Below are 132,307 nucleotides of genomic sequence, written 5' to 3' on the forward strand. Positions count from 1 at the left end.
AAACAAGGGGCAATAATAATTGTGTGTAATGGATACCTATGGGATTGTGCTAAAATGCAGTGCTATCTCCAGGTAGCATATTATAGAGCAGAAGGAGCTGAGCACCAAGTGTACTAGGACACACTGGTCTTTCCCATCTAAGGGCTCGTTCACACGTGAGCACAGGGGAGAATTTTGACAGCGGATTTCGCGTCAAAAACCTCCCCTTACAATGGTGGTCTATGCAGACCGCCAGGCTTCTTTTCTCCGCTAGTGGCGGGCTGCTGCTAGTGGAGAAAAGAAGCGACATGTCCTTTCCCCTCGCAGCACCCTCCTATGTCGGCTCATTCATTTGAGCCGACAGCGGAGGGGAAAGCCACGATGGTCGCAGCAGGCGGGTTTTGACCAGAGAGAGACGCGGCTCGCCACGTCTATCTCGGTGTCAAAACCCGCGCGGGCAGTTCACGTGTGAACTAGCCCTAAGGGTCCATTCACAGAGTTTTTGGGGGCTGGTAGAAAAAAAAGCCTCCCATTGACTTCAATGGGTTCCTTTTTCCGCTGAAAAAGGAACCCTTTGAAATCAATGGGAGGCTTTTTTTTCCACGTGGATTTTCAGCACCAAAATCCTCACCAAAAAACTCCATGTGAACCGAGCCTAACATGTCACATGGCAGAAAATGAAGAGGAATTTTAGACAGACACTTCAGATTCCTCTTCATTTTCCGACGCTGAATGGGACCAATTGACTCTGCAACTGAATCTGCCCGGGAATATTTTTTCAGAGCCTTGTTTCGATCTCTGCCCTTCTCTGAAGACAATGTGAGGCAGAATGAGATTGGAATCTGACAGTGATTTGGGGGCAGAATTCTCTGCAACATCAGAAGCAGATTCCACCGCATGAAGCGAGACCAAACAGCGTCAGAATTCCACTCCTGAGATTTCACGCACGTGCCTCGCTGTCCAGCACTGGAGCCTGGGGCAGAGAAGAGAGTCACTACTGTACATGCGTCTCGCTATGCCCCCTTATTGCCCCGATACAGTACATGACCATCTCTGCCCCAGTTTCATGCCCCCCCTCCATCTCTGCTCCCAGTTTCATCTTCCCCCCTCCATCTCTGCCCCAGTTTCATGTCCCCCCTCCATCTCTGCCCCAGTTTCATGTCCCCCCTCCATCTCTGCCCCAGTTTCATGCCCCCCCTCCATCTCTGCCCCAGTTTCATGTCCCCCTATCTCTGCCCCAGTTTCATGTCCCCCCCTCCATCTCTGCCCCAATGTCATGCCGTTCCCCCCCCCCATCAGCCTCCAGTTTCATGGGTCCCTTTCATTATGTTCCCCCTCAATGTTTAACACAAAAAAACACTTATACTCACCTTCCAACGCTCCCCCGCAGCGCTCTTCGCAGTCTCACTCATAGAGTTGTAGGCGTAATGTGAGTGACGTCATCACATCGCGCCTACACATCCACTAGCCGCAGCGCAGCGGTAAAAGCAGGAGCTGAGCTGTGACAGCTCCTGCTTTGCTCGTGTATGTATTCAACTCATCGGTGTCCGGAGGGATCAGTTGAAACTGGGACATACCTCCCGCCAACCGGGACTGCGGGACAGGACACCGAATCCGTGAATGTCCCGCGGAATCTGGGACGGTTGGGAGATATGCCTACATAGACTATCATGTCTCATTGTGGCCCCCAACACAGTGTTATTTCCCCCCTGTGGCCCCCACATAGTCTAACGCCCCCTCATACATTATGATGCTCCCTCCATTTGGCTCCTAGATATTACAATGCCCTGTCTTTGTGATTCGCACACATTATAATGCCCACTCCTTGTAGCCCCAACATTATATTGCCAATTCCTCATTGCTCCACATTATAATACCCCCTCATTGTGGCCACCACACATTATAAAGTCCCTTCTTTGTGTCCCACACACAGTCTAACTGGCAACAGTGTCTCGTCATCATCACTGAGGCCGAGAAACGCCGGTTGTGGGTCCTCAACCACAAAATTGTCAGGAAATGGCGGATGCTCCAGTATTTGGGCATCAGGACACAGTCGTCTGGTAGTTCCTGGGATTCGGGAAGTGGTTCAACAGAGGGAGAGACAGTAAAAGGACCACAAAATAGATCCTGGGAGGGGGCAAGGGTGGGATGACTCTGCTGGGAACATTGGCATGTTGGGAGGAAGGAGGGGCAGACTCTTGGGTATAAACACGACTGCAGGTAGTGGCTGACTGGCTGCTGGAAAAGCCATTGTAACACCTGTTCCTGGTGCTCGGGCCTGGTCTGCATTGTACCCTGCACCCTGCTTAACGCTGCTGTCATATCAGGAATTGTGATGAGCGCATGCTAACGTTTCTTTCGATTTAATTTAAAGGAAAGAAAGTTTCCAATTATTTATCCACTTTCATAGAGGTTCTAGTGAGTTTGTGAAGTGTCCAGTGGAAAGGATGTGATAGGATTTCACATAAGTCTGCCACCCTTGGGCACTCATGGTGCAGAAACTGAGGGAGCTGACTTTGATGAACCCTTGGGTTTTGGAGATGGAACTCCATCAAAGGTCTCTGCTGCTCACACACCCTGCTCAACGTACGGTATCTAGGGTTTCAGCGTGTGGTGACCTCGCACAACAGCCGGTGCTTCAGGCAGATGGAGGCGTTGCTGGAGTGTATTGAGGCTAGCACCAGGTACTGTAGACTTGCCAAAGTGGGCGCACAAGTGCTGCACTTCAACCAGTAGCTGGTGAACATTGGGGTACATTTTTAAAAACCATTGCACCAATAAGTTGAAAACGTAGGCCATGTGTGGACCGTGTTGGAGGCTAGCAAACTCCAGAACTGCTACCAGGTTCTGGCCATTATCACACATGAAAAAATGCCTGGCCCCAGGTGCAGCGGGGAAAACTACATTGCCATATCATCCAGGATGGCATCCCTGACCTCGGAGGCACTGTGCTGTCTGTCCCCAAGCTGATGAGCTTCAGCACGGCCTGCTGACGTCTCCCTACGCCAGTGTTGCAGCGTTTCCAGCTCGTATCTGGGGTCGATTTAATGGCGGTGGAGGAGGAGGGTGGTGTTTCAGCACTCCTGCCAGGAATATTGGGCAGGGAGACAAGGCAGGCCGCCACAGTTTGCGACCCGGTCCCAGCCTCAACTACATTCAGCCAGTGTGCCGCGATTGAGATGCAGCGTCCCTGGCCGCATGCACTTGTCCACGCATCGGTGGTCAAGTGGAACTTTGTGCAAAGCGCAGAACTTAGGGCCCGCCTGATGTTACGGGACACACGCTGGTGCAAGGCTCAGCTCACCCTAAGGGCCAAAAACACTGCTGGTGAATTTTGTTCAGTTCCAAAGGACTCTGTGTTTAGATTTGGCTCAGTCGCAGCTCCAGGACATGCCTTGGAAGGCAAGGTTTCCTTTAGTGGCTCCATCTCAGCAGGATGATGATGGTGAAGCTTGGTTACATCTGGTGTCGGAAGGGAAAGTGGTTTCTGATCTACATGTAAAGTACTGGAGCATGTTGTTTGGACAATTAACACCTGATCAGAACCCTGTAGAGGTAATGTAGAGTCCCATATTAGAGGACCATTACCGCTAGTAGTGGTTGCAGCCAATTCTCCACCTTTGCGGCCCTCTAAATAAAAGTTACCCCCAGGACTTGATGCCAAAATGTTATCAATTTCCCAATCACAATCAAGGTGAATGTCTGGGTCCTCAGTCCAATCCACTGCATCAATCCAACACAATGAGAGTGATGGTTCTAGAACCACTGTTTTAGGGGCTAAGAATTTTAAAGGGGCTAACACTCTGCTGCTACAAGGCTCAACTCACTCCAAGGGCCAAAAACACTGCTGGTGCAAGGCTGAACTAAGTTAAAGGGCCTAAAACTCTGCTGGTATTAGATTATACTATACAATAGACTATAATGGGTTTCGATATTCGTTCGAATAGTCGAATATTGAGCGGCTATTTGAAACGAATATCGAGTATTTCACTGTTCGCTCATCTCTAGTAATGAGACCTCCTCAGCGTGTAAATAGACTTTAGTACGTGAACGTAAAAGGAATGCATTGACGTTTTTTGTTGTTGTTTTTTTCCATTAAAACCTTTTTTCCTAATCTGTTTTATATTCTGATAGTCCTTTTTTTTTTATTCTATTTTCTGTACATGATTATGGGGGCAGCCATCTTGCCTGAGCTTCTCCTCTGCTCTGTTAACAGCATTTAGTGATCTGCTTTACAGCAATCTCATGGCCATAGGCAGCAAAAGATGGAAGGCTCATTGAGGTCTATGGGAGAATTTTCTCGACACGTTCAGTGCAGAGATAAGCTGTGACATCACCCATTGTCAGCAGTGATGTAATGACATCAAAGATGTCAATTTGGGAGATCTCTTCATAGGGTGAAGGAGTGAGAGTGTCCTTTATAGAAAAACACTGTTACAAATGTCCAGAACCCGTATTAGGTGCCATTTTTATTTTACGCTATTTAGTGATCACTTAAAATATTTTTTGGGCGATACTGAACCCCCCCCCCCAAAAAAAAAAAAAAAAAATGTGTATATATATATATATATATATATATTGTGAGAGAGTGAAGGGTGTGGTCCGGGAAGACAGGTATGTCCCAGCCAGGCAGCTAAAGGGTGTTTGGTAAAGACTCACACCAGGGAGGTCAGCTAACTAATCAGGCCCTGATAACAGTCTGAGTGTGAAGACTAGCAGGGTGGCACCACACTGACAGAGTTGACCTGTCCAGACCTGACCTCCAAAGCAGGTACTGTGCCACCCGTTATTATTGCCAAGGTGGGAGACTGGTAGCCAGTCCCCTGTATAGTCAGAGAAAAGTTCCCTTAAGTTTAAGTTAGTTTTCTGTGTGTGTGTCTGACACTGTGATCTGTAGTACGGGGGCATCACAAGGTACAGTTCTTGCCCCATTTCTCTTCACACTGTACACGGCTGACTTTAGGCACAACTCATCCAGCTGTTACTTACAGAAGTCCTCCGATGACTCTGCTATAGTCGGCCTTATCACTGATGGAGGCGATAGGGAATACAGAGACTTAAAATGGGATTTTGTTGAATGGTGCCAGCAGAACCAGCTCAGGATTAATGCTGGGAAGACCAAGGAGATGGTGGTGGACTTTAGTAAACGGAGAAGTGCTCCGACCCCGGTGGAGATCCAAGGGACATGTATTGAGATAGTCAGGACCTCTAAGTATCTGGGTGTGCTCCTCAATAATAAGCTGGACTGGGCTGATCACCTGGAGGCGCTGCACAGAAAGGGCCACAGCAGACTCTACCTGCTCAGGAGGCTGAGGGCCTTCGGAGTCCAGGGGCCACTTCTTAGGGCCTTCTTCAACTCTGTGGTTTCTTCAGACATCTTTTTCGGTGTGGCCTGCTGGGGGAGCAGTATATCAACCAGGGACAGAAATAGACTTGACAGGCTGATCAGAAGGGCCAGCTCTGTCCTGGGGAGCCCCTTGGACCCAGTACAGGTGGTGGGTGACAGAAGGATACTGTCTGTGGTGACCTCCATGCGGGAGAACAAATCCCACCCCATGTATGGAACCCTGATGGGACTTGGCAGCACTGTAAGTGACCGTCTGCTTCACCCCAAGTGTGAGAAGGAACTATCGCAGGTCCTTCCTTCCAACTGTGACCAGGCTGTATAATCTACATCAGACCAAGCGAAGATCACTCCACACAGAGAACTAATGATTATGACCATGAAGTTTTCCTTCTTTCTTCTCTGTTCCTTAGCTGCTATGGACTCCTAGTATATCTTCTCTTCTCAGCATATGTGTGTCCTGTAATATATTAGTGTATTATCCTGTACCTGTATTACTATGCTGCTATAACATGCTGAAATTTCCCCCAATGTCGGACTATTAAAGGATTATCTTATCTTATCTCATCTTTCTCAGCCGAGAAGGTGATTGTTTTGTTTATCCGGTGGCTTTGCAAATCAGTGTATGCGTTATATGTGTCCGTTTCCTGCACTGCTACAAGCATCTACCTGAGTGGTTCCCCCACATTAAGGCCAGTTGCAAACGACCGTACTGCAAACGGCCTGTCGTGAATTAAAAGCACTGGCTGCACACGGGGATGTCCTCACGTGCCGCCCGTGCACGGGCCATGCTTCTTCAGCTCCTTTCATTAAATGAATAGGAGTCACAGAAGCATACCTCCCAACTTTTGAAGAACCGAAAGAGGGACAAAATGTGCGGCGCGCGTAGCACGCCGCGGCAAATTTAGCCCCGCCCACTTTTATGTTGACTCCGCCCACTCGTTAATTTTTCATGTGCCCACACACAGTATAATCCTCCTACAGTCACCCGTAAATTATATGTCCCCCCTCTATCTCTCCCCCAGTTTCATATACACCCTTCATCTGCCCCCAGTTTCATGTCCCTCTTCCATCTCTGCCCCCAGATTCATGTCGCCACATCTCTGCCCCCAGTTTCATGTCCCCTCCATCTCTGCCCCCAGATTCATGTCCTCTCCATCTCTGCCCCCAGATTCATGTCCTCTCCATCTCTGCCCCCAGATTCATGTCCTATCCATCTCTGCCCCCAGATTCATGTCCTCTCCATCTCTGCCCCCAGATTCATGTCCCCACATCTCTGCCCTCAGATTCATGTCCCCCATCTCTGCCCCCAGATTCATGTCCCCCATCTCTGCCCTCAGATTCATGTCCTCTCCATCTCTGCCCCCAGATTCATGTCCTCTCCATCTCTGCCCCCAGATTCATGTCCCCACATCTCTGCCCTCAGATTCATGTCCTCTCCATCTCTGCCCCCAGATTCATGTCCCTCCATCTCTGCCCTCAGATTCATGTCCCCCATCTCTGCCCCCAGATTCATGTCCTCTCCATCTCTGCCCCCAGTGTCATGCCGTCCTCTCCATCTCTGCCCCCAGTGTCATGCCGTCCTCTCCTTCATCTGCCCCCAGATTCACGTTCCACCTCCACATTAAACTTACCTACTCCTCCGCTCCCTCGCCGCTCTCTGCCCGCCTCTCTCCCTGACACATGCGGGTGAAGCTGCTCGCATGCTCGCTTCGCCGCTGCGTCTCTCTCTCACTGACACATGCGGCTGAAGCGAGGAGCTGACCTGTGTCATCTCCTCGCTTCGCCGCTGCCGCCGGCTCCTGGCTTGTACATCGCGTCTACAAGCCAGGAGCCGGCGGCAGCAGCGAAGCGAGGAGCTGACACAGGTCAGCTCCTCGCTTCAGCCGCATGTGTCAGCGAGAGAGAGACGCAGCGGCAAAGCGAGCACGCGAGCAGCTTCAGCCGCATGTGTCAGGGAGAGAGGCGGGCAGCGGCGAAGCGAGGAGCTGACCTGTGTCAGCTCCTTGCTTCAGCCGCATATGTGTTCAACTCAGATCTGCGTCCTCTGGACGCAGATCTGAGGGGTTTTTTTTATAACTCAAATTTTTATTGAAAATTTTTTTAAACAATAAGAAAAGAAAAAACAATTACAAGTTACAAGGCGAACACCCGCCCTGCGAACAGAAAAAGCACACAGTGCAACACAAAATACAATCAGAAGAATAAAAAAAAAAAAAAAAATTAAAGACAAAGAAAGCAACATAGAAAAAAAGGAAAAAAGGGGGGGGGGAGGGGTTAGTGGGACAGATGAGTGGGGGAGAGGACTAAATGTGGGGGGTGAAAGGGTAGGTAGGGGTGAGTGTGAGCAGTCAGGAAACCAGTGAGAGCGCTCGCCAGGTCATCCATACCACAGCCAGTTGGGAAGGGCTCGGGAGCAACCACTGGTCAAATACCTGAGACGAACAACAAGAGTATCAATCAGAGGAGGGGTCAGAGCCCAGGAGCGTCCGGTACTCTGCAGACTGTTGAAACCTGAACCAGTAGAACCAGGTTTTGATGTACGCCTCAGTCGTGCCATGCAGGAAAGACGTGAGATTTTCCATGCGCATTATCTTGTTGACCTTCGAAATCCAGAGGGAGAGAGGAGGAGGATCCACTCGTTTCCAAAAAAGGGGGATACAAGCCCGGGCAGCGAGGATCAGGAATCTAAGTAGGGAACGCTTAAAGACCTTTACAGAAGACTCACAATGATTAAGGAGGAACAGGGCAGGGCCCAAATGGTGAGAAGTTTCAGTAAGCTGGAGGGTTATCCGCTTGACCCCCTCCCAGAAGGACGAAAGGGCAGGACAGGACCAAAAAATGTGTAACAGCGTGCCTTCCTCGTCGCCACAGCGCCAACATAATGGGGAGACCTGAGGAAACATAGCATGGAGTCTCGTAGGAACCCTATACCATCGGGACAAGATTTTGTAGCTGGCCTCCTGGTGGCGAGAGCTGATGGAAGCAGTATGAGAAAGGCGAAAAATGCGCCTACGCTGCTCCTGAGAGAGGGAAAGGGATAAGTCAGATTCCCATTTCAACAAGAACGGCGGAACAAAGTCCTCCGGAGGTTCAACCAGGATCCGGTAAGTGAGCGAGAGGGAGTGGCGAAGGGGGCCAGCACCAACAAAAATCTTCTCCAAGGGGGTAGGTTCGACGCGGAACTCTGCAGGAGCAGGGAGAGAATGTAAAAAGTGACGAAGTTGCATCCCCCGCCAAGCATCCAAAGGGGGCAGCTCAGGAGGGGCCTGGGAATTCAGAAGTGTAGTCCATCCCCCAGCGTCCTGGAAGTGACAGGCACGGAAAATCCCATGACGGCGCCAATTACGAAAAACTCGGTCAAACATTCCAGGTGGAAAGGCAGGATTGCCCAGCACTGGGAAAAGAGCGGAATCCTTAGGGAGGAGAGTGGAGCGAACAAGGCCCCTGGAGCAAATCCGAAGCGTGGGACCAAGGGTAGGGTGAGAAAAGAGAGATGACAATGAGGAGGAGTCCAGCCATGGGGCAACCTGCAAAGGGATCGGAGAGAATGCCTGTTCGATGTAGACCCAAGGTTTAGAAACAGCATGCCTACACCAGTCCACGACACGAGTCAGGTGGGTAGCCAAGTAATAGGACTTCAGGTCCGGAAGCGATAAACCACCGCAACTCTTGGGACGAAAGAGAAAAGCCTTGCTCACTCGGGCGGGTCTGCCCGACCAGATGAACTTCAATTGGACGGAAGTGAGGGATCTAAGAAAAGACAGAGGGATGTGAATGGGAAGCGCCTGCATCAAGTAGAGAAGACGAGGGAGAATGTTCATTTTAAAAATCGCGCATCTCCCGAACCAAGTAAAGGCTCCAGTGGACCATCGAGTACAATCAGCCCTGATAGACGCCAGGAGTGGGGGGAAGTTGCAACGAAAGAGATCTTTCGGGTCCGGAGTAAGATAAACCCCCAAATATTTGAGAGAAGTGGGGGCCCAATGAAAAGGGAAAGATTGACTCAAGGAGGTGGCCGCCCGCAGATCTGAGTTGAAATCGGGACATACCTCCCTCCAACCGGGACCGCGGGACATGTCACCCAAATCATGACTGTCCCGCGGAAATCGGGACGGTTGGGAGGTATGCAAAAGCACGGGCCGCAAAATAGGATAGGAATCGGACCTATTCTATACATTGCGGCCTGCACACGGGCCCTGAAATCATGAATCCTGGGTGAGTTGATGTATCTGTGAGGGTTCAGTGGTGTAATTAATGTGAGGGTGCTGCAAAGAAAACCCCAATAGAATTGGTAAGTGCAGTCTATTAGTAGGCTTAGTTACCAGAGTGAAAAATGGAGGATATAGCATTAAATAAGATAGATAGATAGATAGATAGATAGATAGATAGATAGATAGATAGATAGGAGGTAGATAGATAGATAGATAGATAGATAGATAGATAGATAGGAGGTAGATAGATAGATAGATAGATAGATAGATAGATAGATAGGAGATAGATAGATAGATAGATAGATAGATAGATAGATAGATAGATAGATAGATAGATAGATGTGAGAGATAGGAGATAGATAGATAGATAGATAGATAGATAGATAGATAGATAGATAGATAGATAGATAGATAGATAAAATAAAATTTAAAAAATATATATGTTTAACATAAAACTTGGTTTAGAAAGCAGGACATTTTTGGTGAAATATTCCCTTTTAGTAATCTCAGGTTATCGTCCTTTTATTGTCGGGTGGTCCCAACCAAGTATTGATAGATTTGGTGGGCTGGGAGATGTTGTGTGTGTTCTATATCTGACCGTGTGAGCCGAGCTTCAGTGAAATGTAGAATGTGACATATGTGATACCTTGGCATTTCCATGAGGCAAATAACTCATTTGTCAAACCTCCGGGTCCTTACAGCTGTTTCAAAGTGACTTTAGGGGTCATGCACGTGACTAGACTATGGCTCTTTATAGCCTTTGACCTATACAAAACCGTTATATGATCCCCATACAATTGTATTTAAGCTTTGCTTAAAGGGGAGAATACCTCTATGGAGTACATGTGGCACCCCCTCCCACACACACAAACACACACAGAGCCTGTACAGCAGCACACAACGCAAATACATCACAGAAAATTATCTTTTTAAGTCAAGTTTTTATGTTCAACATTTTTTAAGAACATTAATTTTTTTATTTTTTTTTTACATTTTCTGTCACAATTTCTATATCCTGCAATTTTCACTCTGCTCACTAACTGGGAATCCGATACAATCTGGACGACCACACACGTGCTCTGTGTGCCCTCTCTGGCACGCGTGCCATTGGTTCGCCATCACGGACCTAGGGGAATAGTCAGAATGTTTTAGTTTGTGAAGTGATTGAGTGCACCCTGCAAATCCCATACTGGAGAGAGTGTAAATGGCAGCTCTCACTGCAAACCTAACCACCATTCCATTAAAGGGATCTATCTCCATCTACACCCTTGGCCTGGGCCAACTCATAGAATCTCATGGTTTCCAGTACCATTGCTATGCTGATGACACCCAAATCTACATCTCTGGACCAGACATTACCTCCCTGCTGGCCAGAGTTCCAGATTGTTTAGCGGCCGTAGCCTCCTTCCTCTCCTCCCACTTTCTCAAACTCAATATGGAGAAAATGGAGTTTATCATCTTCACCCCACCCCGTATGGCCCCTCCACCTGACCCATCTATCAAAGTCAACAGAACCACACTTACCCCTGTCCCACAGGCACGATGTCTTGGAGTAACACTGGACCCCGACCTATCCTTCAAGTCACACGTTCAAACCCTCAACACTTCCTGCCGCCTCCAACTCAAGAACATCCACCGAATCCGCTCCTTCCTCACCCCTGAAACTACCAAGATGCTCGTCCAGGCCCTCATAATCTCCCGCCTAGATTACTGCAACACCCTTCTCCATGGACTCCCAGCTAACACTCTCGCCCCCCTCCAGTCCACCTTAAACTGCACTGCTCGCTTAATCCACCTCACCCCCCGATCTCCATCAGCCGCTCCCCTCTGCCAGTCCCTCCACTGGCTACCTATAGCCCAGCGAATTGAGTTCAAGCTACTAACGTTAACATACAAAGCCATCCACAACCTGTCCCCTCCATATATCTCTGACCTCATCTCCCGCTACCTGCCCACACGTAACCTCAGATCCTCCAATAACCTCCTACTCCGCTCTGCTCTCATCCGCTCCTCACACAACCGTCTCCAAAACTTCTCCCGTGCATCCCCCATACTCTGGAACTCCTTACCAAGATACATAAGACTGACCCCCACAATCACAGGCTTCAAGAAGGCCCTGAAGACTCCCCTATTCAGGAAGGCCTACAACCTCCAATAACACTATCACCGCACCACCATCTGTACAGTCTCCCCCTCTCCTTCTGTCTCTATCCCCTCCCCCATAGATTGTAAGCCCTCGGGGGCAGGGCCCTCTACCCCACTGTGCCAGTCCGTCATTGTTAGTATTATATCTACCTGTATATTCTGTGTACTGTATGTAACCCCCAAATGTAAAGCACCATGGAATTAATATAATAATGTACAGCACCATGGGATTAATGGTACTATATAAATAAATAATAATAATATCTTTGAAACACATTTTTTTTCTAACTAACACATCGGAGTAACCTTAAGAAAGGCTATTCTTCTCCTACCTTGCGTTGTCTTCTCCGCGCCGCTGTTCACTTGAAATTCCGTTTTTTCTCGGTATGTACCGTATTTTTCGGACTATAAGACGCACTTTTTTTCCCAAAAATTTTTGGGGAAAAGAAGGGTGCGTCTTATAGTCTGAATGTGGCGTCTGGCACCCGCTGTAATAGAGAGGCGGATGTCGGCAAGGGATAGACGCCGGGGCCTGCGACATCGCTACGCTCCTCTGCCCTGCATGAAGCCAGCAGCGGCAGGAGTGATGCTATTTCGCTCCTCCGTCCCCCCGCCGCTGGCTTCATGCAGGGCAGAGGAGCGCAGCGATGTCTCAGGCCCCGGCACCTGTGATGGCGTCTATCCCTCGCCCGGCATCCGCCTCTCTAGTACAGCGGATGCCGGGTCAGTATCAGCGGCCCCTTCTCCCCCGGGGCCGGTCCCCACCGGCTCCGTACCTGTGAAGTTGCAGGCCGGCTCCTGCGCGGCGATATCGCAGGAGCCGACCTGTTCGGGTGACAGCCGGGAGCCTAATGAGGCTCCCAGGCCTGTCACTGCTATATTAGTATCGCGGCTGGGTCTATGACCAGCCGTAATACTAATAGACAGAATGGCCCATAGACGGCAATACAGTTGTATTGCCGTCTATGGGACTTGCAATCAAGTGACCGCAGGTTCAAGCCCCCGGAGGGGAATAAAATAGTAACAAAAAAAAAAAAAAAAAACCTTTAAAAATATATAATAAAAATATGAAATAAATAAAAGTTCTAAATCACCTCCTGTCCCTAGAATATATATATATATATATATATAAAAGTAGAAAATCATATATCATAAACCACCGTTTTGTTTTTTTTCAATACAAGGTGATTAAGCAATATATAGTCCCCAAAATGGTATAACTAAAAAGTACTTCTGGCCCCGCAAAAAAAAACACTCTATGCATCCCCGTACAGCTGCAGGGTCACCTGTCAATGTGGCCTTGCAGCTGTTGCAAAACTACAACTCCCATATATTAAATATTTTACCATTTTTTGCTTCCAAATTTTTTTTCCCTATTTTCCTCCTCTAAAACCTAGGTGCGTCTTATAGTCCGAAAAATACGGTAAATGAGTTCTCTTGCAGCACTGGGGGCGGGCTCCAGCACTCAAACAATACTGGGGGCGTCCCAATGCTGCCAGAGAACTCTCCAGCGACTCCTCCATCTTCTTCTTGAACGAGGTCTTCACCGCGTCTTCTTCCGGTGGTGTCTTCCATCTTCTAAGCCTCAGGCCTAGGGCAAAGCCGACTGTGCATGCTTGCAGCCACAAGAAAAGTGGCTGCTTTCACAGTACTGTAAGCGGCCATTTTCTAATGGCTGGCGAGAAAACAACTCTCCAGGCATTTATTCTTCTCACACAGTTTTGAAAAAAGTGTAATTGTTGAAATATAAAAATTTGAGTAATGTTTCAAAATGCATTGTGCACTTAATAATGTAATACAGTGGAATGGAATAGAATTACATTATCATTGCTCCAACAGGACACAACTGTAGGTTGTTTTTTTTATTTATCACCCTGCCATCGGATCGCCACATTGTGTACCGTCACTCCACACAACGTTTTTCCACTGTTCAATCGTCCAATGTTTACGCTCCTTACACCAAGCGAAGCGTCGTTTTGCATTGACCTGTGTGATGTGTGGCACCCAATCACCTGACCACGTTCGAAGTCCGTGAGTTCCGTGGAGCGCCCCATTCTGCTTTCTCACGATGTCTAATATCTACTGAGGTCGCTGTTATGGAGTACCTGACAGTAGGTGGCAGCACAGTGCATCTAATATGAAAAACGTATGTTATTGGGGGTGTCTGGATACTTTTGATCACATAGTGTATATATAGTGTCCGGAAAGTAAGTACACAAAATGAAAGGGTGAACTTAGCTGGTATATGAAGCGTTTTTTACTAATGAACATGTGACCGGAAATGCACCGTGGTGGCGCTGCAAGTAGACCAACAAAGTGCATTTCTGCAGGATGATTTGCCGGTGTTGCTCGAAGAAGTGCCTTTGAACATGAGAGCAAGGATGTGGCTCCAGCAGGATGGAGCACCTCCGCATTTTGGCCTCATCGTCTGTGAACACATCAACATCGATGGCCGAATCGGTGGATCGTATGCAGCGGACCTGTGCTGTGCCCCCCTCGCTCACCGGATTTGACCCCACTTGATTTTCTCTCGTGGGGACATGTCAAGTCCATTGTTGTACGCAACACCTGTTCCAACCCGCAAAGAGTTTGTGAACTGCACCTAGGCTGCCTTCGTCGCAATGCGGACCATGCCAGGAGTCTGTGAACGGGTCCGTCAATCCATCTCCTGGTGTTCCACTGTTTGCAACGAGGCAGGCGGTCCGCACTTAGAGCAATTCTTGTAAATAAATAACAGTGATTAAACTGATTTCCCATTAAAGTGCTTTCTCTTCTTCGTTTCTCTTTTCACACGGCGCAGCGAGGGATAGGAAACCAACATCTTGGTCTACCTGCAACGTCACAACGGTGTATTTTCGGTCACATGGCTAAAGTCTACCCTTTCATTTTGAGTACTAACTTTCCAGACACCGTGTGTATATGTATATATCCTATTAATACTAATATACTAATACTATACTATACTAATACACTAATACTATACTTCTATACTATACTTACTATAAAGTTTGGCTGTTTGTTCCTCAATCACGCAAAAACAGCTGAACAGATTTGAATGAAATTTGGCACATAGATAGATTGTAACCTCGATTAAAATACAGTGTAGGCTACTTTTTATCCCGGTAAATGACATGGCTTCACAGAATTTATGTTCACATACTATATTACACTGCTCCTGCAGCAGCTTATCTCAGGTTGCAGGGCTGTTATCTTTCAGTGTAAACACACGCTAACCCTCAATGTACATGCATTTGCATATTATCTGATCTAGGCAGTGCAGACAAACTGTCAGTTTGCCCATTTTAAACATGCCTGGAAAAAGAAAATCTAATTTGTCGGAAACAACAAGAGCTATGAAGGAAGCCAGAAGTCACAGAGTTCTCAAGTGGAGCTGAGGGGACCAACAACACGCTCATTATATGGAGTCCCAGTGAGCTGCTGAGATGCCGGAACAATCACAGGCACGGCGTGAGGAACAAGTTCAGCAGCAGGACAGCTTGAGAGCTGCTGAAACGCCGGGGCAGGCAAACCATCGATGGTAGCAATTTGCTGAATATAGGTGGATCATCAACGCCAACAACACGCAGATGAAGTGGTATATATATCCTATTAATATTATAAATGTGAAAGTTTGTGAGTTTGTGGGTTTATGTGTTTGGATATTTGCATGTTCGGATGTTTGTTCCTCAATCACGGAAAAACCGCTCGACCGATTTGGCTGAAATTTTCCACAAACATAGTTAATACACCCGATTAAACAATAGGCTACTTTTCGTCACAATAGCGCACATATTTTTTACCCAGGACCCCCACAAAACCCAAACTCACATCACCATCTCTGCAATCTCACACACTTTGGACCATAGCAAGCCCCAAAATTCCTATTGCCCTCTGCAGCCTCGCCCCTAACCCCACACAATCTCATATACATATACTTTACCACTTTGCCCCTCACCTTAACGATACTCCAGGAGGCGCTCTTTAACGCTCCGAAGCAGCCATGTTTGCCGACCCCCACCACTCTGACAATCCGCGACACCGCCCACCCATGTCAATACCCCTAGACGGTCTAATACATGCAAAAAAAAAAGTTTAAAAAAAGTAAAAAAATATAAAAAAAAAATAAATAAAAATGATTAAAAATTCAAATCACCCCCCTTTCCCTAGAACACATATAAAAGTAATTAAAAACAGTGAAATACATACATGTTAGGTATCCCCGCGTCCTAAATCGCCCGCTCTACAAAGCTATACAAATATTTTTCCTGTTCGGTAAACACCGTAGCGGGAAAAATGGTCAAAAGTGCCAAACCGCCAGTTTTTCACTGTTTTGATTCTGATAAAAATTTGAATAAAAAGTGATCAAAGCAATAACATTTCCTGAAAATGGTAGAACTACAAAGTACACCCGACCCCGCAAAAAAAGACGCCCTATACATCCCCGTACACGCACGTATAAAAAAGATACGGCTGTCGGAATATGGCGACTTTTCAAAAAATACTTTTTTAACACAGATTTGGATTTTTTTAAGGGGTCAAAATGTAAATAAAACCATATAAATTTGGTATCCCCGGAATCGTAACGAAACACAGAATACAGGGGACCTGTCATTTTGGTTGCACAGTGAACGCCGTAAAACCAAAGCCCGTAAGTCGCAGAAATGCATTTTTTCTTCAAATCCCCCCCATTCTGAATTTTTTCCCTGCTTCCCAGTACATTATATACAATAAATAATGGCGGCATCATGAAGAAAAATTTGTCCCAGGAAAAATTAAGACCTCGTATGACTCTGGGAGGGGAGAAATAAAAAAGTTATGGGGTTTAGAAGGAGGAGAGTCAAAAACGAAAATCGAAAAATGCTATCGGCGGGAAAGGGTTAACGTCAAATACTTCTGTCCCAAAGTCACTATGTAAAGTTTCTCACAACACCGTATATATAGCAGCTCTAATACAAAGTAACTTCTACACAAAAGTCTCACGTATTCTCTGAATTACAGCAAAAACAAGATACAAAGTTACATGTCGTATCCCATACCTTATACACAGTACGAAAACCTTACCCACGCCTGTATATACCCACTGCTACAATCACCGCAGACGAAGTCGCGGGTAACAGCTAATATAGATTATATATATATATATATATATATATATATATATGTTGAATAACTAATCAATTAATGTATTAATGCTTTATTGTATTGTATTGTAGTAATCGCAAGAATTGTCAGAATATAAGTGACGTGTTATTTTGGCCACACAGTGAAGGCATAAGAAAATGGCGCGATATGTTTTTTCTCTCATTTTATCCCATTTTGAATGTTTCTTTTAGCTTCCCTGTACATCGTATGAGCTATTAGATTGTACCATTACAAAGTACCATCTGTCCCACAAAAACTAAGCCGTCACAGGGACTAGAAACTAAACGAATATCAAAAAATGGCCGGGAAGATTACATTCATATCTCCATGTACATATATAATATAAATACACAATATAGTATGTATATATTTATATAATATATGGATATAGTTATATAATATATATATATATATATACTATATGGATGGATATATTATATATATGGATTGTATTATATATATGGATATATCTATGTACATAGTTATATAATATATGGATAGATTATTGACATGTTTTTATTTCTTTACAGCCCTCCTTTGCCCTAGGTGTTGCCTCACTGGCCGGGCCTGTCCCCTCACCACAGAGACACCTGTCATTTCCCACAAGGCTTTCTATACAGCCTACATCTCTTCCTTCCAGAATATTCCCCGCAGTCACACCACGTGATTCTGCGCCGCTAACGCGCTGACGTCACTGGCTGGCAAGAGCAGAGTGATAACGCTCCTTTCCAGTCTTCCCAACCCATACTTTGACAACAGACTGTGCCAACCACAACATGGCCGCCGGCTCCTTCAGTCAGCCCTACGCACTTCCGTTTCGCGGAACATGACGTAGTCTCCTCCCCCTTTGGTTTGTGCGTCGACTCCGGCAGACGTCAGTTCCCGTAGGAGAGGAGGCCGGAGACGGACGCGGGGAGAGCGGACAGGTGTGTACCGTACATAAGAGTCGGCTATGGGGGCGGGCCGCGTCGTTACTTGTCACTCCGGTGTGCGGTGATTTTTGGCGGGAGGATGTGTCCTAGTCAGGGACCGTTGTGGGCTGTGGTGTCGCCGCCGCACTGTTAGCGTGGTCCGGGCAGGGGGAGTGGTGAATCCTCCGCAGAGGCCGCGGGGTCTGCCCGGGGAGGACGGTCACCTTCCTACGTTCATATGGCAGGAGGCGACACGATGGCGGTCACTCATCCGGCCCTGCCTTGTTTACCGGTCATATGCCGCAATCCATGGACGGCTTTATGAGGGGGGTAATAAATAAATGAACAATATCTTCTATTACTTCACATAGCGCTAACATATTCTATAGTGCTGTACAGATGCTGTCATTACTCACTGTCCCCAGCAGGGGGGCACAGACCTTTTTTTTTTTCCTACGCGTTATTTGCCCCCCCCCCCCTCTGTTGGACTCTGTTCACACTAGTATTATGGCATGATTTCTACTCCCATCCTATAGATCACTATTATGCAGAGCGACCAATTGGGCAGTATACAGTGTGGATATACAGGACCATATTCACTGTGTGTATGGGGGCCTAAAGAGAGCCTGTTGGGTTCTGCGGCCACTAAACCGCCAGCGTGCCATAACCGGTGTAAGTGATAGCCTTCTAGTCTCATATTGGGTTTAGGCCTCGTACACACGACAGGTTGTCACAGACATTTGTAGAACTTATAGTGACGGATTTGTTAAAATAGTCACCCCAGCCCCCCCCATGGTACATTGCTATAGATTAGTGCTGTGAAGGGAGGGGCGCTCCTCTCCACCCAGTGATGATGCTGAGGCCGACCCCTCTAAGGGTTAGTTCACACCTAAATAACGTGTGGCTTATTTTAATTAGGAAGCTTTTTTTTTGTAAAAACAGCTTCCAAAAAAACCAGGCTGTTTTCCCCTCCCATAAAGTGAATGGGCTGAAAAAACAGCTAGCATTTTTTTCCGTGCAGTTTTCTGCAAAAAAAAAAAAGAAAAAGAAATCCCTAAGTGTGCAGTGATATCAGTACCGAATATAACAGCTGTGTGGTGTTTTGTTTTTGTTTTTTTTGTATTTCTAAGGGCTCATTTACACAGGGGCGGTGGTGGCGGATTTTGACACAGAGAGTGACGCGGGAGCCGTGTCACTCTCAGGTCAAAACCCACCTGCCACAACCATCACAGTCGCGGCTTTCCCCTCCATAGCCGGCTCAAATGAACGAGCCGATACCGGAGGGGGCTGCCGCTAGGTGGAAGCCGCGGCTCAGCGCGCCGCGGCTTCCGCCTGAAGAAAGAGCAGCTCACTTCTTTTTTCGCCTAGCGTTAAAAAGAGCTAGCCCTCTACATAGACGAGCATTGTATGGAGGCGGATTATGACGTGGATTCCGCTGTCAAAATCCGCCTCCATGTCCCTGTGTGAACTAGCCCTTAGGCCCCATGCTCACGACAGTGTGTGTTGTAGCCAAGGTTTTCACTAGAGATGAGCAAGTACTATTCAAAACGGCAGCACCCATAGGAATGAATGGAAGCCGGCTGCGTCCATTCATTCCTATGGGTGCCTGCTATTCGAAACTGCCATTTCGAGTAGTACTCGCTCGTCTCTAGTTTTCACAGCTAGCCCACTGACCCATTAATTTCTATTGCCACATACACTTGCCCATGCCCGGGGCAAAACTCAGTACAAGTTTTCATCCTATTCTTTTTGTGGCACTTGGATCTCATCCACATGATGTCTGTGTCATGAAGTCACACCCTGGCTACATGTGCATAGCAGCCCTAAGGGACTGTCTGGGGACTTATATGTACATGTACCTTGCTATCTTCTGTGGACTCTTCATCGTGGACCTGGGGTTCCAGGCTGGTTTGGAGCAGGTCACATGACTGTAGTAGAGCCAGCATCCATAGCACAGGTAAATTACCTGTCAGATAAGTAAAGGGGGGAGGGGGCAAAGCAACTCTGGCTGAAATCCCCTGGTCCATAATGAAGAATCCACCAAATACAGTGAAGTAGTTGTAAGTCCTCGGACAGCCCCTCTATCCACGCTGGTGGTTTAGTGACCCCCAAACCAGCCGACGGGTTCACAGTAACTGGTTGTGGGCAGCTTCTTCCCTCCTTTTCTTACATGGCAGGTGTACATTTCTCACTGAACTATCAGTAAGCATTAGACCACTGTTGGTGCGCCCTATACGGGGGCTCTTATACATTGTGTCACCCCTTCTCTCTGCTTCATGGACTGCCAGAGGCTTAGGTCACCCTTGCAGCCAGTCACTGGGCTCAGTAGCCACATTTTTGGGTACCATTGATGTCAGTAGAATGTAAGTGGTTTCTGGTATATGACCAGTGAGGCCAGTGATTGGTCACAGCAGTCACCTGACTCTCTGCACTTCCTGCCCGGACATTATAATAATAATAAATGTTATTTATATAGCGCCAACATATTCCGCAGCGCTGTACAATTTGTAGGGTTCAAATACAGACAGATACATTACAAAGAGAATCATTTCACACAATGGGACTGAGGGCCCTGCTCGCAAGAGCTTACAATCTATGATAGTGGAGTGGAGAGAGCTGGGGACACTTTCCCTGAGTCCAAGGCCAGGGGGGTCAGTGAATATTATATTTTTTTTATTTTAATTCATTCTGGAAATCCCCTTTAAAGAGGACCTTTCATGTCCTCGGGCACATGCAGTTTTATAGACTGCTAGTAAGCTGAATTCAAGACTGCAAGAGATATTGGTGCAATTACTGATAACTCTACACTGTCAGAAGGGTATTCCTGATCGTCTAGCCTGGCTTTAAGGAACACCCCCTCCTGACAGTACTCATCCGTAGCCCTGTACTGTCAGAGGGAGCGTTCCTTACTACCCAGCCATGACACTGAGCTGTGATGAACGTCCCCCCAGTAATAGTCTGTGGACAAGTACTGTTGGGGGAGGGGGCGTTCCTCACCCCTCTGACAGTACAGGGCTATGGACCCCAGTAATGAAAGTCTTGCGTGAAAACTGCAATTGTGGATTTTCATTGAAACTGACTGGTCCAGGAAACTTCTAAGCAGCTGTTTCCTGTGTGTCTTATGTGCATTTAACTAGAAATGGGCGAGTAGGTATTCGAAATGCTCGTACTCGTTCGAATACTATCGCTATTCGCAGTAAAGATTCAATTCAGACCCAGCGTTGATTGGCCAAATGCTACAGCATTCGGCCAATCAACGCTGGTTCGGCAGCAGGCTCGTCCTTGTTAGCCGGGAGAGCTGGCAGCTTGCGTTTATGTGGGAGCTGACTTTTTCTCATAGGAATGCATTGACCAGCATTGATTGGCCGAATGCTAAACAGTGTATAGCATTCGTCCAATCAATGTTGGTTCTGCAGGACGAGTAAGGGCCGGTTCACATTAGCGCTTGCCTCCCATCCGGAAGGACCCCCGTAACGGAATATCAGCGCAACTGGAAGCGCTGTGCAGTTAAAGCGTATGGACCCCATAAACTATAATGGGGTCCGTGCGCTTTATCTGCACAGCGCTCCTCCTAAACACTCTCCTCCTGCTACTCGTGGACTTGGTGACTCTCCTGAGTCCAATAGTGGTTTCCCCTGAAACGAATATTTTTCCCCATAGACTATAATGGGATTCGATATTCGATCGAGTAGTCGAATATTGAGGGGCTATTCAAAACGAATCTCGAATATTTCACTACTTGCTCATCTCTACATTTAACCCTTTAGCAGTCTAAGGGTGGGTTCACATCTGTGCTTTCCCCATTTCACTACAAATTGGTAACACAGAAGGTCCTGCGAACCTGTTTCTGATGAATCCCTATTATACATATGAAAACCATGTCAAAAGACAGAATCATCATAAAAATAACACATTTTATTAAAGTTATGAAAACTTAACATGAAAAGAATGAAATACAGCACACAATAATGTCCCCCTGACAAAGGTGTAATGGCGAAGCGCGCGTCCCCATGTGGTAGGGTCATATAATACGCACTTTCATTTTTAATAGGTTTTTTTGGTGTTTATGTACACATGTATCCCATTGGCTGACTTGTAGCCCTTTTGTATACCCCGCTCTGCCATCCATATGTATTCCCTGACTTGCCCTCTAGTCCCACAGACAGGTTTGGCCATTGATAACATTTATTCCACATGTTGTTATTTGGTTCCCCCTTTCTTTATTGTGTTCTGTTTTTCATTCTTTTCATGTTCTGGTTTTATAACTTTATTAAAATGTGTTATTTTTTTTGGTGAATCTGCCATTTGTAGTGCCTGTGATAGTTTCCGCGGGTTTACGTTTTTTTGGAATTTCACCTCCTTAGGATCTCTGCTTGCTGTCAGTGGATAAGAATTCCACATCCATCCGACACATCTTAAACAAGATACATTATTTCACTTACATAGAGCCAACCTATTCCACAGTGCTTTTCTGATGCTGTCTAAATTTCCATTTGGTTTTTGGAGTCGGGGTGGAAACACACCAAACATGGAGGGGACGGGACATAAAACTCCATGCAGCTATTGTCCTTTGATACATACCTAGAACCGAAAGGCAAACAGTGCTAACCACTGATCCACCGCACTGTCACGTAGTTTGCTGTGGTATCGGCAGGGTGTGGCAGGTTTTCAGTTTCAGGCTCCGATTGTTTTCCATAACCAGCCTTAAGCCAGGGTCTTAAAGGGGTTGTCCAGGCAAAAATGGACGACCGGTTTAATTTTTAAATCAGCTGGCAGTGGAGGAAAAAAAATGTATACCCTCCTCTCCTGCGCGTCAAGGTTCTTCTGCTGCGGCGGCTTCTCCCTGGTCTCTTCCGTAGTTCTGATGAAGCTGCTGATTGGCCTCTAGTCACATGACCGCTGAGGGCAATCAGCAGTGGGAGGAGCCATCACGAGCTGGAGGACACCGAAGCATCGGGGACAGGTGTGTATGCAACGTTTTTTCTTGTTTGTTTGGTTTTTTTTCCCACTGCCCCAGATGGCTTAAAAGTTAAAGGGTCGTCTATTTTTGCCTGGACAACCCCTTTAAAGGGATTCTACCACTAAAACGCTGTTTTTTTCTGCTTTAGACGTCGGAATAACCTTTAGAAAGGCTATTCGTCTCCTACCTTTAGATGTGGTCTCCGCCGCGCCGTTCCTTAGAAATACCATTTTTTACCGGTATGCTAATGAGTTCTCTGCAGCAATGAGGGCGGGCCCCAGCGCTCAAACGGCGATGGGGGCGTCACCACTTCTGCCCAAGACCCTGTCTCCAGCACCGCCTTCTTCTTCAGCTGCATCCTCCCCTTCTCTGTCGTCTTCCTTCTTCGTCAGCTCTGACGCCTGCGCAGTCTTGCCTTGCGGCCTCGAAAATATGGCCGCCGGCCGACATGCGCAGTCGGTTCTACTAGTGTCTCGCTGGCAGAGCCGACTGCGCAGGCGTCAGAGCTGACAAAGAAGGAAGAGGACAGAGAAGGGGAGGATGCAGCTGAAGAAGGAGGCGGCGCTGGAATGGGTTCTCGGGCAGCAGTGGGGACACCCCCAGCGCCGTTTGAGCGCTCGGACTCGCCCTCATTGCTGCGGAGAACTCATTAGCATACCGGTAAAAAAAACGGTATTTCTAAGGAACAGCGTGGTGCAGACCATGTCTAAAGGTAAGAGACGAATAGCCTTTCTAAACGCTATTTCGATGTCTAAAGCAGAAAAAACAGCGTTTTAGTTTTAGAATCCCTTTAAGATCAATGTTTCTATCTATAGAAAGAGCTAGAATTTTTCATGAACATGTTTACAGGTGATTTACAGAAAACTCCCAGCCAGGCTCTGTTCACATTGACTGTTTTCTCTAGGTTATTCTGTTCTGTCATTGTCAGACTTTTGTGTTCAGCCTATAGCATTGAATAGGGATTTTTCTGACTTCAGGTAACCTTTGTTGTGTCCGATCACATTGTCTGTTGGACAGTGCTAACATTAAAGGGATTGGTAGGGAGGGGGGGGGGCAGGGATTGGCTTTCACACTGTATACACAACCTTATTCTATAGAGGAAGGTCCCCGGCACCCCAATTATTGCATCCCCTGCCGCCTGTATACTCTATGTATATAACTGCAAGGATATCCACCAGTCAAGAGGGGCCCACACTAGTTAAAGGGGATGTCCTGCCAAACAACTTGGCTCCAGGGAGTAAGTTATAGATCAGTGGGGTTTCATTGGCTCCATTCAGGTTGAAGAACAAATTGCCCCCATTCTTGTTTCTTGGGGGGGTGGGGGTGGTAGCAGTTTGACCTCCATCGATCTGCAGCTTATCCCCCTATCATGCAAATGCAGAAACCAACCCATTCAGATGGCGCTGATATGCCTCACGTGACCCTTTGGGAATAAGTCATATTTGCCAATTTTTTATTTTTTGCATAGATTTTCATAGCAGCAATTAAATCCCGGAGTGTGAGGTGGGAACTTGTTGCGCTATTACAACTGTATTTCAGCACACCTGTGTGAACAGGGTCCAAAGTGATGCTCCAGCTGAACAACACCAGCAAGAAATGATACAGACTGATTGTTGTTCCCTGTTATCAGCCACTGTCGGCTCGATTTAGGCCAGTGCACCTCAAGGGTTGGCCCACGATTGTGAGCGGTTCATTGGATTTACCAATGGTCTGCAAATAGGCCATCTTTAACTCCCTAACAGCCACATTAAAAATGCAAAAAAGATAAAAGCCCTACATGGATGACTTTTCTCTCCACCAGTTTGATTATAAAACCATAATCCCATTATAGCCTATAGGTTAGTGGATGGGATCTCAGTTATTTGGCTTCTCCTAGCCTTATTTGGTGTTATTAACCCATGTCTGCCAGCTTTCTGGTGTAGATGGGCATATTTATGGGGTACTAGCCTCTGCCCGCGACTTCGTCTGTGGGTTGCTTGTGTCGATGATCTGCCTATGTTCAGCAAACTGCTGCCATCGGTGGTTTGCCTGCTCCAGCATTTCGCCAGCTCTCAAGCTGTTCTGCTGCTGAACTTGTTCCTTGCACCGTGCCTGTGATTGTTCCGGCATCTCAACAGCTCGCCGGGACGCCACATAATGAGGTTGGTGTTGATGATCCGCCTGCTGCGGCGTTTCGACAGCTGTCAATCTGGCCTGCCGCTGAACTCGGTCCTCGCGCTGTGTCGTGATTGTTCCAGCAGCTCGCTGGGATGCCATATAATGAGTACGTTGTTGGCGTTGATGATCTGCCTGCTGCAGCATTTCGGCAGCTGTTCCTTGCTCTGTGCCTGTGATTGTTCCGGCATCTCAGCAGCTTGCTGGGATGCCATATTATGAGCATGTTGTTGACGTTGATGATCCGCCTGCTCCAGCATTTCGGCAACTCCCATGCTGGCCTGCCGTTGAACTCATTCCTCGAACTGTGCCCGTGATTGTTCCGGTATCTCAGCAGCTCGCTGGGACACCATATAATGAGCGTGTTGTTGGCATCGATGATCCCCCTCAGCTCCGATTGAGGAGACCTCTGTGACTTCTGGCTCCTTCATAGCTCTCGTTGTTTGCAACAAATTAGATTTTCTTTCTCTAAGCATGTTGAAAATTGGCAAACTGCCAATTTGGCTTAAAGGTGTTTGCCCGTGTCAGTGTGTCAGCACTGCCTGGAGCAGGTCATATAATATGCAAATTCATGTACACAACCCACTGAGGGTTAGCGTGTGTTTACACACAGAGATAACAGACCTGGCTTTATCGGAAGCCGAGATAAGAGCAGTGTAATATAGTATGTGAACATAAATTCATAACAGTCGTGGAGCCATGTCATTTACCGGGATAAAGAGTAGCTTATATTTAAGGTTACAATCTATGTGCCAAATTTCATCCAAACTATTATTATTATTATATTATAGTAGGATAGGATCTTCGGCGCACTGCTCTCCCTTATGCCATAGATGTGCCACATCTCTTGTTCTTATGGGGTCACCTCAAACCAACATATTTTATTATAGCTCAGGTCAGTAAAGCAGTGTGTGTTATCCAGGAGATCTACGCCTTTGCCTTCCCATGTTGCAGCCTGTGTCTTGTTTATTACGAGGCGTCCAGAGACTCTTAATAACTCGGACACGCTTCATGCCATTAAGGACAATTATTGAGACTGACGTTGGGGTACAATTGTTTTCATAAATTCTGCTTGTAACCCTCATCTATAGTACATGTGATGTTCCTGGCAGTCCTGATGTTGTTGTGAGTCCCCAGCGTTACATTTCTATGATCAGACCCAGTCAGTAACCTGTTTGTTGTGTTGCAGCCTCAGTCCTGTCATCCTCCTTCTATTTCTATTGTTTTGCTGCTTTTCTTTGCGCCTATTTCTCCACCTCGGCATCCATGAGCTTGTGTGTGATACTTGCCCACTTAAAGTCTTGTAATGAAGCCCGTATTGCTGGCGGTGTATAGCGACGTGCCCGGCTCGGTTTGTCATTCAGTGTCTTGAGTGAGTCGGAGCTATGTGACCTTCTCCTGCGTTGCGCTGTGATGAGGGAAAGCTGCGTCTCCAGATTCCTCCCCATCAGCTCTGAGCAGGCAGGAATAAGACAGAAGATTAGACTAAGCCGCTTGCTGCCCTCTGTTCTGGAATTTCCTCCTCAGTAATTGAATTTGTTCCTCTCCTTGCAGGTTTTTTTCGCGCAGGTCCCGTGACTTCTCACTCCCGTCCGTGTGAGTTATGACCAGGCTTTGAAATTTTTTAGCTTGATACCAGAAAGAAGAACCCATGATTCCTATATGCCCTGTAGTTTCATTCACCTATGGTAAGTACAGCTTTCCTTCACTGCCAGCTGTGGTGTTAATGCCTAGTACTTAAGCAGTACTAGTTTTCTATACACAGTTTTTTGTTTGTTTTTTTTTTTGGGGGGGGGGGGGGGGGTGTTAGGTGCTTGACTGTAAGGGTCTCCAGTGATCACAAGAACAAGGAGTCTCTGCAGTAGCCCCCGCTTCATACAGTGCTATGGGACTGATGGAGATAGCAGAGTATAGAGTGTTGTCATCTCATAGAGGTGAATGGAGCGAGGGTCCTTCTTGTGCACACAGGGACTCGGCAAACCCATTTTCTACATCTGTTTTGGGGGAGTGTTGGTTCTGTAAAAAAAAAAAAAAAAAAACACTTTGTAATAAAATCTAATATTGTTATGCCCAATGCAGGGTCTAAGGCTGTATTCACATGACTGTGCTGGTTCTGTGCCACGTTTTGTTGGTTTTTAATTATTGACCCATTGACTTTAAGTGAGTCAGAAACCTGAAAATGTAGAATTTTTTTTTTTTTTCCAGAAGCGTGCCTATTTTTCACAGATCTCAGACAGTACTTGTCTGAACCTCGGTAGTAGCCTAAGGTGTTGGTTCATAACTCAAAAAACATAAAGTTAGAAGTGGCGCTCCCTCCTTCAGACTCTGCACCATGTAAAAAAAAACATATTGAATCAGGCGTGACGTTGTTGGCAGCGCAGATAAGCCACTGGCGTAAGTTTGTGCAGTTTTCTGCATCTGATCTGCTCGAGTGTTAGACCCGACGTAGATGTGACATGTAACGGCTTATTTATACAGTACACCATATTCCCAGCCTCCTACGTGTCACTGCCCTCCACTACTACGCACAGATGTCCTCGCAACCTCCTCATTCCGATCCTCTAGCATTTATGGAATTTTAATGGTCCCTTTGATAACTATTTATTAAGATGTTTTTGGGCTTTGCTTATGGTACAGCTCGAAGGGCAGGTATATGGGGTTGGCATAGAATTACAATGAGGGTGGAAATTTTTGACGTTTTGTTTTGCAAGTTCTCAGGTTGCAGGACGGCCAGTGGAGCCGTCCTACCGGGGCCTGACGTGAGGCGAGCCTGAATTAATAGGCTTTGGTCTTTTTAATAAATGAGTTGTTTACTTGTATGCAGGCATGGGGAATCTACACTAGTCACAGGGACTGGCATGGCTTTCCTGTATAACTCTCCAGGTTTCTGGCACGAGTTATAAGAAATATGTCGTGTGAAGGCATCTACTCTAAGAAGTACCAAGTGAGGTGCACATGAAGAGGTGTGGTGGCAAAATCTGATGTACGGCCTGGTGGGGGGCGATAAATGGGCGATGGCGATAAATCTGCCCATTGAATTAAAGAGAACACTCCCTAAGATGTAAAATACCAGACTAGTCATATTGGTAGCTGCAGAGTGTTAGTATATGGAGACAAACATGTTCCCGAAATCTAATCTCCGAATATCTGTCCTTAACACGTGAAGATCATTGATCGCTGCAGTTGTTTGTGGTAGAAAATTCAGTTTCCGCCTTTGCAGAACCTCCACAGGAGTAGATATACAGCAGTGTGGAGGCCTTGGGTTTGTTGCTGTGTCACTTCTTATTGAAGATAATAATAGAATAACCTGCAGGAAGCCGCAGGATTCTCAATGTACGGTTCAATGAGCCAAGATCTCGCTGGTGCCCTGCATTACTGTATGGCCGCTCCTCTTCTGACATCTGAACAGGGAACTCTTGGCACGCTGTAGATTTTTGATTTGGTCATACAAGTGATGTAATTTTTTTTTTTTTTTTCTCATTCCTAACAGTGCCCAGCCGGCTGGGTGAAGAAGCCAAAATGGCTACTGGCAACTACTTTGGATTTACCCATGGTGGTGCAGCTCAGTACAGGTAAGATATAGACTTAACAATACTTCAGACGTTAATTTTTCCTGCAAACAAGATCACTAGCCCAGCATATTGTTGCTGAAGCAAGGGGAACATGTTTGCTAAAATAAGTGTGGCTGTAGAGGTGCCCGACCTGCAGAAACGTGACCGCGGTCATAGCCTTTACACCAGTACATGCTTAGAGGTGTATTAGTGATTGCTTTATTGCATGTTATTTGCTTTTCACTACTGATCTTGTCATTTTTATTTAATACTGGCAGAATGACCCATTTTTTTTTTGTTTGTGTAGTAGCCCCATAAGAATAGGTTGATTGCTATGGAAACCTGGTGTAAAGCTGTGTGTATGTGAAGACTGAAGAAGCTATGGCATCATGTGTGTCTTAGTTTGGGTATCAGTGGAAATCTGTGATCGTTTGTTTTGGAAACCTGTAGTAAAGTTGTGTGTATGTGACTTTGAAGTCCACAGCGCCCTGCCCCCTTAAAGCTGACTTACAGCAGTGAAGAAAAATGGCTAGGTTGTTATTGAAATCTGGAGTAAAGCTGTGTGCATGTAAAGACTAAGTGTCTGTTAGCTTCTATTGGATGATAAGGGACATGTGACCGTGTTTATGGCAGTTGGAATATGAGTGAAAGACTTGCAGGCTTGTATTGGCTAATGCACTTCACTGTTTTGGGAATATGGTATCTGAGGAACGGTACGTCCGAGAGATCTGAGACCTGGTCTAAAACCTTCCCGGACACCTGATGTACCTGTATGCCAAATTTGGTGAGGATCGGTCCAGTTGTTTGGTCGTGCATAAAGAACAGACAGAAATTCATTTTTATATATACGAGTAGGATTGAGGGATCGGGAAAGATCGGATCCCGATTGTCGATCCAGCAAATTTCAGGATCGGCTGGAAAATGATCAGAAATCAGATTTTAAAATCGATCCTGAAATCTCAAGATCGGCTCAACCCTATATGTGAGACATCATCTTGCACCAGCAGATCTGCAGTGTAAGGCCTCCTGCACAGTTCCTTTCCTTTAAGGCCCCTGTTCTCCTGATCCTTGGAGGTCTCAGTGATCTGACACTTATCCACCTCCCCACAACATCCCCTCCCCTGATATGGGATAATTGTGTGTAATGACAAAACCCCTTTAACAATTTAAAGGGGCTCTATCAGCAAAATTATGCTGTATGAGCCCCACTCAAAACTTTAAAAACGCTATTCAGGCACCGCTAATCTTTAACACCCAGTCGTAGTATCAGTCATTGTATTCCCTTCTCACAGCTTATTCCAATGTGCCACGTTGCGATGGCGCTGCGTATGTCACTCCCGTTATCAGCGTATTATCACAAGTTAGCACATTATATTTAGACCCGCCGAGCGGGAACTCAGGGGAAGCCCAGAACAGTCTGACACTATCTGATCATGGGGTGATGGTAGAAAAATGTCTAGTCCTGAAACGACACCCGAGCCGCTGTTATTACTGCTGTCTCACAAGGGGAACATGCGTCTTACAGAATATCTGTAACTAGAGTCTGGGGGGGGTTCTTGCCTTTCCTCAAGAGATCAGCACCGTATCGATCATGTTACGCATCTTTCCTGTGTTACATCTTGTAGGCGCTGACAGTATGAGGAGCCGCGTGCGCCCCTATCATGTACACACCAATCTGGTTCCCGTTACACTCGGCTGCCTCGTTGTATGTACCGTGTCCTTGTTAGCTTCTTGGAATCCGCTCCTGTCATTGAGTAACAACTTGGTTTCTCGGATGTCCTTTGTAACCTTTCTCATTGCCAGTTATGGTTGACAAGAAATTGTAGAGGTTTTTGACGAAGTTTTTATTTTATTTTTTTAATTAAAAATGACATTTTCTTCCATTTTTATCTTTTTTTGTATCTTAATAGTAAGGGATGTACAAACTAGACCTTCAAGGTGGAAAAGTGGAACTTGCTCTAGCGCCACCTTTTGGAAGGTAGCGCTCTACAGATAAATGCCTGGTTTTCAATGTAAAGTTTTATGAAAGCCATACAGCTGAAAAGTGAATTAGAGTGAGTTCCTCTTTTCAGCCAAGGTGGTCCTATTTGCATATCCCTTACCCAGAATTCCTAGCAGGACATGCATTGGTCTAGTTTAAATCTCTATACACCTCATGGTCACCTCTTCCTAATGACATAGAACCCCAAGAGAAGACACAAGCTGGTTGCTGTCGACCCTCCGGACACATGTACGCTGGGATCTTTTGAGTGTGCATGTGTTTGCAATACAGACCGGGGACTACTCCTTCCTGAGAGCAAAAGATGAGGGACGTTAACTGTTTCTCTGACATCTGCCTGTGGAGGAAACTTTGCAGGGCCCCCCCATACACAGTAAAGTAATGGCTGATCCCTCCTAAATCATCGGGTTTGGCTGAATGTTGTCTAATGCAGTGTTTCTCAAACTTTCCAAGCGACGTACCCTCTATTATGTAATGGCCACCCAGTGCCTTGATTTGTAATAGAGTGGCTCCGACATGTAACATTTTGGCACCCACAATGCTCCGGTGTGTAACATAATGGCCTCCATAGTGTGCCCCCATCCACGCTATTAGATAAGATACCTAGCTTCTTCCCGTGACTTCGTCTGCGTGTTGTTGTCAGCGATGACCTGCTTATATTTATGCAATTGCTGTTGTCGATGATATGCCTGCTCCCGCGTCTCGGCTCTGCTACATCGCTGTATATGTGCAGGATACCCAACTGTATGTACATCTTTGCTGCCTAAGCTCTGCTACATCCGGCAACATGGATTACAAGGGGTTTGGTTATGTGCGTGTGTGAACTGGTTCTGTGTTGGAAAGGGCTGAAGTGATGTTGCTGAAATTTGCCTCAGTCCCCCCCCCCCCCTCCTCAAATCAGAGGTTGAACACCACATTCCCCCGTCATCCTTACACAAAGTCTGCACCCGATATACTCCTCTTGCCCATACACAGCCTGCATGTTCTGTACTCTCCTGATCTCCCATGAGACTCCATTTCCTGCAGCTTCCACGCTGTCGGGTTTCATCCTATATAGCTCCACCCACAAAATAGCGAGTAGCTCCGCCCACACAAGTGTGATAATTTCAAAGAATGGCTCAAGGACCTGTGAGGACATCATCAAGGGTCCTTTAGTCTAGTCCTTCCTTCCTATTTATCTATCTATTCTATTCGTGAAAGTTTGTATGTTTGTTCCTCAATCACGCAAAAACGGCTGAACGGATTTGGCTGAAGTGAAGCTGAGACCTTGACCAGTTCCCTGAGCTTAATGAAATATCTACTTAGGCCTAATATTAAGCTGTAGATTTCACCTATATTATTGTACCGCACTGTTTTTGATATTTCTTACACCTCTTGTCTTGCATTTTGCTTCCATTAAATACTTCTTTGTTTTCCTCTCTTCTCAGCCAGCAGCCAGCATCAGGAGTTGCCTATTCCCACCCAACAACCGTGGGCAGTTACACTGTGCACCAGGCTCCCGTAGCCGCTCACACCGTCACAGCCGCGTACGCCCCTGCAGCGGCCACCGTGGCCGTAGCTCGACCCGCACCAGTCGCCGTGGCCGCTGCTGCAACGGCAGCCGCTTATGGAGGCTACCCCACTGCTCATACCGCAACAGATTACGGCTATACGCAGAGACAGCAAGAGGCTCCGCCACCACCACCTCCTGTGACTACACAGAACTACCAGGTACTGGAATCTTAGACGTTGGAGTTAGTCATGTTGTGGCGGTTCAGAATGATATAATTATATTGTGATACATGATGTCTTGTAGTACTCTTTACTTTACTACACAGCACAGTCCCTCCTGTGTGTATGTCATCCTGAGCATACAGATCTATCTAAATGATGAGGAGGCTGCAGGGTTTACAAGTACACCCCTGCCTCTGCAAACAGCCCATAGGCAGGGGTGCTAAGAGTTTACCCTCCCCTATGTAATAATGTGGACCTATCCCAAAGATAGGCTATCAATATTAAAACCCCAGAAAACCCATTTAAGTACTTGTATCCTGCCAGATGCAAAAAGCAGCCTTACCAGGGGTGGCTGTGGGGGGTGCAAAGGTAGCAGTCTATAGGACTTATTACAGAATCCTACATAGCGGGGACGCTGTTACAGATTTTGGCCCAGGAGCTTCTAGCAAGGTAAACCATATAGCCACAATGATATGTCGGTCTTAAAGAGGACCTTTCACCATATCTGGGCACAGGCAGTGTTATATACTGCCAGAAAGCTGACAGTGCGCTGAATTCAGCGCACTGTCGGCTTTCCCGATCCGTGCCCGGTGTAAAGCGCTATCGGTCCCGGTACCGTAGCGCTTTACAGTCAGAAGGGCGTTTCTGACCATTAGCCAGGAACGTCCTTCTGCCTCGCGGCGCCAATCGCGCTGTGCTGTGGAGCCGGGAGGAACTCCCCCTCCCTCTCCTGATAATGCTAGTCTATGGACAAGCTGTGTGAGCAGAGGGAGGGGGCGTTCCTCCCCGCTCCACAGCACAGCGCGATTGGCGCCGCGAGGCAGAAGGACGTTCCTGGCTAATGGTCAGAAACGCCCTTCTGACCATAGAAGAGCTACGGTACCGGACCGTAAGCTCTTCACACCGGGCACAGATCGGGAAAGCCGACAGTGCGCTGAATTCAGTGCACTGTCAGCTTTCTGGCAGTATATAACACTGCCTGTGCCCAAAAGTGGTGAAAGGTCCTCTTTAAAGGTACAGGTAGTAAGGGGCAACACGGTGGCTCAGTGGTTAGCCCTGCAGTCTTGCAGCGCTGGAGTCCTGGGTTTGAATCCCCCAGGAACAACATCTGCACAGAGTTTGTATGTTCTCCCCGTGTTTGCGTGGATTTCCTCCCATTCTACAAAGACATACTGATAGGAGAAAGAAAAAGTACAATGTGATCCCTAATGGGGCTCACAATCTACATTAAAAAAAAAAAAAGAAAAAAAGGTACAGGTAGTTCTGTATATCAAATAGAAAAAATTTAGCACGGCTCACCGAAAAACTTCTCGGATTCAGTCCAACTCCAATATCAGCGGTGTTGGAACGGAAAATCCCTGACCTCAAAGGGTCAGTTCACACGTGAAAACCGCCTAGCTTATTTGTGCGAGGTAAAAAACCTCGGGGAGTTTTTTTGACGCTGTTTTTTGCATTCCACGCGGTTTTTGACGAGGTTTTTGACGCGGTTTTCGCTAGCGGTTTTCGCTAGGGTTTTTTTTCCTATATGTGCTATAGAAACTGCAGGCGAAAACCGCGCGGTTTTTTGCAAAAAACCGCGCGGTTTTCTGTGAAAAAAACCGCGCGGTTTTTTACCGCGCGGTTTTCGCCTCCCATTCACTTCTATGCAATTCTTCAGGCGTTTTCCGCCTGAAGAAAGGTCATGTCGCTTCTTCAGGCGGAAAACGCTAGGAGGAAAAAAAAAGCTAGTGGTTTACATAGACCACCATGTTAAAGGAGAGGTTTTTGAAGCGAATTCCGCTGTCAAAAACCTCCCCTTTGCCCACGTGTGAACTAGCCCAAAGGGATAAATAGCAAATTTCCAAATTGCTAAAAACTCCTGCATCAGAAGAATTATTATATATGTTATATTATATATAAATAATAAATAATAATGATATATTTATATTTCAGGGCACCAGATCCCCTATATCAAATGACACTGAATTTAAAGTCCAACTGCAAATCTAAATGGTAACTACTAGAGATGAGTGAGTACTATTCGAAACAGGAGTTTCGAAAAGCACGCACCCATAGGAATGAATGGAAGTGGCCGGCCGCTTAACCCCCTGCGTTCCGGCTGCGTCCATTCATTCCTATGGGTGCGTGCTATTCGAAACGGGAATTTCGAATAGTACTCGCTCATCTCTAGTAACTGCCTCTGATATTAACCCCATGTGTTCCATTATGCACACTTGCAAATCAAAAAGCAATCCTATACAAAACAAAAACCAAAATAATGATCCACAAGAAAACCAACAACGAAAACCGCTTCCTATTGAGCACAGGCTTGTTTACATTTCTCCTCAAGTCTTCTATGAGCTTATTGGGGGTGTGGGGCGCACAATGTTAAAATAAATAAAAATCTGATATTAAAAAAATGATGAAAAATGCTAAAATATAAGGAAAGCCTCGGGTTGTCAGATTTATTACAACTCGTAGCAGCAAATCGACATGAAGTTATAGCGGGAGTCAGCACCTGCCAGGTTTCATTTCTGAGAATCGGAGTTAGAAGTTTCATTATCTTTGGCATTAGAACAAACCATAATAACTTAATAACTCCAAATCTCTTCTCCCCCCCCCCCCAAAGATATCTTTTTTTAAAACCCTGTCTGATCACGAACATGGGGGGGAGGGGCAGGTCTGTGCTGCAGATTATCCTGTAGGACCTGGTTGTCACACTAGACCAGGGCTTCTCACTAGAGCGGGTTGTCCAATATCCAGGACCAGTCTCTGATGCTTCGGCCTAGATTAAAGCAATCATCCTACATCCCCCGCTGGTTTAGTCCTAGGTTTAGGACCTGTGGACTCTTGGTAATGATGTCATCACCGGTCCTTCAGCCTTTCCAACCATGGAGACTGCACTAATGCTGTAAGGCTGGCATTATCAGCGCAGCTTCTTCTATAGAGTCCCTGCTTTGGGCCGAAGCTGGCAGGGACTCGCCTCACATTTTGAGAAGCGTTGTACTGGGCATGGTGGGCAGTAGCATTTTCTGTGTGTGATTTTTCTGCACATATATTTCACTAGAAGTTTGTTACCAGCTATTATACCCAACATGTTTTGCCCCATCGAGATATTGTGTATTTGTACGCTAATCACTCTGTAACATCAGCGTTGTTGTTTTTTTTCCGCTTCAGGATTCCTATTCTTATGTAAGATCCACAGCGCCGGCTGTAGCGTATGACAGCAAGCAGTACTACCAGCAGCCGACTGCGACTGCTGCAGCCGTAGCCGCCGCCGCTCAGCCTCAGCCATCTGTGGCAGAGTCCTACTACCAGACAGGTAGGTACATTGTCATTTCTTATGGGGGGTATCTACAGAATGTAAGATGGCTGGTCCTGTGTGCGCTTGAGCCACAGTAACCACATGTGTATAACCGCTGGGCCTGAAGTTGCTATGGCTTCACATCAGGACACCAGTAACTTATATGTAGTATACTATTTAGTATGATCGGAAATAAATTAAAGGGATTTTCATGTGTTTTGGGCACTGATGACCTATTCACAAGTTGGGTCATCTGTTTCTGATTGGTAACGACTCTATCCTGAACTGATCTGGCTTCCAGAAGCAATATATAGTGTATCCAGCTTAAAGAACTACTCTATACCACTCTATAGCTGTACACTGTATCGCTGGTGCCGGAGAGTTACATCTCTGCTCCTATTTACTAGAACTGGAGCTGAGCTGCTTCCAGCTGTATACAACTTCTGGCAGCTGGATTGGCTGATAAGTTTGGGGTCCAATCAGATACTGATGCTGTCCTATTAGTATCCAAAACACTTGGGGTTTTGGACAACCCCTTTAAAGGGATCCTATCATTGGATACCCTTTTTTTCCTCCCTAATACGTAGGAATAGCCTTAAGAAAGGTTATTCTTCTCCTACCATTTAGATGTCTTCTCCACGCTGCCGTTCGGTAGAAATCTGGGTTTTCTTTGTTATGCAAATGAGTTCTCTCGCAGCACTGGGGGCGGTCCTCAGCACTCAAACAGCACTGGGGGCGCCCCAATGCTGCAAAAGAAATCTCTAGCGCTGCCTCCATCTTCTTCTGGAACGCCCTCTCCCTGTGTTTTCTTCCGTCCTGGGTTTCAATCTGCTAGGCCTCGGGCAGAGCTGACTGCGCATGCCCGGGCCACAAGAAAATGGCCGCTTACACAGTAGGCTGGTGTAAGCGGCCATTTTCTTGTGGCCATGGGCATGCGCAGTCAGCTGTGCCCGAGGCCTAGCAGATTGAAACCCAGAACGGAAGAGAGGGCGTTCCAGAAGAAGATTGAGGCGTCGCTGGAGAATTCTCTCGCAGCATTGGGGACGCCCCCAGTGCTGTTTGAACGCTGAGGACCGCCCCCAGTGCTGCGAGAGAACTCATTTGCATACCGAAGAAAACCCGGATTTCTACTGAACAGCGGCGCGGAGAAGACATCTAAAGGTAGGAGAAGAATAACCTTTCTTAAGGCTATTCCTACATGTTATCGAGGAAATAAAGGATATCCAATGATAGGATCCCTTTAAGTAAAGGTGTTCTCACTCTCTATGTAGTCAGAGATAATCTATAACAATCTTTTGCCCACTGGGTATAAAATATTCTCTTGATTTCGTTATGAGGCTTGTACAAATATATACTTATAAATTTATAATCCTTACCCTAAACCGTGCAACTAAACCACCTTGTTTTCTGCAATACATCTTTTCTTCCTCCTGTGTACCAGCTCCTTTCGCCTTGTCTCTTCCAGTTGCTCCCAAGGCTGGCTACAGCCAGGGTGCTGCACAGTACACTCAAGCGCAACAGACCCGCCAGGTGACGGCTATCAAGCCCGCCAACCCCAGTCCGGCGACAACTACCTTCTCTATATATCCTGTATCCTCCACTGTGCAACCTGTGGCTGCTGCTGCCACCGTGGTACCCTCGTACACTCAGAGCGCCACCTACAGCACGACGGCTGTCACATACTCTGGTAAGCCTTGTTTCTAGCCTGTATGTCGCTTACTTTACCCCATTAGATGTGAATCCTGAATAGTAATCTTGTTTATCCCCTAAATTTCCCAACAGGTACAACTTACTCTGGTTACGAAGCTGCAGTTTACTCTGCTGCGTCTTCCTACTATCAACAGCAGCAGCAACAGCAAAAACAAGCAGCGGCAGCCGCAGCGGCCGCCGCCACCGCTGCCTGGACCGGGACCAATTTTACAAAAAAGGCTCCGTTTCAAAATAAGCAACTTAAGCTTAAGCAGCCACCCAAACCACCTCAGATCCATTACTGTGACGTCTGCAAGATTAGCTGTGCTGGACCTCAGGTGAACCTCACATTACACTATCCTGTTCCTCTTTTGTCCGCACCGTTCTGATCACATAGTAGACTTTATTAAAAGGCTTGTCCATGAATTTAAAACTGCTTTAATTGATATGCCGGACCGTTGATGGTAGGACCTGGCCTAGTTCCAACTCCTGGTCACATGATCAGAACCGTCCTCTGATCCCTGGGTCTCTCCTATTCCTTTTGGTTCTATTTTGGGCGATCCACAAGTGTCCTGGAATTGAAACCAGTACATGGCTCCCCTCCCCCCAATTTCTCTCTGCCTCCTCGCACTCTCCTGTGCTGACTACCAGTTATAATTCAGTAGTATTAAATTAGTGAAGCCAGCCCCATAATGAACATAGGAAAGAGGGCTGGGTACTGGACTCAGTCACAGACCAGAAACTGTCACTGGAGGATCCTTTTATCCTACGTAAAGTTTTAGGAAGCTGAGAACTTGTGTGTGTTGCGTATGGCTATGCTTGTATTGCTAAGCTAAGGCTTATATTTCCTAAGCATATATTGCTCTTTTGCAAACTAGATCACTAGCTCTGCAGCTGGTTGCAGAAGCGAGGGGAACACGTTTGCTATAGTAACCGATGTAGACCCTGAGAAGCAATAGAGTTGGTTCTGTTGCTTTGTTGTTCTACACAACAGGTTTTGTGTTCTAGGGTTCGAGTTGGGCCGTAACTGTTTGTCTTCACACTTTAGTAAGTTTCCGTCTTGAACTTTTTTTTTTCCTTTTTTTTTCTTTGGTAAATTACAGACATACAAGGAGCATTTAGAAGGACAAAAGCACAAGAAAAAAGAAGCTGCCTTAAAAGCCTCACAAAACACCAGCAGCAGCAGCACAGCGATCCGGGGGACACAAAACCAGCTCCGCTGTGAGCTCTGTGATGTCTCGTGCACAGGAGCAGATGCCTATGCTGCCCACATCAGAGGTGCTAAACACCAAAAGGTAATGTCACCGTGCTAGGAGCAGACCTGGGCAATGTCCCATCCGGCCCTCTGGTTCTGTCCAGCCCACATAGCTAGTGGGATAATAGTAGATGCTGAATGGGAAGTCGGCTCAAGGACCTGTGATGACATCATCACAGGTCCTTTACCAGACTAGGATAGGCTGACACGTTAGTGGGTGGAGCCACACAGAAAAGTGTGGTTGCTGTTACACGGAAAGAGCAAGCTGCCGGGAATGGAGACTGATGGAAGATAAGGAGGACGGAAGAGACAAGTATGTGTTAGTAAGAGGGGAGAACTGAGGGCAGATGGAGGGGGGACACTAAACTAGGGCAGCTGAAGGAGCGTATTAAACCCTGGGGGTAGCTGGAGGGGGACATGTCTGCCTCTAGTTGCCCCCAGTTTAATGTCCCCTCCAGCTGCCCCAGTTTAATGTCCCCTCTAGTTTATGCTAGTTTTTACTGGGGCACCAGGAGAGGGACTTAGTACTGGGGGGACATTTGGAGGGGAACATTATAATGTGGGGGTGTATAATGTACAGGTGACTGTAGGAGGATTATACTTTGTGGGGGCAAATGAAACATGATTGAGAATGGGCGGAGTCAGTGTAGAAGTGGGTGGAGCTAAATTTGCTGAGACAAGAACAGCCCTCTAGAACTGTTTCAATTTCTCATGTGGCCCCATGGGAAAATGAATTGCCCACCCCTGCTGTAGAGTGACAGGGGCATGCATGTTTGTCCCCCCTATAGTTCCCCTTGTTAGTTATGGTTGTGTACTCCCACCTCCCCATTAGCCCCCTTGCTTGGCAGGACACTATATACAAGCCGCTTCCTCCAATCTCATGTCTGTGGCTCCCTGTATCACTCTTCAGAGGGGGGAGGACTTTGTCATATGACGGCTGGCACAGGCAGCATTCAGCTTCAAGATGTTGGATTAATAAATGGCAGATTAACTTGTTTTTGGGAACCCAAGCGGTAAAAAAAAAAAATCTCACTGATATTTTGATTTCTTAAAGAAAGTGAAAAGCAGGATAGGGATGGACACTGAGTATATAGCTATGACTACTTAGTAACTATGATATGATGTATCAGACAATAGAAAGAGTTAGAAAAAAATTCTGAAGTGTCCCGTTCAGTAACATCAATTCCTCAAGTTAAATCTTCACTTTTTCTTATGTAAGCCAGCAGTGTAAACAAGTCCCTGTTGAATATGTATGGCCGCCTATATTAGCTTGTCTATAAATACAACGCTCGGGAGTTGCTGAGTCTTTAACACTTACTTACTGATTTCCGTCAGGTTGTAAAGCTGCACACCAAGCTTGGCAAACCCATTCCATCAACGGAACCAAATGTCGTGAACCAATCTGTCACTTCAGCAGCTGTCTCCAAGCCTGCGTCCTCATCCAACAGCACATCCAGCACCAACGGGAGCTCCTCTGTTACCGCACCTGCCGTAAAACTGCTGACCTCCACTTCTAGCGCCTCACTTGGCTCCTCCAGCGCAAGCAAAATGTCTACAATCTCCTCTAACAGCATCGTGAAGAAAATAACCACACCAAAAATAACCTTTGTAGGCAAGTGGAGCGATGGCTGTATTGTTTGGGGGAATTTATTGGTTACAGTATGGCAGAAGTGAAGCTTAAAGCAGCAATCTGGGGATCAGCTGTTTTGCCAGTTTTGGCACCGAGATGCCACACATAATGGCCTTACAGCACAGCATCATTCTTGGTCCGTGAGGAATGCTCCCCCTTGACAATATTCTTCCATAGACTTTTACAGTCCATAGGGTGCGTTCTACATAGCCCAGCGATGACGCTGTGACAGCAGGGGCAATATCTGTCCCGAAACAAATGGCATTGATATCTCCAGCACTGGAGAGCATACCAGGAAAGCTGGTGCCGTATGTAATACTGGGGTTATCTCCTATAACCTGCTCAGACCCCCACTGATCAGGAGAATGGGGCACCTCCCGATCACCACTAAGTCTTGGAGATAACCGAAGTACACTGCTCAGCTATCTCCAACACTTCCATTGACATGAATGGAGCATGCGCGACCTCTGCTGAAATAAGTAAGCATGATAGATAAGGGTTTTTTGGGGGGTTTTGTGCATAGACCCCCTTTTAACACCAGCCATGATAATCCCCCCCCCCCCCCACCCTTTATTTATACATGTCCATGTCATTGACTTTGAGACCCTCAGTAGCATTCCTATTGTGTTGGAGCCTTCATATGTTTATTTATTTTTCCTCTTCCAAGGTGGGAACAAGTTGCAGTCCACTGGGAATAAGACTGAAGACAGTAAAATGACCGATAATGTTAAAGTCACAGCAAACTCCAGCGTACAGTCACAAGAAGTGAAGATGGATCCAATGTCAGAAGCTGCTCAGACCCTGGCGGCCCTTCAGAGCGACGTCCAGCCTGTCGGCCATGATTATGTTGAAGAGGTGCGTTGTTCTATCTATCTATCTATCTATCTATCTATCAAAAAAAATTGTTTTCAATTTACATTGCTGACCTCTGTACAAAATTCCACCAGTTTTAGCTATACAGAGATGAGGGATATGTTCCCTCTTGTGAAATAAGTCATTGAAATAATTGTAGATTAAAATGAACCGCATTCCTGGGTCTCTGAAAATGTCATTCTCGTGGGGATTGGAGCTTGGAAAACACCATATTGCATTGCTTTTTTTTTTTCTTCCTCCTGCTTCCCACACACAGAGCTGCTTTGCTTCTTGGCAGCTGTTTCTCGGATCCCCCGCTCTTCTGATATACCAGTGAAAGCAATTCAGACTTATCTAATGTCAACAATTTGAGCTGACAAGCTGACACCCTGCGGCAGGCGTTAGTGTGACATCAGATGGACTGCATAACATATACAACTTACCGTATATACTGGAGTATAAGCCGACCCGAATATAAGCTGAGGCCCCTAATTCTGGGAAACTGGGAAAACTTATTGACTCGAGTATAAGCCTAGGGGGGAAATGCAGCAGCTACTGGAAAATTTCAAAAATTAAAATGGTTTTTGGATGCTGGGAAAGGGGAGGGGGTGTTTTGGTTGTCTGTCTGCCTCTTCCCTGAGCTTGAGGACTGAGGGTTTTTTTTTTTCCCCCACTTGGAATTCAGTCTGCCTGTATATAGGGTTTCTGCAATGCTCCTATTTTATGGGAGATTCCATACATTACTATTGCGGCTGGTCATATACACCCCCCCCCCCCCAAAAAGAAAAATATTTTTTTGGTTTTCTGCCCGACTCGAGTATAAGCCGAGGGGGTCTTTTACAGCACAGAAACTGTGCTGAAGATTTCGGCTTATGCTCGAGTATATACGGTATTCCCTATTACAGCACATACCGGTTTCCTTATTGTCGCACATACGGTCTGATTTACCTGTAATAGTATAGCGCAGGCAGGAGTCTATACTATTACAGCAGATGTCCCACCCTATATATATAAAAAAAAACACATTGGGCGTGCTCTTAAAGGAATTACAGATATTTATTCCCTATCCTTCTGGGACTACAATCTCCGTCAGCCCCATAGAAGTGGATGGAGCAGCAGCTACGCCATTGTATTGGCACTGCCTTCATTCTGGGGGCTATTGGAGATCCCAATAGTTTGCCCCTAGTCATCTTTCTCTTCTGAGTATAGGTCATCAGTTGCTTCTGTGAATCACCTCCTTGAATTGGCAGCCGCTTCACAGACCATGTGGTGTCATGTTCACTGGTCACATGGCCTGATTCCAGCTCAGTCCCATTCAAGCAAATCAATGCTTTTTTTTTTTCTTACACTGATCTTTTTATTGAAAGCTCCCTGTATAGCCTCTGCTCTCGTCAGTGATCGCTTCCCTCACCACTGCTATTCTTATGGTATTTGGGCCTCTGCTTTTGGTATTCTCAGCATCTGAACACTGTGTTAGGACAGATACAGGAAGTGGAGACAAACCGGGTGCCCCAGGCTGTTGGACCTTAAAACCAATAGGATATTATTTTTGGTTGGTCTTACAAAACATTTGATGTGTAAAAAAAAATTTTTTTGCAGGTTAGAAATGATGAAGGGAAAGTTATCCGATTCCACTGCAAGCTCTGTGAATGCAGCTTCAATGATCCAAATGCAAAGGAGATGCATCTGAAAGGAAGGAGGCACCGGCTGCAGTACAAGGTAAGGGTCTGTTTTCAAGGGGTTTTTCATGACCTGAAGGTGATGGATAGGTTATCAGTAACAGCACTGGAAGCCATATTCTAGGTATATGACCGGAAGCAGCCCTGAATGAGAGTGGGGTTATACTGTATGGAGGTTCGAGCACTATAGTGGTAGAACTAGGAACTGCAGCCCTGCCCCGTTTCACTGGGCTGCTTCTGGACATATATGGCAGCCGAAATGTGATTGGTTGGGGTCTGACAATTACTTTGAGGTCCTTTATTTTCCACTTTAGCACTGACTGCTGCTTATTACACTGATTTTACTTTTATATTTTCAAAACCAGAAAAAGGTCAACCCAGATTTGCAAGTGGAAGTGAAGCCCAGTATTCGAGCCAGGAAAATTCAGGAGGAGAAGATGCGGAAACAGATGCAGAAAGAAGAGTACTGGAGAAGGAGAGAGGAAGAGGAGCGATGGAGGATGGAAATGAGGTGAGAACAGGGGCCTAATACTGGTGGTTTCCAAAATGGATGCGTCCATCAAATGCTTAAACCACCTGCCCTTTTATTTAAAGGCGCTATGAAGAGGACATGTACTGGAGGCGTATGGAGGAAGAGCAGCACCACTGGGATGACAGGCGAAGAGGCCCAGACGGGGGCTACCATCATGGACCTCCAGGGCCACCAGGATTATTGGGCGTGAGACCAGGAATGCCACCACAACCTCAAGGGCCAGCTGTGAGTTTTGTTTCCTGGCTGGGGAATTTGTGTTAGAATTATTATTATAATTTATGTTATTAAACTTTGGTGTCACTTGAATTACCCCCTATCCAAAGTAATGTGCTGATGGATGGGGATCTGACCGCTTGAGACCCCTGTTTGCAGTTTTGCATTCTAGTTATGAGTGGAGTGGTAAGTTGGGCAGTGGGACCCACGAAATTCAGCCCTCTGCCCCAGCAGTCCTACTGAAATTGATGGGACAGCTTGTGCCACTCCATTCAAAATTGCGGTGCAAAGCAAGGTGGGTGTCCCCCAGCATCGGTCTGACCTTGCAAGTATCATGCACAGGTCACCATGCTTAGAAAAGGACCCATGCACAATATTCGATACACATCAGACGTTTGCTTCGGCTACCATATCGCCAAACGTAGAGTGGCGTCTCTTCATGCCTGACGTCAGATTGTATGAATGGACAACCTCCTTAAAGGGATGAGTTCCTGAAAAGACTGTTAGTCCCCAAAGGGTTCTCCAACCCACATGTAGTTCAGCGGTGGTTGAGAAGTGGATGATCCTGTTGTGAATCTGCAATTGTCAGTACTGAGCCCTGTATTGAGATTGTACAGTTACTTCTTGCAGTACTACCCTTTTTCTGCAAACTAGATCACTAGCTCTGCATGATGTTGCAGGTGCAAAGGGAACACGTTTGCAAAATTATTTGCAGAAGGTATATCTTCAACCTTAAAGGTCTTTCTTTAGGGTTTTCTAATGCCTTCTACAACAACATATGAACCCCATAACCCACTCCTGTTCTTTAGTTATGGGTAGGGATGATATAGGATGGTTTTTCGGTTTAGAAAAATGGACTAACCCTTTTGGATGTGTTTTGCAGCCATTGCGCAGGCCAGACTCCTCCGACGACCGATATGTGATGACCAAGCATGCTGCAATATACCCGACTGAGGAAGAACTACAGGCTGTACAGAAAATAGTGTCCCTTACTGAACGAGCCCTGAAACTGGTGTCCGACTCCATGGCTGACCAGGACAAGAGTAAGGGGAAAGAGCCTGAGGAGAAGAAAGACCCAACCAAGGAAAGGTAAGGATCTAAAACTATGAGCTCCCCGGATGTAACTTGCCAGTGGTCAGCTTTGTGCAACCTACTCTGATGTGTTGGAGAGCAGACTAGTGGATTGTGTTTCTGTCTGAGCGCTACAATACATCTGATTTATTCTTTACTTCCAGGGCTCTGAAAGGAGTTTTACGTGTTGGCGTTTTGGCTAAAGGATTGCTATTACGTGGCGATAGAAATGTCAGCCTGGTACTGCTCTGTGCTGAGAAGCCAACTAAGACACTGCTGACACGTATAGCCGAAAACCTTCCCAAACAGCTGGCGGTAAGTGGTTCTTGTATAGGAGGAGTATGGGCACTGCATGAACATCTCCACCTCTTGTCCAAGTGATCATGTAGTCCTGAACCCATATTGCGTTTCAAGGTGTCCTATGATGCTATTTACTAAATTCTCGTCCATAGTGGGACGTGAACTAAATTACTTAAAGCTAAATTACTAAAGGGTTTTGCTGGTAAACCAAGTAGGCGTTTACATTGACTGTGAATAAAACGGCAATTTAACAAATAATCTGTAAATCACCACATGGGAGGATAGTCTGTGGCAGCCACAACTACATGGAAACACACACTTAAAGGCGCCACACGTCAGGTTTCTGGTCTGTCGCCTACTCACAATCATGTGATCAGAGCCAGCACCGGAGGTGATTGGCCTCCTTTCCTGTGTTCTTAGGTAGGTAGTTACTTGCACGATGTGGACTGGCTTTACTAACAGCGTGATCTGATCTGCCAGCCCCCATAGTACAAGTAATACTAGTGAACTAGGGGAGAGGAGGGATCTGGTAGATAAACTCGAGTTCAGGTTTTGAACACTTGACCCTGAAACTAAGCCAGTCCCTGGACAGCCCCGTTTCAGCCAGCAGCTATTCCTCCCCACATTCCCTTACACATATATACTCGACCAAGCAAGCGTCCTGAACAGAGAGAGGTAAGAACATGACTGCCAGGCACCCGTAATGGTGGCTTATCTCCCTTCAGAACAAAGGATGGGGTAGAGGGATCTTAAAGCCCAATTCTCCTTTTTCCTAATGTCTGCCGTTGTTAGTCGGAAAGACCCCATTGGTTTGACATGGCAAAAACCTGGACCAGGGGCAACACGGTGGCCCAGTGGTTAGCGCTGTAGCCTTGCAGCGCTGGAGTCCTGGGTTTCAATCCTGCCAAGGACAACATGTGCAAGGAGTTTGTATGTTCTCCCCATGTTTTTGTGAATTTCCTCCCATACTCCAAAGACATACTGATAAGAAAAAATGTATATTGTGATCCCTATATGGGGCTCACAATCTACATAATAATAAAAGAAAATCCCTGGACCAAACCATGAATGTTCATCCTAAGCGGGTATGGTTTAAGGGCCAGCATAAATACCCTACCAAAACAGCGTACCTCATTGAATATAGACCTGACCAAGACATGGAAAAAAAAAAAACAACCCTAAAACCTGCAGGAGATACTGAAAATTCCCGAACAGTGATTGGAGAAATATAAAAATGTTTTATTAAGTCAGATAATACAATCCAGTCCCAGCACGTTCAGCTGATAGGAGTCTAGTGAGTGTGGAGGGATTGCAGTGTGCACACTCTGGGTTATTGAGTCCTTGTACAACCTGTCTGGCCTTTGTACGGTGGCTGGTTCTTGTTATGTGATATTCTGTATATTCTTCCCCCTGCAGGTAATAAGCCCTGAGAAGTACGAGGTGGCCTGTTCCATCCCCGAGGCATCCATTATCCTAAATTCCTGTGTGGAACCTAAAATGCAAGTCACCATAACTCTGACCTCTCCGGTCATAAGAGAAGAAAGCATGAGGGATGGAGGTTGGAAAAAAAAACTTAACCACATTGCTCTCTTGACTGCTCCATTTCTTCCTTGTTCATTTCCTTTTGAGACGATGTATTCCAGTAGTGAGCAGCACACACACGGTGTCATCTCTGCTCATGTGACATGCAGATGGGTAGTGTTTCAGTGCATGAGGAGGGGGGAGAGACTGTGTTAAGTATTAGTTATGGGGGGGGGTTATTTAGGAATGGGGGCAGCTGTCACTGTAATTGTACTACTTCATTGCTTGTAAAGTTAGGAAGGGTTTTTCATCTGCATCTGTCCTGCTATGACATGACGTGACACCATGGTGTGGCTGTCCCTGATATATTGTGTAACACTCTCGAGACCTCCGGAGGCCGCATGGTCAGTGTCTGCAGTATGTCGGGTCTGTTGCAATGTGGGTCAGATAGAATGACATTTTTGTTTCCTTCGTTGGCGGTTAGGCAATAAATCCAAAAGCAAACGCATAATCGTATTGTACGACCACAGCTAACGTGTCCCCGGCAGTGCCCATAGAGCGTGTGGTGCGGGCGCTCAGGACAGAACGGCTGTAGGTAATATCCGCAGCAGGTTACTGTGAGACGTTCTGTCCATTGAGCTGCACATAGACATTAGAGTTCAGTCTGCTTAGAAGAACGATTCATTGATCTTTTCACAGTCAACACCCCCTGAACATTTTTTATTTTGTGATTTTGTTCACATGTTGTGCGGTGACAAACCCATGTACACGTTCTATGATTGTTGGTTAAAGGGATTTTCCAGGACCTATCATCAGTATGTGATGGGGTCTGACTCTTAGGACCCCCACAGATTAACTGGTTGATGACCCTGCAGCGTTCCTGCGAGCGCTTTGATCTCTACTAAATCTCAAGCACGGCGCCGTACGTTTTATAGCGGTTGTGCTCAAATGGGACTGAGCTGGCATCATTGGCATCAATATCAGAGCTCATTGGTTCACATATTGATGCCTTAAATGTCTTATAGATGCGTGCCCCTTGCCTGTGTCTAAAGTGAGCCCTCCGGGGTTGTTCTGTGACCTCACTGACCATGAAATCCGGACTTTATGAGCTACAATTTTTCTGTATGTCCCATGGAAGTGAATGGCAAACCCTGTACAAGTGTGAGCCATGTTGTTTGTGTAACTCACCTCCTTGGGAAGTCCAGAAATGGCCTCGAGGACGGGCTGGATTTCATTGTCAGCGAGGTAAGAGCCGGGAAACAGAACCTGGAAGGGGGGTAGTCATTTTAGGGAGAGGTGCTTGTTGCAGAGACAGGTTATGCCATAAATATGATTTTGTGGAAATGGGATAAAAAAAACTGGGTGAATTTAAAGGGATTCTACCATTAAACTACCTTTTTTTTCTAATGAACACGTCGGAATAGCCTTAAGAAAGGCTATTCGTCTCCTACCTTTAGACGTGGTCTCCGCTGCGCCGTTCCGTAGAAATACCGGTTTTAACCGGTATGCAAGTGAGCTCTCCGCAGCAATGAGGGCGGGCCCCAGCGCTGAAAGGCCGATGAGCGCGTCCCCATTGCTGCCCGAGAGCTCTTTCCTGCGCCGCCCCCTTGTTCTGCAGCAACTCCGCCTCTTCTGGCTTCTTTTGCTCTTGTAGTTCTATAGAGGAGCATAGAGAGGCCACCCCAAAATGGCGGCCATTTTTGGTTAGCCGCTCTTGCAGTTCAATACAGGAGCCGGCCGGCGGCCATTTTGGGGTAGCCGCTCTTGCAGTTCAATACAGGAGCATGCTGGCGGCCATTTTGGGGTGGCCTCTCTATGCTCCTGTATAGAACTACAAGAGCAAGAGAAGCCAGAAGAGGCGGAGTTGCTGCAGAACAAGGAGGCGGCACAGGAAAGAGCTCTCGGGCAGCAATGGGGACGCGCTCATCGGCCTTTCAGCGCTGGGGCCCGCCCTCATTGCTGCGGAGAGCTCACTTGCATACCGGTTAAAAACGGTATTTCTACTGAACGGCGCGGCGGAGACCACGTCTAAAGGTAGGAGACGAATAGCCTTTCTTAAGGCTATTCCGACGTGTTCATTAGAAAAAAAGGTAGTTTAATGGTAGAATCCCTTTAAAGGCCTTCTCGAGTCCCCAATCCGATTTGTCATACTGATGATCTATCCATGGGGTCTGACACTTGAATAGTCTATTGCACCGTCCTCCTCTTCTGCCCCCTCTCCTATTACATGACTAGGAAAGCCTGAACATGCTCTCTTGTCCCCACAAGGCTGATCTGCGTGGGGTTCAGGTGTCGGATCCCCACAGATGACAAACAATTTGGGGCAGGAAACCCCTGTAACCGATGAGCCATTTTTTGTTCCTGTGAGTGTTGACTGCTTAGTAATAGCTTGTGCAGACTTTGCTCTAATGCCCCCGCCGGCCCTATATCCCTCTATAGGAAGTGTATGAGCTCCGTGCAGGCCATTCCTTACATCTGGGGTTTTATTTTTACGATCGCATGCTCGATTCAGAGAAAGGAAAAAAAAAAAAAAACCTAAAGGAAACAAAGCCGTCGTTTGTCTGACCTAGCGTGGATCAGGTGTTGGCGTCCTACTAAATTCTCCGGGGAGGTTTTCTGAAAGCCACCATGCAGACATTCTCCTGCAACCCGAACGATCCCTATTGTACCTTCTGCTTCAGTCTGTCCCTTAATCTCAGGAAGGCTTTGTCTGATCGGCTAGGGAGTCACATCTGCATGTGTCCGCTCCCCCTATTATAAGATACAATGAATGTCTTCAATATGGCACTTGCATATGAATTGGGAACTGAACTGATTTAACCCTTGCTGCTGAGCCTTCTCCCAGCAGCCAGTACATTGTGTGTGTTTTTTTTTATTTTTCCCCATCCTTTATAGACTTTTCTTCCATAAAGCCTTGTAGCAGAGAATTGGTCCTACCAGGAATTGCTGCCAAGACATCGGAAGGATTTTTGACCAAGGTTTTCTTTAGCTCAGTGTCACACCAGCCTTGTGTAATCTTAGGAGGGGGGTTTGGTTGCATAGTGCAGGCATCTGCTTCTTCTCCCCTCACTCCTTCCTCTGAATTTTCAGCAGTGTTCACACTATTTTCTGTGACGGTTACTGGCATGTTGTGATGGGGAACCCTAAGACTTGTGATCTGTCATCTGAAGATGGAGCTGGCAGCTTAATAGAATTGCTTAAAGGGGTTGTCCAGGCCCCAAATTGATTTTTCATACTGGTGACCTATCCTGCGGATCGGTCATGGGTATGTGATCTGCATTGCAGCTGTTGCACCAGTCTCCAGGTACTAGGAACAGCACTGCAATTCCCTGGAACCACCAATAGGCGGTGGATGGGGCTGCTGCATCGCTCCTATTACTTGCATACACGCCCAGTCCACTAACAGTTTTGACACCCAGAGGCTGCCGCAACAGCTGATCTGTGCGGGGTCTGGGTGTCAGGCCCGAAAGATCACATACTGACAACCTATCCCGTCACCAGAAAACCCCAGTCATCTCCGGGTTTTCTCCCTAACATGAACACGAAATAGTGTGGGCACGGCGGTCTCTTTCAACGATTAACCTCTTATGACAAGGGCCATCTAGAAATGCGCCAAAGCCAAACACGTTCTCCAAAAGATAATCAGATGATTTGCAAATACAACACCCATCCCTCATCCTAAAGCCGACCATAGACATGGCGGTCAGGTTTTTCCGACCTCCGAAAGATCTTTCACACGAAAGAACTTTCCATGAGCATGCACTCGCAGCTTGTCAGAGCATGCTTGTTTATGTCTATGGAGGCGTTGGCGGTCACGATCAGTCCCCTTTACAGGTTATATCCCCCCTCCCCCAACAGCAGTTGCCCAAATTTGTCCAGTGGTGGTTAAAGGTAGGGGAACAAGTCTCGATCCCGAAGTTCCAGGATTTGCAGATCATCTTATTATGTATTGGAGGATATTCCTTTTACAGAAGACTTGTCTGTGTGGAGTCGTCCCCCCCTCCCCCTTTGAATTGAGCCTTTAAGGGGTTGATCAAACCAATGTTAAAGGGATGCAGAAATCCACACCACAAAGGTGATCTAGGAAAGCAGCGGTGCTGGATTTCTGCCTCCTCCCTGTCTTGTGATCTCTGTTCTAGTGCATTGTGAACAACCATCCTTCCCGGGGGAAAACTTTGACATTTTCTGAGGTTTGCCGATCCCAGGTGGATTCCCGCCCAACGTAGACAAAAGCGACTTGTACGGCGGCGATGAGAAAAACCTTAGTCAGCCGCGTTGGCGCTTTATGGATTTCATTGGCTTGGATTGAACTCGCCACTTAGGGTGCATCTGTCTTAATATTGATCTCCTCGGAATGGCTTGTGTGACACTGTAGCTATGTAAAAGGATGTGTCTTGCTCACCTGGTCAAACACCCGTCCCTCACTGCACTTTTGCCAATTCAATTCATTTTAGATGTAACCTCGGTTATGGTGAAAGACCCACCGGACGTCTTGGACAGGCAAAAATGCCTTGACGCTCTGGCTGCTCTACGCCACGCTAAGTGGTTCCAGGTTCGCAACATCATTTTTACTTTTCTTCTTGTAGCCTTATGAGAGAATAGCACGATCAATGTTTTTTGTTTTTTCTGTTTTTTTTAATTTTGTCGCACTTTGTCCGTGATAATGTTACGATTTTATATTTATTTAAAAAAAAAAAAAATTTAAAAATGTTTGGAAATGACCAGAAAAATGTGCAAAGATGATCCTATTAATGTTTAACTCACATCCTGTTACTTATTTTTTTTTTTCTCCTTATTATTTTTGTATTTTTAATTTCCGTATTTTTATTTTTTTCTGGTCATCGAGTAGTCGTAGTAGACCGACTTATTTTTTTTATTTATTTCCAGTGTCCCCATCCCAACCCCCACCCATCATACACTGCGTTGTGAATCTGTAATATTCCATAAGGCTGCATAGTATCTTTGCTTAACCAATTAAATACGTGTTAACCGCTTCCTGTTTAGCTCTAAAATGTTCTTTCTGGCCCAGCGTAGGAAGTGAAAGGTACCGGGAACCCGTTTGGTACTGTGACTTTACGACATGCAAAGTCACAACTACGCACCAAACCGATTCTGGCAACCTTCCAGTCCCTACCTGTGTTTAATTTTTTATTTTTTTATTTTCCTTTTTTTATATATATTGTATTTTTTTATTTTTATTTTTTTTTACACCATGTTTTTATTCGTTTATTTTCTCACCCATGTAATGAAATTCCTTTTTTTTGTCTACAAGGCTTACAAGTGAAATTTACAGGAGATGACAGTTTTGTTTTTTTTATATATTTTTTATGTTTTTTATTTTTTTTTTTTTATTATTATATTTAGAGTTGTGTGTCCAAAATGCCATCCAAATTGGCAGCTCTTGATTTGCGCTTCCGATACGATGGTATTTTGTTTTAATTTTTATCTTTTGCTGCTTTTTGACGGTATGAATAACTTGCTTTTGTTGTTATACATAAGGCTAGAGCTAACGGACTGCAGTCCTGCGTCATTATCATCCGTATCCTGAGAGACCTGTGCCAGCGTGTGCCCACATGGTCTGATTTTCCAAGCTGGGTATGTATGACGCTTCTGCTTTGGTTGCCTTTTGCATTATGAAATTGCAAACCTAAAATGCCTTGCTCTGGGTTTAACCCCTTCACGACATCCACCGTATTAGTACAGCGCATGCTTGGTGTTTAACTATGGCGGCCGCCATAGCCGCCAGGTGCCTACTGTTTAATACAGTAGACAACCAGCGCTAATGCCCCCCGGTCGGTGCCCGCACTGATTGGGGGTATTAACACCTCTGGCGCCTCGGTCAAAGCTGACTGAGGTGCCATTTTGCCGGTGATTGTCGGCACCTGGAGCAAGATCCAGGGGTCGATGTCACGTTGGCATGACAGCCGAGAGCCTTGTAAAGGCTCCCCGGCCTGTCTGCAGTGATTTTCTTTTGCAGGCTGCTTTATGCGGCCTGCAAAAGAAATCACTTTTTTTTTTTTTTTTTTTTTTTGCAATATATTGCAATGCATTAGCATTGTAATGCATTGCATTAGTGATCAGACCCCCTGGGTTTCAACACCCCTAGGGGGTCTAATAAATGGAGAAAAAAAAAATGTAAAAAATAAAATGTAAAAAGGTTGTCCAGGTTCTGAAAATTTTTGATACTGGTGACCTATCCACTGGATGGATGGGCAGTATTCAGCCAGGTTCACGTCTGTGCCGGGTACTTCGTTGTTCAGATCGTAGTACTCGAACAGTGGAGGGCTGGACCACTAAAACATGAATGCTGGCAGACCCAGCATACTGAAGGATTTTTCTGTCTGCCAGTTTCTGCGGTGGAGTCTCTTTGGTAGATGTGAGCTTGGCCTTATATCGATCAGGGTTGTCACCCGAACCGATCATCTGGCCACTGGAAGCCATGTAATAAGTATACGGCTGGAAGCAGCTCTTCTCCTACTCAAGCAAATGAGAGCAGGGCTGCTGTTCCAGGTGCCGTCGCTGCATTGTATGGAGCTCCGTACGCTGTAGAGCCACAGAACTGCAACCACCTCTTTGACAGCAGTGACTAGAAAGGGGTTTAGAGACACCTATGGTTTGGGATGGGTGCAGGTTCCATAAATAAATATATATAAAATTGTATTACCTCTTTAATACCTCAAAATTGTCCTTCGCCTTCTCTCATATCACTTTTAGTCTCATGCATTTATTCTTTCTGCTTTGCCCTTTTGTTTTTCTTACTATTTATAGTGAGCACCATCTGCCACTATGGGGCACTGAGTCACTTTATACATACGCTTTATACATGTACCTAAATCCATAGATAATAACCTTTTCTTGTATGGTGGGTATAAAGAGCCTGAAATTTAACATCAACACTCAAATGTTGGGAGTTGGAGCTCCGATTTAGAAAAAAATGTTGGAGGTGAATGGTACAGATGATTATAAGAACCTCAGTAATGTACTATTCTATGACTGTATAAGCCATCATACATGGTGTTTTGTCAGGTTTCTCTGCTGTAATCACATAATGGCTGAAACACATTTTGCATTTGTCTTTGAGGCTATGGGCAGGTACAATAAGTAGTAGTCTGAATCCTCCCCCCTCCCCTTCCCATTTCATTACTGGTACTATTCTGCCAGGAGTAACTGTACAATACCTGATAAGATCCCAAGTTACTATAATATAGTAGACCAGGAACACTGAACTGCAAATACATAACCTATCAGATAAAACACAAGAAACAAAAAATCAACAATCCATGAGCACAGTTAGCAAAGCTGCTATTTGTGAATAATATCCCATCTGTAATCACATAAACAGCTAAAAGTAAATACAAGTACATAGAATTTTTTTTTCTCTTCAGTGCTTTGCACAGAGCAGTTTGTAGACGTGTGTGAGGAGAATCCGCCCCTCCCCTCTTCATTTACTGTGTGAAGAAATCCCAGCTCCTCACCCTTCTACTCCCTGTGACTCCCGTCTTGCTGTTTAGAGTATCTATGGGCGAATCTTAGCTAGCAACAGGGAATGAACTGCAAGTTAACAAGAAGGGAGACTCCTAGCCACATTTATAATTAAAGTACATTACATTTTGGTCCAGAATCACAAGCTCTATGAAAGGAGATTGGTTGAAAAGTTGGTGACCATTTAAAGGGGGGGTCGGCAATTAATTTTCACATGGGGCCACATGAGAAATTGTAATGGTTCTAGAGGGCCATGCGCGCTGTGGCAAATTTAGCTCCACCCACTTCTATGCTGACTCCGCCCATTCTCAATCCTCTTTCCATGTGCCCCACAAAGTAAAATCCTCCTACACTCATCCTAACATTATACCCCCCCAAATTATAATGTTCCCCTCCAAAGCGTCCCCCAGTATTAAGTCCCTCTCCTGGTGCCCCAGTATAAACTAGCAGACACTAGAGGGGACATTAAACTGGGGCAACTGGAGGGGGACATTAAACTGGGGGAAACTAGAAGTGGACATGTCCCCCTCCAGCTACCCCCCATGGTTTAATATCCTCCTCCAGTTGACCCCAGTTTAATGTCACCCTCCATCTGCCCCCTAGTTTAATGTCTCCCCCCCTTTATGTGCATTCAGTTTACCTGCTCCCCTACAACTGCCCCTAGTTCCCCCTCTTGCTCACACATGCTGTCTCTTCTCTCTTTATCATCCAGCAGCCCCCATAGCCGGCAGCTTGCATCAAGCACACAGTCCCTTGTGGCTCCACCCACTAACGAGTCATAGCCTATCCTGGTGATAGGCTGTGATGACGTCATCACAGGTCCTTGAACAAACTTCCAAAAGCTATGCGGGCCGGACAGAAGCAGTCAGAGGGCCGGGTCTGATTTAAAGCCATCTTTGTTTACCAAGACGTACTGTCACCTCACTGAGGTATCAGATTACAACTCTCAATAGAAGTCTATGGTGAGGGGAGGAGGAGCAACGTGAAAGACACCGGCACCGTCTGAGAGACATCATAGCTTGTAGTCTCCTGCCACCAGCTCAGGGAGAACTGAGAATCCAAATCCTAATGGCCATGTGACATACAGATAACACAGCTTATCCTGAAATTTTAGGTTAGGCCTTTAAATAAAACTGGTCATATTGTACATGCAGTTCAGGAATAATATCCTCAAAGATGATTGCTTTTCTGAGGAGAGTTCCCAACTGCGCCCATCATTGGTCTCCTTCTGTTTTACAGGCTTTGGAATTATTGGTGGAGAAGGCTATCAGCAGCTCGTCGGGCCCCCAGAGTCCCGGGGACGCATTGAGGAGGGTCTTTGAGTGCATTTCATCCGGCATTATTTTAAAGGGTGAGTGATTGTAGAGGAGCGGCGGTCACCCCTGCAGTGGGCACTGGGTTTGATTAAAGGGCTTGAAGGTAATGAATACTTATATTGTGGGTAGTTCATCAGTATCAGAAGGGTCAGGGCCCCACAGCTGGACCCCACCCCGATTTATTGTTTTTGCCACTAGAAGCCCTATGCTAGGTATACAGCTGTAAGAAGCCATGCTTTTATTCAAGTGAATGGGAGCAGGGCTTCAGTTCCAGGCACCACCACTACAGTATACAGTTCGAAGCTCTATATAGTGTATACAGGTCCATATACTGTAGTGGTGGTGTCTTGAGCTGCTACCCTGCTTTCATTAAAGGGATCCTATCATTGGATGCCCTTTTTTTCTGACTAACACGTAGGAATAGCCTGAAGAAAGGCTATTCTTCTCCTACCTTTAGGTGTCTTCTCCGCCCCGCCGGTTTTCTTCAGTATGCAAATGAGTTCTCTCGCAGCACTGGGGGACGGTCCTCAATGCTCAAACAGCACTGGGGGCATCCCTAATGCTGCGAGAGAACTCTCCAGCGATGCCTCCATCTTCTTCTGGTACGGTCTCTCCCTGTGTCTTCTTCCGGCACTGGTTCGGATCTTCTAGGTCTCAGGCAGAGCCAACTGCACATGCCTGGGCCACAAGAAAATGGCCGCTTACACCAGCTTACTGAGTAAGTGGCCATTTTCTTGTGGCCTGGCATGCGCAGTCAGCTCTGCCAGAGGCCTAGAAGATTGAAACACAGGACGGAAGAAGACACAGGGAGAGACCGTACTAGAAGAAGATGGAGGCGTCGCTGGAGAGTTCTCTTGCAGCATTGGGGACGTCCCCAGTGCAGTTTGAGCATTGAGGACCGCCCCCAGTGCTGCGAGAGAACTCATTTGCATACCAAAGAAAACCGGGATTTATACCGTACGGCGGGGCGGAGAAGACATCTAAAGGTAGGAGAAGAATAGCCTGTCTTAAGGCTATTCCTACATGTTAGTCAGATAGGATCCCTTTAATGGTAGGGTAGCAGCTCCAAACATCACCACTACAGTATATGGACCTCTGGAGAAGAATAGCCTTTCTTACACAGATGGCATCACTAGCACCTATTATCATAAGTGGTAAGGTGTGCTTCGAGGGCTAAAGAAATGCTGCCATGTCACGTTAACCCTTTTCTTTCTGGCAGGTGGGCCTGGTTTACTTGATCCATGTGAAAAAGAACCTTTTGACACTTTAGCTACTATGACTGACCAGCAAAGGGAGGACATCACTTCAAGTGCACAGGTAATGTTCTGTATATTACATGTACTTTATGTTTTATGGGATTAATGATCTATCCTTAGGAGAAAACATCAGTGTTATCTCAGACAGCCTGCACTCATGCCAGTTTCTCATAGACGAACCCACACTGGCAGACACAATGTACAGAGCTGGGCCCGCTGGGAATACCCTGATACAGACACCATGTATTGGCTGTCCTTGGTTACTGCACCTCAGATCCCATACATGTAAATATGGCCACTGCAAAGTGTACGGAGCTGTTTACCTGCAACCATCACAGCTCTGTACTCTGTGTTATCTCAGTAGTGTAGGAGGAGAAGTCCTTTTGAGACTTGTACCCTATGCATAGGATAAGGGATAAGTGTCAGATCACTTGGGGCCTGACTGCTGAGATCTTCAGCATTGCAGAGAGTGAGGGTCTGAAATCACCCCCCCCATGTGAATGAAATGAAAGTATGTTTCGTGATTAGAGATGAGCGAGTACTGTTCGGATCAGCCGATCCGAACAGCACGCTCGCATAGAAATGAATGGACGTTGCCGGCACGCGGGGGGTTAAGCGGCCGCCCGCCGTCAAAGCGGAAGTACCAGGTGCATCCATTCATTTCTATGGAGCGTGCTGATCTCTATTCGTGATCAGCGCTCCATTCACTTCTATTGGCTTCTCGGACCTCAGTCTCCACCAACTTCGGGCGGGAGTTTTAGTGCCCTTTCATGATTGATTTGGGATCCTAGGGGTCAGACTCCCAACTATTTGATACTTATTCCTTGTCCTGTGGATAGGAAATACTGTCTTTTATTGTTAAGGCAACTGTTTAGGCCCCATTCACACGGGCCACGGGATGGTGTATTTTGGTCCTGATTCTGATGCGGGAAGCTGCGTTAGAATAGGACCAAAATGCGACAATTGCGGCTTCCGACAGTCGCGGCTTCCCGCTCCGGAGTAGGCCCAAATGATTGGGCCTAGTCTGGAGGGTGCTGTCGCAAGGCGGACTCCGGGGCTGAATCAGCCGCGGAATCCACCTGAAGAAAGGACAGCTCGCTTCTTTTTTTTCCGTGAGCCGGAACATACCGCTCATGGTTAAAAAGGAAGCTAGCGATCTACATAGACCTCTATTGTGAGGGGGCGGATTCCGAGGTGGATTCGGTGTCAAAATCCGCCCCCTCTTGTCCCGTGTGAACGAGCCCTGAGGGTGGATTAATCAAGACTGACGTATTATATGCCGAACTTAATGATCGCTGCAGTGGCAGATTATTCACCTGATTCCTACTAAGGCACATCCTTCTGCCAACCACACAGCTAGTGTAGATGTGTCACGTCTAATGGTCAAACACTTTGTTAAAAGTGGCAAATGCAGTATAAAAAGTTACTTGACCATATAGTTACAAATGACATTAAAAAGTTGCAAACTACAGTCTTTAAAAAAGTGCAGCTTCTTAGTGAATGTGCCCCATTGTCTTCGCTCGGTGACGCCCCGGCCCTGCTTTATATTAAAGAATTTTTCTTATCCCGCAGTTTGCACTAAGGCTGCTCGCCTTCCGACAAATCCACAAGGTACTGGGCATGGATCCTCTGTCTCAGATGAACCAGCGCTTCAACATTCACAACAACCGCAAGAGAAGGCGAGACAGCGACGGAGTGGACAGCTTCGAGGCCGAAGGGAAGAAGGATAAAAAAGATTACGATAACTTCTAAAGAAATGTAAAAAAATAACACCGAGCTTGTGGGGCGTCCGCCTCCAGGAGAAATACATTTCCACTAACAGAGATGTGTCATCCCGTCTGCCGCAGGGTTACATGTCCTGATGCCGACACAACGCCGCGTATCTTGTTGTTACCTTGCTCCAGGCTCCGATGCGTCATCTCCGGAGTTGTTAATAGGTTAAATATTTGTATAGTTGTTAAAATGGAAGCGTTCCTTTCCCCCTGCCTCCTGTCCATATGCAGTGGGGGCTGCGTACCCTCACGCTACCCCCTCCGCACTTGGACAGTTACCATTCTGGGTGACCGCCCCAGTGACGTCTCTCTATAGGCCGTAGTTGTATTTAATTTCCAGCCGTGTTTTTAAGTTTTGCGTTGAACTAGTCGGCAGGGGGGGAGGGGAGGCCTTCTTTAGCTGTAAGTTCCATGGATCGATATGGCATGTGCCCTCACTAATTTCTTATTTTATTTTACCTTTTGTTCTTGTACATTGAATTCACATGGATGTTTTATTGTGTGAAGACTAAAAACACTTCTTATAATTTTTTTTTTTTTTTTGCAATTTTCAGCACTCGGAAGTAAACGTCTCTGGAAATCTCGTGGCATTTGTCTCAATGGGTTAATATATCTATCTATATATAATTGTAACTAAGGCAGCTTTCCGTTTAGTCGTGCTAGGGAGCGTGTAAAGCTAACCTATAACCATCTTACACCGTTTTCCAACCCTCGGCGCTGCCGCATTGCATGATTTTTCTCATTTTAAGTTGGCTTTTATAACATTTAGGTCTGTTTTGCAAACTTTTCCTGTTTTTGATATATAGCAAACCTAACGTGAACAAGGTTCCAGTCGCTCCGTGATGTTAAAAAAACAAAAGAAACACAATATAAAGCAGGATATGTAATGGAGGGGTGAAGGAGCTTGTGTATTTCTAATATAGTCCTGCTATCTGTGGCCCTGCAGCGGTCGGGATACTACAACTCCCAGCATGCTGGGTATGCCGGAAGATGTGGGTTCATACGAGCTGGAGCGCTACAGATGGCCGACCATTGGGGGAGCTTGTCGACCACGCCAACTCTGACAGCCGTAAGCCCCTAAACTAATGATCTAATGGGGAAGGGCCTGGTCCACTACCTAACATGGTCATTATGAACAGACCCCCTTCAATAAAATCCTAAAATATTGCTCTAGCTCCTATGCTATTTGCATTGGTACTTAGGAGAGTAAAAATTCATGGCAGTGATGTAGTTTAGCAAGTTTCCATATTAGAAGTTTTAACACCCCCCGGACCACCTTAATTTAGTAGCTTCTATGACTGCAAATGGGGAGAGCTGCAGAGTATTCACATCTGCATTCAGTATTCTGTTTGGGGAATCCACATGAGGACCCCTTTCCCCATTGGAATACCAAACGCAACTGCAAGTGGTGTGCCAGTGAACGCACACGGACCCCATAGATTAGAATGAGGTCTATGTGCTTGCCGCCAGATCTCCACAGGGATCATGCGGACAGGAAAGTTGTTCACAATCTCCTTTCCTGTCCACAGGATTCGTGCGGACAGCGTGCGGCAAGCACACGGACCCCATTATAGTCTATGGTGTCCGTGTGCCTTTACTGCACAGTGCTTGCAGTTGTGTTCGGGGGGGGGGGGGGGGGTCTCCATGCGGACTCCCCCGAACAGATTACTGACACATATGTGAATGAAGGGTCAGACTTCTGGCTGGAAGCTGCACGCCCGAGGACGGACGGTCAGGCATTCTTTTTCTTCATATCGGTAGTGATCCCATTGAGGTCTGTGATTGCAGATCCCTTGTGAGGCTAATGATGCCATCCAGTCTATAGCTTTAGGACCCCATGCACAGGGGTGGTGCCGTCTGGATTTCTCAGCTAAACCCCAGTCGGGTGATCTGTGATGCTTCGGAGTCTTGCCTGCCTGTGTATTCACTATCCTGTATTGTATGGGGTATAGGACAGTACAGGAACCCCCAGCGTCATAGCTCACTATGGGGTCAGAGCAGAAAATCCAGCTTATATATAGACATGAAATTTTGACCCGGATTGCCCCATGTGCATTGGGTTTATACTACCCTTTCTGCATTCGGTCTGCACCTGAGCAATCTGGTGCATGCTACAAAGACTCGCTCTATGGTGGTCTTTCACTCCCATCCCATAAGATCAGACTATTTACCTGCCGGAGCTAAGCAGTCTGCCCCAATACTTCCACTAGTGTGAAGGGAGCAGCAATAACTTGTAGAGTGGCATTTCCTATTAATGACAATATATGATTGCCTGCTGCCATGGTTTGGTGCATAGACTCCAGGTAATCCGGCTGCTGGGTACACACCAGTTTGGTTCATTTCCCCAAATCCCCCACAACCAGGCTAAGCATACGTGAATATTTCATTGAGGAATCAGAGATAAGGGGCTGCCAGGAACTTTTAACAGCCGCTTACTTCCCAGCAGAACGAAGATATTGTGCAATCCAACATGGCCGATCTTTCCTCCCATACACACACACGCCATCATCCTTGCATCTATCTTCCTATACGGGCGGCCATCATTTTAGGCAGCTTTTTTTCTTTTATAGAATTAGGGGATTGATGAGAATCCTGAGCCATAGTCGCCCACGGACGGCATCATCTGTCCCAGGCCAGGGTCACACAGCCGTTGCGTTGCAGATTGCTCTAGTTTCTTTCCTTTATATTTTACAAAGCCGGCCACAGATCCCAAAGATATGGAAGAGTAAGACAAAGGCGTTGCAGGTCACAGAATAACCGCGATGGGGAATTTTGGTCGGAATTTTTTTTTTTTTTTTAATTTCGGAATAGTTATCTGACTTGCAATTCACTGTAATGTGATGTTACCACAGCTCCCTCTTAGTCTAAAGCTTTGATACCCAACCTGGGTCTCTCCAGCTGTAGCCAAACTACATCTCCCAGCATGCCCTGCCAGTCTGTGGCTATGCTGGGTGTTGTAGTTTTGCAACAGGTAGCTAGACCTGGGCGGGGGGGATCACTGGTGGTAATGAAGTCGCTCCCCTAAGGATCTGTTCCCTGTGCATAGACTGATACAAGAACCTTGTGTCCCTCCAGCCTTACTGCTACTAACGTTCTACCTGTCTCCAGCACCCCAGCGAAGTATAACCCATAGCATACGGAGGGGTGCGTCAGGTTTGGGTTCGGTCTGGCCTTCGTTCGTCGGTGATGTACTGCGGGTTACATCATGCTGTTCATGTGAACTCTGCCAGTAAAACCATTTGTTGTCAGCACTGCAGTGAAATAAATTTGGAAGTGGACAATCTTGAGTTAACCTCTTGTGTGCATGTTTTTCTTGTCTTTAGGACACAGACACCGACCAGGCCTATCTCCACAGGTTTGAGGCAGAATGAATGGGCACGTCTAATATCTGGTACAATGACTTTTAAGGGGTTGTCCAAAGATCAGCACATCTTCTATCCACAGTCTGGTGAGGGCCCAACCATAGAGACCCCCACTCATCTCAAGAAGAGAGTCCTTAGTTTATGTGAAGCAGCCTAGACCCATTGACTTTGGGTAAGGATTCCCAGAATTCTTAGCAGGGCCTAATAAGTCCCTGTACCCATCTCTCCCTAATGAGACATGACCCCTTCTGACCCATTGGCTTTGAATGGAGTGGTAGCGTGGATATGTGATGGCCTCTTCATTGCTGCACAACCAAAACACATCTTTTGTCTAGGAATTATAATTATGGGGGATTTTTTTTTTTTTTTTTTTGTCCTGATGCCAAGAGAAGGTTAGAAAACAAAAACCAGTCCCCTGTCCCCAGTGCTCCGAGGTCTCTCATCGTGGTCTGGTCTTGGTGCTTGTTCTGCCAGACAATCGTAACCGAAAATAATAAGTGTTTAATAAATGAGATAATACTTAGCTGTGGTCACAGGTGATGCAATAGGTCACTGGACTGGGGGAAATACACCCGTTATACGATGACTTACAGACATGCAGGGCACCTATTCATGGTTCACACTGAGGATGCCTGGCACAAGCACCTATAGGGTTTGTTTTTTTAACAATTTGAACAAGGAGGGAAATGTCTGGCAGATTAAGGGCTCGTTCACATCTGCGCCCTGGTCTCCTTTCTGCAGGTTTCTGTTTCCTGTACGAAATCGGGCAGGAGACGGAAACCTGCCGGCATCTTTCAAACCCATTCATTTGACACATACATATATACATACATATATACATACATACTATTATCATCACTGAAGAGGATAGACCTCCATTCAGAACAGTGACACGAGGTTAATGGAGTCCCTGTAGCAGCTACAGTGTAGCTGGTTGTCTGGCTGGTAGCCCAGTAGCCTCTTTTGGTGGTTTGTGCTCACACTATTTGCTGCCATAGGCTTCATATATGACTTCCAATGTCACTTGCCTACAATCCCTCCTGGCAGTGGTCACCTCCTGCTGTCATTGTCATCTCAGCCTATGTGTATCTGCCGGGGAGGTCTCTCAGGTCCAGGATTCAGTCCCTGTTTTTACCAAATTATTTGGCAACTACATATCTGTAGAAGAGGTGTCACACATGACCAAGCAGAGCACAGCCCTTGTATGCTATATGGGGTAGGTCTATAAAGTATCTGAATATCATAGCTGTATAGATTGTTATATTGTATCTGGTGCCAAGCAATACACATGAACTAAATGACTATGTCACAATAAGTATGATATATATATATATATATATATATATATATATATATATATAAATTGTCATGTTTCAACACATCAAAAATGCATCAAATCAAACAAAGTCCCCTTGCACGTAAACATAACAGAAACCGAGCTGTCCCTTTACTGACCACTGGGTGGCAGTATTGTATTGTGCAACTTTTTTTTTTCTCAGAAATGTTTATGGTGTAAAAATTGTAATTTAACCCCTTCCTAACATCCACAGTAATAGTGCAGCGGATGTCGGGTGTTTAAAGATGGCAGCCGCTGTTTTATACAGCAGAGACCTGTCGCTAATGCCTGCGATCCCACACTGATCGTGAGCATTAACTCTTCTGTTCTATTGCAGGCTACTCTATGCAGCCTGCAATAGAAGAGCCGCTTTTTTTTTTTGCAATGCATTAGTGACCAGACCCCCTGGAGTTCATGACCCCCTAGGGGGTCTAACAAATGCAAAAAAATAAAGAAATTGTTCAAATCACTCCCCTTTCCCTAGAACACATATAAGAGGCCCGCTCTACAAATCTATACAAGTATTTTTCCCGTACAGGATTTTTTTTTTCCAAATAAATTGCCAAACCACCAATTTTTCACTGTTTTGCTAAGTGGTTTTGGGGAGATCCTGGACAAAGTGGAGGGGGTTTAACTATCTGCTGATATGAGATTCTCATTTTTTAAGGGAATGTGAAGAGAGTGTAGGGGGGAGATTATATTGTACAGTAATCAGGAAGGGGTCTGTGTTGTATAATGTGGGGGGTGGAGGAGGTATAATTGTCCCTTAAATCTTTGGCCAGGAGGGTCCATGCTTTATCGCTCCGCTCATAGTATCTTTGGCATGTATAAAGGAGGAGACACAGACGTCTTAGATCTGCTGATACCAACTGGTGGACAGGGAACTGAATTTTGGTCCTGTATTTTTTAAGTTGCAATGCCAGGGCTATACAGTGACCGTGTGCAACGTCCTTGTGAGCCTCCCAGGTGCTTCTGATGTGACCGATTCCTCATTGCCAGTGTTGGCGCAGTGTAGATTGGGTCTCATGTGTCTTGAGGAGGGTTTTACCCTAAGGTGCCAGTGTATGGAGATCATCCCCGAAGCATGGTCAGACCAAGTTATAGGGCCAATCTCAGGATCTGAGAGCTTGGTTGTATTTCCTCGTCTTACAGTCGTGCGGGAGACTTATACAAGTCATCTGTGTAACCAGCGCACAATCCCTGCAGAGTCTATTTATAATCCTCCCAACCTTTCACACGATCCCAATTCCTTTCTCTTCTCCCCCAGAATGCATTGCAGGCGATCCCACAGCCACAGGATGTTCTAATCCCAGGCCCGTTCCTGCAGTCGCAAATAAGGACTGAACATCCTACACAAGACCTACAGAGCCAGCAGCCATGACACTGTAATAAAGGGGTCAGTAACGGGGTCTTAAAGGACCCCTGCAGTCAGATGACTGCTCCTGCTTACAGGCCATGTGACACCACTCATCAGTCACATGGCCTAGTTGCAGCTTAGTCCCAGTCAAGTGAATAGGGCTGAACTGCAATACCAAGCACAGCCACTAAACGATATATGGCGCTGTACTTGGTAGGTAGTGAAGAGCCCACAGCACTCACCTGAACTCTGCAGTCTCTACAAACAGCCGATTGTTGGGGTCCTGTGTGGCAGACCCCCGCCGTGCTTCCATTAATGACCTATTACACGGACAGACCAGTTTTACACAGGTGCTGCATGTTAATGGGTTTTTCTTAAAATCAGTCATCATATTATTATTATTATATCAAATTATGTTTGTGTTGCAGGCTTTTTACTGCTCACTAACCACAGCGCCATACATTATACAGTGGCTGTGCTTGGTATTGCAGCTCAGCCCCAGTCACCTGACTAGTGGACGTCACAAAATTTTAGTCCTGGGATACTCCATTAATTTTTTACCTACCTAGTGTCTATATATGTGATATGACCTGAGAACATCTGGGGGTAGGGGGCGGATGTACAATCAATGGTCACTTTATTAGAGACCCTTCACCATTGGTGCTCCCCTGTATGGACATCAGGCAAGTCACCCCGGGGCGCAGCATAAAATCCATTGAAAAATTTATTCATTGTTTCCTCTTTTGGTGTCAATCCACATTACATGGGAAAATCGTGTGATCGGAGCGACTTCCATCAAGGTCCGGTCATTGGCGCTAGACTAGGTGGGGTCAGGATCTCATACACTGCCATCTTGTGGGGTTTCTTGGTACAGCGGTATGGAGGGTATACAGAGAATGGTGTGGTCAAGGAGAAACATCCACGGAGAGTCGATCCTGTGGACGGAAACAACTCGTGGATGATGAAGAGGCGGATAATGGCAGCGAGATACAACGCTGTCCGAATGTACAACGCACCCTCCCTTAGCAGCAGACGGCCAGCGCCATTACTGTCCAAGGCAAATGGATAGAAAAGATTCTAAGGGGCAGGGCAACATGGTGGCTCAGTGGTTAGCCCTGCAGTCTTGCAGCGCTGGAGTCCTGGGTTCAAATCTTGCCAGGAACAAGATCTGCCAGGAGTTTGTATGTTCTCCCCGTGTTTGCGAGGATTTCCTCCCATTCTACTGATAGGAAAAAAAAAAAGAAGAGGTTCTAAGGGGCAAAAGAATAAAAGTAGCAGGACACGAGAGACGGCAGGTGGGTCCTGGTACACGTTTTCTTACCGTTACGTATAGATACCGCATGAACAGCCATCAAAGTTTCTGCTTCTCTTTTCTTTGTAATTGGTCTTTGAAGAAAATCAGAAACTTCCCCTTTGTCTTGAACCTGTCATTGGTTAAGTCATACATATAGTATGGGGGAGGGGCGGGCAGGTTTAGGTATTTGTGTTCCACCCTGGCACTAGCACTCCAGTTATGGAAAACCTACAACTCCCAACATGCCATACCTGTCAGATCCTGCAGGAATGTCTGTGTGTATACCGCCAGACCAATAACCAGGACTAATACACCGCCATACTGTACACAAGTCCCTGCAACACGCAGACGTCACCAGAGGGGACCCAACTCTTCCTAGTCCGCTGGTGACTGCACCTTTCCTATTACACTTGGCCCCGAGCACGGCCCCTCTTATCTGGTACCTTTTAAGTGGCGGTCCTCAGCATGAGTCCCCTACTGGACCCCAGACTGTAGGCTCAGGGGCGGATTACCACCAGAGCAGCTGATAGGGGGCCCATGATAACCTCTGTCCCCCAAAATACAGTCCCATGTAAACGCAAGGCTAGCCTCTATTGTGTCCAGTCCCATGTAAACACAACTAGCCCCCCGAACATTCAGTCCCATGTAAACACAATTAGCCCCCCCAACATACAGTCCCATGTAAGCACAATTAGCCCCCCCCAAAACATACAGTCCCATGTAAGCACAATTAGCCCCCCCAAACATACAGTCCCATGTAAGCACAATTAGCCCCCCCAAACATACAGTCCCATGTAAGCACAATTAGCCCCCCAAACATACAGTCCCATGTAAGCACAATTAGCCCCCCCAACATACAGTCCCATGTAAACACAATTAGCCCCCCAACATACAGTCCCATGTAAGCACAATTAGCCCCCCCAACATACAGTCCCATGTAAGCACAATTAGCCCCCCAACATACAGTCCCATGTAAACACAACTAGCCCCCCAACATACAGTCCCATGTAAACACAACTAGCCCCCCAAACATACAGTCCCATGTAAGCACAATTAGCCCCCCCAACATACAGTCCCATGTAAGCACAATTAGCCCCCCAACATACAGTCCCATGTAAACACAACTAGCCCCCCAAACATACAGTCCCATGTAAGCACAATTAGCCCCCCCAACATACAGTCCCATGTAAGCACAATTAGCCCCCCAACATACAGTCCCATGTAAACACAACTAGCCCCCCAACATACAGTCCCATGTAAATACAACTAGCCCCCAACATACAGTCCCATGTAGATACTTGGCTCTCCCCTCACATGCAGTCCCATGTAAACCCACTGCTCCCCCTCCATTCAGACCCCTAACATGCAGTCCCATGTATAGGACTCCCCTCCCTCCTCACACGCAGTCCCATGTAAGCCAACAGCTCCCCTGACAGCCAGTATAGATATCGCACTGCTACCGCTGCCGCTTCCTGTTATGTGCACACAGCTGTAACCTACGAGACTCCGCCCCCTGTACCGGTTGGCCCCGCCTTCATGTGACAGGCCCCGCCCCTTCCCGTGACATCATCCCAACCAGAAGCAGCTCCATTCTAGACAGGACGGTGACGGCTGTACCTGAACGGGGACATGCTGGGGTTGGGGTCCGGAGGGGCGGCCAAGGCTCCTAAGCAGCCATCATTTGTGTCGTATCTGACGCCAGAGGTGAGTGCCCGAGCCTGACTGACCTGTGCCCATGGACGTGCCCTCCACTCACCCCCAGCCTAGTGCAGCAACAACACTGCCTGATACTGTGCCCTTACCCACCTCTCCACCTCCTGACAGTAGTGAGCAGTACCACTATACCATCTCCTTACCCACCTCACCCCCCCCCTGACAGTACCACTATACCATCTCCTTACCCACCACCCCTGACAGTACCACTATACTATCTCCTTACCCACCACCCCTGACAGTACCACTATACCATCTCCTTACCCACCACCCCTGACAGTACCACTATACCATCTCCTTACCCACCTCACCCCCCCCCTGACAGTACCACTATACCATCTCCTTACCCACCACCCCTGACAGTACCACTATACTATCTCCTTACCCACCACCCCTGACAGTACCACTATACCATCTCCTTACCCACCACCCCTGACAGTACCACTATACCATCTCCTTACCCACCTCACCCCCCCCCTGACAGTACCACTATACCATCTCCTTACCCACCACCCCTGACAGTACCACTATACCATCTCCTTACCCACCACCCCTGACAGTACCACTATACCATCTCCTTACCCAGCTCACCCCCCCTGACAGTACCACTATACCATCTCTTTACCCACCTCACCACCCCTGACAGTACCACTATACCATCTCCTTACCCACCTCACCACCTCCTGACAGTACCACTATACCATCTCCTTACCCACCACCCCTGACAGTACCACTATACCATCTCCTTACCCACCTCACCACCCCTGACAGTACCACTATACCATCTCCTTACCCACCACCCCTGACAGTACCACTATACCATCTCCTTACCCACCACCCCTGACAGTACCACTATACCATCTCCTTACCCCCCCCCCTGACAGTACCACTATACCATCTCCTTACCCACCACCCCTGACAGTACCACTATACCATCTCCTTACCCATCACCCCCTGACAGTACCACTATACCATCTCCTTACCCACCACCCCTGACAGTACCACTATACCATCTCCTTACCCACCACCCCTGAGAGTACCACTATACCATCTCCTTACCCACCACCCCTGACAGTACCACTATACCATCTCCTTACCCACCACCCCTGACAGTACCACTATACCATCTCCTTACCCACCACCCCTGACAGTACCACTATACCATCTCCTTATCCACCTCACCCCCCCTGACAGTACCACTATACCATCTCCTTACCCACCTCACCCCCCCTGACAGTACCACTATACCATCTCCTTACCCACCTCACCCCCCTGACAGTACCACTATACCATCTCCTTACCCACCACCCCCTGACAGTACCACTATACCATCTCCTTACCCACCACCCCCTGACAGTACCACTATACCATCTCCTTACCCACCACCCCCTGACAGTAATAATAATAATAATACATTTTATTTATATAGCGCCAACATATTCCGCAGCGCTGTACAATTTGTAGGGTTAAAATACAGACAGATACATTACAAAGAGAATCATTTCACACAATGGGACTGAGGGCCCTGCTCGCAAGAGCTTACAATCTATGAGGTAGAGGGGGTGACACAAGAGGTAGCAGGGGCGGCATTGCTTATACAGACGTCAGACACTTCTGTAATAGAGGTGACTGTCATTACACAAACATAAAACTTTATGAGCCGTCACCAGTCGTGTCCTGTAACATGTGGATGGAGCTTGGACCTATAAAGTTATCCTGAGATGACATCATATCATGTGGGGTAATGTGGGAGCGGGGACAGAGGAGGGTTAAGGGTTTACGTTAGACATTGCGATAGACCTGTCTGATAAGATGCGTCTTTAGTTTGCGTTTGAAACTGTAGAAGTTGGGAGTTAATCTGATTGTCCGGGGTAGAGCATTCCAGAGAAGTGGTGCAGCTCGGGAGAAGTCTTGTATACGAGCGTGGGAGGTTCTGATAATAGAGGGTGTAAGTGTTAGGTCATTGAGTGAGCGGAGAACACGGGTTGGGCGGTAGACAGAGATGAGGGAAGAAATGTAGGGAGGTGCGGCATTATGGAGAGCCTTGTGGATGAGAGTGATAACTTTATATTTTATTCTATATTGAATAGGCAGCCAATGTAGTGACTGGCACAGACCCGAGGCATCGCTGTAGCGTCTAGCCTGATAGATGAGCCTGGCCGCTGCATTCAGAATAGATTGTAGAGGAGAGAGTTTAGTGAGGGGAAGACCGATTAGTAAGGAGTTACAGTAGTCAAGGCGAGAATGAATCAGAGAGACAATAAGTGTCTTTAGTGTATCTCTGGTAAGGAAAGGGTGTATTCTGGAGAGGTTTTTGAGGTGGAGGTGACATGAACGTGCGAGTGATTCAATATGAGGGGTGAAGGAAAGGTCTGCGTCAAATATGACCCCGAGGCAGCAGGCATACTGCCTAGGAGTTATAGTAAGGCCTGAGACTGCAATGGATATATCAGGGACAGATCTATTAGATGGTGGAAACAGTAGTAGTTCAGTCTTAGAGAGATTTAGTTTCAGATAGAGCGAGGACATGATATTAGAGACAGCAGAAAGACAGTCACTGGCGTTCTGTATGAGTGCAGGGGTGATGTCACAGGAAGATGTGTATAATTGGGTGTCATCAGCATAAAGATGGTACCTGAAGCCAAATCTGGCGATGGTTTGTCCAATGGGGGCTGTGTAGAGAGAAAAGAGCAGGGGGCCGAGGACCGAGCCCTGAGGAACCCCAACAGCAAGGGAACCCCAACAGTATATTATCCCTGTACCGTGACATCACTGTGTGTATTATCTCTGTACTGTGACATCACTGTGTGTATTATATAGTGTGTACCACTATACCATCTCCTTACCCACCACGTCCTGACAGTACCACTATACCATCTCCTTACCCACCACCCCTGACAGTACCACTAATATCTACTTACCCACCACCCCTGACAGTACCACTAATATCTACTTACCCACCACCCCTGACAGTACCACTATACCATCTCCTTACCCACCACCCCCTGACAGTACCACTATACCATCTCCTTACCCACCACATCCTGACAGTACCACTATACCATCTCCTTACCCACCACTCCTGACAGTACCACTATACCATCTCCTTGTCTGGCGCCGCTTATCTCTAGAAGAATTCCATCTCTCCTGTTGTGCAGGCCCTCTGGTCTGCAGATAGGGGGCGCCTCGTCCTGGAGCTCTAGACTCAGTTGGCATAATGATGTGCAATGGCGGCCTTATCTGTGCAACACTTATCTGTTAGTGATGGGGCCCTTGTGCCGCTGATCTCCCCTGATATCTACAACACATTGGAGCCCTAGTCGGGGGTGCAGAGATAGCAGTTGCACCGAAGTCCTAATGCCTGCGGGGGGCTGTGTGTTTATGATGCCCCCTCCCCCCATAAGTAGCAATGGCAAACCCAGCTTTCCTAGGCACAGATATAACCGCAATACTATATTATTATCTGCAGAATAAAGGAGACGCTTGTGCGGTTGTGAAACTTTCTCCTGACTCCTAGTAAGACCTGTTTGCCGAGTTGCTGGAGACGGGTGTGGTTAGGGCGAGGGGCCGGTACCAGCTGCTTTGATCAGCGCCCTCAAAGCCTCCTCGGGTATCTGGGTTACAAGGAAAATCACTGAACCGGTCTAGACCCCATTGACCAAGATGCATCAGGGGCCGAGGGCCACAAGGAGTCACTTACCTTTTGTTGTGGACCCTGAAAAGAAATCTGGGGTGTCATTCAAAGGGTGCAATCGCCCTTCAGGCCCATGCAAGGCTCCTTATAGCAGCACAATGCTGGGCTATCCTAGCCTTTGTATGCATTGTGCTAATCTATTACATTGTGGGGGCAAAGGTGGCGCTCTATACTGGGGTTAGTCCATCTGTTGGATCTATTGGGAAACCTATCAGTAAGTGTTCGGTTTCCCTGCAGCACCACCACAGGAGAAATGAAGTATTATACTATGTCCATTCACATCAATGTGTTGGTTTTGTTATAAGTATAAGCGAGGGGGAAAAATGCAGCAGCTACTGGAACCGGGCACTTTCAGACACAGGGTATATGGTAAGTTAGGATATGGAGAAGGAGGAAAGCACCCTAGTCATCAGGGAGTGGAGATTACACAGGCTGTAGATTGGGAGAAAAGCACATGGGGAAGAAGAGTGAATCACACAGGCTGTGTATGTGTGTACAGAGGGAGGAGAGAGACCAGGATAGACCATAGGAGAGGGGAACTGTAGACTCCCCAAAATCAGGTTGTATATGGCAGGTTAGGATGTGGAGAGGGAAGAAAGCACCCCAGACATCAGGGAGAAGACATCACATAGGTTGTAGATGGGAAGAAAAGCACAGTGACTTACACAGGCTGTGTATGTGTGTACAGGGAAAGGAGAGCGCTCATGGTAAGCTGTAGGAGAGGTGAACAGCAGACTCCCCAGCATGAATGTCTGTCCGCACACGGAACAAGAGATCTCTTATGGGCTGTAGATGGACAAAAAAAGTCCAGGGGTGAAGCTTCAGATCCAGCAAGTGTTACTGGGCAGGACAATGATACATGCCTAAAACCAGGAGCCGGCTGCGACCCCGCATATCAGGGGGTCAGACAGTGAAGGATGATGGCCGCCTAAAAGTTAGCGGAACTTTTTAAACTCAAGGTTGCAACGTACAGTCCTATGAAAAAGTTTGGGCACCCCTATTAATCTTAATCATTTTTTGTTCTAAATATTTTGGTGTTTGCAACAGCCATTTCAGTTTGATATATCTAATAACTGATGGACACAGTAATATTTCAGGATTGAAATGAGGTTTATTGTACTAACAGAAAATGTGCAATATGCATTAAACCAAAATTTGACCGGTGCAAAAGTATGGGCACCCTTATCATTTTATTTATTTGAATACTCCTAACTACTTTTTACTGACTTACTGAAGCACAAAATTGTTTTTGTAACCTCAGTGAGCTTTGAACTTCATAGCCAGGGGTATCCAATCATAAGAAAAGGTATTTAAGGTGGCCAATTGCAAGTTGATCTCCTATTTGAATCTCCTCTGAAGAGTGGCATCATGGGCTACTCAAAACAACTCTCAAATGATCTGAAAACAAAGATTGTTCAACATAGTTGTTCAGGGGAAGGATACAAAACGTTGTCTCAGAGATTTAACCTGTCAGTTTCCACTGTGAGGAACATAGTAAGGAAATGGAAGACCACAGGGACAGTTCTTGTTAAGCCCAGAAGTGGCAGGCCAAGAAAAATATCAGAAAGGCAGAGAAGAAGAATGGTGAGAACAGTCAAGGACAATCCACAGACCACCTCCAAAGAGCTGCAGCATCATCTTGCTGCAGATGGTGTCACTGTGCATCGGTCAACTATACAGCGCACTTTGCACAAGGAGAAGCTGTATGGGAGAGTGATGAGAAAGAAGCCGTTTCTGCACGTACGCCACAAATAGAGTTGCCTGAGGTATGCAAAAGCACATTTGGACAAGGCAGCTTCATTTTGGAAACAAAAATTGAGTTGTTTGGTTATAAAAAAAGGCGTTATGCATGGCGTCCAAAAAGAAACAGCATTCCAAGAAAAACACTTGTTACCCACTGTAAAATTTGGTGGAGGTTCCATCATGCTTTGGGGCTGTGTGGCCAATGCCGGCATCGGGAATCTTGTTAGAGTTGAGGGTCGCATGGATTCCACTCAGTATCAGCAGATTCTTGAGAATAATGTTCAAGAATCAGTGACGAAGTTGAAGTTACGCCGGGGATGGATATTTCAGCAAGACAATGATCCAAAACACCGCTCCAAATCCTCAGGCATTCATGCAGAGGAACAATTACAATGTTCTGGAATGGCCATCCCAGTCCCCAGACCTGAATATCATTGAACATCTGTGGGATGATTTGAAGCGGGCTGTCCATGCTCGGCGACCATCAAACTTAACTGAACTTGAATTGTTTGTCCAAAATACCTTCATCCAGGATCCAGGAACTGATTAAAAGCTACAGGAAGCGACTAGAGGCTGTTATCTGTGCAAAAGGAGGATGTACTAAATATTAATGTCACTTTTCTGTTGAGGTGCCCATACTTTTGCACCGGTCAAATTTTGGTTTCATGCATATGGCACATTTTCTGTTAGTAAAATAAACCTCATTTCAATCCTGAAATATTACTGTGTCCATCAGTTATTAGATATATCAAACTGAAATGGCTGTTATAAACACCAAAATATTTAGAACTAAAAATGATTAAGATTAATAGGGGTGCCCAAACTTTTTCATAGGACTGTATGTAAAAAGTCACCTAGGGATTTCCTCAATGTCATCCAATAAAGCTTATTCATTATATAAAGTTGTGGGAAGTTTAAGCACACTTCTGATTTTCAAGATCTTTCCTGCTGACAGTGAATGAAAACCAAGATTTCATTTATTTATTCTTTCTTTGTAACAGGAGATCGATGTTAAAGAGAAGGTAGAACAAGCCGTGAAGGTCGACGATGTCTTACTGTTACCGGGTAATTATTTTTGGTGTTTTTGTTTTTTTTTTTCCTATTAAATATTGCAGTTCTCACACTGGCCACTAGGGCACACAATTGGTTAAGGAGGTCCTTTCGCCTCCTCTAGACCAGTGGTCCCCAACCTTTTTTGGGGGGAAGGGGTGTGGTTGGGGGCGGGGTTAAGCATGGGGGTGATCACTGTGCACACCAGAAAACGCTCCCCGCTGGACACTTTGCAAACTCATTCAAATGAATGGGTTTAAAAAGTGACTGCCGGTTTCCGTCTCCGGTCCAGTTTCTCAGGCAGAAGACAGAAACCTGAAAGAGTAAGCGGCCATTTTCTTGTGGCCCGGGCATGCGCAGTCGGCTCTGCCTGAGGCCTAAAAGATTGAAACTCAGGATGGAAGAAAACACAGAGAGAGGGCGTTCCAGAAAAAGATGGAGGCAGCGCTGGAGAGTTCTCTCGCAGCATTGGGACCGCCCCCAGTGCTGTGAGAGAACTCATTTGCATACCAATGAAAACCGGGATTTCTACGGAACGGCAGCACTGAGACGACCTCTTAAGGTAGGAGGAGAAAAGCCTTTCTTAAGGCTATTCCTACGTGTTAGTCAGAAAAAAAGGGTATCCAATGATAGGATCCCTTTAAGTAGGGGGCAAATAGGGTTAAAAGGCCTACGTGTTCCCCTGAATTTGAAAAGCACAAAAAGCAAACCTATAAAACAGCAGCATGTGCCCCGGCCAGCAGTGACTGGGCTGACTATGGAGGGAGAAGGAGTGTGTCTGCTGAATATGTGAGGCGCCGCTTATCCCTGCAGTCTGGTCAGTCTTTTCATCCTCCTGGAGGCCTCCGCGGACACATGTGGTTATCTCAGACCGTCTTCCTCGCTCTGTAATTCTATTGTCCGCAGCTCTGGGGGTTATTTCCGCAGAAGGACGCGCTCGGCAGTCGACAGTCCTGTGATGTCATCGGTTTTGTAAGGAAGGAAATGGCTGGAAATAAAGTTGTTTTATTAGTGAGCAAAACATCCCCACGTTACAAGGTTTCCCCTGTCACCGCTCTAACCACCGCCCGATGCTAGCGCCGTATACCAGATGGAAGGACAGGGGTGTATACAGAAATCCCACAGTTAAAGGGATTTTTCCAGGATCTAATAATAACCACTCATTAGGGATAGGGGTCTGACACCTTGGACCTCCGTAGATCAGCTGTTGAAAGTTGCAAGGGTTGGTCACATGGCCTGTTTGCAGCTCAGTCCCTTTTAAGTGAATACGTTGAACTGCAATACCAAGCACAGCCACTATACAATGTACGGCGCTGTGCTTGGTAAGTATTGAGGCGTACTCACCAGAATGCTGCAAAACGCTGATCAGCCCCATACTACCCTTTAAACCTAAGCTTGGTCATCCCCTTTAAGATGTGATGTGGCTGGACTTGATGGACTCTAAATCCTCTACACATAGTAAATGACAACACTCTGGTTTCCTAAAGTCACCACTAGGGGGAGCTCTGTGCATTAGTATTTATAAATGCCATAGAATTCAGTAAAATTTTACTGAGCTCCCCCTAGTGGTAGTTACAGGAATATACTATAACTGTATCGGGAAGGAATGAAGCAGTTCAGGCCCCATGCCCAGGACTGTAAGGCTCATAAGGGACCCTGAAATACGGAACAAGTGCCATCCAGTTAGTATCCGTCTGCTGCCATTGTTCTTCATGGATCTATACACTTGAAAGAATGAGCCTGGACTATATTGTGGCTCATGTTATAGTGGGTCCCCGCTGTAGTAACCCCCCGCCCGCTCTGTTCTCGTTCCGCAGGTGAGATGCTCCTCTGTGAAGCCAGCAATATATTTAAGATCTCCCAGGACGAAGGATCCCAGCGAGGCGTCTGCGGAAGGCTGGTGTGCACCAACTTCAAGATCACCTTCCTGTGCGAGGAGGGGGCCGAGGATAGTGTGAGTCTTGTTTCGCCGCGCACCCCTCCCCTTTCATTGTTGTTTGTCCTTACAGCAGGTCCTTGACCCCGAGACGTCTAGAAAGTCAGATATGTTTTCTTCACATACGGGCTGACTCTCCTTGTCAGGTCTGCTGTTCAGGACTATGGACAGTCCTCCATGATTGTGGGGGTAATATTAGACTAAGTCCTAGATTTGAGGACTTCCATGTATTGACCAGTATGTGATTGGTGGGGACTGACACCGGGGACCCCCAAAGATCAGCTGTTTGAGAAGGCCTTGACACTCGCTCTACAATTTCTGCCCTTTTATGATGACATCACATTGATTGGTTGCATTGTACAGCAGCTCAGTCCCATTCAAGTGAATGGGGCTGAGCTGCAATACCAAGCACAGCCACTATAAATGTATGGCGCTATCACATTGATTAGTTAAACTGTACAGCAGCTCAGTCCCATTCAAGTGAATGGGGCTGAGCTGCAATACCAAGCACAGCCACTATAAATGTATGGCGCTATCACATTGATTAGTTAAACTGTACAGCAGCTCAGTCCCATTCAAGTGAATGGGGCTGAGCTGCAATACCAAGCACAGCCACTATAAATGTATGGCGCTATCACATTGATTAGTTAAACTGTACAGCAGCTCAGTCCCATTCAAGTGAATGGGGCTGAACTGCAATACCAAGCACATCCACTATAAATGTATGGCGCTATCACATTGATTAGTTAAATTGTACAGCAGCTCAGTCCCATTCAAGTGAATGGGGCTGAACTGCAATTCCAAGCACAGCCACTATAAATGTATGGCGCTATCACATTGATTAGTTAAATTGTACAGCAGCTCAGTCCCATTCAAGTGAATGGGGCTGAACTGCAATTCCAAGCACAGCCACTATAAATGTATGGCGCTGTGCTTGGTATTCAGTTACAAGGCTGCAGCACTTGCCTGGACGCTACAGTCTTTTCAGCCAGCTGATCTGTGGGGGTCCTTGTAATAGCCTGGAAAATCCCTTTATCTTATGCAGCCTTTTTAGAAATAAAGTAGCAGAGCAGTTTCCTCGCGGCTCCCCTTGTACACACGATTAAAGGGGGTCACAGGAGTCAGATCACCACCTAGTGGACATTGGTTGCATAGCCTGGCAGTCTGTGTGATGAGAGGTCTTTACCCTGATAGAGAGGATATAAATCTCCGACATTGGTGTGGGTTGTCGGGACATACATGTCAGGTATAGTTGGGGTCCTTCATGATACCAGGTACTGTCGGCCTCTTCCGCCCCCCTCACCCGGGTCTTTTATTCTTCCTTTTTATTTTCTTGCAGTTTCCAGAATTCAAGAACAAAATCGTGGGTGAGAACGACATCACCCTGCAGTGCGTGGACCAGCTATACGCAGGTACGGGAGACGTCGGTGCAATCCGTTTACCTGATATTGTATTTTCTGCCTTCCTGTTTTTTTGTTTTTTTTTCTTGCTTCCTCCTTTTTTATTATTTTTAAACCAAAGTTGTTCTGAGGTTTCCTCCTTGTTCTCTGTCTATGCAAATCAGAATCTCAGCCACGTCTATGTGTCTGTATACCAGGGCTCAAGTCTCTGTGCCTGTCCTCCATGACTGTGGGCTAATGTTAGAGCTGAGCCGAGCATGCATGTGTATGGGGGAGTCAGTAGGAATAGCTACAGGCTGAATGACGGCTATCTAACGTATATGGCCAGCCTTACTGTGTATACATTAGAAAGCCAGCAAAAAAAAATAAATGGCTGCCGCGTACTTTCCCCTGTGGTTGGAATCTCTTCGATCACGGGTGTCTACGGTCTAATGACTTTCACCGCTATGAGTGACTGTATCCTCCTAGGGTGTGACTGACGTGCCGGGAGCTGCGCTCATACATCAGGGCAGTGATTGGGTTCTGGCGCCGTATATAACGGGCGGTGTTTATTGTACAAGGTCGCCATATTACTGCTCCGGAATTCTGTATTGTTCAATCTCCGGCTAAAATAAACACAATTAGCTGGAGGAAAATTAATAATTAACCCCTGAGGTAGATAAAAATAGCACAATGTGACCTGTAGATCTGCTGGGACATACTAACAGGGATTGACTTGTCAGGGAAAGCTGGGTGATGGTGCATAGGGATGCGACTATGGCTTCCCTGGGATTATCACCCAGCTTTCCTAGCAAATCCTCCTAGTTGTGCAGCCCTATGCCCGCTGTCTCCATACAACTACATTATTACGAGCTAGATGCAGGTATATTGGTTGTAACCCAACTTTCCTGGGCTCCTAAATGCCACATCTTCCTAGTAATGCAATTCTATGAATATAGGACTGATCAACTAGGAAAGCTGGGTGATAATCCCCGGGGAATCTGTAACTGCAGGTTTATTGGTTGTCCATTAAATTCCCCTTGGCTTTATCACCCAGCTTTCCTAGCAAATCCTTCCATGTTGTGCAGTCCTCTGCCCCCATACAGTTACATAAATACATTTCATTCAGCTTTCTCAGGCTCCTGAATAGTGACACTTGTGGTAGCCATGTTGTATTTGTTGCTACCTAATTGTAAATCTGTGCCAGGAAGATGTGCCATTCAGGTGCTTGAGAAAGCAGGGTGACCATTCCTCCCGTGCTGTTAGCCTTATTGGTTGTCACCCAACTTTCCTAAATGCCTGAAAACCAAATCTACCTTGTAATAGAAACCTTGCTCCCATATCGCAGCTATGTATACTTGCCATTCAGTAGCCTGGAGAAGCTGGGTGACAACATTGTAAAACAGATCTAACGATTAACCCGCTAGAAGAGGAAGCCCTGGCGTATAGCACCGGTGATGTCAGGGTTAATGCTCTCTGCAGCCATGTTTTGATCTATGAGGTGTCAGTCCACAGTCTCCCTGGATTTCTATTCCTTCTGTTTATTTCCAGTGTATGATGATAAGAAGAAGGTTCTCATTTCGGGGGCGCCGCTGAAGAAACAGCCCGAGAGGCTGATCATCTACTGTAAAGACTTCAGGGTGTTTCACTTCTGTCTCAGCTACGCCAAGGAGGATGAAGTCAACCGGGTATTCCCAGCTGCTGCTATTCTATTCTGTTTCACTAGGGGGCGCCTGGCCAGGGTGGGGTCACCTTGGGCTGGGGTTGGGTCTAGCCAGGGAATGTCAGGTCACCTTGCACCCCAATCTGAACTCAGCAGGGGAGATAGGGGGCCGCCAGAGATAGTCAGCACAGACTCGTAGGGCTGAAGTCTCTGCTGACTCGGGGTCACGTGACTGACCCAGCTCTACACCTACTGCTTGTATAGAGAGTAGCGCTTGGTCGGTCACATGATCCAGAATCAAATTGTAAGCAGCAGAGACTTCCAGGCTCCTCGGTGCTCTGCAAATCAATGAATCTGTGCAACAGAGGGATGGTATGTATATTAGTAAGCATGCTTATATTGGACCCCAAATTTTTAATCCCTTTAAGACTGGACTGTGCTATGCCAGTCTTTAAAATGGACACTGGCTGTACTGCTACATAGCTGGCAGTGCTGATATACCTTTACTTTCTGGTTGTGCCAGTTTTCTGGTGCAAGTTGTTGTAAAACTGTCAGGCCAGCCTATCTTGATTTCACTTTGAGAAAACGGCCAAAAATTTTTGCAAAAATAACTTTTGTCATCATGCAGAAAACTGGCAATACATGTCCCGATAAATCAGCCCCCATGTGTTTCTAATTTTCCCCATTTTCAGGATCTCTTCTTGCAGTCGGTGAATTTTTCTCTGGGTTTTCTATTCCAGATTGTCAACGGGATCGTTCACCACACTCTTAGCCCTAAAGGTCTGAAGCTGATTTTCCTTTTTTCGTACACAGAAGCCGCGCCCTGTTACAAAGGTGAGATCCCCTTGTCCTATAGTCATCAGATCCACCAGAGGTTACTACATTCTGCAGAAAGCCGAGAAATTCTGCAGATCTTGTGACTCAATGGGAGGTGGAGATTGCAGTAGGACGCGATCACCAATTCCAGGGTCCAGGGCTCCCTTTGGATCAGTCTCATTCATCTGGGCCTAGTCAGCAGAAGAAGGTTGCGGCTGCAGCATAGCCGAATACAGCGGCGGAAAATGAAGAGGAATTTCTCTTCATTTTCTGTAGTATTGTCATGTACAGACCATCTGCGCACGTGACATGGTGCGTCTGCCAGGGGTCACTCATTCAATCTTGCACTTAACCTTCACTTAGGCTGCAAATTGAGTGTAAATTGCACCCAACACAATCCCTGCACCCCAAATACACATAGTCCTCACCACTGACTTTGGGTTTAGCAGAAGTCGCACTCACATATACACACATCATTCCAACAGTCAGATGCATCCAAAGGTAATGCCATTAAATGTATCTATTTATTACTCATAGGGTTCAGTGCTACATATAGAAAAAAAAACTGACAAACAAGCAGCACAGTTTTAAAATAAAAGGAGAAAACCAGAAAAAACCTGATAACATGGAGTCTTTTTGGTTCCATGGAGCTTGTAGGATCTCTGATGGACTGGGCCCACCCAGCTTGGTTGCTGTCCTTTGTAAATGGCCTAGTCTTTATGACATCAGAGAGTGTGCCGCCAGACCAGGTCCTAAAACGGCCGGGAGTCTGGGCCTGTGCTCCTAGGAAGCAAATGTCTCACTCTTGACCAGTCACATACCAATGAAATATATCGATGCACAATATACTGAACAATCTAATCCAATAATGATACATACAAAAGTCATCACCATTACACTCTCCAAACTAGGGATCCCACCTTATTGTCTGTGAGCCTTCAATTCTTAAGTATCCTTTAGGGGAGGGAATAAGGCTGGCCAATCGACAAGACTCCTAACGTGTGTGACGTCTTCCTCCATGTCCGCACCGCAGTTCCGTTTATAGTAATAGGTCTTACAGTGTATCACTAGACTCCATCCAATGAGAATGACGCCTTTAAGTCGTTATTCCAATCAGAATTGCTATACTGTATATGTGATGAAAGCTGCTGAACCCTCATCCACACGGGATACAAAAATCCACCTGGAGGAGAACTACAGGCAACAGCAAAATAATGCAGAGAGTCATGCCGATCTGTCAGTACAGTCACTGATCATGTTTTCCTTTTTATGAAGCCACAAGTGTCAAGGATATGACTGTTCTATTTGAGAAGCACAAGGACTGGCGTATGGAGTTAGAGCGCACCAAGGGAAACTTGGTCTATAAAGTGCTATCCGTCAATGAAGAGTACAAAGTCTCTGAAAGGTATGTGTGTGAACTACGGCGAACTTGATCACTTAACCCCTTGTCTTCTATTTGTGGGATCTTCTAGGTTAGAATAGTGATGGTTTATCAGATCCAGCCAGAATGGAAATCTATGCCACTGGTGTGAGTTATATAAGTATGTGGGGCCGAGGTGTTCCTGTCCCGTCTTTGCCCTCACATACCAAAAGTGACAAGTGAGGGGCAGAAAAGGGAATATGACACATTTTTGGGCCTGGGTTGATACATTTTTCCCCCAGTACATTTTAGACTGTGTAATCCTCTTTGTCTTGTCCCTGTCAGCCATGACAATGCAAGAGACTGGGGAATTGGGACAGCACTAGGCCCTACAGTGCCCCTGGGGCCCTCTAATAATAATGTCAGGGCCTACCAGAGGCATGTCCTAACAGCTGCCTGTGTGTCTCGCCTGTATCAGCAGGAGTGTACTGTCATATAGGCCTATGAAAACCCTATGTTATGTGTAGATAAATAGTTAAAGGGATTCTATCATTAAAATCCCATTTTTTTTTCTCCATCACATGTAGGAATAGCCTTAAGAAAGACTATTCTTCTCCTACCTTTAGATGTCTTCTCCGCGCCGCCGTTCGGTAGAAATCCAAGTTTCCGTCTGTATGCGAATGAGTTCCCTCGCAGCACTGGGGGCGGGCCTCAGCATTCAAACAGCACTGGGGGCATCCTCAATGCTGCAAGAGAACTCTCCAGCGCCGCCTCCGTCTTCAGGAACACGCTCTTTCTGCGTCTTCTTCTGTCCTGGGTTTCAATCTTCTAGGCATGCGCAGCCACAAGAAAATGGCCGCTTACACCAGCTTACTGTGTAATCGGCCATTTTCTTGTGGCTACTGGACATGCACAGTCGACTCTGCTCAAGGCCCGATGGCAGAGCCGACTGCACATGCCTAGAAGATTGAAACCCAGGGTGGAAGAAGACACAGGGAGAGGCTGTTCCTGAAGATGGAGGCGGTGCTGGAGAGTTATCTCGCAGCATTGGGGACGCCCCCAGTGCTGTTTGAGCGCCGGGGACCGACCCAGTGTGAGAGAACTCATTTGCATACAGATCGAAAACTGGGATTTCTACCGAACGGCGGCGCGGAGAAGACATCTAAAGGCAGGAGAGGAATAGCCTTTCTTAGGCTGGCGCACCACGGGACGTAAATGCTGCGATTTGAAAAATTGGGGCGTTTTACAGTGCAAGCAAAGGGGATGGGATTCATGCGAATCCCATGCCCACTTTGCGGAAAAAAACACAGTGCGGACACGCTGTGATTTGCAAAGCCGTTGCAGCTTTGCAAATCGCATCATGTCAGTTATATCTACGGAAATGCCGGCGACTTTCCCAGAGATATAATGTTAAGAGAAAGTCCGCAGAGGAAAACTCTGTGAACTTTCTCTTAAAAGCGCTGTGGAAAGAACCACAATGTGACCACCGGACCCAACAGGGGTCCTATCCAAAATTGAAAGTAGCATCTGATGGGTAAGTTTTATCTACGATGCCGTTACAACCCTTGCTCTATTGACTGCAAAACCCCTTACAAAGTAAAAGTCCCCCATAGGACTAAAAAAAAGGTCAAAAAAGACAGAAATGACCCAAAATTACTCAAAGTAAACAATTTTTAATTAAGGAACAAAAATTGCTCAAAAACATTTTTCAGAAATTCTCCTGAAGTCACATCATTTGCCTATGACGCATCCCTGCACTTGTCTTCGCCCCTGCAATAAAGTTGTGCCCACTCCATATTTTGGTGGTGAACGCTGTGATGAATTTGCTCCTTTATATGACCCATCTTGCCAAAACAAGGACAGAAATAGCTACAGCTCCTTAAAAAAAAATATATATATAACTCATAGGAACAGGAGGAGGCTGAAATAAAAAACTTCTTCTGGTGCTTGAGGCCAAAATTGTCTTGGTTAATAAGGGGTTCAGACCCCCGAGTATAATGATCGTAGGCCCAGGAGAGGTAAGGGAACGTAACAAACAGTGTTACTTACCTCTCCGCGTTCCAGACAGGCTTCAGGCCTACTTTTGTGACGTCCCTGGCGTCTCATGACCAGGGCCTGCGTCAGCAGAGTATAATAATTGTTCATGGGTGTCCACAGTGGGACATAATACTGTGTGCAGGGGCCACTATGGGACATAATACTGTGTGCAGGGGCCACTATGGGGGATAATACTGTGTGCAGGGGCCACTATGGGACATAATACTGTGTGCAGGGGCCACTATGGGGCATAATACTGTGTGCAGGGGCCACTATGGGACATAATACTGTGTGCAGGGGCTACTATGGGACATAATACTGTGTGCAGGGGCCACTATGGGACATAATACTGTGTGCAGGGGCCACTATGGGGGATAATACTGTGCAGGGGCCACTATGGGGCATAATACTGTGTGCAGGGGCCACTATGGGCTATAATACTGTGTGCAGGGGCCACTATGGGACATAATACTGTGTGCAGGGGCCACTATGGGACATAATACTGTGTGCAGGGGCCACTATGGGCTATAATACTGTGTGCAGGGGCCACTATGGGGCATAATACTGTGTGCAGGGGCCACTATGGGGCATAATACTGTGTGCAGGGGCCACTATGGGACATAATACTGTGTGCAGGGGCCACTATGGGACATAATACTGTGTGCAGGGGCCACTATGGGACATAATACTGTGTGCAGGGGCCACTATGGGACATAATACTGTGTGCAGGGGCCACTATGGGACATAATACTGTGTGCAGGGGCCACTATGGGACATAATACTGTGTGCAGGGGCCACTATGGGACATAATACTGTGTGCAGGGGCCACTATGGGACATAATACTGTGTGCAGGGGCCACTATGGGTTATAATACTGTGTGTGCAGGGGCCACTATGGGGCATAATAGTGTGTGCAGGGGCCACTATGGGGCATAATACTGTGTGCAGGGGCCACTATGGGGCATAATACTGTGTGCAGGGGCCACTATGGGACATAATACTGTGTGCAGGTGCCACTATGGGGGATAATACTGTGTGCAGGGGCCACTATGGGGCATAATACTGTGTGCAGGGGCCACTATGGGGGATAATACTGTGTGCAGGGGCCACTATGGGGCATAATAGTGTGTGCAGGGACCACTATGGGGCATAATACTGTGTGCAGGGGCCACTATGGGGCATAATACTGTGTGCAGGGGCCACTATGGGACATAATACTGTGTGCAGGTGCCACTATGGGGGATAATACTGTGTGCAGGGGCCACTATGGGGCATAATACTGTGTGCAGGGGCCACTATGGGGCATAATACTGTGTGCAGGGGCCACTATGGGGCATAATACTGTGTGCAGGGGCCACTATGGGGCATAATACTGTGTGCAGGGGCCACTATGGGGGATAATACTGTGTGAAGGGGCCACTATGGGGCATAATACTGTGTGCAGGGGCCACTATGGGGGATAATACTGTGCAGGGGCCACTATGAGGCATAATAGTGTGTGCAGGGGCCACTATGGGGCATAATAGTGTGTGCAGGGGCCACTATGGGGCATAATAGTGTGTGCAGGGGCCACTATGGGGCATAATAGTGTGTGCAGGGGCCACTATGGGGCATAATAGTGTGTGCAGGGGCCACTATGGGGCATAATAGTGTGTGCAGGGGCCACTATGGGGCATAATAGTGTGTGCAGGGGCCACTATGGGGCATAATACTGTGTGCAGGGGCCACTATGGGGCATAATACTGTGTGCAGGGGCCACTATGGGGCATAATACTGTGTGCAGGGGCCACTATGGGACATAATACTGTGTGAAGGGGCCACTATGGGGCATAATACTGTGTGCAGGGGCCACTATGGGGGATAATACTGTGCAGGGGCCACTATGAGGCATAATAGTGTGTGCAGGGGCCACTATGGGGCATAATAGTGTGTGCAGGGGCCACTATGGGGCATAATAGTGTGTGCAGGGGCCACTATGGGGCATAATAGTGTGTGCAGGGGCCACTATGGGGCATAATACTGTGTGCAGGGGCCGCTATGGGGCATAATAGTGTGTGCAGGAATGCGTGGGTTCAGTTGGGTTCTTCGGAGTCTGTCGGGGGGGAGGGGGGGCGCCCATGTCAAAAGTTTGCTGTGGGCACCCGCCATTCCTAGTTACTCCACTGAAGGGGTTAATGTGTGTGACAGAGGTTTCGGGATGTTCTGCAGTTACTTACCGCTTCTCTTCTTACCTGTTTCCTTAGGTTACCTCCTTACTTTGTTGTCCCCGTAGCACTGCAGGACGAGTACGTGTATAAATTCCAGGGGCGCGGGATTCCCGTGAGTAACTCGCTGTTGTATTCTAATGACGAAAGCCGCCCGTACACTTCCACTCGCTGTAGGCTGACCTCTTCATACACCTCATACACATGCACACGTGGTCCAGCCAAGCATGCATGTGTTTTCAGTGAGGAGAGGGGAACAATCCTGCCAACATTATTCTTACCTGTATGGAAAGCTTAAAGAGGGTGCGGAAAAACTTTGTGATCAGTGGCAGTCTGACTACTCAGACCCGCGCCAATCCTGAGAACCCGCATTAAGCAGGCCGAGCATGCACCCTGATATTACATTCATTTTCTATGGGACTACCGGAGAGTACATTGCTCTCATCCTGAATGAATGGAGAGGGCAGGTACATGGCATTCTATAGGGACAGGAGAACCGGGCCACCAATTGAACCCTCATCAACCATGAAGTTATCCCCTATCCTGTTAACGTCTAAAGTTGGTCCAACCCCTCTGAGTGCGTTATCCAGGTTATTAAAATTGATGGCCGACCCTTAAAATAGTTTTCCGGGACTATAACATTGATTGCTGCGGCCTCTTTGTGGTTTACCAAGCACAGCGCCATACATTGTACAGTGGCTGTTCTTGGTATTACAGCTCAGCCTCATTCACGTGATTAGTACTGTGTTGCGGCATGGTCCTGTGCGGGGTTATTCTTTAAGAAAGGAGCTGACTGTGTCTTAATGTTTTGCTTTATAGATTTGGTGTTGGTCCACTCAGCAGTCGGGAGCCTTGTTCAAAATGGCCTCCCTCCCTAAAGAAGTGGACGATTCTGCCATACAGGAGCAAAAAGCCTTCCTGGCTAGGTCTGTCTAATACTCTGCAATAATCCTAATGTGAATAGGGCTTAGGTTGTGCATAGATCCCTCCTATTCCTTTATACTCTGTGTACCTTTATACCTGCAGTGTAGAGAACACCCTTCACAGACCCCCCTTGGAGGAAGTAAGAATTGAGGATTTATCCATCACTCTCCCCTCCCTATCCGAAATCCAAGTGGCCTATACTCGCTTTAAGCAGCTCTTTTTAATAGGTAAGCGTGAATTGCAATATTATGCATATGTGGTTATCTTAAAGAGGAGCTCTAATGAAGACGACTCCAGTCCATATGTCCTGTTAGGGCATATACACATCAGAAAGTTCAAGTCCTGATCAAGCAGACCGGAGCTGTCCTTACTGTTACACAGACGCTCATTGTTCTCAATGGCGACTATTTAGTACTACATTTTGTCCCATCTACATAGTCCCTATGGGGCTTGTTTTTAGCAGGATAAGTTGTATTTACCCTGAATTATTTTGGGTTACACATAATGTATAACTTTTATGGAAAAAAAACTTAGAGAGGAGATTGTAGAAAAAAATATCTCCAAAATGTTTTCGTTGTGTACCACAAAATAATTCAGGATATTAAAAAAAAATAAAAATACAACTTGTCCCACTAAAAACAAGCCCTCAAGTGGTTATGTAGATGGAGGGGGTGGGCTTCCCCAAAAATTATACATACCACGATAAACTTATTTTCCGTGTCAGATTGCCAGATTACATGACCTATGACATTTTTCGCAATGACATTGTTTTTTATTTTTCCATTGAAGTTTCTGTTTTGGGACTTGTATTTTGCTGGATAAGTTGTAATTCACAGTGGTACCATATTGGGATACATACAGCTTTTTTGGGAGGGGGGGGGAGACAGTTGAACAAAAAATATTTTGCCAATTTTTTTTTTTTTTTTTTGTCACATTTACCATGTGGAATAAATCATGTCATAGGTTTGTTTTTTTGGAATATGGAGATAACAATTATACATAGGTTTTTTTTTAAAAAACAAAAAAAAAAACCCTTTTTTCTAAAGAAAAGTGAAAAAAATTCCCACTAGAGGATTTTGATCACTTACATAATACAATACTAATGTGTATTATGCCTGCCATTAGTATACAGCCTATTAGGCTCTGCCACTGACAGGTCCTAATAGGATTCTATACATGGCGAACCTAGAAGCTTTATCAGGCTTCCAGCTGCCATACCGTCCTATGGGAACCCCACAATTGCTTATGCTTGCCATTAGTATACTGATGTACAGACGATTAGGCTCTGCCACTGGCAGGTCCTAATAGGATTCCATACATGGCGGATCTGGAAGCTTAAGACTTCCAGCCGCCATACCATCCTATGGAAACCCCAAAATTGCATGGTAGGGGGCCAGTGAGGTGAAAGAAGGAGCCCCAATCCCCCAGAAACAATATAAATGTCTTGATCACTGTTGATTGCGGCATCTAAGGGGCTAAACCGCCAGATCGATGCCTCTTCCAATCCTAGCTGTTACAGCTGACATTAGACGGCAGACAGCCGTAATCGCCTCAAAACCCTGAGCAAAAAGACGGCTCCCCTTGAAATCAATGGGAACCACTCAGGAACTTTTTTCCAGGAGCCGTTTCTTCCAACTCCCAGAAAAAAGGAGCAAGATGCTCATTCTTCAGGCCGAGTCGCCTCGCGATTTGGCCTGAAGAAACTCCGGACTAGACCCATTCATTGGGCCTAATCCGGAGCGAAGCGTGCGGCTGGATCCCGCTGCAGTGCACCGGCTTTCAGTTGCGGCGACCTGGCTTTGGATCGGAACCTGAGACGGAGGCCGCCATGTGAACTTACCCTAAAGCCGCACTGTATAAAATGCGTATCCAGAGGTTTAAGGGCCCTGCTGTCCTCAAGCACTTAGGTGCGGCTTATAACATGTAGGAAAATTCTACTAACAGAGTAAGATAGAATCGTGGCTGTACAAATCAATGAAATGGCTTATTTTTATTCTGTAGATAATTCCACCGACTTCTGGGACACGGACTCCAAGTGGTTTTCATTACTGAACACAAGCAATTGGCTTGAAATTGTGAGGTTAGTGGCCGAACGTCTTCTAAACTGAAGTATAGAAAATATATTGGGGGTTTGTAGAACTTATTGTTACACTACCCTGCCCGTCCTGGTGCCATTGTGCCAGAAGAGACCATTGTCTGAAAGTAGTAGCGGTAGCCCAGTAGCAGTAGTGGTAGCCCCGTAACGGCAGGGCAGGCTAAACAGTACAAAAGACTCTTCGCAGAGGATGTGGCCGCCATGTTCTGCGAGAAAAGCACCCACATGCACTGCACAGCAGAGTCTACTATACTGTACACAGCACGTAAATAATACAGACATATGGTTACCATGCAGTACCACTATACAAGGGCAAAATAATATCTCTACACCTTGTCCAACACACTATGACTGAATAAAACCGCCATACAGTGACCATGTAATAGTAGAAATTGCATTTACACAAGTGATTCCAATGCAGTTACATCCAACTTCCACTACTTAATAATAATATTGCCCCCTATGTGCCCCCCTCCCCCACAGTAGTAGTGACAATTCCCTGCAAAATAAAAACAAAACAATCAATACAATGTAAGTAAATGTCTGACTACGTCACACAGAGGTGCGGTAGATCCACCAAGGCGGGAGTTGCTCTTACTTAAAGGGGGGCTCTCTAGAAGCCATGTGACCTAATCGGGCATACGGAGAGGGGTGGCCTATACAAGACCACCCCTGTCTGCTGACACGTCTCGCATCTCATCTCCGTTCTCCATTTTGCAGACAGTGCCTTAAGAAATCAATAGAAGTAATAGAATATTTGGAAAACCAAAAAATTAACGTTGTCCTTAAAGGTAAGTGTATGGCAGAGCAGATTTAACCCCTTTTGTGCTTTTTGTACGTGATCTTATCGGCGATTTTTCTGTAGAGGACACGGCCTCCGACTTCTGCTGCGTCATCTCCAGTATGGTGCAGATCATGATGGATCCGCATTACCGCACCAGATATGGATTCCAGAGCCTTATCCAGAAGGAGTGGGTGATGGGAGGACATCAATTCCTAGATAGATGCAACCATCTCCGGAACAACAATGATGGCGAGGTGAGCTCAACCGCTGTCATTCTGGGCTGCTAACTGTACAAGGTGCTCGTATGGCACCCACAACTGTGGCATAGGGTCTTGGATGGCGCCCACTGTACCACTCATTTTCCTGTTTTGTTTTTTCTTTTTGCCATATTGTACTATAGTTTACTATATAATAGACTATTGTAACAGAATTATAGGCTGGGCCCGGAGGGGGGCTTTAAAGTTCTCTAAAGTATTAAAAGGTACCTGCACTTCTAACCATTGTCTTGTCCACAGGCTCCCGTCTTCTTGCTCTTCTTGGACTGTGTCTGGCAGCTCGTCCACCAATACCCCCTGGCCTTTGAGTTCTCAGAGACGTATCTGACGGTCCTGTCCGATAGCATCAACATCCCCATCTTCAGCACTTTCTTCTTTAATTCGGCCTATCAAAAGGATTCACATAGACAGGTAAAGCAATAGGGAATAATGGACTGGAACAACTGCAGGTACGATGAGGAGGGGAAATGGAGGAATTTTTGGTGAGGGCGCCCTTCATTGTGCGGGAGTGACTGCAACAAATGCAACAAAAACACCATTAAAATCCAATGCTTACCCCAACCCTGCTGGATCATGGCACGTTATATAGGGCACTACAGGGTACTAGTATGACATGAATAAATTTCATATCGGTTCCTTCTATCTGTGTGCGGTTGTTTCTGCGGCATGCACATGGATTTTTGCAGACGCAATTGACATGAGCGAGATAACCACAGCGACACATCTTCTGCATGTTAGTGATAGGTGAGCAGAACAATACAGTCAGGAATTTTCCAGGGTTTCCAGGTTTTCCAGGCTTTATTATCAAGGGTCCGACACCCAGGGCCCCTGCGGATCAGCTGTTTGAAGAGGTAGTGATGTTCCCAGAGTGCTGCTCCAGGTGACTGCACATCCATCGGTCACATGGTCTGTTCACAGCTCCGTCCCATTCAAGTGAATGTGGCTGAGCTGCAATACCGAGCCTAGGCATAGTACAATGTATTGCGCTGTGCTTGGTTTTTTGTGAGGAGACTATGTCTGCAGTCTCCTCCAACAACTAGGACACACCCTCCCCCCTCGACATTCTTCCTAAAGATAGGTCATCGAGAAGCCCGGAAAATACTGCCAAAGCAGATAAACTGTGGCATAATTAACCCTATAATGACACAGAACACATATATCCGTCAGGACTGAGGGCTACTGTGATGGATATATCTGTTATGGGTCAACAAAAAGCTGACTCCTACACCCGGGGCCTTGATCTAACCTATTAGATACCACTGTCTCCATTGACTGCGGCATCTAATAGGTTAGACACATGGGAGTTCCCTCATTTCAATGTGATGAAAGGGGTACACTGAGGAGTTACCATGCCAGCCATAAGCCTAACAATGTACCTATGGAAATCACCTTCTATAGAGTGATGTATGGGTGTAGTTTATAGTGCTGAGAATCCACCATACAAGCTTATACAGTCTGACCGTGCCGATGGTACCCCCGCAATGCAATCAAAATGTGCAAAATGGCAGCCAGAGTCCTAAAAATGTACTTATGGAAATCTGTTCGTATAGTTTACAGTATATAGCTTGACCACGCTGATGGCGGGGACTATACGGATGACCATGGTAATTATGGGTGAGGGGATGTATCTTTAGAATAACAGAGCATACAGTTTATATACCCCTTCTCCCCCATGTTTTCTAGCAGAGCAGTGTCCTCGGCCAGTAGATGGTCCTCAGTTGGATAGACTGAGCTGCACATGTAACAAGGGGCCCATTCTTCAGCCCCCGGAGCAATCTAGTTATTAAGGCCGCGTTTGCTTAAGCTCCGACCTGTTTCCTTCTGCTGGAATTTGCAAGGTCTCTGCTTTTTCTTGGCAGGTTGAGGACGGCAGCACCAAACAAAGCCGCCTGTTGAGTTTTTACTCCGTCTGGGATTGGTCGGTTCAGTATGAATTGAAAGCTCTGACATTCCTAGACAATCCCCTGTACGTGGAGAAGTCAAAGCAGGAGAAAATCCGTAAAGGCGTCCGTTCTAAGGCGAGTATGGCGATCGTTTAGGGGCAGGCTTATAGTCAGGTCTTCGTAGATTTCACCGGTGTACTATATATCATTCAGCACATAGATAGAACATAAGCCTGCTCCAAAAAGCATCAAAAATAATCATGTAACATCTTCTAGATTAAACATAACCATGAGTGTGACCCATGGTTATGTTTAACCTACAAGGTCGATTTGGGACACTGAACCAACCACCGCTCCTTATGGACCAGGGGTTTAGTGTCCCAAATAGACATGTAGCAGCACCATCTGCGCCTATATTAAAAAAACCACAAAGCTTGCCTAAAGATTAGTCTTATCAAACTCCTCTCTGGTGCTCCTGTGCCTACACTATGAAGCCATGGAGGTCAGAGTTCTTGCTCCTCTGCCTTCCCTGCTGACACTTTGACTGGTCGTATAACTATCTCCATTCTACTTTATGGACGTAGGGGGCGTAACTACCATGGTAGCGGCTGCCACAGGGCCCGTGACATTGGGGGACTAGTGACAGCCGCTGCGTTTTGTTTTTCTTAATAGGCCGTTAGGGCCTGTTACCATATTTACTTACCGATCCTGACAAGGGTCAGGATCGGTAAATGACGCCGCAGTCCCACAAACACCATTGTTCATGGGTGTCCACAGTGGGCATAATACTGTGTGCAGGGACCACTATGGGGCATAATACTGTGTGCAGGGGCCACTATGGGGCATAATACTGTGTGCAGGGGCCACTATGGGGCATAATACTGTGTGCAGGGGCCACTATGGGACATAATACTGTGTGCAGGGGCCACTATGGGGCATAATACTGTGTGCAGGGGCCACTATGGGGCATAATACTGTGTGCAGGGGCCACTATGGGGCATAATACTGTGTGCAGGGGCCACTATGGGGGATAATACTGTGTGCAGGGACCACTATGGGGCATAATACTGTGTGCAGGGGCCACTATGGGGCATAATACTGTGTGCAGGGGCCACTATGGGGCATAATACTGTGTGCAGGGGCCACTATGGGGCATAATACTGTGTGCAGGGGCCACTATGAGCAGGGACCATTATGGGACGTAATACTGTGTACTAGAGCCACTGTGGGGTATAATACTGTGTGCAGGGGTCACTATGGGACATAATAGTGAGTGCAGGAATGCAGGGGCGAGGTCATCGGTCGAGATCTTCGGCATCGGTCAGGGGGGGGCCATGGCAAAAGTTCACCACGGGGCCCCCCCATTCCTAGCTAAGTCACTGGTGGGCAGTGAGCGCTCCCTTTCATCACTATATCAATGCTCCAGGTGACCTGGCTATATATTAGTAATAACACTTATCCAGTGCAGGGAATTCCCTGCTTAGCTTTATTTGTCCCTGCCTAACCCCTTTATACAGATGACATACAAGCTGTATCTCTGCAGAGAAGATGCTTTGTCCAAGTCCTGTGATCACAGCAGCATCAGCAAAGATTGATTCATTGTATAGTAGATTACAAATGCGAGGAAAAGAGATGAATCTCAGGTGTAACGTGAGCTAAAATGATGATCTATTTTCTTCCTATAGCATCACAGACAGCTGTCACTGCCTCTTACTCAGTCAAAGTCTTCTAATAAGAGAGGATTCTTCAAGGAAGAACCTGGACCCTTCATAAAAAGTCTTCTCGGTAAAAGAATTAGCAAGTTAATAAGCGCTTCAGATGAAGTACCTGACAATTACCGGGTCTTCTACGAGAACTGGCACCGCAAGCCCATAGACTTTAATGGGCTGATCCTGCCCCATATCGAGGGGCCTGATATCTGCATCTGGGCCCAGCGACACTTGCGCTGGATCCCCGAAGCTCAGGTTCTCGGCGGTGGCAATGTGGCCGTCACACAGAAGGTTTTGGAGCTCATGGATGAAATAAAGAATCTCAGTGAATTGATTGAGAGGCCGAGGTTGCCCCATCCAGCCTACAAGGAGAACGATGTGGACGGTAAGCGCAAGAAGTCCGTGCGGCGCTCCTCGCTCTATCCATTTGCTCAGTTCCATATAAATTGTGTTAGGCCGTCTATATCCACCACAACATGGCGGAGCTGGGAAGCGGAGGATGAACTGGTCAACAGGGACGACGAGGACTTTGACCTGGGCACTATATGACTGATGTCATGGGTATAGTTTTTGTTTTCTATATACTGTTCTATCACTGGCAGCTGTCTCGCCAAATGTATAATTTATTTCTATAGGTTTTGTATTATTCCAGGCATTCCAAGACAATCGTTTTAGGTGACCAACCTAATATCTTGTTTGCAAAGCAAGTAAAATAGTAACGGTTCACACAGAACAACCTACAAGTCTTTCTTGCAGAAAGAAAATCCAAAAAAATCAAAACGGGACCAAATGACATTCCCATCACAATCCTTAATTTCCCTTTTAAAGTTAAGTATATACAATGTAAAAGACTTGAATTACTGCAGTCCTTTACTTTCTCCCTGCTGTTATATAGAAAGATGTCTGAATAGCTGAAATAACTTGAATATCCTGCCAAAACACAGAATTACAAGCCGTCTGTGTGCCTTAAAGGGATACTATCATTGGATACCCTTTTTTTCTCCCTAACACGTAGGAATACCCTTAAGAAAGGCTATTCGTCTCCTACCTTTAGATGTCTTCTCCACGCTGCTTGTTTCTTCGGTATGCAAATGAGTTCTCTCGCAGCACTTGGGGCGGTCCTCAGCACTCAAACAGCACTGGGGGCGTCTCCAATGCTGCAAGAGAACACGCCAGCGCCGGCTCCATCTTCTTCAGGAACGGGCTCTCTTCGCGTCTTCTTCCGTCCTGGGTTTCAATCTTCTAGGCTTCGGGCCTTGAAGAAGATGGAGGCGGCGCTGGAGATTTCTCTTGCAGGATTGGGGACGCCCTCAGTGCTGTTTGAGCTTGAGGACCGCCCCCAGTGCTGCGAGAGAACTCATTTGCATACCAAAGAAAATCTGGATTTGTACCGAACAGCAGCGGGGAGAAGACCTCTAAAGGTAGGAGAATAGCCTTTAAGGCTATTCCGACGTGTTAGGGAGAAAAAAATGGGGTTTCCAATGATAGGATCCCTTTAAAGAGATCCCTTTCACCCTCTCCGCCAACTCCAATTCTTTGCATCCTTCAATAGGTGCCACTTAACTGATTTTGGTGCAGTTTCATTTTTTTCTCTATCACCCTCACCATTCCTGAGTAATTAATGCTGTTAGTTTCTCCCCCCAATATGCTAAGTAGGTGCTTTACTGTCAGCTGAAGCAGGGACCGCCCACCTGACAATATAGAGCCTAATTTTAGCCTACTGAGTGCTGAAGCTAACCTCACCAATTGCTCAGGAATGGCGGGGTTTGAGAAAAAATTCCAAATGTGCTAGAATCAGTGGAATGGCACCTATTTATGGTAGAAGGTGCTTTTTGAATGCAAACTTGTGAGCTCATAAAGTCCTGGGATTATAGCAGCCTCTGCTGGGGTCAAACAGCGTGTATAAGTGTATTATTAAGGTAGGCGGAGGAGGGGCAAATACTGTATGTTATGAGCTGGAAGGCTTGTTGAAATTGCAACCCTTACTGGGCTATATCTGTAACAGCTGGGTGACCATCACTGTAATTTTTTTTTTTTTTCAAAAAATTCTTATTTTTTGTTCTTTTTTTTAAGAAATGTTGTATAGTTATAGTGTTGAATGGAGGGGGCAGTCGGGCGACTTACCTATCTGGGATTTTGTGCTGTAGCTTTCATAGCTAATTTTTAGGCCATAATTTATATTGCTATGGCACAAGTCTGAGATGGTCATCATTCCAGGGTTCGGGAATTGTCCACCTATTACCTTACGCTTCACGGTGCCGATCGTCCTGATGCTAGACCTCAAAACTGTTCATATGAAAAGTAATATAAAAACTTTATAAAGAATACAATGCACTTGATCTAAACGTGTAATGTCACTTTGCATTGGTGAATTTATCGCTGCAGACACTGTGCTGTATCCAGATATAGCAGAGCTGAACTTCATCATTGAACTGAAGCAGGAGGTAAAACCCACAGGCCCATGGAAAACCGACACATGGCGCTATATACAGATCACAAATTGTGCCAAATGTCAAGCTCAGCTCTGCTGCATATTAATATTCACTGTCTAGACAACAAAACTAAAGCTGGTGTTCGTTGAAGGGGACTAAATGCCAAAAACGTCTAAACAGAAGCCACCTCTCTATACCAGATGTTGGTAGACGTCACCTCCCAGCATGCTTTGCTGTAGTAGTTTAATGGGCAGTGCATTGTGGGAGATACACAAATAAGTTATACGAGTTGCTTACTGCTGGTCTACTGTATGAGATGCTTGTATGTATTGGAGAAAATTTACCTCAGTTGCTTTATTGAAAAGGATGTATTATAGTTGCTATTTTGTAATTAAATATTTTATCTATAGAAGTTTTTATGTCCGCACTTATTTATTTACTGCACCGAACATGGAGGTCAATTGTGTGCAGTATTGATACAATCCATATAAAATGTGTAGGCAACGCTGCTCTATTCATCCTGCATTATACTCCAGAGCTGCACTCACTATTCTACTGGTGCAGTCACTGTGTACATACATTACATTACTTATCCTGTACTGATCCTGAGTTATATCCTGTATTATACTCCAGAGCTGCGCTCACTGTTCTGCTGGTGCAGTTACTGTGTACATACATTACATTACTTATCCTGTACTGATCCTGAGTTACATCCTGTATTATACTCCAGAGCTGCGCTCACTGTTCTGCTGGTGCAGTTACTGTGTACATACATTACATTACTTATCCTGTACTGATCCTGAGTTACATCCTGTATTATACTCCAGAGCTGCACTCACTATTCTGCTGGTGCAGTCACTGTGTACATACATTACATTACTTATCCTGTACTGATCCTGAGTTACATCCTGTATTATACTCCAGAGCTGCGCTCACTATTCTACTGGTGCAGTCACTGTGTACATACATTACTTATCCTATACTGATCCTGAGTTATATCCTGTATTATACTCCAGAGCTGCGCTCACTATTCTGCTGGTGCAGTTACTGTGTACATACATTACATTACTTATCCTGTACTGATACTGAGTTATATCCTGTATTATACTCCAGAGCTGCGCTCACTGTTCTGCTGGTGCAGTTACTGTGTACATACATTAAATTACTTATCCTGTACTGATCCTGAGTTACATCCTGTATTATACTCCAGAGCTGCGCTCACTATTCTACTGGTGCAGTCACTGTGTACATACATTACTTATCCTGTACTGATCCTGAGTTATATCCTGTATTATACTCCAGAGCTGTGCTCACTATTCTGCTGGTGCAGTCACTGTGTACATACATTACATTACTTATCCTGTACTGATCCTGAGTTATATCCTGTATTATACTCCAGAGCTGCGCTCACTGTTCTGCTGGTACAGTCACTGTGTACATACATTACTTATCCTGTACTGATCCTGAGTTACAGCCTGTATTATACTCCAGAGCAGAGCTCATCTTATTGACTACTACCTTTCTAAGCTCCAATAATGCTTAGTAACTCCTTAGTACATCAGATTACTGGACCAGGCGTGATGCACAGACTGTACCTATCATAGCAGCAAGCTTTGTACAGATATGGGGAATCCAGGGAGATTTCAGTCTGTAAAATTATGACTGCAGCACTGAATAGTAATGGAAACCATAAAATGGAGGTACACAGATGAATTCAGTATGTAACTTATGTACAAAGTTGAACATTGAACTATCCTACTAATATTATAAGTGTGAAAGTTTGTGTGTTTGGATGTTTGTGAGTTTGGATGTTTGTTCCTCAATCACGCTAAAACGCCTGGACGGATTTGTGTGCAATTTTCCACAAACATAGTTTTCCCTTAGGATTGAGTCACAGGCTACTTTTGGTGCCACTAAACAACATGGCTTCCTAGCAGGAGACTCACAAAAGCAGGACTCCTAGCCCCAGCTATAGACTCACACACACTGCCTGGCACTTCCTGCCTCAACCTGCCTGCACACTCCTTACTGTCACCTCAGGAGTAGCCCTCACTCTACTCACTCACATTTACATATAGCTTTCCACTATATAACACATCACATTGTCTGTATCACTACATACACAATACAACAGATCACATTGTCTGTATCACTACATACACAATATAACACATCACATCACATTTGCTAGCCCACCAAACTTTTTAAAGCACTTTTACAGTTTCACACGTCTGCGTCCGCCCAATTCTCAAATCACCGCAGACGAAGTCACGGGTAAAAGCTAGTAATATATTATTGTGGTGATTGTTAAAGGGAGTCTATTATTGGGATATCGTTTTTTTTTTTTAAGTAAACACAAATTGGAATATTTGAACAATCCACCACGTTATAGCAGGTCCGCACTCCTTGGGCTTGGTAAAATATAACTTTTAATAAGCCATTTTAAAAGTCACATGACATAGAACAAGACGTGAAAAGTCAGAAAAAAAGACACAGTGCTTAAAACCGCCGACGCGTTTCAAGGCTATACAGCACCTTAGTCATGCCATGACTAAGGGGCTGTATAGCCTCGAAACGCGTCGGCGGTTTTAAGCACTATTTTTTTTTTTCTGACTTTTCACGTCTTGTTCTATGTCATGTTAGTTTTAAAATGGCTTATTAAAAGTTATATTTTACCAAGCCCAAGGAGTGCGGACCTGCTATAACGTGGTGGATTGTTCAAATACGAAGGTTGCCTCGTCCAGTCCAGAGGTAAAAGGCCGTGCACCCAGGGGGAGATTGGACTACATATATATGGTGAGATCGAGACTTTTCTCTTTTTTGACAAATTGGAATAGCCTTTAGAAATGCTATCCTAGTCCTACCTCTCTTTCTCTCCTGCTTGCAGCCGTTTTTGAAGATGTTGTTTTTTGGCAAATTCCCCCTGTGCTCCGAGCACCACAGCGTCATACCTTTGATGCCGCCTCCTAGGCCGTTCGTTCATGCAGATCTCGTCATCCACTTCACTATCTAGCAGCCGCCTCTGTCTTCAGCGGGGGTCCAAATCTCACACATGTACTACACGCCTCGCCAGTTCACTTTTGGGTTGAGCATACAGCACATGCTCTGCAGGCCATCTTTATTGTATTCCTACAGTGAATCCCGGTAAATGACATGGCTTCATGACTGTTATGAATTTATGTTCACATACTATATTACACTGCTCTTGCAGCAGCTTATCTCAGGTTTTGATAAAGCAAGGTCTGTGATCTCTCTATGTGAACACTCAGCTAACCCTCAGTCCATTCTGTACATGCATTTGCATATTATCTGATCTGCTCCAGTGCTGACACACTGGATGGGAAAACACCTTTAATTTAAATTGGCAGTTTCTCAATTTTAAACATGACGGGAAAAAGAAAATCTAATTTGTCGCAAACAACAAGAGTTATGAAGGAGCCAGAAGTCACAGAATTCTCCTCAAGCGGAGCTCAGGGGGATCATCAACAACATGCTCATTATATGGTGCCCCAGTGAGCTGCTGAGATACCGGAACAATCACAGGCACAGTGCGAGGAACAAGTTCAGTAACAGGTCAGCTTGAGAGTTACCGAAATGCTGGAGCAGACGGATCATCAATGCCAACAACACGATCATTATATGGAATCCCAGCGAGCTGCTGAGAGGCCGGAACAATCATGGGCATGGCAGAAGGAAAGAGTTCAGCGGCAAGCCACTTTGACAGCTGCCAAAACGCTGGAGCAGGCAAACCATTGACGGCAGCAATTTGCTGAATATAGGTGGATCATCGACGCCACCAACAAGCAGACGAAGTTGGGCAGAGGCTAGTACCACTGTAAGTAACTCAACATCCTGATACTGAGGAAAACCTAACAAAAAGAAGAGTTTTGTTGCCAAATTTTTTGTTATTAAAATCAGGTCAGTCAGTTCCACCCTAAACCGGAAGTGACTTGTAAAACAAAAACTGTCTTTTATGAGATAGGAGAAGACAAATTTGCCAGGATTGTTGTTGAACATTTAGGACAAGAAGTCTGGGACTGTTGGCAGGTATTGGTGAGTATGTTTAGCTTCCTAGCGGTCTCCCAAACACTATGAGATGGCAGGTATGTATCTATACAGGACACAGTGGTGGCACTATAGGGGTAGCACAACCTGGCCCCCTAAAGCTCCTGTGGGGGAGCTGGATGATATGGTGGAAGTTGTGTGTGTGTGTGTGTGTATATGTGTGTATATATATATATATATATATATATATGTAGAGAGAGATAGAGGTGGGTTAATTGATATGGCAGGAGTATTATGTATGTGGAGGGCCTGGGTGTTATGCGGGGGGGTGGACCCTGCATAATGTAGGGGGGTATTATCAATGGGAGGCTATTAGCTTTGTGGTAATATTATCTATGTGGGGGGGTCTATTACTTGTGAGGAATATATTATTGTGGGTGGTGTGATTGCCTCTGTAGAGGACATAGTTACATAGTAGATGAGGTTGGATAAAGACATCCGTCCATCAAGTTCAATCTATAACCCTACAATCCTCTACAGTGTTGATCCGGGGGAAGGCAAAAAACCCCATGAGGCTCATGCCAATTGCCCCATTTCAGGGGAAAAAATTCCTTCCCGACTCCAAATCTGGCAGTCAGTATAAAAACCCTGGCTCATGGCCCACATCTGGTGGGGTTACCCTCTCTTGTGCCCCTTCTGGACTGGGGTCAGACAGGTTATTCTACAGGTGACAGGGATTGATTTAGAAGATGATCCGGCGCCACTACTTTTTTTCCCTATTCTCCTGGACGTTTTGTAAATCCACCCGTAGACTTCTTGGAGTTTTGTTAGTGGCAGCTCGCTCAGTCATTCCCAGGCTATAGAAGTCCACGACCCCTCCCTCGCTCATTTGTTGGCTGAATGAGGTTCTTGCCTTGCGAACTATGGAGACCCTGGTAGCTGAGCTCCGCCAGGATGATGCCAAGCATCGACAGACTTGGCTCCTTTGGAACCATTTTTATTACTCTGCCGATTTCCGTTCCCTCTTCCCTTCTGTGTCCCCTGTGTAACGTCTCCCTGTGCGATTTGTTTTTTCAATTTTCTCTTCATTTTACCTGACAATTGATACTTGTAAGTTTCGAGGCTTTTGCACATGTTGTGTTTGTAAGCTCTGCTGCGCCAGAGCGTTTATTGGTTTCTTGCCTATTTTCCATCTCCCCCTTTCCACCCCCTTGCTTTGCCATCAATTGATACCTCTGTATGCTATTTTGGCCCCCTCCCTCCCTCCCCCCCCCTTTTTTTCTTTTTGCTTCCCCCCCCCCCCCTCTGATTTTGTAAAAATTTGTAAAACGTTCAATAAAACTTCTAATGTTGAAAAAAAAAAACTGGCTCAACATGTCCTTAAATCTAGAGTCCATAACCTGTTATATTTTTCTGTTCAAGAAAGGCGCTCACTGAGAATGTGCAAGTCTATCTTCCATGATGTAATTAGGAAGACAGAGTCTCAGGCAAGCAAACCAATAAAGGGCGCTCCCTTTAACATCATGCCGACCTTCTCAGAGGCCTTTGTTTGCAATAATGTTGGGATTATACCAGATACAGTCTCTCAGCCAAGGACAGCTGTTTTGATGGGTTGCATCTCATCAGCTTGGCGCAGAGAACACTGACCTCTATTGGTTTGCTTGCCTGAAACTCTGTCTTCCTAATTACATCATGGAAGCTAGACTTACACATCCTCAGTCAGCGCCCTCTATCGGTGTGCATTCTTGAGGCACTGGCTTCCTAATTACATCATGGAAGTCAGATTTACATATTTTTCCCATGTTCCTTTGCACAGTGGAGCGCTCATGGCTTAATAAGACTCCACACACCTAAATGGTGGTCTCTCCCTATGGATTGACGATATCCCCCCAACCCTGTCTAAGCCTCTCACCTCTGCCAGGTCAGTCTTCTCTGCGCCAAGCTGATGAGATGCAACACATCAAAACAGCTGTCCTTGGCTGAGAGACTGTACCTGGTATAATCCCAACATCATTGCAAACAAAGGCCTCTGAGAAGGTCGGCATAATGTTAAAGGGAGCGCCCTCTATTGGTTTGCTTGACTGAGACTCATGGAAGATAGACTTGCACATTCTCAGTGAGCGCAATCTATTGGTGTGCATACTTGAGGCACTGGCATCCTAATTACATCATGGAAGTCAGATTTACATATTCTAACATTTGTCAACATTAAACTTCATTGGCCAAGTCTCCGCCCATGCGTCCAGTTTCCTTAGATCCCTTTGTAATCCCCTTGTACTATCCTCCTCATTATTACCTTACAAAGTTTAGTATCATCTGCAAATATGGACACCCTGCTTTGTAAACCCTCTACCCAGTCATGAATAAAGATATTAAACAAGAGAGGACCTAATACTGACCCTTGCGGCACCCCACTAGTGACTGTGCGTCCAATACTGACCCCTGTAGCCCCCCACTGGTGACTGTGGTCCAGTCTGAATATTTACCATTAACAAGTCCCCTCTGTTTTCTATCAGTGAGCCAGTTGCTACCCCAAATGCATAGGTTTTCCCCCAGTCCCAACATTCTCATTTTGCATACCAACCGTTTATGTGGAACAGTATCAAAAGCCTTTGAAAATTCCAGGTACACCACGTCCACTGCATTACCCACGCCCAGATACACCACGTCCACTGCATTACCCATGTCCAGATACACCACGTCCGCTGCATTACCCATGTCCAGATACACCACGTCCGCTGCATTACCCACGTCCAGATACACCACGTCCGCTGCATTACCCACGTCCAGATACACCACGTCCGCTGCATTACCCACGCCCAGATACACCACGTCCGCTGCATTACCCACGTCCAGATACACCACGTCCGCTGCATTACCCACGTCCAGATACACCACGTCCGCTGCATTACCCACGTCCAGATACACCACGTCCGCTGCATTACCCACGCCCAGATACACCACGTCCGCTGCATTACCCACGTCCAGATACACCACGTCCGCTGCATTACCCACGTCCAGATACACCACGTCCGCTGCATTACCCACGCCCAGATACACCACGTCCGCTGCATTACCCAAGTCCAGATACACCACGTCCGCTGCATTACCCATGTCCAGATACACCATGTCCGCTGCATTACCCATGTCCAGATACACCATGTCCGCTGCATTACCCATGTCCAGATACACCACGTCCGCTGCATTACCCATGTGCAGATACACCACGTCTACTGCATTACCCATGTCCCGTCTTAAACTGACCTCCTCATAGAAGCTGATCAGATTAGTCTGACAGGACCAATTCCTCATAAACCCACCCATGCTGATTGGGTGTTATAAGATTATTTACATTGAGATACCCCAGGATAGCATCTCTTAGAAAGCCCTCAAATATCTTTCCCACCACAGAAGTTAAACTTACTGGCCTATAGTTTCCAGGTTCACTTTTACAACCCTTTTTGAAAATTGGCACCAATCCTGTGGAACAGACCCAGTCATTACTGAATCTTTAAATATTAGATACAAGGGTCTATCTATGACCATGCTTAATTCCCTCAGAACTCGGGGGGTGGTGTGTATACCATCTGGATCGGGCGATTTCTCTATTTTAGTGTTTTGCAGGCGGCGCCGTACTTCTTCCTGGGTTAAGCAGGTGACATTTAATTGAGAGTTTACATTCCCCCTAATCATGTTATTGGCCAATGGATTTTCTTGTGTAAACAATGTAGAGAAGAAAGCATTTAATACTTGTGCTTTTTCCTCATCCTCCTCCACCATTACACCCAAATTATTTTTGAGAGCCCACATTGTCAGTTTTTATTCTCTTATTATTTATGTAATTGAAGAATAATTTTGGATTACTTTTACTTTCCTTGGAAATTTTTCTCTCGGCCTCCATCTTCGCCTCCTTTATTTGTCTTTTGCACAGGTTATTTTTCTCCTTATAGTATTTAATGCTGTGTCACTACTTTCTTGTTCTAGTACTTTAAATGCTTCCTTTTTATCCCTTATTGCATTCTGTACCGTTTTAGTTAGCCATATTGTTTTTCTATGATTTCTGGCCGCTTATTCCCATAGGGTATGTGTTTTCTAGGGCTCTTATTTAGTATATCTATTTGTTTTATTAGTATATTTTCAGCTTCTTCCATTATATTTGGAGATTTATAACAAACCCCTATCAGTATTTTATTATTTTTTGTTCCTCCCATAATTTCTACCCATAAGGACTCCAGATATTCATTTTCCTCCCAGATGTCCTCACGCAGGACTGGCTTAAGGACGGATTTTACGTATAAGCAAACCCCTCCCCCTTTCTTATTTGTACGCTCCTTTCTAAACATACTGCACCCTTGTATATTTACAGCCCCGCCATATGGGGGGGTCACTAGTTCCTTGCAGGATGACAGTATCGGTCACACATCAAACCCCCAAGAATACGGATATCCAGTCCAGACTCCTCAACAAATACAAATCCCCCATCCTAATTTATAGAGACAGGAGACTCCTTAATTAAAGAGGGGACAGACTCACACTCATGGCATGTTGAAGGGTTAATACAAATTACAAGGGGGAAGAGTCAGCAAAACTGGAACACAGAAATGTTAAAGGGCAACCAGTTGCCCATAACAACCAATCATATTGCCGCTTTCCTACAGGGTGGGGCAAAAGGTATAAACCGGTTTTAAAGGGCTATAAAACAAAAAACAACTCAACTTACAGAAATTCTGTTTATATTGCTTAATTCAGTTCAGAATCTAGTTTTTTTACATTAAGTTTTAAAGCTGATATCAGGAAGATGGCGGCCGTCAGCAGCGATACACTCTTGTAGGCGAATTCTGAAGGTTTCACCAGCTCTTCTGCACATTTGGATGGGTATTGCCGTAACTTCCTCCCTGATTCTGTCCTTAAGTTCTTCCAGGGTATGTGGACGATTTTTAAAAACCTTTTCCTTTAGGTACCCCCAAAGGAAAAAGTCACAAATGCTCAAATCTGGTGAGGGCGCAGGCCACTCCACGTCACCCCGCACAGAGACGAGGTGCTGGGGGAACATTTGCCTCAATCTCGCCATTGAAATCCTAGCAGTGTGGGATGTGGCCCTGTCCTGTTGGGAGACACTTCAATAGCATTTCTTACCAGGAGGACATTTTGAGGTGTTCTTACTGTTCTGAGTCTTCCAATGGCCGAAGGAGTTGCTGTTGATGCAATGTCTAATTGCATTACCCCCAACAGGGATATTGAAGTGTAGTCGGAAGGCCCTCTGCGTGGTGATAACAGAACGGCCATTTTCATACCTCCCAACTGTCCCGATTTCCGCGGGACATTCACGATTTGGGTGACATGTCCCGCAGTCCCGGTTGGAGGGAGGTATGTCCCGATTTCACTATTGACACAGGTCAGCTCCTCGCTTCGCCACTGCGCGCCTCTCTCGCTGACACATATGCGGCTGAAGCGAGGAGCTGACCTGTGTCAGCTCCTCACTCCGCCGCTGCTGCCGGCTACTGGCTTGTAGACGTGATGCAGAGATGGAGGGGAAATTAATCTGGGGGCAGAGATGGAGGGACATGAATCTGGGGGCAGAGATGGAGAGGACATGAATCTGGGGGCAGAGATGGAGGGGACATGAATCTGGGGGCAGAGATGGAGGGGACATGAATCTGGGGGCAGGGATGGGGGGACATGAATCTGGGGGCAGGGATGGGGGACATGAATCTGGGGGCAGGGATGGGGGGACATGAATCTGGGGGCAGGGATGGGGGGACATGAATCTGGGGGCAGAGATGGAGGGACATGAATCTGGGGACAGAGATGGAGGGGACATGAAACTGGGGGCAGAGATGGGGGGACAGGAATCTGGGGGCAGAGATGGAGGGACATGAATCTAGGGGGAAGAGATGGGGGACATGAATCTGGGGGGAAGAGATGGGGGGACATTAATCTGGGGGCAGAGATGTGGAGACATGAATCTGGGGGCAGAGATGGAGGGACATGAATCTGGGGGCAGAGATGGAGGGAACATGAATCTGGGGACAGAGATGGGGGGACATGAATCTAGGGGGAAGAGATGGGGGACATGAATCTGGGGGGAAGAGATGGGGGGACATGAATCTGGGGGCAGAGATGTGGAGACATGAATCTGGGGGCAGAGATGGAGGGACATGAATCTGGGGGCAGAGATGGAGGGAACATGAATCTGGGGACAGAGATGGGGGGACATGAATCTAGGGGGAAGAGATGGGGGACATGAATCTGGGGGGAAGAGATGGGGGGACATGAATCTGGGGGCAGAGATGTGGAGACATGAATCTGGGGGCAGAGATGGAGGGGACATGAATCTGAGGGCAGATATGGAGGGGACATGAATCTGGGGGCAGAGATGGAGGGACATGAATCTGGGGGCAGAGATGGAAGGGGGACATGAATCTGGGGGCAGAGATGGAAGGGGGACATGAATCTGGGGGCAGAGATGTGGGGACATGAATCTGGGGGCAGAGATGTGGGGACATGAATCTGGGGGCAGAGATGTGGGGACATGAATCTGGGGGCAGAGATGTGGGGACATGAATCTGGGGGCAGAGATGAAGGGTGTATATGAAACTGGGGGAGAGATAGAGGGGGGACATATAATTTACGGGTGACTGTAGGAGGATTATACTGTGTGCGGGAACATGAAAAATTAATGAGTGGGCGGAGTCAACACAAAAACGGGCGGGGCTAAATTTGCAGTGGCGCGCATTGTCCCTCTTTCAGTTCTTCAAAAGTTGGGAGGTGTGCATTTTGAAAAAACATTCCCACAGCAAACCCATGATGCTCTCCCGTCCAAGGCATGGATGCTACTGACGAGGCCCAGCCCCTCTTCCCACCACCACAGGCTGAGCGCTAGCCGGTCAATACCGGTTCATATCTTTTGCCCCACCCTGTATTTCAAAAATAAGAGCTGGTATCTGATTGGCTGCCTTAAGAGACTCCTCCCCTTTCCCCTCTGGTTTAGCTAAATCTCTGCTAGATTTAGGGGCGGGGCTGCCCGGGCCGTGTCCCTCTCACCTGTACATCACCTGACCGTGGCGCCCGCCCACCCGTGACATCACTTCCGGTGTGGGCCGAGTCTCCGCCTCTCGCATAGTCTGTGCCACATCCTCTGGTGACGTCAGCGAGAGCCGCCATCTTGGCCGAATACCGAGCAAGCAGCTTGTTCCTGCAGCAGAGCGCAGAACCGGAGACGCACCGGGGGGGAAAGAGCGGGGCCTGATGAGCGCAGCCTGGGCAGCCAGATAGCCCTCCCCCGCCCCCCAGTGCCTCCTGTGACATTACATTAGCGCCCCCCTCAGACATGACGTCCGTCACCCAACGCAACTCCGGCCTTGTGCAGCGCCGCACCGAGGCCTCCCGCAGCGACCGGGAGAAGGCGGCCGAGGGCCAGACCGAGGAGCGGGAGCGAGAGGAGCAGGAGGATGAGGACCGGGCCGGGGACAAGGAGGCCAGGCTGACCCTGATGGAGGAAGTGCTGCTGCTGGGGCTGAAGGACAGGGAGGTGAGGCGGTGTGTACATGGCCCTCAGAGGCTTTGTTTACATGGGTGTCATGGCGGCCAATAGGGGGTCTGCTCAAAGATGGAGCCACAAAATCTCCAAGAACAGTCCATAGGGGGCGCTGAGTAGTGTCACCAGTACTGATATATGTATAGACAGTCCATGGGGGGCGCTGAGTAGTGTCATATGTATAGACCATCTGATGACAGTCCATGGGGGGCGCTGAGTAGTGTCACCAGTACTGATATATGTATAGACAGTCCATAGGGGGCGCTGAGTAGTGTCATATGTATAGACCATCTGATGACAGTCCATGGGGGGCGCTGAGTAGTGTCACCAGTACTGATATATGTATAGACAGTCCATAGGGGGCGCTGAGTAGTGTCACCGGTGCTGATATATGTATAGACAGTCCATAGGGGGCGCTGAGTAGTGTCACCGGTGCTGATATATGTATAGACAGTCCATAGGGGGCGCTGAGTAGTGTCACCGGTGCTGATATATGTATAGACAGTCCATAGGGGGCGCTGAGTAGTGTCACCAGTGCTGATATATGTATAGAACATCTGATGACATCCATGACAGTCCATGGGGGGCGCTGAGTAGTGTCACCAGTGCTGATATATGTATAGAGAGTTCATAGGGGTCGCTGAGTAGTGTCACCGGTGCTGATAGATGTATAGACAGTCCATGGGGGGCGCTGAGTAGTGTCACCAGTGCTGATATATGTATAGACAGTCCATAGGGGGCGCTGAGTAGTGTCACCGGTGCTGATAGATGTATAGGCAGTCCATGGGGGGCGCTGAGTAGTGTCACCAGTGCTGATATATGTATAGAGAGTTCATAGGGGGCGCTGAGTAGTGTCACCAGTGCTGATGTATGTATAGACAGTCCATAGGGGGCGCTGAGTAGTGTCACCAGTGCTGATGTATGTATAGAGAGTCCATAGGGGCCGCTGAGTAGTGTCACCGGTGCTGATAGATGTATAGGCAGTCCATGGGGGGCGCTGAGTAGTGTCACCAGTGCTTATATACATATAGACCATCTGATAACAGTCCATGGGGGGGGCGCTGAGTAGTGTCACCAGTGCTGATGTATGTATAGACAGTCCATAGGGGGCGCTGAGTAGTGTCACCAGTGCTGATGTATGTATAGAGAGTCCATAGGGGGCGCTGAGTAGTGTCACCAGTGCTGATGTATGTATAGGCAGTCCATGGGGGGCGCTGAGTAGTGTCACCAGTGCTTATATACATATAGACCATCTGATAACAGTCCATGGGGGGGGCGCTGAGTAGTGTCACCAGTGTTGATGTATGTATAGAGAGTCCATAGGGGGCGCTGAGTAGTGTCACCGGTGCTGATAGATGTATAGGCAGTCCATGGGGGGCGCTGAGTAGTGTCACTGGTGCTGATAGATGTATAGGCAGTCCATGGGGGGCGCTGAGTAGTGTCACTGGTGCTGATATATGTATAGACAGTCCATAGGGGGCACTGAGTAGTGTCACCGGTGCTGATATATGTATAGACAGTCCATAGGGGGCGCTGAGTAGTGTCACCGGTGCTGATATATGTATAGACAGTCCATAGGGGGCGCTGAGTAGTGTCACCAGTGCTGATATATGTATAGACCATCTGATGACAGTCCATGACAGTCCATGGGGGGGCGCTGAGTAGTGTCACCGGTGCTTATGTATGTATAGACCATCTGATGACATCATCGGTCACATCTATGGCCTCTGTATATATATTAGGACAAGGTATTGCCATGTAAAGAAATGAGGTAGGGGGTGCAGTGGTCATGTGACCCCTCACGGGGGCCGGGTCGCATCAGGGGATGTGATGTCTGCCAATGTGTAATATATCCATGTCTCTGGATTGAGGGGGGGACTTATTTCTAGAATGATGGGGTCCGGTGCCCCACAATAGAATTTTCCGATAAAAGCATTATCCAGGTGTAACATACTGTAGAGCTGTCACCCCGCGTCTGATCGGTGGTGGTCCCACACTCAGACCCTCACTTATCAGATGGGTCAGCTGCTAGATGTTGTATACAAGGTATATAGCTGTTCCTGTCCATGTGAATAAGAGCTGCCTCTACTACAGTACACAGAGTGGGAGACTGTATACAGTGCACAGAGCCGTACACTGCAGTGGTGGTGCAGGGCTACTTCTGGCCATGGACCTTATAGACAGTCTCTAGCAACTAAATCAGCTGATCAGCGCAAGGACCATCCACACCCGGGTCTAGCCCTGATGTGCACTCCAGATATGCATAGCCACAGGATAGGGGAGCTCTGACTGTTTCTAAGAGCTCTGACCACTCCAGACATCGGGGTTCCCTGGTCCAGTCGCACATGCATGGCCGTTCCATTCACTTCTATTGATTTGTTTCAGATCACCGAGTGACACTTTGGTCTGGCAAGTCCATAGGGATTGAATGTCACAGCAACTCAACCTGCAGGTCTTAGGATGGCAGTTTCCAATGGCTGGAACAAGGTCGTGTGAGATGCCCCATTAATGTGATAGGCACCACCTGGCGGACGGTGCAGGCCTTCACTGCTGCATCTCCTACAATCTAGTCGGCCTGGTCTATTACTACGTAGCGCTGAATAGAGGATCCGAAGACCCAGCTCAGCTCTGTCAGTGAGAATCGCCGCTATGGAGGCAACTACTATGGAGGCTACATAGCCATAGGCTTAGCCAAAATGGTATTTTTTTCCCCCATATAAATCCATATACACACACTGACACGTGCTATTCCCGTCTGTTGTTGCAGTTCAGGCTTGTTCATTAAAATGTTCGGGGCCCTGGAAGGCGAATACTATCATGTATACTGTTGTGTGTAGATAAAAAAAATGCAATTAAAAAAATTTATTGTGAATATTCTCCAGGGGTCTTGGGGAAAATATCAAAATATTTCACACTAACTATTTTCCTATCCAAGTGCTGTCTGTGAATGGAGCCATCATTATGGTGAATAGGTCACGTTTATATTCGGACTGAGATATACAATTTATGGCAGTGCAGTATTGGTTGTGCTACTACATACAGGACTATACATGAGCGGCGTAGCTATAGTGGGTGCAGATGATGGGGCCCCCCCAGATCCCGCTACCATTACTCTATATACCATAATGTAGGTAGGGGCTCCATTACAGATTTTGCCTGGGGCCCAGGAGCTATACATTACACCCCCTGCTATACATATACACATGAAGGATGGGTCCTGTGTACTCAGACGTCTCCAGCCTTTGCTGCAGAATATTTTTGATCCAAAAAGGTGGCATTATATTTGTTGTCTGTCTCTTCTGAAAGAGGTTCTGCAATAGCCAGAGCAGCTCCTGCAGAACATCTTGGAAGAGAGAGGCTGAATCCTGTATCTGTCACTGATATCTTAATGTTTTTCTCCTAAAAGCTGTTGTCAAATACTAGTTTTTATGGCTATATTGAGGCCTGTACATCGTGCGTACCCCTGCCTGTACATCTCTGTGCCGGGCAGTCGCTTCCTCTTCCTTAGTTGCCAAAAAGTTACAGGATGGAGAAGTTTTCCAGGAAGCGTTTGTTAATCCTGTACCATTATAGACCTCGGTCATATGTACTATCCATAGTTTGGGGGTGAGTGCCCAATGACCTATTCAGCTCTGCTACACATACTGTTGAGCACAGTAGTAACAGCACTGAATCCCTCCATCCATGTTGTATTACGTACCCGTGGTTAAAGGGGTTTTCCAGCCCCAGAATAGCTCATCAGTATGTGACCTGTCAGAGTCTGACACCCCCTACCCAGCACCGATCAGCTGTTGCAGCAGCCTCCATATGTCAGAAGCTGCTAGTGGATGGGGAGTGTGTGTAACAAGTAATAGGAGCGACGCAGCAGTTCCCTGGGAGCTTCTATTACTCCTGCACGCGCGCCCTGTCCACTCCTGCTGCAACAGTGCAAGGTCCTGGCATCAGCCCTCACAGATCAGAAGCTGGTGACCTGTCCCCTGGATAGGTCATTGGTATGAAAAATCAATTTGGGTCCAGAAAACCCTTTTTAATTCTAGTAATTTGGGACTCCAGACCATTCATGAGGTAGATAACTGGAGGAAACCTTTGTTGCTTTTTCATGCAAGAAGATGGATCCAAATAGTGACAGTAAGGACGTATTCACATGGTGCTGTTAAACCTGCATCAGAAAACGTTGCATGCAATTTTTACTGATGAAACCTACCAGCGATTGCATCACATCTGCATGTAATATGGCAGCCAGATCTGTGACTTCTCTGGTCTCTGGGGCATCCTGGTGTTTGCTAGTAATTATATGGGTGGGTGCTAGAGGGGGGGGGGGGGGGGTTCAGCATCTTCCTATGTTTTTTCGGAGCTAGGTGTGACCTGTCTCTGAGCTCATAAGTGTCAGAGCCTGCTGCAGCTGTTTGTATAAGGCCATTCCCCCATATATTGTGACTAGAGATGAGCGAGTACTGTTGGGATCAGCCGATCCGAACAGCACGCTCCATAGAAATGAATGGATGCACCTGGTACTTCCGCTTTGACGGCGGCCGGCCGCTTAACCTCCCGTGTGCCGGCTACGTCCATTCATTTCTATGCGAGCGTGCTGTTTGGATCGGCTGATCCCAACAGTACTCACTCATCTCTAATTGTGATTAGTAGAATTGCTTCTGTAGTAGCCATGAGGTTCCCGCTCCCTGTCAGCTGGTTATATTGTATATCCAGTCCGCTGCCTCCTGTCATTATTCTATGTGACACATAAGGGGCTCCCTAGGGAGTGTCTGCACCATTACATCACATGACCATGTAGCCTGCGACCCTGTTTCCCACTAGTTGGGACATTCTGATCCATGTATGACCGACTATATGTGTGCGGTGGGTGAGGGTATGACCGCAAGGATTGCCATCAATGGAGCGCTGGTCACCCAAGTGCTTCACTCACAAAGTGGCTTTAGGGTGACTTTTAGTCCCTTGTTCTTCTGATGGTCGGACCCCCGTGATCTGACTAATCCCCCTATCCTGTGCAGAAAATATTTCCTTATATCCTTCATATCCAGGTTGTGTCTGTTCCCGGTGATCATTGTGCTTTGTCCTAACGAAGTCTCTTATATCGGATTTTTTTCCTGGTCTTTCCCGTTGGTCTGTTGGCACACACTTTTACTTGCGTGCTATCCGTGTCGTGTTACACGTTTCTGTGGCCTGTGTGCAGTACTTGGACACGTTGCAGATCTGGAGTACACTGCACAACAGAGCGCTTTGTCAGTGGAGACCTATAGGGGACGTGACGTTCACCCATGTGTTATGCTAAGAAACCTGTTTAGTCTGATTCTAGTTGTGAGCTGATGTTACTAGATAAACTATAAGGCTCCATTCACACTGGCATCATCATATCAGGTTTTTCCTGCGCTTAGATGTGTGATGGTGAGAATAGGCTAACTGATCTACACTCACCGGCCACTTTATTAGGTACACCATGCTAGTAACGGGTTGGACCCCCTTTTGCCTTCAGAACTGCCTCAATTCTTCGTGGCATAGATTCAACAAGGTGCTGGAAGCATTCCTCAGCGATTTTGGTCCATATTGACATGATGGCATCACACAGTTGCAGTCGCAGATTTGTCGGCTGCACATCCATGATGCGAATCTCCCGTTCCACCACATCCCAAAGATGCTCCTCTATTGGATTGAGATCTGGTGACTGTGGAGGCCATTGGAGTACAGTGAACTCATTGTCATGTTCAAGAAACCAGTCTGAGATGATTCCAGCTTTATGACATGGCATTGCATTATCCTGCTGAAAGTAGCCATCAGATGTTGGGTACATTGTGGTCATAAAGGGATGGACATGGTCAGCAACAATACTCAGGTAGGCTTTGGCGTTGCAACGATGCTCAATTGGTACCAAGGGGCCCAAAGAGTGCCAAGAAAATATTCCCCACACCATGACACCACCACCACCAGCCTGAACCGTTGATACAAGGCAGGATGGATCCATGCTTTCATGTTGTTGACGCCAAATTCTGACCCTACCATCCGAATGTCGCAGCAGAAATCGAGACTCATCAGACCAGGCAACGTTTTTCCAATCTTCAATTGTCCAATTTCGATGAGCTTGTGCAAATTGTAGCCTCAGTTTCCTGTTCTTAGCTGAAAGGAGTGGCACCCGGTGTGGTCTTCTGCTGCTGTAGCCCATCTGCCTCAAAGTTCGATGTACTGTGCGGCGTTCAGAGATGCTCTTCTGGCTACCTTGGTTGTAACGGGTGGCTATTTGAGTCACTGTTGCCTTTCTATCAGCTCGAACCAGTCTGGCCATTCTCCTCTGACCTTTGGCATCAACAACGCATTTCCGCCCACAGAACTGCTGCTCACTGGATGTTTTTTCTTTTTCGGACCATTCTCTGTAAACCCTAGAGATGGTTGTGCGTGAAAATCCCAGTAGATAAGCAGTTTCTGAAATACTCAGACCAGCCCTTCTGGCACCAACAACCATGCCACGTTCAAAGGCACTCAAATCACCTTTCTTCCCCATACTGATGCTCGGATTGAACTGCAGGAGATTGTCTTGACCATGTCTACATGCCTAAATGCACTGAGTTGCCGCCATGTGATTGGCTGATTAGAAATTAAGTGTTAACGAGCAGTTGGACAGGTGTACCTAATAAAGTGGCCGGTGAGTGTACGTACATACAGTCCTATGAAAAAGTTTGGGCACCCTTATTAATCTTAATCATTTTTAGTTCTAAATATTTTGGTATTTGCAGCAGCCATTTCAGTTTGATATATCTAATAACTGATGGACACAGTAATATTTCAGGAGTGAAATGAGGTTTATTGTACTAACAGAAAATGTGCAATATGCATTAAACCAAAATTTGACCGGTGCAAAAGTATGGGCACCTCAACAGAAAAGTGACATTAATATTTAGTAGATCCTCCTTTTGCAAAGATAACAGCCTCTAGTCGCTTCCTGTAGCTTTTAATCAGTTCCTGGATCCTGGATAAAGGTATTTTGGACAAACAATTCAAGTTCAGTTAAGTTAGATGGTCGCCGAGCATGGACAGCCCGCTTCAAATCATCCCACAGATGTTCAATGATATTCAGGTCTGGGGACTGGGATGGCCATTCCAGAACATTGTAATTGTTCCTCTGCATGAATGCCTGAGGATTTGGAGCGGTGTTTTGGATCATTGTCTTGCTGAAATCTCCATCCCCGGCGTAACTTCAACTTCGTCACTGATTCTTGAACATTATTCTCAAGAATCTGCTGATACTGAGTGGAATCCATGCGACTCTCAACTTTAACAAGATTCCCGGTGCCGGCATTGGCCACACAGCCCCAAAGCATGATGGAACCTCCACCAAATTTTACAGTGGGTAGCATGTGTTTTTCTTGGAATGCTGTTTCTTTTTGGACGCCATGCATAACGCCTTTTTTTATAACCAAACAACTCAATTTTTGTTTCCAAAATGAAGCTGCCTTGTCCAAATGTGCTTTTTCATACCTCAGGCAACTCTATTTGTGGCGTACGTGCAGAAACGGCTTCTTTCTCATCACTCTCCCATACAGCTTCTATTTGTGCAAAGTGCGCTGTATAGTTGACCGATGCACAGTGACACCATCTGCAGCAAGATGATGCTGCAGCTCTTTGGAGGTGGTCTGTGGATTGTCCTTGACTGTTCTCACCATTCTTCTTCTCTGCCTTTCTGATATTTTTCTTGGCCTGCCACTTCTGGGCTTAACAAGAACTGTCCCTGTGCTCTTCCATTTCCTTACTATGTTCCTCACAGTGGAAACTGACAGGTTAAATCTCTGAGACAACGTTTTGTATCCTTCCCCTGAACAATTATGTTGAACAATCTTTGTTTTCAGATCATTTGAGAGCGGGCTGTCCATGCTCGGCGACCATCAAACTTAACGGAACTTGAATTGTTTTGTAAAGAGGAATGGTCCAAAATCCCTTCATCCAGGATCCAGGAACTGATTAAAAGCTACAGGAAGCGACTAGAGGCTGTTATCTTTGCAAAAGGAGGATGTACTAAATATTAATGTCACTTTTCTGTTGAGGTGCCCATACTTTTGCACCGGTCAAATTTTGGTTTAATGCATATTGTGCATTTTCTGTTAGTACAATAAACCTCATTTCAATCCTGAAATATTACTGTGTCCATCAGTTATTAGATATATCAAACTGAAATGGCTGTTGCAAACACCAAAATATTTAGAACTAAAAATGATTAAGATTAATAGGGGTGCCCAAACTTTTTCATAGGACTGTATGTCATGTGTGGGGGCTGGGTGCACCAAGACCAGGGCCCTGGATAAACTACACGCACAGCACATGTAATATCCTTCATGGGCCGGCGATAATACATGTGTACAGTATAATGGGTCAGTGTGCATGAGGCCGTATGGACAGGGATGAGACAGAAGCGCACAGAAATCGTCTCACTCTCCAGCATTGGAATAACAGGCTGCATTTTACCACCGGTGTGAACATCGCCACACTCCACGTCTATAAATGAATGCAATTTTTGTCAGTAATCTCATCATGTTTCACTTGTGGCTCAAGCACTTCAGCCTTGGATTTTTCTAAAAGAAGTGACTGACTAGTCTGCACAGCGAGAAACAGCCCTTCTGTGTTTGATCCCGGCGATTGTGCGCTTATTCCTATGGCTGCCTAGCAACCTGCGAAGGTGACCATGCTGGGTGTGTGACACTACTGTGCGGATCACTGTGGGCGCCTTCTATTCTGCAACGCCATCAATCTGCTGTTTACTGCTGGAATATTGTCCTTTTATATGAAGTGATGACTGACAGGAAGAACTATAGACTGCTGTATTTACACCTCATAGACAATACAGCTTATCTATGTATACCCATAAAGGTTAGGTACTTATAGAAGTATTATACTCCAGAGCTGCGCTCACTATTCTGCTGGTGCAGTCACTGTGTACATACATTACATTACTTATCCTGTACTGATCCTGAGTTACATCCTGTATTATACTCCAGAGCTGCGCTCACTATTCTGCTGGTGCAGTCACTGTGTACATACATTACATTACTTATCCTGTATTATACTCCAGAGCTGCGCTCACTATTCTGCTGGTGCAGTCACTGTGTACATACATTACATTACTTATCCTGTATTATACTCTAGAGCTGCGCTCACTATTCTGCTGGTACAGTCACTGTGTACATACATTACATTACTTATCCTGTATTATACTCTAGAGCTGCGCTCACTATTCTGCTGGTACAGTCACTGTGTACATACATTACATTACTTATCCTGTATTATACTCCAGAGCTGCGCTCACTATTCTGCTGGTGCAGTCACTGTGTACATACATTACATTACTTATCCTGTACTGATCCTGAGTTACATCCTGTATTATACTCCAGAGCTGCGCTCACTATTCTGCTGGTACAGTCACTGTGTACATACATTACATTACTTATCCTGTATTATACTCCAGAGCTGCGCTCACTATTCTGCTGGTGTAGTCACTGTGTACATACATTACATTACTTATCCTGTACTGATCCTGAGTTACATCCTGTATTATACTGCAGAGCTGCACTCACTATTCTGCTGGTGCAGTCACTGTGTACATACATTACATTACTTATCCTGTACTGATCCTGAGTTACATCCTGTATTATACTCCAGAGCTGCACTCATTTGCTTCATCTTAATCCTCATGTATTGTCTATAGCAGGTGCCCGCACCCTCCAGCTCCTCCAGTTGGCACCTCTTACATGTCTACCTGGCACGGGGCTGCTGAAGGAAAGTAGAAACTGGCAAGGTGTGGCAATGTCTGCGGAGTCCTTAGTTCAGACGAAAGCCGATCCTATCACTAGAGAAGGATGGCACTGAAATAAAAGTGTAATTTACTAAATAATTGGTTGCTGATATGGATTGTGCTCTGTGACTTCCATGTAGAGGTCGATCTCATTACAACTCTTGCAGGGCGCGCTCAGTTCTGTGTCTTTGATTTATTTATTTTAAATCTGCCGCCCCATACAAAAAAAAAAAGTTTGCCGCCCCTGGTCTATAGGGAGTGGACAATAAGGTGCTGAGATTGTCCTACAACAGACTTTTTATTGCCCCTCCCTTCATTATGTATTGGGTTCTCTTGGCCCCCTCCCCTTATATCCATACGCTAGTTCTTGTATGTTGCACCATTATGTATTGGGTTCTCTTGGCCCCCTCCCCTTATATCCATACGCTAGTTCTTGTATGTTGCACCATTATGTATTGGGTTCTCTTGGCCCCTTCCCCTTATATACATATGCTAGTTCTTGCATGTTGCACCATTAGATACAGCACTGGGTACAGCTCATGCACACAGGTGGTCTCAGTCCCTCTATTACCGCTCTGGTTTCTTCGCATGTTCCTTCAAGGAATGTTTTATTACCTTGTCATTTCTATAGACAAACTGTACAGTGAGGACCCCGCAGCACTGAGCGGTTTCCATATTGACTGTGACATCAGGTGACGGCCCTGCACAATTTGGTACGGTTTCGGAGACACCACTGATAAGTAAACGTTTCTGCTCCATGGACCTTCTTCAGACCTTCTGTTCAGTCGGAGGACCGGAGCAGCGGTGCAATGACCGCTATATCATTTCCATGGCAGCAGGATAGGACGCGGAGCCGTCCATGTTTCACTCGGTCACATGCATGGGGTCTTATCAGGCAGAATTCGACTTTTTCAGCATGCCCACGTGTCTACAATTTTTAGGAACACCTCTGTATAGGGCAGAACCAGTTGGGGTATCATCTTGATCCTTCTGCTCATTGATTTCTGCATTGACCTTGGATGAGAATAGGGGTGTAACGTTATAGGAAACCCGGACTGTGCTCCTGTACACTGTATATATACCTGTATACATAACAAGCATTGCTTAGCGGGTGTTTTGTTCCTTCTCCCCCCAGGGTTACACCTCCTTCTGGAATGACTGTATATCTGCCGGTCTGCGGGGGTGCATGCTGATAGAGCTGGCGTTCAGAGGCCGGATCACCCTAGAAGCTGGTGGGATGAGGCGTAAAAGTCTCTTAGCCCGAAAGGTAGGAATAATACAGCTACTATATATACAGTATATAGCCGTATATAGCACAAGTGCATGGCGGAGGCCGCAGTACAGCGCCACCTACAGCTGCCATTGTTCTGCATTGTATTATGTTCTGTGCTGTTACTGTAGAGACCTCCGCTCCTGCATGGAGACGCTTCTCATCCGCTCCTGTACTCCCATGTACATTGTTTTATTCCTGAATATTTTATACAAAATCCTACAAATTCTGTGAATCTAGATTTAACCCTTTGAGTACTCTGCAAGTGGTGTCCTTAAATCTTTTTTCCACCATATGGATCCCAAATGTATCCCCCCCCCCCCCCAGGTATTCATTTATCCCCAGAGTGGTAATATTTGATACACAGAGAATGGAGCAGGAAGCAGACAGCGCTGTTCTTTGTGTAGTGGCTGAACTGAGTCACTGCCACTTACCTCCTATTCAAGAGAGTGATTGCTGATCTGCTGTACCTGCTCTGACCACTACACGGAGAACGGCGCTGTCTGCTTCCTGCTCTGAGCGGTGATCTCCCAATATCTGGTTTACTAGAAGATGACCAAAAAAAAAAAAAAAGTTATAATCGTCAAGGTTCCAAAAAATCCAAAGAGTGCAGACAGGGGGCGCTCCGCTCATACTTTGCCTTCTGCTGTATTCCCATTAATGCTGGGCCATGTACTCTAAGTAAATCCTGCCCTGTTCTACCTCCCAATGTCTGATTTGTCGCCTTCTCCATATTGTTCGTTAACCCTTACAGTTCTGTCTATCCTGCAGGTTATCTGCAAATCTGACGCCCCCACAGGGGATGTTATGCTCGATGAAGCCTTAAAACACATCAAAGAAACCCCAACCCCAGAGACGGTGCAGAGCTGGATTGAACTTCTTAGCGGTAGGTCACCTTATTTCCTCAGTGGGGGCGCTCCTACTTAGAGACTGTATGGACAGTGTATTCGGCCACTATACCCTGTTTCCCCGAAAATAAGACAGTGTCTTATATTAAATTTTGGTCCTAAAGAAATGCTATGTCTTATTTTCACGGGATGTCTTATGTGCTAAGATTGCGCAAAGATTGTATAAAGAAAAACATTGCAGCCGGCTGAACGCTGTGTGCGGTGCTCTAACAGTAGATACAACGTATTGCAGCGGTGTCAGCAGCCGGCATATCTGTGTACACAGAACATTGCGCACAGTGTTCAGCTGGCTGCAATGTTTTTCTTCATACAATCTTTGCGCAGAAAGATTATTACCGTATTATTGGGAGATGTCTTACTTTCGGGGGGTGCCTTATATTAGACAATTCAACAAAACCTCTGCTATGTCTTACTTTTGGGGGATGACTTATTTTCGGGGAAACAGGGTAGCGCCTATAGATGTCTGTGACTGCCATGTCTGCTCATTGGTTACTACTGCAAAGGTCAAAAATGGTAGTGAAGATAAAGTAAGCCCCAGCAGGTGTGACACTACAGCGCCCATCATGCCCGCACAGCCTGCTGTTTGCAAGGCGTCCAAGTACTCTTAGGTGCTGCCTGGTCTCCTTTGGATCCACTAGGTGGCGCTGCCTCCGGTGACTGTTAGTATGAGCAACCTACTGTGACCATGTCATACCAGGAGCATTAGGACTGAATTCAGGAGAGGCTAGTTCAGAGTTTTTTGCAGGCGGATTTTGACGTGGAATCGGCTTCAAAATCCGCCTGCAAAAGCGGCAGCTGCTCGCTTTTGCAGGCTAATTTTCCAGCTAATCTAAGGTCCTGTGATCGCAGCAGCCTCAGCACTGAGTACAGGAGATATAGCGGGCACTCACTGTATCTTCATAAGGATGGCACACAGATGTATTGCTTCCCTTCAGGCACTGCTGATTAGTTTATATAGGACTCGGTATTAAAATCCATTAGAGTAAATTTTCTAGTTAATGAAGTCGTGTGATTTCAGCAGCCTCAGCAATAAATGGAAGAGAAGTGACAAGTGTAATGTGAACTTATAGAAACTGTGACCCATAATCACGTAACGTTAGGCCCGGAGATCCTTATATCCTGGACTCTGCATTAAAAACTATTACTGTACCTTGCAGGCGAGACCTGGAACCCATTAAAGCTCCACTTCCAGTTACGAAATGTCCGTGAACGTTTGGCTAAGAACCTAGTGGAAAAAGGCGTCCTGACGACGGAGAAACAGAACTTCCTGCTGTTCGACATGACCACGCACCCGCTGACTAACAACAACATCAAGCAACGTCTCATCAAGAAAGTGCAGGAAGCCGTTCTGGACAAGTGGGTGAAGGATCCTCACCGCATGGACAAGCGTCTGCTGGCCCTAATCTATCTAGCCCATTCCTCTGACGTCATCGAGAACGCGTTCGCCCCGCTCCTAGACGACCAGTACGACTTGGCCATGAAGAGAGTCCGACAGCTGCTCGATCTAGACCCCGAAGTCGAGGCCATCAAACCCAACGCTAACGAAATCCTATGGGCCGTGGTGTCCACCTTTACAAAGTAAAAACACCAGTGGACGGGCGTGTTTATTGAGTAAAACCAGTTGTTTCCGCTCAACATTTTCCGGAATTTTTTTTTTTTTTTTTGCTTTTGACTCGGACGCTGACGCGTTTCTGTTCGGAGAGAGAATACTTCTTATTGCCATATTGGCATTCCAGTACTCCTTACGTTTGTGCACCTCACAGACCTGGTCTCCAGGACGTCCCTTTAAGAGCCATCCTGATCTGGACGCACGCAGATATTCCCGGCACGGTGGTTTACAATCCTGCTGAAACGCGTGTCGCAAAAAAAAAAAAAAATTGCCTTTCAGTCACCAAAGTCCCAAACCGCTCAGTCCCATTTCTCCTCATTTTACGTCATCATTTCACAATAAAAACCTTTTAATTCTATTTTTTTTTCCTCTTTTAAGCCGCTTGCGCCCCTCCCCCCCGGGCTCTCCCCTCCGCCCTCTGGAAATTGACTAGAGTGAGATTGATTTTTAATCCTTTCACATAGAGAAGTCCTGTGGTTTTTGGAAGCCATTTTGGGATGGGGGAACATTCCATAAATAGTGTAAATAGCTGCAATTGTATAGTTAAATAAACATGGCGTCCCCTCTGAGTATTTTTGGATGTCCACCCCATGTCTGGCCTGATCTCTTGCACATTTTCGGCTCTGATTTGCGGGTTTGCCAGAGAAATGTGAACCACAGTCGCCGTGCTCCGTGTCTCATGTCAGTCATGTTCGCATGCAGCGGTTGCACCATTGTCCTGTTACGTAATTATTTTTTTTTCACTTTTTTTTTTATGTAATTTTTTTTTTTTTCCTATTTTGACCATTGCAATTTTTGGGTGCTTTTTTTTTTTTTTTTTTGTCTTTTGTATTTAATTTCAATAATCTGACCTCCATTGTGTCACCACAATCAGTCCTTAGACCTGTCGCATGCGCCGCGTGTTCTTAACTACAGATTCTTCTCACCAGGAATCCAAAAAAAAAAATCTCCGGAAACTCTAATTCCTTATTTTTTTTTCTTTTATATATATATAAATAAATGTGTGTATGTACAATTCTGCGGTTTCGCACATTAATGTTTGCGCTCAGTGTTGCCTGTCACATTTCTTCCATAGTTTTGGCTCTGTACATAGAATACGTTGACGCTAAATCCACCCTCTTACCCCCCCCCCCCCCCAAACCCGCTGCCCATGGGACCTGGACGTGTAGTCACAGGAGCGGCGCCGTCAAGGGGGTTTTATAAGGCGGTTTAATGTTAACGGAGAGCAACAAACGGACGTGAGACGGTATGAGGATTGTTGCCGCTATCGGATTCCCTCTGTATACTAGCTTTTTATTATACGGTAAATAAACGATGATCTTTAAAGTGCCTGAAAACGCTGATTTCTGTCTTTTTATTTGAAGCCAAAATAGTACACCGCAATTTCTGCACACAGGTAAGTCAAGCGTGATGTACTGTAAATTGGCAAAATCTGCCCGCAGTCTATGGGGATGTTCTTTTAAGTTGCTTAAAAGAATCAGCAGATTTACGGGTTATGAGCTAAAGATATGCCTTTGTTAATTACCTTGGTTATCAATATGTAAATGAGCTTGATCGTGTACGGTGGGCGTGTCGTGCACCCCTTAGCGTCATAGCTTCTGGACACCCACTGCTGTCTCCAAGCCCTCCTGCTTATTCACCGCAGTTTGAAAGCACGCACGTGCACAGTAGCGCTCCCTTGTGGTGCGCTACTGCGCACCCTCCAGCGCCGTTTTCCCATAGAGAACATTGCGAGCTGGAGCGCGTTGGAGGAGCACTACTGCACACGCATTTGCTTTCAATAGAAACCGCGATGATTAAGCAGAGGAGGGGGATGCTTGGAGGCGATGGTGGGCGTGCAGAAACTATGACACTAAGGGGTGCACGACACTCCCACCGTGTGCGATCCAGCTAATTTACATATTGATTGCTAAGGTAATTAACAAAAACGGGGGGTGGGGGGGTCTTTTTACACACTAATAGCAGCACCTGAATAGCCTTTTTAAAGGATAATCAGGCATATCTTTAGCTCATAACCCGTAAATCTGCTGATAGAGACATAACAAAGAGGAGACCATAATAGAAGAGGTCCAGAGACACTGAACTGCAAATCCAGGGTTTGATGCAGCTAAAAAGATCCCTGATAGAGATCTGAGTTCAATAAGGTAATCTGCTTACTGTCTAAGAATAACATCCTATAAGCAGTAACACAAGCAGCTAGTCAGAAGTAGATAAGCTCCCCTCAGGGTATGTTCACATAGAGGAATTTGGCATAGTCGTCCTTCAGAATCTGCTCCAAATTCCTCTGAAACCACTCATTTCACTCAGTTCATTTCAGTTAGATGCTGGCAGACTCCGCTTGGAGCATTGTCTCTCCGAGTCCCTGTTTTGAGCCTACTGGATTCTAAAGACAGGCTTTACTTAGTAACAGCAAATTGGTAAGGAGGGAGACACCTAGCGGCAGGAAACTTAGAGGTTGTTTAAGCGGAAAACAGCAACACTTAAAGGGATCCTATCATTTTTTTTTTCCCGAGCACACGTAGGGATAGCCTTAAGAAAGGCTATTCTCCTACGTTTAGATGTCTTATCCGCGCCACCGTCTGGTAGATATCCCGGTTTTTGTCGGTATGCAAATGAGTTTTCTCGCAGCACTGGGGGCAAGCCCCAGCACGCAAAAAGCTCAATTTCTGTTCCTTTTGGAATAGAAATACTAATTTGGCAATTAAATCCGCATCATGATTAAATAGACTTTTTAACTGAGTCATGCATGATATTAAGGATGCTGCCCTCTAGAGGGTGGCGTACAGAGTGCACTGTTCTCCTAATTACATCATGGAGAATAGATTTGCATTTTTTTTTTTACCCAGAATCCCTAGCGGAGCAGGAATGACTTGTAAGTCTCCATACTGCCTATGTAGGCACACACTCTCCCTGATGTGTACGATTATCCCCTGACCCTGGTCATAAAAGCTGGGCTTGCAAAATCAGTCGTATATTAAAATTTACAGGACAGAATGAAATATCCATTGCCCGGATGTTAAGGTCTATAAGAGGGTTGAAGTTATTAAGGGACTGGGGATTAGAAAATCAATTACAAACCCCAACAGGGAGCCGTACTACCAGCTATATTCCACTGGATGGCAGCAGAGTGCACACGGAGAACTGTAATCCTCAAGCAACTGTACTATCAATTCTAATCCACCAGGGGGCAACAGAGTCACACAGTGCTTGGACAGGCAAAACAAATACAAATAAGCGTCAGGTTGGGCAGTTTTTGAACTAAAGATATTGGAGGGGAAATTACTATTTCATGTGCATGAGAAATCTGGCGTAGATGTTGCAAATCTTTGGTGCAAAGTCCATATTTGTGGCAAAGATAGACTCCTAATATTTCTTAAGACTGGCACATAAGGTGTGTAAATTAAAGGAATTATCTAGTGTCTATGATTGATGATCTATCATGAGGATGTCATCAATATTAGACACATGGGACCCCTGCACAAGTGTAGATACTGAAGTGCTGCCTCAATAACCTACAGGGGTCCCTGGTGTCAAAACCCCGCAGATCTAATAGTGATGGCTTATCCTTAGAAACTAGATAATCCCTTTAACCATTTCTGGCAACTCCAACCAGAGGGTTCTGGGCTGGTCCTGTCTCCGGGTCCAATTCTTACCCTGAGATGCGCCGACTCCTGCGTCCTTTCTCGTTTTCGCGTGTAGATAGGGGCGGGCAGGGTGTCGTAAAGCTGGCCTTCATAGTACAGGTACCTGTGAAAATGAGAGAGAAGGGCGATAGGTTCCAATCACATGACCTGGGATCAGAACAAGCCCAGAACCCCCAGGCCCTACCTCGTATTTATATTGTCCCCACAGACAATCCCTTTAAAGGGCTTTCCAGGACTGAACTAATGATGATCTATTCTTAGGCTAGGATCACACTAGCGTTCATCTCTCCATTGCTCAAGTCCACATGAGGAGTCCAAAAGATGGAGAGCCTGACAGCTTTAAAAAAAAAAAAAAAAAAAAAAGCAGTTACCCGTGGACCCCATAGACTGTAATAGGGTCCGCCGGGTGGCGCCAAGGAATTTTATTTGTTCTCCAGAGATGCCTTGACTCTAATAACATTGGGAAAAACTGGTATAGGTGATGTCTGACTGCAGCGGGCTCCACTGAGTGACGCCATACACGGTTGATACCCGCTGATCTGTGAGGTTTATATTTAATAGAGATGAGCGAACGTCGTTCGATCGAATATCAGGCTGCTCGAGATATTCAATTCCAATCAATTACCACGCGGCAAACGCACTAAAAATCTGTATCCCCTCCCACCTTCCCTGGTGCTTTTTTTGCACCAATAACTGTGCAGGGGAGGTGGGACAGGAACAACAAAGGCATCGGAAAAAGTAATTGGCTGGCTAAATCAGGTGAGCTCCACTTTATACGAATGGTGGATTTCAGATTCGGGTAATATGAGACTGTGAACTATGTGACTGTGAGACAGGGATAGATGTACAGGCAGGGTTAGCTAGGGATTACCTTTATTTAGGGGGGAATGTCACTCACCCAGCTCTTTGGGGCTCTATCTGGTTGGGATCCCTGTCAGCTTGCGATATGCGGGGGCTGACTTTTTCTCATAGGAATGCATTGACCAGCGTTGATTGGCCGAATGCCATACCGTGTACAGCATTAAGCCAATCAACGCTGGTTCTGGCGGAGTCTAAGATTGGTCCACAGCAGTCTCCATTGTGCAGTCTCCATTGTTGTCCGATCTCAGGTATAGCAGAGTTGACACAGCTCTGCTACACCAGAGATGCAGCAGAGCTGGCCGTGCGTTGAGCTCTGCTACACCAGAGATGCAGCAGAACTGACCGTTCGCTGAACCCTGCTACATCTGAGATGCAGCAGAGCTGAGTGTGCACTGAACCCTGCTACATCTGAAATGCAGCAGAGCTAACTGTGCGCTGAAAACTGCTACATCTGAGATGCAGCAGGGTTCAGCACACAGTCAGCTCTGCCACATCAGAGATGCAGCAGGATTCAGCGCACAGTCCGCTCTGCTGCATCTCAGGTGTAGCAGAGCTCAGTGCATGGCCAGCTCTGCTGCATCTCAGGTGTAGCAGAGCTGTGTCAACTCTGCTATACCTGAGATTGAACCACAATGGAGACTGCTGTGGACCCGATCTTAGACTCCGCCTTCTCACAGACGAGCCTCCGGCAGAACCAGCGTTGATTGGCCGAATAACTGTACACTGTATGGCATTCGGCCAATCAACTCTGGTCAATGCATTCCTATGGGAAAAAGTCAGCTCCTGCTCAACTCTTATTATCGCATTATTAGTGGGGTAATACAGGGATTTGGGCATGTTAGATGCCCCCAGACATGCTTCCCCTGCTGTCCCAGTTGCATTCCAGAGGTGTTGTCCTCATTTCCTGGGGTGTAATAGTGGACTTGGTGACTCTCCTGAGTCGAAGAGTGGGTTCCCCAGAAACAAAGCTTTTTTCCCCATAGACTATAATGTGATTCGATATTTGTTCGAATAGTTGAATATTGAGGGGCTACTCGAAACGAATATCGAATATTTCACTGTTCGCTCATCTCTAATATTTACCCCTCATTTTTATGTTTTTAGTTTCTGCACTTTTCATTGGGGGCGGTGAGGGCGGGAGAAGGAAGTAATTGGTTGCGTCTGAAAGTGACTAATCTGCATTAGATGACTGTGGAAAAGTGATGTCATTTTGTTTTTGAAATGCTTAAGAAAGTGTGAAGCTTTTTGAAGACCATTTGTGTAAATTATTTTGGACATGTAACATGTATGGCTTCAGTGTCTGTAGGAATAATCTGTCGCCCGACACCAGAAATGGCATAAAGCGGAATTATGGACTGAGTTCTATTATGTCTAGGGCAATAATGCCCTGGGGGGGGGGTAAAAGAGAGGATTCCTGGACTGTGCCCCTCCCCCGTAATCTTTGCACTAGACATAACACACTATCACGTCTCCCTCTAGGCCACAGCCACACAACAGAACTCCCTGTACACTCGGTCATGTGCACCAGGTCTTAAGCATTTGCAAACTTTCATATATGTGATTCCTCAGCTGGATCCTTCCTCTTGTACCCGGGGTGTGAGTCAGTCCATGGTGACTAGATCTGGCCTCATTGAATCCCAGAAGTATCATTACAAAGCTGGTTAGCATGTACAATATCCCCCCCTCCCCCTTTATATATGAGCCGGCCTGTGAAATGAGTCACATCATTATTAATACAATTCTATCCCCCTCCCACTTTATTCCTAATGGTAGAACCAAATACCCTGCACCTGCCACCATCTCTGGGGCAGTGGCCTAACTGGTGTAACCCCCCCCCCCCACGCACGTTAATGCGCGTTCTATTATGCCCCATAGTGGCCCCTGCACACAGTATTATGTCCCATAGTGGCCCCTGCACACAGTATTATGTCCCATAGTGGCCCCTGCACACAGTATTATGTCCCATAGTGGCCCCTGCACACAAAGTATTATGCCTCATAGTGGCCCCTATACACAGTATTATCCCCCATAGTGGCCCCTGCACACAGTATTATGCCCTATAGTGGCCCCTGCACACAGTATTATGTCCCATAGTGACCCCTGCACACAGTATTATGCCCCATAGTGGCCCCTGCACACAGTATTATGCCCCATAGTGGCCCCTGCACACAGTATTATGCCCCATAGTGGCCCCTGCACACACAGTATTATGCCCCATAGTGGCCCCTGCACACAGTATTATCCCCCATAGTGGCCCCTGCACACAGTATTATGCCCTATAGTGGCCCCTGCACACACAGTATTATGCCTCATAGTGGCCCCTGCACACAGTATTATCCCCCATAGTGACCCCTGCACACAGTATTATGCCCCATAGTGGCCCCTGCACACACAGTATTATGCCTCATAGTGGCCCCTGCACACAGTATTATGCCCCATAGTGGCCCCTGCACACAGTATTATGCCCCATAGTGGCCCCTGCACACACAGTATTATGCCTCATAGTGGCCCCTGCACACAGTATTATGCCCCATAGTGACCCCTGCACACAGTATTATGCCCCATAGTGGCCCCTGCACACAGTATTATGCCCCATAGTGGCCCCTGCACACAGTATTATCCCCCATAGTGGCCCCTGCACACAGTATTATGCCTCATAGTGGCCCCTGCACACAGTATTATGTCCCATAGTGGCCCCTGCACACAGTATTATGCCCCATAGTGGCCCCTGCACACAGTATTATGCCCCATAGTGGCCCCTGCACACAGTATTATGCCCCACTGTGGACTCCCATGAACAATTATTATACTTTGGTGCCTTTTCAGACCCCAGAGTATAATAATCGAAGACCCAGGGGGATACCAACATAAAAAACACTGTTACTTACCTATCTCCGGCTCCGCTGCACTCCTCAGTGGTGTCGGCGATCTTCAATGACGTCCGGATGTCACATAACCCAGGTCGCAGGTCAGGGACATCACACAAGTAGGCCCGAAGCCTGTCTGGAGCCTGGAGAGGTAAGTAACAGATTTTTTTATGTTCTCTTACCTCCACCGGGCCTCCGATCATTATATTCGGGGGTCTGGTCTAGTGTTTGTGGGGCCCGCAGTGTCACTTATCGATCACGGCCCCTGCCAGGATCGGTAAGTAAATGGGGCCTGTTCCTGGCTGGTGTAACTCCAGCAGGTAATGGCCTATTAAAAAAAAACACAGAACTAGCGGCTGTTGCTGGGCCCCTAATGTCCCGGGGCCTGTGGCAGCTGCTACCGCGGTAGTTACGCCAGTGCTCTAGGGTATTTATGCCCCATATGATCGGGCTGTGTCCACACCTAAAAATAAAAAAAAAAAACATCTCTAGGGGAATGCACTAAAGAAGCGCTGTGGGAAAAATCGTGGTGGAAACGTATCTTGAGTTTTACCACAACACTTTAGCAGTAAGTCCACAGTTCTCCATTACACCTGTAGGGAAACCATTGGCGGGTCTGTAGTTATAATTGACATGCTGCAATTTCCAAAAACGCAACTTTTTTTTTTCTTAAATCTCAGTGTTCCCACGGTGCGTATTTTTCTGTAACGTATGGATGGGATTTGCCGGAGGCTGAAGCCGCACGTTGCTTCAGCATAAAAAAAAAAACTGCAGCGTTTCTGGCTAATCCCATCCACACATTGCAGAAAAAAAATCCACAGCAGAAATGTTGCGATTTGAAAAAATATATATATCACCAGAACCAGCATATCACCCCAGCCCTGCAGATAGATAGGTTACTGTCACCAGAACCAGCATATCACCCCAGCCCTGCAGATACATAGGTTAGTGTCACCAGACCCAGCATATCACCCCAGCCCTGCAGATAGATAGGTTAGTGTCACCAGAACCAGCATATCACCCCAGCCCTGCAGATAGATAGGTTACTATCACCAGAACCAGCATATCACCCCAGTCCTGCAGATAGATAGGTTACTGTCACCAGAACCAGCATATCACCCCAGCCCTGCAGATAGATAGGTTAGTATCACCAGACCCAGCATATCACCCCAGTCCTGCAGATAGATAGGTTAGTGTCACCAGACCCAGCATATCACCCCAGTCCTGCAGATAGATAGGTTAGTGTCACCAGACCCAGCATATCACCCCAGCCCTGCAGATAGATAGGTTACTGTCACCAGAACCAGTATATCACCCCAGCCCTGCAGATAGATAGGTTACTGTCACCAGACCCAGCATATCACCCCAGCCCTGCAGATAGATAGGTTAGTGTCACCAGACCCAGCATATCACCCCAGCACTGCAGATAGATAGGTTACTGTCACCAGAACCAGCATATCACCCCAGCCCTGCAGATAGATAGATTACTGTCACCAGACCCAACATATCACCCCAGTCCTGCAGATAGATAGGTTAGTATCACCAGAACCAGCATATCACCCCAGCCCTGCAGATAGATAGGTTAGTATCACCAGAACCAGCATATCACCCCAACCCTGCAGATAGATAGGTTACTGTCACCAGAACCAGCATATCACCCCAGCCCTGCAGATAGATAGGTTACTGTCACCAGAACCAGCATATCACCCCAACCCTGCAGATAGATAGGTTACTGTCACCAGAACCAGCATATCACCCCAGCCCTGCAGATAGATAGGTTAGTGTCACCAGACCCAGCATATCACTCCAGCCCTGCAGATAGATAGGTTAGTGTCACCAGAACCAGCATATCACCCCAGCCCTGCAGATAGATAGGTTACTGTCACCAGAACCAGCATATCACCCCAGCCCTGCAGATAGATAGGTTAGTGTCACCAGAACCAGCATATCACTCCAGCCCTGCAGATACTGTAGGTTAGGGTCACCTGAATCAAATAGTGGTTTCCCCATATAAATTGATGCCTCCATTGCTGAGATATCACTTTTTTTTACAATATGCAAATGAACCCTTGGCCCTCAGTTTATCCCTACTTTCTCTGATTGACAAGTCCTGGCAGTGTATACCAAATGTCGCTTGACCCCTGAGCTCATATTCTGAGCGCATGTGCAATACTGCTGTGATGTTTGCCTGTTCTGAGTCACATGTACTGTGCATGCGCTAAGAATATGAGCAATGTTGAGTGCAACAGAACTCAAGGCCAGACAAGTTTAGCTATAAATTGCCAGGCCCTGTTAATCAGAGGAAAAACAGGAGGGACAGAGGGCGGCACTGAGTGGTGGGAGACCTATGCAAAAGGATCATTTGCATGTTGTAAGAAAAAAAATTACATTTTGGCAATGGAAGTAGTGAAACATGGCTTGATTCCGGTGACTCTAACCTATTTGCAGTGAGGGGGTGATATGCTGGGTCCGGTGACAGATATTACTGGTACATTACATTCTCTTATTTGGTCATATGACAGTGCACTATAGGTCCTGTTTACATTGTGTTGTACTACTGCTTAGGTGCCGCACCAAACAGCATAAGGGTGGCCCTTTCTACAAGACAAGGAGATACATAAGATCTGATAGCTTAGCTGATATTCCCTGTAGACAAATATTCTCTATCATCATCTTCACACTACAAAGCATTACATAATGACTTCTAGTTCAGCTGACGCTAGAGATCAGTAACTTTACGGTAAATCATCCTCCATATTATATTGCGAATCAATGATGTAAATGCGGCCGCAGCAATAATAGCAAATATTGATCAGAGCTTTCCAAACACTGTCAGTGACTGCTGTCATCTGCGGGCGATAAGAGGGGTTAGAGATGGCACCAGGTAAACTATGGCGTAATAACCTGGCACAGACTCTATGTTATCATTGAGCAATTGCAAATGCTAATATTAGTTCTAGTAGATACCCCTGCAGATATCACCACTGAATAAGCTCCACTATTGATGTATAACAAATGCTAAACCTATTGTCCTAATAATACATCTTATTTTACAGTCCATGTTACTGTGTGCACTATAGAAATCGCCTGTTACATCAACCAACAACCAAGTTATCTGCTGAGTCTCGCATTTCTATTAAGTACTTTGAGTGCACGAGGGTGTATTACTGTAAAAAGGATCTAAATACTATGTAGTCTGCATGGCCACTTTATTAGACACCCTTCCCCTTTCACTATTGACACTCCTAGTGCGAGCCCCATTACTGTCTAAGGGAAACACCTAGATAAGACTCCAGGGGGCAGCAGAAAAAATTGTAATGGAGAAATATGGACGGGTCTGGACTGCCCACTCATTCCTTGATCTGGCACTTAGAAAGCTATTTGTGCTGGTGCCCAAAGAAGGGCAGGGAGTCCAGGGAACTATTAATGGTAAATAATGCTGCTCCCCAAGGCCCTGCCAGGAGATGGGAACCATTATACTGTGTGGAGGCAAAAAGAGGTGAAAAAGGGGATCATTATACTGTGTATGGGGGAAAAGGAGTCATTAAATTGTGTATAGAAGCAAAAAAAGGTCAATAAACTATGTAAGGGATCAAAAAGCGGCTATTATACTGTATGTGGAAGAAGGAGGGGGTCATTATATTGTGTGGGGGCAGAAGCAGGACATTATGCAAGGTGGGGGTTTCATAAGAGGAACATTATATTGAGTATTGGGCATCAAGGGGACCATTAAAGTGTTGTGCTTCAGACTTGCCACCAGCTAATCCCCGTCACCTATAGTAGTAGCACTGTGAATGAGGTTTGCACAAATCTCATTTCCATGCAACAAGTAAAAGCAGAGCACATGAGTGGTGCAGCAAGGGGGCCCACATACAGGACCGCCATCAGGAATTTTGGGGCCCCATACAGCCTAAGTGTCTGGGCCCCCCCTCCCCTGCCATTTTAAAACTACCTTATTTTGCGACATACCAATTCTGTATTACATTTCCCTTTATTTAGCAGCATTACAAGGCTTAATCAGATTCTATTTGCAGGTAAAATCTGCTACGTGTGACAGCGCCTATAGAGAGCCAACACCATCTATAAGAGCCCTCCTAATAAATCCTCAGGGTTTATTCACATTGCGTTTTTGGCCTCCCTTGCCGGGATACGTTGGTAACCAGTCACAATCAGCTGTCAACTTATCCCTGCACAAAGAACTGGCCAATAAAAAAAGGGGGGCCTGCAGTTCTCCGTGCAGGGATAAGTGGGGAGCTGATTGTGACTGGTTACCAACGTATCCCGGCAAGGGAGGCCAAAAACGCAATGTGAACACTCCTTTAAAGTGAAAGTCCCACCCCCAAACAGGCTGCTATGCTAGTAACATAGCAGCCTACATCATTATTATTCTCCAGCTAAAAACTTATATATTATATATTATTGCCCCAGTTCCCTCTCCGCAGTGCCGCACACCCAATGTCCCAACAATCCCCCCCGTCCACCTTCTAACATCTTTCCATTGCCCCCTGTACCCATACCTCTCAACTTTTGAAGAACCAAAAGAGGGACAAAATGTGCGGCGCGCTTTGCGCGCCGCAGGAAATTTTGCCCCACCCAATGTTATGTTGACTCCGCCCACTCATTAATTTTCCATTTGCCCGCACACTGTATAATCCTCCTACAGTCACCCATAAATTATATGTCCCCCCGACGTCTCTCCCCCAGCTTCATATACACCCTTCATCTGCCCCGAGATTCATGTCCCCTCCATCTCTGCCCCCAGATTCATGTCCCCTCCATTTCTGCCCACAGATTCATGTCCCCACAT

At 46.5% G+C, this 132,307-nt stretch overlaps 3 protein-coding genes and 3 non-coding genes across 8 annotated transcripts; all 6 read left to right on the forward strand.

The window, feature by feature from the left end:
- The first annotated feature begins 17,694 nt into the window (after positions 1-17,694).
- Positions 17,695-57,961, forward strand: ZFR (zinc finger RNA binding protein). 3 transcript variants are annotated; one of them, XM_075267913.1, is made up of 21 exons: positions 17,695-17,750; positions 26,404-26,537; positions 28,340-28,421; positions 31,827-32,109; positions 35,269-35,413; positions 36,837-37,082; positions 37,178-37,422; positions 38,188-38,379; positions 39,675-39,951; positions 40,637-40,824; positions 42,421-42,540; positions 42,866-43,011; positions 43,095-43,257; positions 44,129-44,334; positions 44,481-44,631; positions 46,033-46,174; positions 50,592-50,689; positions 51,637-51,732; positions 54,859-54,970; positions 56,155-56,252; positions 57,764-57,961. In XM_075267913.1, exons 2-21 carry the CDS (start codon positions 26,501-26,503, stop codon positions 57,941-57,943), a joined length of 3,207 nt encoding a protein of 1,068 aa, XP_075124014.1. In that variant the 5' UTR covers positions 17,695-17,750; positions 26,404-26,500; the 3' UTR covers positions 57,944-57,961. The 3 variants fall into 3 exon arrangements, with proteins under 3 accessions (XP_075124014.1, XP_075124025.1, XP_075124034.1); XM_075267924.1 differs by having other exon boundaries at positions 36,861-37,082; XM_075267933.1 differs by lacking the exons at positions 50,592-50,689; positions 54,859-54,970; positions 56,155-56,252; positions 57,764-57,961 and having other exon boundaries at positions 51,637-51,733.
- On the forward strand, positions 28,463-28,596 carry LOC142190944 (small nucleolar RNA SNORA66). The gene has a single exon (XR_012714582.1). It is a non-coding gene; the product is annotated as a small nucleolar RNA SNORA66 (small nucleolar RNA).
- Positions 37,952-38,080, forward strand: LOC142190948 (small nucleolar RNA SNORA66). The gene has a single exon (XR_012714586.1). It is a non-coding gene; the product is annotated as a small nucleolar RNA SNORA66 (small nucleolar RNA).
- On the forward strand, positions 43,889-44,022 carry LOC142190947 (small nucleolar RNA SNORA66). The gene has a single exon (XR_012714585.1). It is a non-coding gene; the product is annotated as a small nucleolar RNA SNORA66 (small nucleolar RNA).
- An 8,939-nt stretch (positions 57,962-66,900) lies between the features above and the next one.
- Positions 66,901-93,591, forward strand: MTMR12 (myotubularin related protein 12). The gene is made up of 16 exons (XM_075267735.1): positions 66,901-67,016; positions 73,464-73,527; positions 75,330-75,466; positions 76,788-76,860; positions 78,379-78,515; positions 79,231-79,324; positions 80,582-80,711; positions 84,947-85,022; positions 85,727-85,833; positions 85,934-86,058; positions 87,833-87,911; positions 88,647-88,717; positions 88,792-88,964; positions 89,226-89,396; positions 90,845-91,003; positions 92,554-93,591. The coding sequence occupies exons 1-16, from the start codon at positions 66,942-66,944 to the stop codon at positions 93,124-93,126; spliced, it is 2,244 nt and encodes a 747-aa protein (XP_075123836.1). The 5' UTR covers positions 66,901-66,941; the 3' UTR covers positions 93,127-93,591.
- A 12,564-nt stretch (positions 93,592-106,155) lies between these two features.
- On the forward strand, positions 106,156-121,465 carry GOLPH3 (golgi phosphoprotein 3). The gene is made up of 4 exons (XM_075268172.1): positions 106,156-106,545; positions 117,477-117,608; positions 118,383-118,497; positions 119,677-121,465. The coding sequence occupies exons 1-4, from the start codon at positions 106,345-106,347 to the stop codon at positions 120,099-120,101; spliced, it is 873 nt and encodes a 290-aa protein (XP_075124273.1). The 5' UTR covers positions 106,156-106,344; the 3' UTR covers positions 120,102-121,465.
- The last annotated feature ends 10,842 nt before the right edge of the window (positions 121,466-132,307 follow it).

Source organism: Leptodactylus fuscus, chromosome 1 (assembly GCF_031893055.1).
Source record: "Leptodactylus fuscus isolate aLepFus1 chromosome 1, aLepFus1.hap2, whole genome shotgun sequence".
NCBI lineage: Eukaryota > Metazoa > Chordata > Amphibia > Anura > Leptodactylidae > Leptodactylus > Leptodactylus fuscus.

What these genes read in the sequence shown, in the direction of transcription:
- ZFR (XM_075267913.1), top strand. Translation starts at nt 26,501, where the DNA reads ATGATTCCTATATGCCCTGTAGTTTCATTCACCTATG. An exon ending in TTAGCTGTGCTGGACCTCAG is followed by an intron (nt 37,423 to 38,187) that starts GTGAACCTCACA and finishes GGTAAATTACAG; the next exon opens with ACATACAAGGAGCATTTAGA. An exon ending in AAAGACCCAACCAAGGAAAG is followed by an intron (nt 44,335 to 44,480) that starts GTAAGGATCTAA and finishes CTTTACTTCCAG; the next exon opens with GGCTCTGAAAGGAGTTTTAC.
- MTMR12 (XM_075267735.1), top strand. Translation starts at nt 66,942, where the DNA reads ATGCTGGGGTTGGGGTCCGGAGGGGCGGCCAAGGCTCCTAAGCAGCCA. An exon ending in AGCCGCGCCCTGTTACAAAG is followed by an intron (nt 79,325 to 80,581) that starts GTGAGATCCCCT and finishes CTTTTTATGAAG; the next exon opens with CCACAAGTGTCAAGGATATG. An exon ending in CAAAAAGCCTTCCTGGCTAG is followed by an intron (nt 85,834 to 85,933) that starts GTCTGTCTAATA and finishes TTATACCTGCAG; the next exon opens with TGTAGAGAACACCCTTCACA.
- GOLPH3 (XM_075268172.1), top strand. Translation starts at nt 106,345, where the DNA reads ATGACGTCCGTCACCCAACGCAACTCCGGCCTTGTGCAGCGCCGCACC. An exon ending in TGGGGCTGAAGGACAGGGAG is followed by an intron (nt 106,546 to 117,476) that starts GTGAGGCGGTGT and finishes TTCTCCCCCCAG; the next exon opens with GGTTACACCTCCTTCTGGAA. An exon ending in AAAGTCTCTTAGCCCGAAAG is followed by an intron (nt 117,609 to 118,382) that starts GTAGGAATAATA and finishes TCTATCCTGCAG; the next exon opens with GTTATCTGCAAATCTGACGC.